Source organism: Mustelus asterias, chromosome 5, assembly GCF_964213995.1.
Source record: "Mustelus asterias chromosome 5, sMusAst1.hap1.1, whole genome shotgun sequence".
Taxonomy (NCBI): domain Eukaryota; kingdom Metazoa; phylum Chordata; class Chondrichthyes; order Carcharhiniformes; family Triakidae; genus Mustelus; species Mustelus asterias.
Window position 1 is genome coordinate 28,588,656 of NC_135805.1, and position 144,179 is coordinate 28,732,834.

Sequence of the window (144,179 nt, forward strand, 5' to 3'; positions counted from 1 at the left end):
TTACCATCACATCACTGTATAAAGAATATTCAGATTTCCTGTCAAAAATATGATCTTTTATGTTTATTTCTGTAGCGGAGTTAAAGGGATGACATGTATTCTGGAGGAAATTAAAGTTTCTGCGTGAGTGTTTTCCTGAGCCACCCAGTCTCTAAAATATTTATCACTACAAAAGATGAAAGTTTTCCACTAAATATTTATTCCGCGTTAAGCAAATACAGCAAAAGGTCACGCTAAAAGCCAATGTGGAGTATTTACGGAAGCTTTACATAGTAAAGATATGAGTACACCGGCTTCAAAACAGGGAAACCATCCAGTCCTTAACAAAAATGGCATTTATTTCTTTCATATGGTTTTAGGGGGAGGCGATGGCCTAGTGGTATTATCGCTAGACTATTAATCCAGAAACTCAACTAATATTCTGGGGAGCCGGGTTTGAATCCTGCCATGGCAGATGGTGGAATTTGAATTCAATTTTTTAAAAATCTAGAATTAAAATCTACTGATGACCATGAAACCATTGTCGATTGTCGGGAAAACCCATCTGGTTCACTAATGTCCTTTAGGGAAGGAAATACATAGAAACATAGAAACCCTACAGTGCAGAAGGAGGCCATTCGGCCCATCGAGTCTGCACCGACCACAATCCCACCCAGGCCCTACCCCCACACATTTTACCCGCTAATCCCTCCAACCTACGCATCCCAGGACTCTAAGGGACAATTTTTAACCTGGCCAATCAACCTAACCCGCACATCTTTGGACTGTGGGAGGAAACCCACGCAGACACGAGGAGAATGTGCAAACTCCACACAGACAGTGACCCGAGCCGGGAATCGAACCCGGGACCCTGGAGCTGTGAAGCAGCAGTGCTAACCACTGTGCTACCATGCCGCCCTAACCACTGTGCTACCGTGCCGCCCTTACCTGGTCTGGCCTACATGTGACTCCAGAGCCACAACAATGTGGTTGACTCTCAACTGCCCTCTAAGGGCAACTCGGGTTGGGCAATAAATGCTGGCCAGCCAGCAACGCCCATGTCCCACAAATGAATTTTTTTAAAGTTTGGAAATGCGATTGTACTCTGGTTCAGAGCTCTAAATAGATTCAAAATCAGTCACAATGACATTCAAGTCATGTTGAATGTGAACGGAATGGGATAGGGAAAAACCTTCACTACCAGGCTGGGTCTGTGGGAAAAACCCATCTGGTCCAGCCTTTAGGGAAGGAAATCTGCCATCCTTACCCGGTCTGGCCTACATGTGACTTCAGAGCCACAGCAATGTGGTTGACTCCCAACTGCCCTTGGGCAACTATGGATGGGCAATAACTGCTGGCCAGCCAGTGACGCCCATGTCCAATGAATAAATGTTTTAAAAGAATAAAAAAATAATGACTGTGTAATAATCTCACTAAGGCCAGTCTTCCATCACCATCACTCTTTATTCACAACATGCTCAAAGTACTGCTCCAGAGCTACAGAGTGCAGATCAGCCCCAGAGCCATTCGACTGCTGGCCTGAGTGGAGCCAGCTGGTTTTAAACCTCCCCCTATTCCTTCCCTATTGAGCATGTGGCTATTCGCCTAATTGGGGAGCTCGTACTCCATGAGGTCCATGGGGAGATCTATTGATGACCTTACATGGCCATCATAAGCGGAACAGGTGAATGATTGGATTAAAACATCAATAGACATATGCATTGGAGAGAAGGATTCGCTCGGCTAATTCCTGGGATTAAAGGGTTGTCTTATGAGGAAAGGTTGAGCAGGTTAGAACTGTTACAAAAACAGAAAATGCTGGAAAGTCTCAACAGGTCTGACAGCATCTGTGGAGAGAAAACAGAGCCAACGTTTCGAGAGATCTGACGAAGGGTCATCCAGACTCAAAACGTTGGCTCTATTCTCCCTCCACAGATGCTGTCAGACCTGCTGAGCTTTTCCAGCATTTTCTGCTTTTGTTCCAGATTGCAGCATCCGCAATATTTTGCTTTTAGATTCAAACTATCATTTGGCATTTAGAAGAATGTGAAGTTTTGAAACATTAAAAAATTCCCAAGGGACTTGACAGGTTTCGACATTGAGAGGAAATTTCCCCTCGTTAGGGAAGCTCGAACAAGGGGCAAAATAAAGGCCCTCCCATTTGAGATGGAGAAGAGGAGGAATTTCTTCTCTCAGAGGGTTGTTAGTGTTTGGAATCCTCTTCCTCAGTGAATAGTACAGTCGTTGAATGAATTCATGGTTCAGAGAACAGATTTTTGACTGACAAGGAAGTCTGTTGGGGAGGGAGGGAGGTGTGTGTGGGGTTGGCAGGCAGGAAAGTAGAACGTGAGAGCTGGACAAAATGGAGGGCTGTAGGCAGCGGGAGCAGGGAAAAGGCAGGCTCGTGGGAATAGCTGGACTGCTCCTGCAGAAAGCCAACAGGTTGTGAACTGGGACTACGGCTACCTGCTGTATGGTAACCATTCTATAAATCTCTGATTTTGATTTGATTTATTATTGTCACATATATTAATATATAGTGAAAAGTATTGTTTCTTGCGCTACACAGATAAAGCATACCGTTCATGGAGAAGGAAAGGAGGGTGCAGAATGTAGTGTTATAGTCATAGCTAGGACATAGAGAAAGATCACCTTAATATAAGGTAGGTCCATTCAAAAGTCTGATGGCAGCAGGGAAGAAGCTGTATTTGAGGCGGTTGGTACATGTCCTATTTCTTTTGTATCTTTTTCCCGATGGAAGAATCATAGAATCATAGAAACTACAGTGCAGAAGGAGGCCATTTGGCCCATCAAGTCTGCACCGACCACAATCCCACTCAGGCCCCACCCCCACAACCCCATGCATTCACCCTAGCTAGTCCCCCTGATACTAAGGGACAATTTAGCATAGCCAATCCACCTAACCCCGCACACCTTTGGAAGGTGGAAGAGAGAATGTCCAGAGTGTGTGGGGTCCTTGATTATGCTGTCTGCTCTTCCGAGGCAGGGGGAAGTGTAGTTGGAGTCAATGGATGGGAGGCTGGTTTGACTGATGGACTGGGGTTCGTTCACAACCCTTTGTAGTTTCTTGTAGTCTTGGACAGAGCCGGAGCCATACCAAGCTGTAATACGACCAGAAAGAATGCTTTCTGTGGTGCATCTGTAAAAGTTGGTGAAAGTCATAGCAGACATGTCAAATTTTTTTGATTTGATTTGATTTATTATTGTCACATGTATTAACATACAGTGAAAAGTATTGTTTCTTGCGCGCTACACAGACAAAACATACCATTCATAGAGAAGGAAATGAGAGAGTGCAGAATGTAATGTTACAGTCATAGCTACGGTGCAGAGAAAGATCAACTTAATGCGAGGTAAGTCCATTCAAAAGTCTGACAGCAGCAGGGAAGAAGCTGTTCTTGAGTCGGTTGGTACGTGACCTCAGACTTTTGTATCTTTTTCCCAAAGGAAGAACAAAGAACAAAGAACAGTACAGCACAGGAAACAGGCCCTTCTGCCTGTGCCGCTCCTTGGTCCAATTAGACCAATCGTTTGTATCCCTCCATTCCCAGGCTGCTCATGTGACTATCCAGGTAAGTCTTAAACGATGTCAGCGTGCCTGCCTCCACCACCCTACTTGGCAGCGCATTCCAGGCCCCCACCACCCTCTGTGTAAAAAAACGTCCCTCTGATGCCTGAGAAGGTGGAAGAGAGAATGTCCAGGGTACGTGGGGTCCTTAATTATGCTGGCTGCTTTGCCGAGGCAGTGGGAAGTGTAGACAGAGTCAATGGACGGGAGGCTGGTTTGGGCTACATTCACGACCTTTTGTAGTTCCTTGCGGTCTTGGGCAGAGCAGGAGCCATACCAAGCTGTGATACAACCAGAAAGAATGCTTTCTATGGTGCATCTGTAAAGGTTTCTTTAGTCTCCTGAGAAAGTAGAGGCATTGGTGGGCTTTCTTAACTATAGTGTCGGCATGGGGGGGACCTGGACAGGTTGTTGGTGGCCTGAACATCAAGATACATGAAGCCCTCAACTAATTCTGCTTCGTCCCCACTGATGTAGACAGGGGCATGTTCTCTTCTATGCTTCCTGAAGTCGATGACAATCTCCTTCATTTTGTTGGCATTGAAGGAGAGATTATTGTCATTGCACCAATTCACCAGAAACTTTTATCTCTTTCCTGTACTGTGTCTCATCCTTGTTTGAGATCAGACCCACAACGGTGGTATCATCAGCAAACTTGAAAATCGAGTTGGAGGGAAATTTGGCCATACAATCAGAGGTGTATAAGGAATATAGTAGGGGGCTGAGAACACAGCCTTGTGAGACACCAGTGTTAAGGATGATTGTGGAGGAGGTGTTGCCTATCATTACTGACTGCCGTCTGTGGGTGAGGGAGCCTAGGATCCAGGTGCAGAGAGAGAAGCTGAGTCCCAGGCCACGAAGTTTGGAGATGAGTCTCAGGAATAATGGTGTTAAAGGCTGAGCTGTAGTCTATGAATAGGAGTCTGACATAGGTGTCTTTGTTATCTAGGTGTTCCAAGATTGAGTGTAGAGGAGGGAGATGGCACCTGCTGTGGACCTGTTGCGGCGGTAGGCAAACTGTAGTGGATCCAGGTAGTCCGGGAGGCTGGAATTGATTCGTGCCATGACTAGCCTTTCGAAGCACTTCATAATGATGGATGTCAGAGCCACCGTTATTAAGGCACGCTGCCTGGCTTTTCTTTGGCACTGGGATGATGGTCATCTTCTTGAAGCAGATAGGGACCTTGGATTGTTGTAAAGAGAGGTTGAATATGTCTGTGAATACCCCCGCCAGCTGGTCCACGCAAGATCTGACTGCTTGTCCGGGTATCCCATCTGGGCCAGTCGTTTTCGTGGGTTGACCTTTGTGAAGGCTGCTCTGACATCAGCAGTGGTGACCTCAGATACAGGTTCTTCCTTGGCTTCTGGGATGGAGGGTGTGCCCTCACTGACCTCTTGCTCAAAACAGGCAGAGAATGCAATGAGCTCACTGAGCAAACATCCCAAAGAATGTAAAATCTAAAACTAAAGTCAGCTGCCGAGACAGGAAATAAAAGGGCTGCTTAAATAACAACAGGTGTATAAGAGACAACAAATTAGTAGAGCGTTTCACGGTTGCCTAGGTAACCCAATTACAAACAGTCACAGATCAAAGAAGTTGGCAAAATTCTTTAAGCGATTGCCTCAGTAATTCTGATCCAGGCGGCCAGATGTCCCTCATAATAAAATCCGTCTTTGCAACAAACTGAATTGACTTTGAACTGTTTCAGCTGCTCCTTCCTGCTCCAATTCCTAGAGGGAGGGAAGATTGGTTTTGGTGACAGCTCTCTGGGCGAGCAGCTAACAGCTTCATATCTTCAAATCAGTCTACGGTCAACAAGGCATCGCCGTGGCCAATCTCGCCAGTGGTAGACTCTGTCACCCTCACACCAGCAGAGGCAGCACTGAGTCAGTGCGACTGCACAGGTTCCAAGTCAGTCAGGGGACCCTTCCCCTGCCCCCAGTCAGGGGACCCTACCCCTGCCCCCAGTCAGGGGGCCCTACCCCTACCCCACGTAGCTGTGCCAAAATGATCCTTATGAAATAGTAATAATTGACCATTTTGATGAATTATTTCTATACTACATATTACATTTATGCCTTTTCATTATCGTACATGCAATACCATATTACGTAGATGATATTGACATTCAATGGTGTTACTATCACTGAATCCCCCACTGTCAACATCCTTGGGGTTACCATTGACCAGAAACTCAACTGGACTCACCACATAAACACAGTGGCTACAAGAGCAAGTCAGAGGCTAGGAATCCTGCGGCGAGTAATTCACCACCTGGCTCAAAGCCTATCCACCATCAACAAGTCAGGAGTGTGATGGAATACTCCCCACTTACCTGGATGGGTGCAGCTCCAACAACACTCAGGAAGCTTGACACCATCAAGGACAAAACAGCCCCTTGATTGACACCACATCCACAAACACTCACTCCCTCCACCACTGACGCTCAGCAGCAACAGTGTGTACTATCTACACGATGCACTGCAGCAATTCACCAAATGTCCTTTGACAGCACCTTCCAAACCCACGATCACTTCCATCTAGAAGGACAAGGGCAGCAGATACATGGGAAAACCACCATCTACAAGTTCCCCTCCAAGCTACTCATCATCCTGACTTGGAAATATATCGCTGTTCCTTCACAGTCGCTGGATCAAAATCCTGGAATTCCCTCCCTAACGGCATTGTGGGTCAACCCACAGCACATGGACTGCAGCGATTCAAGAAGGCAGCTCACCACCACCTTCTCAAGGGCAACTAGGGATGGGCAATAAATGCTGGCCAGCCAGCAATGCCCATGTCCCATGTTTGGGGAAAAAAAAATTAGCATCAGAGATTAGAGGTTCCCAAAGTTCACCACGATTGGGGTTTCCCACACCTCGCGTTGTAAACTCATTCATGGAGGATAATTGGCACGCTTGATCAAGAACTCCATTATCTTCACTTCATATGATGATCAAAATAGCAGAAGGTCAAATCCTTGGCACTTTAGTCTTTTATTGTCTAGTAGTTCCTACAGCAGACGCAAACTGAACCTTTGAACGGACAGAGCTGGGAAAAAGCAAACATCATGCCTAATTGCAGTAGATGGAATTGCTGCCTAGGCAGTGAGAATCATGACTGACAATAATATACACACCTTGGGCGGAATTTTACCATCGGTTTGCGCCCGCGGAAACGTGGTAAAGTCGGGCGCCAGTTCCCATTTTACGAAGAGAGAAAAATTGGCACGATCAGGAGCCCGCCTAAAACGGGCACAACGTCAATTTAAATAGTTTTGCATTCATCTCAATGCAATTGGTGAGCTTCACGCCCCAATTTACCAGCACGCCTGCTTTTACCACCTCGTTCGCCCCAGCCGTATCGATCTGGAAAACACCTCCTCTTTAAAAGTCGGCTTCTGATGCTCCATCAGAGAGGGTTAGTGAGGAGGTAAGTGCCTACCGTCGGACAGCTCTGTGCTACAGGGGGTCACCCAATCAATTACGGTCCTCCCCATATGTCTTATCATCTGCAAGGAAATCTAAGACTTGAATATCGACCACGAGTGATCAATGTGCAACTTTGATGGCTAGTGTAAAACATGAGACAGATCATTGAATGGGATACCTGTTACAAGCAGCTCGTTGCAAAAATTCTGGAGATATTTAAATCACGATGGAGTTAGGTAAGTGTTAAGTATTGAATGTTTTGTCAGGCTTGCCATATTTGCAATAGTGTGTTGTGTAATTGCAAGATCCATGAGTGAAACTTCACAGCCACTCCCCGGCAGGATTTTCCAGTCCCGTCAAAGTCAATAGACTTTTGAACGGTTCGCTGCATTTTCCAGATCCCCTTGCCACAACAGAGCCGTAAAATTCCACCCATGATCTCTGATGAATTCCACTGATTTTGCTTTGATTTTAACTGATTTGGCAAGACTGATGTATGAGGAGAGATTGACTAGGTTAGGGTTGTTTTCGCTGGAGTTCAGACAAATGAGGGGAGATCTCATAGAGACTTATAAAATTCTAACAGGACTAGACAGGGTAGATGCAGGGAGGATGTTCCCGATGGTGGGGGAGTCCAGAACCAGGGGTCACAGTCTGAGAATTCAGAGTAGACCATATAGGATGGAAGTGAGAAGACATTTCTTCACCCAAAGAGTGGTGAGCCTGCGGAATTCATTACCACAGGAAGCAGTTGATGCCAAAACATTGAATATATTCAAGAGGCGGCTGGATATAGCGCTTGGGGCGATTGGGATCAAAGGTTATGGGGAGAAAGCAGAATTAGGCTATTGATGGGATGATCAGCCATGATTGTAATGAATGGCGGGCGGAGCAGGCTCGAAGGGCCAAATGGCCTCCTCCTGCTCCTATCTTCTATGTTTCTATTTATTATTGTCACATGTATTGGCATACAGTGAAAAGTATTGATTTTTGCGCACTATACAGACAAAACATACCGTTCATAGAGAAGGAAATGAGAGAGTGCAGAATGTAGTGTTACAGTCATAGCTAGGGTGTAGAGAAAGATCAACTTAATGCAAGGTGGGTCCATTCAAAAGTCTGACGGCAGCAGGGAAGAAGCTGTTCTTGAGTCGGTTGGCACGTGACCCCAGACTTTTGTATCTTTTTCCCGAAGGAAGGTGGAAGAATGTCCAGGGTGCATGGGGTCCTTGATTATGCTGGCTGCTTTGCCGAGGCAGTGAGAAGTGTAGGCAGAGTCAATGGATGTATGTTTGTGTGATGGATTGGATTACATTCACAACCTACACTGCTACAGCAATAGAGAATAGGCGCGATATTAATCACCTCCTGTGTCTACTTGTGAACTGATCGACCTCGAAAGTACCGGGACCAAAAATGTAAAACTGCTGATGAGGATGAAGGACCTCTGCGTAATGGCCCTTGAAAGGTGGAACTAAAAGTCAGGAAAAGCTTCAACATCCTCCCTTGACGCATGCAAAATCGTTCTGAAAACATATACAGGGGAATGTGTACCTATGAAGGACAGAACAGAAGTTAACGTGGGACTAAATGGACAGACTGCTACCACTGTCTGTAGTGAAAGGCACCTACCCTGCTTTAGTTAGACAATGGCTAATCCAGTTAAATTGGAAAGATGCTTTGTAACAGGTGTAAAACAGCTGTTATACACAAACGTACTTCTGTTTTCAAAGGAGATTTGGGAAGCATGAAGGGTGTTGCCAAAAAATTAACTATCGAAGCTGGCTCAGCCAAAATTTGTGAAGGCCAGAACCATGCCTTATGCCATACAACCAAAAGTTGGAGCTGACCTGGAGCGCCTGGCCAGAATAGGACTCTTGGTACCTGTCCTCCATAGGGAATGGGCAACATGCAGTGCTCAAGATAGACAGCCCCATGCACATCACTGGAGATTTGAAGGTTACCTTTAACCCAGTGAAAAATATCCATTTCCCCGGATTGAGAACCTCTTTGCTGACTTGGCCAGAAATTCAACAAAATAGCCCGATACCAGGCCTACTTACACATACAGATTAATGAGGAGTCACAAGAATATCTTGCCCTCACAACACATCAGGGAATGTACAGATATTGCTGTCTGCCTCCTGGAATAACATCAGCTCCAGCCCTGTTTCAGAGGGCCTTGGACCTGATCCTGAGGGGTTTGCCTGGAGTTCAGTGCTACCATGACAGGCAAAACTGATGAGAGTCAAGTGGACGGCACGATGGCACAGTGGTTAGCACTGCTACCTCACAGATCCAGGGACCCGGGTTCAATTCCAGCCCTGGGTGATTGTCTGTGTGGAGTTTACACGTTCTCCCCGTGTCTGCGTGGGTTTCCTTCAGGTGCTCCGGTTTCCTCCCACAGTCCAAAGATGTGCGGGTTAGGTGGATTGGCCATGCTAAATTGCCCCTTAGTGTCCCAAGATGTGTATGTTAGGGGGATTAGCCATGGGAAATGTACAGGGTTACAGGGATAGGACGGGGAAGAGGGCCTGGATAGGTTACTCTGTCAGAGAATCAGTGCAGACTCAATGGGCCAAATGGCCTCTTTTGCACTGGAGGGATTCTATGATTCTAAGTCAAGAACTTGAATGCCACCCTGCAAATACTAGAGGAGTATGGGCTACTGGTTCGCAGAGACAGGTCTAATTTTGTTCAGCCCTTTTTGGAGTATTTGGGACTCCTCATTGATGCTTCTGGCTTTCACAAAACACCCTCCAAAGGTCAAGGCTATTGTGGACACTCCAGGCTCCTCGGAATATCAGCCAGCTTCACTCGTTCTTAGGGTTGCTGAATTATTACGGGAGATTTATCTCTCAGCTGGCAACCCTGCTGAAAGTCTCGCTTCTGTGTCAGAACAAAGGCTGGAAAAGTTCAGAAGCCTGTGATTCTGGATTCAAGAAGATTAAAGCAGCACAGACAATTCCAAGGTACTGATGCACTTTGACCCCTCCTTACCTCTACAACTTGCACATGATGGCCATGATTGCCTTATGGAGTTGAGGCCATTGTCACACATAATGCCCTCTGGTGTGCAGTGGCCCAGAGCATTCACTTTGCAGACTTTGAATAAATCAGAGACAATGTGCTCAAATCGAATGCAAAGCAGAATCTTAAAATCTTCAATTTTCACCAGTGCCAGTTTGGACAGACATTCACATCCTGACTGAATAAGTGGTATTGTGGACAATGAGGAAGGTTATCAACAATTGCAGCAGGATCTCTTGCTCAGCTGGGGAAGTGGGCTGACAAATGGCAAATGGAGTTCGATACAGGTCAGTGTGAAGTGTTGCATTTTGGAAAGTCAAATCAAGGTAGGACTTTCACGGTGAATGGTAGGGAGTATCGTGGAACAGAGGGATCTTGGAGTTCAGGTGCACGGTTCTCTAAAGGTGGAATCACAGGTAGATGGGATAGTGAAGAAGGCTTTTGGCATGCTGGCCTTCATCAGTCAGGGCATTGAGTCTCGAAGTTGGGAAGTTATGTTGCTGTTGTACAGGACGTTGGTGAGGCCGCACCTGGAGTATTGGGTTCAGTTTTGGTTGCCTTGCTGTAAGGAAAGATGTTATTAAACTGGAGAGAGTGCAGAAGAGATTTACAAAGATGTTGCCAGGACTCAAGGGACTGAGTTATCAGGAGAGATTGGATAGGCTAGGACTTTTCTTTCTTTGGAGCATAGGAGACTGAAGCATGATCTTACAGAGGTGTTTAAGATCATGAGAGGATTGGATAGAGTGAAAGCACTCAGTCTTTTTCTCAGGGTTGGGGAATCGAGAACTAGAGGGTACGGGTGTAAGTTAAGAGGAGAAATAATTAATGGGAACCTGAGGAGCAACTTTTTTACACAGAGGGTGGTGCGTGTGTGGAATGAGCTGCCAGAGGAAGTGGTTGAGGCAGGGACATTGACAACATTTAAAAGGCATTTGGACAGATACATGGATAGGAAAGGTTTAGAGGGCTATGGGCCAAATGCAGGCAAATGGGGTTAGCTTAGATGGGCTTTTTGGTCGGCATGGACCAGTTTGGGCCGAAGGGCCTGTCTCCGTGCGTTGATTCTATGATCATCAGCCACCCACCTCAATATTCAGTCCACACAGATGTCCCTTCTTTAGCTGTAAGCAGGTTGGAACATTGAGTGCTCACCTCCGTGAAATCTCAAAAATCTACCTTGCACGGCAATGCGGATGGTCTCTCGAGGCTGCCTCTACCAGTCAGCCATCGGGACACTGCTCATAAAGACATCTTCTACTTTGCACACATGGAGGACACACCCATCACTTCAGTCCAAATCAAGAAGGCCACTTAAGTGGACCCAACATTGTCCAATGCCAAGGATCTTGTGATGCATGGCAATTCTTCCCCAGACCGCCATGTCTTACCCGATCTTCATCCTTTGGTTTCCGGGAGGATGGAGTTAGTTACCAGTCACTCCATGATGTTTACTTTGGGTTTTGCCAGTAATTATTCCACCAATATTGATGAAATCAATGTTGGACTAACATCGTTGTGGAATGCTGTGGAGAGGCAATGGCCTAGTGGTATTATCGCGAGACCATTAATCCAAAAACTCAGCGAATGTTCTGGGGACCCGGGTTCAAATCCTGCCACGGCAGATGATGGAATTTGAATTCAATAAAAAATATCTGGAATTAAAAATCTACTGATGACCGTGAAACCATTGTCGGAAAAACCGATCTGGTTCACTAATGTCCTTTAGGGAAGGAAATCTGCCGTCCTTACCTGGTCTGGCCTATATGTGACTCCAGAGCCACAGCAATGTGGTTGACTCTCAACTGCCCTCCCAGGGCAACTAGGGATGGGCGTTAAATTCTAGCCAGCCAGTGACGCCCATGTCCCACGAATGAATAAAAAAACACTGTGGAATAGTTTGTCTGAAAGAGGTCACCAGATGCTACCTTTGGTAGTCTGGCCTGGACCAAGACATCGAAGCCAAGGCAAGATCGTGTTCTTCATGTCAGAGTGTGAGGAACATGCATCAATTGGCACCCCTCCATCCATGGGAGTGGCTGGAAAACCCTTGTCATCATTTATACGTTGATTTCACTTGTCCATTTGTAGGAGCAACACTCATGGCGGTTGTGAATGCTCGTTCCAAATGGCCAAAATTTTCAGTGATGTCCTCTATTACTGCTGCGAGTACAAGTCAAACGTTAAGAGAAATGTTCTGTCATTACGGGTTACCAGTGACAGAAGTGGACTTTAATTTTTCTTGCAGGAGTTTGAGAATCTTTTTAAAATGTAACAGAATGCTTCACATCGCCTCGACACTAAGTCACCCATCCACCAACGGATTAGCAGAGAGATTTGTTCGAACCACAAAACATGCTTTAAGGTCATCGCAAGTACATTCTTCTATTCAGAAGTGTCTAGACACATTTCTGTTGAAATACCAAAACATGCCAGATGCTACGACTGAAACATCTCCAGCGCTCCGAACAATGGGACGGCAACTGCGCGCTGACTGAAACCAACAAAAACACGACAAGTTGTGTAAAGTCAACAGCACGACGAGGTGGAGAGAAGAGCACAAAGTTCAAAGCCGAGAATTCTCTGTTCAGGACAACGGGTCCCAGCTGGTAATTATTCCACTGCAGCTGAATGGGTTCCTGCGACTGCGATTGTTCAGACAGCACCTGTTTCGTACACAATCCAAATGGTGAATGATCTCACCTGGTGGAGACATGTTGACCAACTGTTGCCAAGTCAAGCCTCCAACTGAGGATCCACCTCTTATGGAAGATTTCACCATTTCCACAGAGTCATCTCCAAATCAAGAAATGTCAACTCCAGTCTTGCCTCCTCAGTCTCACTCGACTTGAGGCTGATGTTGTCTCACCATCACCAGCATTCGGTTAAACTTCAATTTTAAATTTATTTATTAGTGTCACAAGTCATAGAATCATAGAAACATAGAAACACTACAGTGCAGAAAGAGGCCATTTGGCCCATCGAGTCTGCACCGACCACAATCCCACCCAGGCCCTACCCCCATATCCCTACATATTTACCCGCTAATCCCTCCAATCTACGCATCTCAGGACACTAAGGGGCAATTTTTAACCTGGCCAATCAACCTAACCCGCACATCTTTGGACTGTGGGAGGAAACCGGAGCACCCGGAGGAAACCCACGCAGACACGAGGAGAATGTGCAAACTCCACACAGACAGTGACCTAAGCCGGGAATCGAACCCAGGTCCCTGGAGCTGTGAAGCAACAGTGCTAACCACTGTGCTACTGCGCCGCCCTAAGTAAGGCTCACATTAACACTACAGTGAAGTTACTGTGAAAATCCCCCAGTCGTCACGCTCCGATGCCTGTTCAGGTACACTGAGGGAGAATTTAGCATAGCCAATGCACCTAACCTGCACGTCTTTCGGACTGTGGGAGGAAACCGGAGCACCCGGAGGAAACCTACGCAGACACGGGGAGAACGTGCAGACTCTGCAAAGACAGTGACCCAAGCCGGGAATTGAACCCGGGTCCCTGGCGCTGTGAGGCAGCAGTGCTAACCGCTGTGCCACCGTGCCGCCTAATTAGTGTCCAATGAATGTAAATTCACCCTGTAAATGGAGCAGAAGTCCACCATAACGCACAATGGCAGAGATGACCTCCTGAGTGCCTGGGTTAAAGCAAAACCATATTTCTAGGCAGTCTTTCCCTCATTCAGAAAATGTTTTGTTAAATCAACATTTGCAATAAGTGCGGAGGAAAATGTAATGTTTTGCCTGGCTTGCTGTACTTTGCAAGCCTGTGCAATGTGGGATCACAGGATCCATGTTTTCACATCAGCTTGACTTAGACGGCGATAAAGTCCAGTTGCAATGTTAATCACCTCCTGTGTTTACTTGTGTACTGATTGATCTTAACAGGACCAAAAACGCAACAGTAGGTATCTGTGAAATGTACTCTTTGAAGATACATATGGAGGGTTTCAAGGGCTAGTTTGGTATCTGCAGAATGAAGAAGGCAATGCCACATATGTATTGTGGAATTCTCTTTCATGTTCACTCAAAGCATGTTGCAAGAATCACAGAGGGAAGAGAAGCAAAACACCACGGATACTGGAAATCCAAACCGTAGCAAAAAATGTTGGGAATTCTTCGGGTAGGATTTTCCGGTCTCGCTTGTCCCGAAACCAGAAAATCCCTTTCCATGGTCCGCACCTCGCCTGCTCCGATTCCCGTGGCTGGCGGAATGGTAAAATTCGCCCTGAAGTTAGACAATTAACTCCGAAAGCTCCAACATGTCCAACCGTGCAGGAGAATGATCCAAAGTCAATGCCGGAATTTTACCGGCACGCCAGACGAGGCTTGCGGAACGGCATTCTCCGTTGGCCTTGGGTGGGATCTTACGAGTCGGGGGCAGGCAAGGCAGTAAAATTCCGGCGCAAATGTCCCCCCCCCCCCATTCCCTAATTCCTAAAAGAAAATGAACTAAGTAGTGAAAGAAAGACATTGCATTGATGTCACTCCTAAATCACATCCACAGGACATCAGAAAGTATTTCACAAGTATTCCACATTACTCCCAAATTCCACTAACTTCCTCGGGCTGAAGACAAAGTTTACTTTTCACTTCTGAACCTTTTAACATTTGCCGCTTTTCTATGTTTTATCTCTTAAGATTTGCAGCAACTGGACTTGTCAGCTTAGAATGGCTATAAATCTTAAATAATGTCAAAGCAAAATGATATTTCCATATTTAGCATTGTATGACCATGGATTACTCTGATGTGTGGATAGAGCAACTTGTAGGTAAGCTATTTGTGGCAAGGTTATGTTCTATAACTTGGGGAACATTTTTTACATTTGTTTGCACATTCCTATTGGAATTCACTTATTGACTTGTGCTAACCAAGAAATGAGCTTACACCAAGCACACTGAAGGAAAATTCACAGCAAAGTGCGACACGATATTACTACTAAATAATTGCAAACCTCAGGCTGGAAGTAATTGCTCGAGTCTGTCTAAGAGTATAAATTTCAGTCTTATTCCCTCCCTCGTACACTTAGCTTATATTTGGATGATTGTGGCATGTGATCATTTGTATTCCCGAAAGTAAGAAACAGCGTATGGGCAATAAGTAGTGGGTCTAAATAAGGGTTAGGAATCGGCGCAGGCTTGGTGGGCCGAAGGGCCTGTACCTGTGCTATACTGTTACATAGAACATAGAACAGTACAGCACAGAACAGGCCCTTCGGCCCACGATGTTGTGCCGAGCTTTGTCTGAAACCCAGATCAAGCTATTTCCTCCCTATCATCCCAAAGTACTCCATGTGCCTATCCAATAGCTTCTTAAATGTTCCTAAAGTTTCTGACTCCACTATCCCTGCAGGCAGTCCATTCCACACCCCAACCACTCTCTGAGTAAAAAACCTACCTCGGACATCCTTCCTATATCTCCCACCATGAACCCTATAGTTATGCCCCCTAGTTACCGCTCCATTCACCCGAGGAAATAGTCTTTGAACGTTCACTCCATCTATTCCCCCTCATCATCTTATAAACCTCTATTAAGTCTCCTCTCAACCTCCTCCGTTCCAAAGAGAAAAGCCCAAGTTCCCTCAACCTTTCCTCATAAGACCTACCCTCCAAACCAGGCAGCATCCTGGTAAATCTCCTCTGCACTCTTTCCAGTGTCTCCACATCCTTCTTGTAGTGAGGTGACCAGAACTGCACACAATATTCCAAATGTGGTCTCACCAAGGTCCTGTACAGTTGCAGCATAACCCCACAGCTCTTAAACTCAAACCCCCTGTTAATGAACACCAACACACTATAGGCCTTCTTCACGGCTCTATCCACTTGCGTGGCATCCTTCAGAGATCTATGGATATGAACCCCAAGATCTCTCTGTTCCTCCACATTCTTCAGAACCCTACCTTTGACCCTGTAATCCACATTTAAATTTGTCCTACCAAAATGAATCACCTCACATTTGTCAGGGTTAAACTCCATTTGCCATTTTTCAGCCCAGCTCTGCATCCTATCTATATCTCTTTGCAGCCTACAACAGCCCTCCACCTCATCCACTACTCCACCAATCTTAGTGTCATCAGCAAATTTACTGATCCACCCTTCAGCCCCCTCCTCCAAGTCATTTATAAAAATTACAAATAGCAGAGGACCAAGCACTGATCCCTGTGGCACTCCGCTGGTAACCGGTTTCCAGTTCGAAAATTTTCCATCCACCACCACTCTCTGTCTTCTGTTAGATAGCCAGTTACCTATCCAATCGGCCAAACTTCCCTCTATCCCACACATCGTTACTTTCTTCATAAGCCGACCGTGGGGGACTTTATCAAACGCCTTACTAAAATCCATGTATATGACATCAACTGCACTACCTTCATCTACACATTTAGTTACCTCCTCAAAAAATTCTATCAAATTTGTGAGGCAAGACTTGCCCTTCACAAATCCGTGCTGACTATCCCGGATTAAGCTGCATCTTTCTAAATGGTCGTAAATCCTATCCCTAAGGACCTTTTCCATCAACTTACCGACCACCGAAGTAAGACTAACCGGCCTATAATTACCAGGGTCATTTCTATTCCCTTTCTTAAACAGAGGAACCACATTCGCCACTCTCCAGTCTTCTGGCACCACCCCCGTGGACAGTGAGGACGCAAAGATCAATGCCAAAGGCTCTGCTATCTCATCCCTTGCCTCCCAAAGAATCCTAGGATATATTTCATCAGGCCCAGGGGACTTATCAACTTTCAGTTTATTCAAAATTGCTAGTACATCTTCCCTCCGAACATCTACTTCCTCCAGCCTATCAGCCTGTGACACCATCTCTTCCTCAAAAACATGGCCCCTCTCCTTGGTGAACACCGAAGAAAAGTATTCATTCATCACCTCTCCTATCTCTTCTGACTCCATGCACAAATTCCCACTGCCGTCCTTGACCGGCCCCAGCCTCACTCTGGTCATTCTTTTATTCCTCACATAAGAGTAAAAAGCCTTGGGGTTTTCCTTGATCTGACCCGCCAAGGACTTCTCATGCCCCCTCCTAGCTCTCCTAAGCCCCTTTTTCAGCTCATTTCTTGCTAACTTGTAACCCTCCATCGAGCCAACTGAACCTTGTTTTCTCAACCTAACATACGCTTCCTTCTTCCTCTTGACAAGACATTCCACCTCTGTTCTTTGTTATTTGTAGACAGGTTCAAAAGAATAAGAAGTTTTGAATTACTGTTGACATATTAATGAACATATAATTGATATATTTTAAACAAATTTAATACTTCTGTTAAAACAGAAGAGGGATGCCATACAATTATGTAACGCACTCAGACACCAATACTGTCAATGATCCTTCTAGCACAGTGCTTAGGATTTTCACAGTAACTTCATTGCAGTGTTAATGTAAGCCTACTTGTGACACTAATAAAATAAACTTTAAAGATTTTAATAACACTAAATGTTTAAAATAAGTTGGACATGTAAATGAGGGGCTAACATTCTGGGCATGTCCTTCATCTAAACTCAGTTCCACGAGCTCTTTTCAACAACCTCCATTCGATAATGCTGATAAGAAAGAGAGATCTGGGGCAGGGTTTTACAGCCCCACTTGTCCCAGAAACATAAAATCCCGCCCGAGGTCAACGGACCTTTCCATGGTCCGCCCCTCGCCCGCTCCGATTCCCGTGGCGGGCAGGCTGGTAAAATTCCAGCCTCGCTGTCAACGTCTTCCGCTTTACACAAACGTAAGCACAGACGTAAGAATGCCAAATCAGAAAGGGAGCAACAATTTGTACTGCATTGGAAGAGAGTGCTGATCAAATGGATGCTGGCAGAGGCATTAACATGGAAAATGCACCAGTTCTGATCAGCACAAGACAAAATCTTCAGCATATCCTCTATTCAGCGATATTCAAATTCAGTGCTACCAAACCAATGTTTGATATTCAGTGGTTAGCACTGCTGCCTCACAGCGCCAGGGACCCGGGTTCAATTCCCGGCTAGGTCACTGTCTGTGTGGAGTCTGCACGTTCTCCCCGTGTCTGCGTGGGTTTCCTCCGGGTGCTCCGGTTTCCTTCCACAGTCTGAAAGACATGCTGGTTAGGTTGTATTGGCCATGATAAATTCTCCCTCAGTGTATCCAAACAGGCGCTGGAGTGTAGTGACGAGGGGATTTTCACAGTAACTTCATTGCAGTGTTTATGTAAGCCTACTTGTGATTAATAAATAAACTTTACTTTATATATTGACTTCCTGCCATGCCTTCCTGGAGCTGCTTAAAATTAAACGCAATGTTTTTAATTACAGTGGAAAATAGTTGATCAGAATCCAGTTAATCTGGGCAAATGCTGTTCGATGGTTGGCTGTGAAAGGATATGGACACTGACCCATGTTCGAGAGAGGCAGTTCAGTGTTGAGCTCAGGAAATGTTTATTCATTACTGGGATTTTGCTGGCTGGGCCAGTATTTATTTCCCATCCCTAATTGCCCTCGAGAAGCTGGCGATGTGCTGCCTTCCTAAACCACTATAGTCCATGTGGCATAGGTACACTCACTGTGATGTGAGGGAGGGAGTTCCAGGATTTCCAGCAATCACTTTCACCTCACCCCTGGAGTTCAGCCCTTTTGTCCATGTTTGAACCAAGACTGTAATGAGGTCAGGAGCTGAGTGACCCTGGTGAAACCCAAACTGAGTGCCCCTGAGCAGGTTATTGCTGAGCGAGTGCTGCTGGATAGCACTGTTCATGACCCTTCCATTACTTTGCTGATGATCGAGAGCAGACTGAACAAAGAACAAAGAACAGTACAGCACAGGAAACAGGCCCTTCGGCCCTCCAAGCCTGTGCCGCTCCTTGGTCCAACTAGACCAATCGTTTGTATCCCTCCATTCCCAGGCTGCTCATGTGACTATCCAGGTAAGTCTTAAACGATGTCAGCGTGCCTGCCTCCACCACCCTACGTGGCAGCGCATTCCAGGCCCCCACCACCCTCTGTGTAAAAAACGTCCCTCTGATGTCTGAGTTATACTTCGCCCCTCTCAGCTTGAGCCCGTGACCCCTCGTGATCGTCACCTCCGACCTGGGAAAAAGCTTCCCACTGTTCACCCTATCTATACCCTTCATAATCTTGTATACCTCTATTAGATCTCCCCTCATTCTCCGTCTTTCCAAGGAGAACAACCCCAGTCTACCCAATCTCTCCTCATAGCTAAGACCCTCCATACCAGGCAACATCCTGGTAAACCTTCTCTGCACTCTCTCCAATGCCTCCACGTCCTTCTGGTAGTGCGGCGACCAGAACTGGACACAGTACTCCAAATGTGGCCTAACCAGCGTTCTATACAGCTGCATCATCAGACTCCAGCTTTTATACTCTATACCCCGTCCTATAAAGGCAAGCATACCATATGCCTTCTTCACCACCTTCTCCACCTGTGTTGCCACCGTCAAGGATTTGTGGACTTGCACACCTAGGTCCCTCTGTGTTTCTATATTCCTGATGACTCTGCCATTTATTGTATAACTCCTCCCTACATTATTTCTTCCAAAATGCATCACTTCGCATTTATCCGGATTAAATTCCATCTGCCACCTCTCCGCCCAATTTTCCAGCCTATCTATATCCTGCTGTATTGCCCGACAATGCTCTTCGCTATCCGCAATTCCAGCCATCTTCGTGTCATCCGCAAACTTGCTGATTACACCAGTTACACCTTCTTCCAAATCATTTATGTATATCACAAATAGCAGAGGTCCCAGTACAGAGCCCTGCGGAACACCACTGGTCACAGATCTCCAGCCGGAAAAAGACCCTTCGACCACTACCCTCTGTCTCCTATGGCCAAGCCAGTTCTCCACCCATCGAGCCACTTCTCCTTGTATCCCATGAGCCTTAACCTTCTTAACCAACCTGCCATGTGGGACTTTGTCAAATGCCTTACTGAAATCCATATAGACGACATCCACAGCCCTTCCTTCATCAACCGTTTTTGTCACTTCCTCAAAAAACTCCACCAAATTTGTAAGGCACGACCTCCCTCTTACAAAACCATGCTGTCTGTCACTAATGAGATTGTTCCGTTCTAAATGCACATACATCCTGTCTCTAAGAATCCTCTCCAACAACTTCCCTACCACGGACGTCAAGCTCACCGGCCTATAATTTCCTGGGTTATCCCTGCTACCCTTCTTAAACAACGGGACCACATTCGCTATCCTCCAATCCTCAGGGACCTCACCCATGTCCAAAGAAGCGACAAAGATTTCCGCCACCTTCAAGGATTTGTGGACTTGCACACCTAGGTCCCTCTGTGTTTCTATACTCCTGATGACTCTGCCATTTATTGTATAACTCCTCCCTACATTATTTCTTCCAAAATGCATGGGCAGTTACTGATGGGCAGTAATTGGCCAGGTTGGATTTGTCCTGTTTGTTGTGTACAGGACATATCTAGACAATTTTCCACATTGCCTGGTAGAGACCAGTGTTGTAGCTGTACTGGAATAACTTGCCTGTCGGCTAGTTCTGGAGCACAAGTCTTCAGTATTATTGCTGGAATGTTATCAGGGCCCATTGCCTTTGCAATATCCAGTGCGTTCAGCCGTTTCTTGGTATCACATGAAGTGAATCAAATTGGCTGAAGCCTGACATGCTGGGGACCACTGGAGGAGGCTGAGATGGGTCATCCACTCAGCTCTTCCGACTGAAGATTGCTGCGAATGCTTCAGCCTTTTCTATTGCACCCTTGTGCATGGCTCTCGCATCACTGAGGACGTGAGTTGTTTAATTGTCCACCTCCATTCACGACCCTATGTGACAGGACTGCAGAGCTTGGATCTGATCTGATGATTGTGGAATTGCTTAGCTCTGTCTATTACTTACTGCTTATGCTGTTTAGCACACAAGTACTCTTGTGCCGTAGCTTCACCAGGTTGACACCTTGTTTTTAGGTATGCCTGGTGTTGGTCCAGGCAAGCCCTCCTGCACTCTTCATTGAATCAGGATTGATCTCCTGGCTTGGAGGTGATGGTAGAGTGGGGGATATCCTGGGCCATGAGGTTACAGATTGTGGTTGAATACAATTCTGCCACTGATGATCCACCATGCCTCATCAATGCCCAGTTTTGAATTGCTAGATCTCTTCAAAATCCATCCTATTTAGTACGCTGGTAGTGCCACACAACACGATGGAAGGTATCCTCAATGTGAAGATGGTGGTCACGTGACAGTGGTCACGCCTACGGATACTTTTATGGACTGTTACATCTGCAGCAGACAGGTTTGTGTGGATGAGGGTGATTTTCCCTCTTGTTGGTTCCCTCATCACCTGCCACAGACTCAGTCCAGCAGCGATGTCCTTTAGGACCGGGCCAGTTCGGTCTATAGATTCTTTTGGAATTTGTGTAAGTGTTTAGAATCATAGAATCCTACACTGCAGAAGGAGGCCATTTGGCACATCGAGTCTGCACTGACCACAATCCCACCCAGGCCCTATCCCCATAATCCCATGCATTTACCCTAGCTGGTCCCCCTGACGCTAAGGGGTAATTTAGCATGGCCAATCCATCTAACCCGCACATCTTTGATGGAGAAGTGTTCAGTTCACAACTTAACATTAAGTTTCTGGATTAGATTCACAGTGAAAACTGTTAGATCCTGTAAACATATCCAACTCTGCACAATGAATTCTGTTTTTTCATTTCAAATACCTTTCTAAGAAAGATTGCAAGTAAGTTTAAGAATAAATAAACATTAAGAACAACAATGGGTCATTTAGTTAAGATCATGATTGCTCTTGTACCTCGACTCTACCCCCTGCTCTATCCTATGTCCATCGTTCCATTTGGTATCCAAAAACGTACTGGTCTCTGACTTGTTGATATTTAACAACTGAACATCCACCTGCTCTGCGATGGAGGATTGCAAAGATTCAGGACCTTTGGGTGAAAATAATTCTCATCTCGTATTAAATGACCGGCCAGTTATTCTGAGATTATGAACCACCTGGTCCCAGAATCCCCAGTCAGGAGAAATATCTTTCCAATCCCCGTCAATCCCCTTCCTAAATCTAAGTTGACTCTGCCCCGTCATTATTATTCACACATTTAACACTGTTGACACATCCCTAATAACATGCATCAATGATTTGGATGAGGGGACCCAAAGTAACATTTCCAGCTTTACCGATGATATGAAACTTGATGGGAATGTGGGCGGTGAGGAGGATATTAAGATTTGATTTGATTTTGATTTGATTTATTATTGTCACATGTATTAGTATACAGCAAAAAGTATTGTTTCTTGCGCACTATACAGACAAAGCATACTATTCATAGAGATGGAAACAAGAGAGTGCAGAATGCAGTGTTACAGTCATAGCTAGGGTGTAGAGAAAGATCAACTTAATATAAGGTAAGTCCATTCAAAAGTCTGACAGCAGCAGGGAAGAAGCTGTTCTTGAATCGGTTGGTACGTGATTTCAGACTTTTGTATCCTTTTCCCAATGGAAGAAGGTGGGAGAGAGAATGTCTGGGGTGTGTGGGGTCCACAGTACCAGATCTAAAATCAAAAATCAACTTTGTGGTGATGGTGTAAAATGGGCAATGTTGAATTGCGGTTATTTTATACCAGTCTAATTTACCCTTTCCAATTCATCAGAAAGGATCAATGGGTGTGGCATTGGCTCGGCAGTCAATTCAATCACCCATTTTACACCATTACGGCAGCAAAGTGGCAGATCAAGCCCAAGGTCAGGTGTAATGTCTTTTGGTGTCAGCTGGGATCTTGTTTGTCTCTCTTGTGGGGAATTGGATGGGATTTGAATTGTTTTTTGGAGCAAGCAAAGAGATGGATTCGAGTCTGTCCGGTCCATTCTGAGCATTGGCTTTATAACTTTAAGAATGGGGTAATATTTTTTTTTTAAATACTCCCTTATCGGCACGGTGGCACTGCTGCCTCACAGCACCAGGGACCCGGGTTCGATTCCCGGCTCGGGTCACTGCCTGTGTGGAGTCTGCACGTTCTCCCCGTGTCTGCGTGGGTTTCCTCCGGGTGCTCCAGTTTCCTCCCACAGTTGGAAAGACGTGCTGGTCAGGTGCATTGGGCCGTGCTAAATTCTCCCTCAGTGTAGCCGAACAGGTGCCGGAGTGTGGTGACTAGGGGATTTTCACAGTAACTTCACTGCAGTGTTAATGTAAGCCTACTTGCGGCACTAATAAATAAACTTTCTTTTCTTTCTCACCTTTGAATTGCAAAACCGTAATGTGCTGAAAAAATCCTGAGAAAGTGCTGTAATTTGTAAAAGCGTTTCCGGATGTGGAGACTGTTCCTGGAAGCTTCTAAAGTTTGAAAAGTGGGTAACTGGGCAATTTAACTGGTAAACTGGTGCCCCGCCCCCTGCAACTTTCAGTCTATAACTGTTTTGTCTTCAACTCGGGGTTATTTTTTTGCAGGCGATAACGTCAGCCTCCCACCTTCGGTGTCCGGCAGCACTGGGTAACACACACAGGATCTGAGGAATTAGCTCAAACCAGTGTGAGTGCAGGGACAGGGAGGAACCAACAGGAGCTGTCACAACTAAAATCCAGCGAGAGACACACACACAGGGAGAGAGAAGGTAGAGGAGAAGGAGCTAAAGAACTAATCACCCCTCTCCTGAAAAACTCCACAACTGGTAAGTGGCCAGAATTGGAGAACTGTGATGTTAAAGTTGATTTCTTGTTTTTAACAGCATTGAACCTGACTGTTCCTTGCCCCGTGAGCACGGGCTGTAAATTAAACCAGTGAAAGCTTTAAAGATCACGCTTTGAATGGGTGGGGGTGTTTCACACTCCCCTCCTTGGACTGAGCTGGAGGTATGATTTCCAGAGATTTCTCTAAATCCCTGCTGGAGTTCGGGGTTGTTATTTTGAAGCCCCGTGTCTCGCAGTCAGAGTTGCGACCTGTGCTGTCAGTGGGAGCAGGGTCAGGGCTGGAGCTGGGCGAGAGGCTGCTTCCCATCCACACCACCCGGACACAGGGCGATCTGCACTCAGAGAGAGGGAAATCCGAGCGCATCTGTAACCCTGGGAAACACCCTTTTACTCCCATTTTAACCACTGTGTGTGTTTTGTTCGCACACTGTCCCTTGTTTGTGAATTTTTGCCCAATGAACGAATTCACGATTCTCCGGTTGTGACCCAGACTATATTCCATTGCCCCCTGCACTCTGCTGTGACATGTACCGTTAGAAAGATCCCCCCCTCAGGAGCTGGGTTGCTGGTTCTGTGTCTGGATTTGCCCAGGACTGCGATTTTTACCGTGTCTGAGATGAGCTGTCACTGAGCTGGATTGGACTGAGACTGTGTCTCCTGTTCACTGAAAGCCACACTTGTTGTGCTGAAGCGTTGCATTTAGAGCAGTCCCCCTGGGGGGTGCATGCTGCCCCCTATCCCCCCCACCCCATGCTGCCCCCTATCCCCCCCACCCCATGCTGCCCCCTATCCCCCCCACCCCATGCTGCCCCCTATCCCCCCCACCCCATGCTGCCCCCTATCCCCCCCACCCCATGCTGCCCCCTATCCCCCCCACCCCAGGCTGCCCCCTACTTCCCCACCCCAGGCAGCCCCCTACCTCCCCCATCATTCCCCCCACAATTGGGAATAGCTTAGGGGTTTTAAAAAACAAAAGGGCGGCATGGTCATGTTGGGCCGAAGGGCCTGTTTCCATGCTGTACACATCTATGACCCTATGACTAAGGGAGGTTATGCTTTAGTTATACAGAGCATTGGTGAGACCACATCCGGAGTATTGTGTATAGCATTGGTCTCCATATTTAAAGAAGGATGTAAATGCATTGGACGCAGTTCGGAGAAGGTTTACCAGACCTGAAATGGGCCACTTGTCTTTTGAGAAAAGGTTGAATAGGCTAGGCTTGTATCCACTGGAGTTTAGAACGGTAAGCGGCGACTTGAATGAAATATAGAAATCTGGAAGGGTCTAGTCAGGGTAGAAGTAGAGAGAATGTTACCTCTTGTGGGAGAATCCAGAACTCGGGATTACTAATTAAAAATAAAGGGTGGCCCATTGAAATGGAGATGGCGCAAAATGTTTTAATTCAAAGTTAAAGTAAAAGTTTAGTTATTAGCCATAGTAAGGCTACTGCACTACAATGAAGTTACTGTGAAATTCCCCTAGTCACCACACTCCGGCGCCTGTTCGGGTCAATGCACCTAACCAGCACATCTTTCAGACTGTGGGAGGAAACTGGAGCACCCGGAGGAAACCCATGCAGACATGGGGAGAACATGCAGACTCCACACAGACAGTGACCCAAGCCAGGAATTGAACCTGGGTCCCTGGCGCTGTGAGGCAGCAGTGCTAACCACTGTGCCACCGTGCCATCCCGAGGGTGGTTGTGACCCCTTGGAACATTCTTCATGAAAAGGCAATGGGAGCATAGAGTCTTTGAGATTGATTCTTGGTAAGCATTTGGGTGAAAGGTTATCGGGGGTACCTAGCAAGTCTGCAAAATAATCGTTGGAAATATTTCTCTTCAGCATATCATTTATCCAATCCTGCTCCTGCTAAAACAATCCCGTCTTTTTGAGAACTCTTAATCACATAGCTGCAGGAGTTTGTCACTTGCAAGTACTTTCAGAGGAAACATTAAAAGCGAGGGGCCTTCGGCCCTGTCTGGTGGGTGTAAAAATCCCGTGTTCTTAGAAAAATGGGAACATTGCCCTGTTCGTCCCAGCTAATAATGATCATTCAGCCATCAAAAACAGATTGCTGATCATTTATCTCCAGGTACGTGGGACCTTGCTCAGTACACGTTGTTTCTGGTGTTTATCAAATGAATAACAACTTTAAAAGTGAAACATTTTGGGGCATTCTAAGAATGCAAACAATGCTAAATAGATACGAGTTCTTCTTGCATTCAGCATAACCGAGTTGGTGTTTTCTAAGATAGACTTTTACAAAGAATGGAACTAACTTAGTTTGCAGAGGACATTAAGTTAGGAAGGACTGTGAGTGTGCAGCTGAGAGAAGGATGCTGCAAAGAGATGGCGAAAGATTCAATGAATATCCAGATAGGTTCCAGTGTGAGATCATCAGCTTGGAACCCAAGAAAGATCAGTCAGAGTATTTTCACAATGGTCAGGAACTGTGGACGTGTGGAAGAGATTTGTAAGTCTTAAGTTCATAAATAAGTTGAAGTTAGTAGGTAGCTGTGAAAAACAATTAAAAAGGGAGCTGGGATGGAATTTTTTATTCATTCATTCGTGGGATGTGGGCGCTGCTGGCTGGCCAGCATTTATTGCCCTTCCCTGATGCACTATCAATCAAGCAAAGACTAGTTTTTATGCAAGAACAAATAGGCTTTTATTCGCAAAAGACTTGGAGCACACCCATGCTGATGAACTGGTCCAGAGACTGAGGCAGGGGGGTGGGGAGCAGTCACCTTTATACCTGGACCGGGGGGGGGAGGAGTCTCAGGCAGGGCCGGCGGGGGCATGTCCAGGCATGTCACACACACACAGGCAATAAGCTAACAGTGGTTTACCACATTCCCCAGTTGCCCTTGAACTGAGTGGTTTGCTAGGCCATTTCAGAGGGCCATGATGTGAAGATGCCGGCGTTGGACTAGGGTGGGCACAGTAAGAAGTCTCGCAACACCAGGTAAAACTCCAACAGGCTTATTTGGAATCACGAGCTTTCGCAGTGCTGCTCCTTCATCAGGTGAGTTTCAGGGGGCAGTTGAGAGTCAACCACATTGCTGTGGCTCTGGAGTCACATGTAGGCCAGACCAGGTAAGGACAGCAGATTTCCTTCCCTGAAGGACGTTAGTGAACCAGATGGGTTTTTCCGACAATCGACAATGGTTTCGTGGTCCTCAGTAGATTCTTAATTCCAGACATTTTTTATTGAATTCAAATTCCACCATCTGCTGTGGCGGGATTCAAACCCGGGTCCCCAAACATTAGCTGCGTTTTTGGATTAATAGCCTAGCGATAATACCCGTAGGCCATTGCCTAGTGATAATACCCGTAGGCCATTGCCTAGTGATAATACCCGTAGGCCATTGCCTAGTGATAATACCCGTAGGCCATTGCCTAGCGATAATACCACTCGATCATCGCTTCCCTTTATGGCACAGAGCCTTGGTCAATGTGGCAGATATGGAAAAAATATTTCCTCCGATTGTGGAGGTGGGGTGGGGGGAGGGGAGGGAGATCAAGTACGAGGGGACCTGATCCTAAAATTAGAGCCAGTTCATTCAGGAATGAAGTCAGAAAACACTTTCTCCAAAAAGGGTTGTGGAAATCTGGAAACCACTGCCCCCAAAAAGCGATGGACACTGAGTCAACTGGAGCTTTTAGCACTGCCATCGGTATGTTTTTGCTAGACAAAGTGTCGAGGGATGTGAGGCAAAGCTGACTCAATGGAGTTGAGGTGTGATCAGCCAGGAACTATTTGAAGCAGGCTCCTGGAGTGAATGGCCCTACCGTTCCCAGTCTGAGTTGGCTGCACTCTCATCTTTGGGTCAGTAGGTTCAAACTGCATATTAAAGTTTCAGCTCATAATGCAGGCAGTTACGATAATCTAGCACTGAAGGTGTATGGTACACCATCCTTCTAATTATCTCTAAACCTGCCTGTCTATTCCAATGGTTCAGATAGATGTTTAAAGATCCCATGGCACTCCTCAAAGTAAAGTGTTGTCCTGGCCAACATTCTTCCCTCAATCAGTGATAGCAAACAAAAACACGGTGAAATTATCATTCCCCTCATTGTGATGATGAATGGGCTGCTGTACTTGTCTTTGTGACAACAGTGCAGGCGTAGCCATGGATACGATATAGTGGTAGGGACACTCCAGGGTTCTATTGAGCCAATTTTCATTTCCAACAATAAATTGGAACAAAATTCCCCGATTCAATGCTTGCTAAACTTCTTTACAAGAAATAGGAGCAGGAGTAAACACCTCAAGCCTGCTCTGCCATTCTGTAATCTTTGCCCACAACTCCATTTCCCTGCCCATTTCCCTATCCTAATTTCTTGAGTTATCAAGAATATGTTGATACCCGTCTTGGATTTGTTCAATGACTGAGCATCCACAGCTTCCTGGGGTAAAGAATCCCAAGGAATCTCGATCTTTGAATGCGGGAACATCTCAAAGTCTTAAATAACTGACCCCTTATGCGAAGAGTATGACCCCAGGTCCTAACCTTCCAGCCAGAGGTTTCAGCATCTCGGTATCTACCCAGTGACGAATCCTCGGAATCTCATATGTTTCAATTAGATTATCTCTCATTCTTCTAAATTCGTTAATATTGTCTATACGTAGTAAAAGTAAAGTTTATTTATTAGTCACAAATAAGGCTTACATTAACACTGCAATGAAGTTACTGTGATCCTTGTGACATCCCACTCATGGTAGCATACCAACCTGATAATGACACTATTTTAATTCCGACTCTGTTTTCTGTCTGTTAACCAATCTTCTATCCATGCTAATATATTACCAGCTCCGTCATCCCTTGTTTGTGTGGCACCTAATCAAATCAAACTTTTGAAAATCGAAAAGCTAAAATAGGCTACATTCACCGGGTACACTGCCAGTTATACCAACAAAAGAAATCAGCTACTGGATTTGTCAAACAGGATTTTCCTTTCCTAAAACGACGTAGACTCTGTTTTCTTGCTTTATCCTTTGGCCTTGGCCCCACCAGAAATATCTCTCCTTTGCACTCACCCTCCCCTCTGCCAACCCCACCACACTTACTAAGAATATTGATGCTACAAAGGGAATGGCTCACTCGACGACTCCTCTCTTTTGCCCTCTTCCACCTCTGGCTCCAATTTCACTTGGTTTTACTCTCCTGCTTCCCTGTTTTGCTCTCTCTTCCTTTATCATCTATTTTTCTCTCTCTTTCTCAGAAACACTTCAGTTTTCGTTCCTTCGCCTTTTTTTCTCTTGTGCTCTTTCTCGCACTCTCCCGCAACCCCCCCGGTCCCCGTCCCCACTAATGCCAACTTCACCTTCATGTCTATCTCACCTCACGGCACATGGTTAGCACTGCTGCCTCACAGCACCAGAGACCCGTGTTTGATTCCTGTTTGGGTCACTGTCTGTGTGGAGTTTGCACGTTCTCCCCGTGTCTGTGTGGGTTTCCTCCGGGTGCTCCTGTTTCCTCCCACAATTTGAAAGACGTGCTGGTTAGGTGCATTGACCTGAACAGACACCGGAGTGTGGTGACTCGGGGAATTTCACAGTAACTTCATTGCAATGTTAATGTAACCCTACTTGTGACAGTAATAAATAAACTTTACTTTTCCTCTTTTCTCCTCTTTGCCTTAGCACCTATTTTGCTTTCTTGCTCCCAACAGGAAGTCAGGGGTTTGAGGAAGGTAAGTGAGCTGGATAGGCCTCTCGATTATCTAGGATTGCAATGGGATCTTGATCAATTGGGCCAGTGGGCCAATGAATGGCAGATGGAGTTTAATTTAGATAAATGCGAAGTGATGCATTTTGGTAGATCAAATTGGAGCAGGACCAACCCAGTTAATGGTAGGGTGTTGGGAAGAGTTGCAGAACAAAGAGATCTAGGGGTACAGGTTCATATCTCCTTGAAAGTGGAGTCACAGGTGGACAGAGTGGTGAAGAAGGCATTCAGCATACTTGGTTTCATTGATCAGAACATTGAATACAGGAGTTGGGACGTCTTGTTGAAGTTGTACAAGACATTGGTAAGGCCACACTTGGAATACTGTGTGCAATTCTGGTCACGCTATTATAGAAATGATATTATTAAACTAGAAAGAGTGCAGAAAAGATTTACTAGGATGCTACCGGGACTTGATCGTTTGAGTTATAAGGAGAGGCTCAATAGACTGGGACATTTTTTTCTGGAGTGTCGGAGACTTAAGGGTGATCTTATAGAGGTCTATAAAATAATGAGGATCATAGATCAGCTAGATATTCAACATCTTTTCCCAAAGGTAGGGGAGTCTAAAACTAGAGGGCATAGGTTTAAGGTGAGAGGGGAGAGATACAAAAGGGTCCAGAGGAGCAATTTTTTCACACACAGGGTGGTGAGTGTCTGGAACAAGCTGCCAGAGGCAGTAGTAGAGGCAGGTACAATTTTGTCTTTTGAAAAGCATTTAGATAGTTACATGGGGAAGGTGGGTATAGAGGGATATGGGCCAAATGCGGGTAATTGGGACTAGCTTAGTTGTTAAAAACTGGGTGGCATGGACTAGTTGGGCTGAAGGGCCTGTTTCCATGTTGTAAAACTCTATGACTCTGTAAGTGACATTTCAGAAAGTGTGGAATTCACATTTTTTTTAAATTGGGCCACTGGAAATTCAAGAAGCTTTTTTTGGTAATGGGAAAGAACAGGAAGCAGTCACGGCTGAACTCTGGACCCAGCCATTCCTGTCAGCCAGTCCAGCTTTGACAAAGAGTCATCTGGACTCGAAACATCAGTTCTTTTCACTCCTTCCAAATGCTGCCAGACCTGCTGAGATTTTCCAGCATTTTCCCTTTTAGGATCCCTGTCAGCCAATGCCTTTCAAAGGAATTGATTGTAAAACACATTGTTCAAATGTGGGCAGGTATATAAGTGTGAGTACCATAGATGCTAGTATAGGAACAAAGGGAATGAAAGTTGTGCCAACAGACAATTTCTTACAGCAGTATGGTGAGAACAGTTAACCAGAAAAATAGCAGACGTCAGAGGAGTAGGCTGGATGGCCCAGCAAGTCTGCTCTGACATTCAATAAGATCATGGCTGAACTTTCTTATGAACTTCACTTTCCCGGCAAATCGCAAATTCCTTGGTTCCCTGAAGTGCCGCAAAATAAATGACCAAATTCCATCTTGAGTGTGCTTATTAACTGTGTATCCACTACTCTCTGAGGCAGAGAATTCCAAAGATTCATAACCCTCTGAGTGAAGAAATTCCTCCTTATATAGAGTCATTGTCATACACCGCGGAAAAGGCCCTTCAACCCACTGAGTTTGCACCAACAATAATTACCACCAAAGTAGCACTTATCCCATTTTCCTGTATTTGCCCCATATCTTTGAATGTTATGACGTTTCAATTGCTCATCCAAATACTTTTTAAAGGTTGTAATGTTTTCGGCCTCCACTACCTTTCCAGGCAGTGCATTCCAGATTCCCACCACCCTCTGAGTGAAAAATAAAATTCAAATCCCCTCGGAATCTCCTGCCCATTAGCCTAAAACTATGCCCCCTTGTGATTGACCCCTCAACCTCAGTCTCCTCCCATCTCAACCTGATGCACGTCAATTGAACTCAAGACACGAGGCTTCGGTAACTGAAGGCTTTTATTGCCTAACAATGGAACTACTAGAACGTAAGTACACCATCCCAGACTGACGAGGTCCCGCCCGAGCAGGGGGTCTTATACCTCTCCCAGGAGGCGGAGCCCGACTGGGATGTGCCACAACAGTAACAACCACAGGTGTATTAATCCCACCCTAGCCCAACAACAACATTAGAACAACCCCACAGTGGGAACCAACGATGGTTCACCACATTCACCCCTCCTTTGAGAACAAAGGCTGGCGGGGTGCGAAAACAGACTAAAAAAAAAGTCAACAGATTATAAGTCCAGACGGTCTGGAGGACCGCACCGTCGTTGTGACCTCCTCAATACCAGCGGTGACACCGGAGTAGGTGCTTGCGGTGGCGTTCTCTCCAAAACAGCGTCCGGCTGTCCTCTCGTGGACTCACAGGCCGGTTGACCCTGATGAAGCGGTAGTGCAGGGGATCCCGGTACATTCTGCGATGGCGCCGATCTCCGGGTCTCAGGCAAGCTGTACATTGGAGTATAACTGTTAAGCACTGGTCCCGATGCTGACCGCGCCACGTCCGGGGAAGAAATAAGGGATAAGGGATTCGTCACTGGGGATATGGGAGCGACAGGAGTTGCTACGTCCCCTGCGGGCGCCAGGTCTCGGATCAAGACTGTGTCCTCTCGCCCGCATAGGCATACTGAGGGTTGGCGTGGAGGAGGTGGACCTGTTCGACCAAGGGGTCGGACTTGCGGGCCCTTACATGTCGCCGCAGAAGGACGGGTCCTGGGTACGTCAACCAGGCTGGTAAAGATATCCCCGAGGACGACTTCCGAGGGAATGAGAACATCCTCTCGTGGGGAGTAGCATTGGTTGCCGTACACAGGAGGGAGCGAATGGAGTGAAGCGCATTTGGGAGGACCTCCTGCCAATGGGAGACTGGAAGGCCTTTGGACTTCAGCGCCAATAGGACAGCCTTCCAGACTGTAGCATTCGCTCTTTCCACCTGTCCATTGCCCCTAGGGTTGTAACTCGTGGTCCTACTAGAGGCAATCCCGTATGAGAGCAGGAATTGCCTCAAGTCATTACTCATGAACGACGAGCCCCTGTCGCTATGTATATAGCTGGGGTACCCGAACAGGGTAAAAAGATCACGGAATGCCTTGATCACCGTGGCAGTCGACGTGTCCGCGCAGGGGACAACAAACGGGAACCGGGAGTACTCGTCTATTATGTTCAGAAAGTACACGTTCCGATCTGTTGAGGGAAGGGGGCCCTTAAAATCCACACTCAGCCTCTCGAAGGGGCGAGTGGCCTTGACCAAATGTGCCCGGTCAGGTCGGTAAAAGTGCGGTTTGCATTCCGCGCAAATCCGACAGCTCCTTGTCACTGACCTGACGTCCTGCACCGAGTAAGGCAGGTTGCGGGCTTTGATAAAGTGGTAGAGCCGAGTGACCCCAGGATGGCACAGGTCATTATGGAGGGCGTTCAAGCGATCCTCCTGCATAGTAGCGCATGTTCCGCGCGAGAGGGCATCCGAGGGCTCATTGAGTTTCCCTGGACGATACATAATATCGTAGTTATAGGTGGAGAGCTCAATTCTCCACCGCAAGATCTTGTCATTCTTGATCTTGCCCCTCTGCGTGTTATTGAACATGAACGCCACGGACCGCTGGTCCGTGATCAGGGTGAACCGCTTCCCCGCCAGGTAATGACGCCAGTGTCTGACGGCCTCCACAATGGCCTGGGCCTCCTTTTCCACCGCTGAATGCCGAATTTCGGGACCTTGGAGGGTGCGGGAAAAAAACGCGACGGGCCTGCCTGCCTGGTTTAGTGTGGCGGCCAGGGCGAAATCAGATGCATCGCTTTCCACCTGAAAAGGGATGGATTCGTCTACTGCGTGCATCGTGGCTTTCGCAATGTCGTGTTTCAATGCCTTGAAGGCCAATTGGGCCTCTGGCGTGAGTGGAAAAGCCGTGGACTTAATAAGCGGACGGGCTTTGTCCGCGTAGTTGGGGACCCACTGCGCATAATAGGAGAAGAAGCCTAGGCATCTCCTCAGTGCTTTTGCGCTAGCGGGCAAAGGAAGTTCAGCAAGGGGGCGCATACGGTCGGGATCAGGGCCAATGACCCCGTTTTCCACTACGTATCCCAGGATGGCTAACCGGCACGTACGGAATACACACTTCTCCCTGTTGTAGGTCAAATTCAGGCGAGATGCAGTGCGTAAAAAGTTCTGGAGATTTGTGTCATGGTCCTGCTGATCACGGCCGCAGATGGTGACATTATCCAGGTACGGGAAGGTAGTCCGCAGCCCGTTCTGGTCTACCATTCGGTCCATAGCACGCTGGAAGACCGAGACCCCATTGGTGACACCAAATGGAACCCTAAGAAACTGATACAGATGACCATCCGCCTCAAAAGCCGTGTAGTGTCGGTCCTCTGGGCAGATGGGGAGTTGGTGGTAGGCGGACTTAAGGTCTATGGTGGAGAACACCCGGTACTGCGCAATCTGATTGACCATATCAGATATGCGCGGGAGAGGATACGCATCCAGCTGCGTATATCGATTAATGGTCTGACTGTAATCAATGACCATCCGGGGTTTGTTCCCGCTCTTAACCACCACAACCTGTGCTCTCCACAGACTAACACTGGGCTGTATGATCCCTTCTTTGAGGAGCCGCTGAACCTCAGATCTGATGAAGATCCAATCTTCAGCGCTGTAACGCCTACTTTTAGTAGCGATGGGCTTGCAGCCTGGTACCAGATTTTTGAATAAAGAGGGTGTGGTGATCTTTAATGTAGAAAGATTGCATGCGGGGCGCTTTGGACAATTTGGAGACTGCAGCTGTTCCCCTACTGTCAGCGAAGGGAGTGGCCCACCGTACTGTAGGATCACACTCTTCATGTGGACCATAAAGTTTAGTCCGAGGAGAATTGGTGCGCAAAGATGCGGCAACACAAGGAGCCTGAATCGCTCGTAAATTGTGCCCTGCACTTTCAGAGTTACCACACAACGTCCTTGAACAGGGACAGACCGGGACCGTGATGCCATAGAGATTGTCTGTTTGGCAGGTTGAATCTGGAGTCCACACCTCTTTACAGTGTCAGGGTAAATAAAGCTCTCAGTGCTCCCGCTGTCAAACAGACAATAAATTGCACGACCATTTACCTCTATGTCCATCATTGAACAGTCAAGCCTGTGGTGCTTAGCCTGGTTCAGGGTGATCGACGCCACCGTTGGCCCTTGAACGTCACTGCAGGCAGCTGAGGTCGATGCTGAGGACCCCTGCTGGTCGCTCCTGGTCGTCGTCGACCAAAATGGCCGCCCCCATGAATCGCACATGGTTGAGGGCGCCAAGCATAGCGACTCCCGGTGGTCATCCTCCTCCGACTCCGTCGACCACAATGGCGTCGTCCTGGACTCGCACGTGGACGAACCCCGTGGGTACTTCGACGTCGATGGTGATGATCCCCGTTCTGAAGGGTCACAGGCTGCACTGCCGTTCTTGGGCTTTGATCTGCACACCTTCGCGTAGTGCCCCTTTTTACCGCATTGATTACAGACCACCGCTTTAGCAGGACACTTTTGTCGTGGATGCTTGGCCATTCCTCAGAAGTAGCACCGCGGGCCGCATGGGGCTGCCGCCGTCGTCGGGTCTACATGGGAGCACGCCATAACACTGCACTTCGAGCCCGTGGGGCGAGGAGGGATTTTTGACTGCTCCTGCCACGTTGTCTCCACGTGGTCCTCCGGATACAGGACCAAGCTCTTCGAAGCCGCCTCAAGCATTTCAGCCATTTCCATAGCTTGGGTCAGGTTGAGATTCCCCTTTTCTAGCAGCTTGAGACGGATGTACGAAGATCCTACCCCTGCCACAAACACATCTCGGGCGAGGTCATACATATACTGCTCAGCCGACACAGCTTTGCAGTCGCAGCCCCTGGCAAGCTGCAAGAGCTCATTGGCGTAATCCTCCATGGTTTCGCCCGACTGCCGACGTCGTGTAGCGAGGAGGTAACGAGCGTGGATCTCATTGGGAGGTTTCGTGTAGCGCTTTTTTAAAAGCTCGAGGGCCCTCGGGTAAGTGGTGGCCGCACGGATCGCGAGGTAGACAGTGTCGCTTACCCTCGCATGGAGGACCTGGAGTCTGTCATCATCTGTGATGACCGCTGCGGAGGCTGCCAGGTAGTCCTCAAAACACTTCAGCCAGTGGTCGAAGGTGTTAGAGGTGCCCACCGCACGTGGATCCAGCGTCAGACGCTCTGGCTTTAAGATTTGTTCCATACTCTCCTTTCCGTCGAGAGCTTAGTGTTAGGCAATAAAATTGATGCACGTCAATTGAACTCAAGACACGAGGCTTCGGTAACTGAAGGCTTTTATTGCCTAACAATGGAACTACTAGAACTAAGTACACCATCCCAGACTGACGAGGTCCCGCCCGAGCAGGGGGTCTTATACCTCTCCCAGGAGGCGGAGCCCGACTGGGATGTGCCACAACAGTAACAACCACAGGTGTATTAATCCCACCCTAGCCCAACAACAACATTAGAACAATCCCACAGTGGGAACACCCTAGCCCAACAACAACATTAGAACAACCCCACAGTGGGAACCAACGATGGTTCACCACACAACCTTAAATAGCTGACCCCTTATTGACTCCTAATTCTGGATTCCGCAGTCAAAGCAAACAGCTTCTTAGCATCCATTCTGTCAAGACCTTTTATTGGTTTTAATCAGATCATCTTCTAAACTCCAGATAACAGAGGCCCATTCTACTCAAACTCACCTCATAGGACATCTCCCTCATCCCAGGAACCGATCTAATGAGAATATGTGAGAACAAGTATATCTTTTCTGAGGGAAGGAGACCATGCACAGAATTCCTGGTAAGGTCTCATCAAAGCCCTATACAATAGCAGCAAGACTTCCTTATTTCTTTACTCTTGTATTCCAACCCTGGGCAGCACGGTGGCACAGTGGTTAGCACTGCTGCCTCACAGCACCAGGGACCCAGGTTCAATTCCGGTCTCGGGTCACTATCTGTGTGGAGTTTGCACGTTCTCCTCGTGTCTGCGTGGGTTTCCTCCCACATTCCAAAGATGTGCAGGTTGAGTTGATTGGCCGTGCTAAATTGCCCCTTAGTGTTAGAGCGGGTGTTATAAGGGTAAATAAGTGGGGTTAAGGGGATAAAGCCTAAGTGGGATTGTTGTCGGTGAAGATTCATAACCCTCCGAATGGCCCCCTCCTGTACTGTAGGGATTCTATGAACCCCTTCACAATAAATACCATTTGCTTACTGTACCTGCTAATACAAATATCGCTATTATTCGAAGATACTTGGGGTATGCATCAGGAACCGTATAAATACAGATAAAATAGCCAATCTGTGCATTGCATCTGAATGATTTTGGGCATTTAGTTATAACCTACAGAAAGGCAGAGAATGAAAATGGATACATCCTGGAATATTTTCCAAGTTGATTTCAGTGTGGTAATCCTTAGTATTCGCTTGGTGCCTCACACAGCAGCATATCTGAAGCCACAGTGGAGATCTGCAGTGTGAATCTGCATCCAATGACTTGCTGGCACAATGTATTCAAAACAACACACTCTCGCGCGATCCCATTCTATGCCCCACACCAAGTGGTTTTCTTTGTAACTGCTAAGAGTTCTTGTTTATTGCTGGAATATTTTAAGCTCCCTTATCTGGCAAGAGTTTAAAGAGTTGATCAGACTATTCTATAGATGGGCACTCGAGATAGCCTTTGGTGAACCAGGAAACACAAGGCAGATGATATGGTTTATATAGTCCAACAACACTCAAGAAGCTGAACACCATCCAGGAAAAAGCAACTTGCTTGATTGGCACCCCATCCATCAACATTCAGTCCCTCCACCACAGAAGCACAATAGCAGCAGTGTGGACCATCCAGGAACTCACCTAGGTTCCTTAGACAGCACCTTCCAAACCCACGACCACTACCATCTCGAAAGACAAAGGCAGCAGATGCATTGGAACAACGCCATCTAGAAGTTCCCCTCCAAGCCACTCACCATCCCAGCTTGCAAATATATCGCCATTCCTTCAGTATCGCTGGGTCAATATCCTGGAACACCCTTCCTTAACAGCATGGTGGTTGTATGTACACCACATGGACTGTAGCAGTTCAAGTGGCTCATCACCATCTTCTCCGGGGCAATTAGGGCCCAGAAGGAAACAAAAACAGTCAAATGGGGAAAGAAGAATATTGGTCTGAACTGGGTTTTTTTTAACTTCTAGGGGATGAACAATAAACACTGGCCTAGCCAGTGAGATCCGTGAATGAATGAACAAAAATGTCTTAAGCTTGTGACAAAGGGGGAGGCAATGGCCTAGTGGTACTATTGCTAGACTATTAATCCAAAAAAATTCAACTCATGTTCTGGGGACCTGGGTTCGAATCCCGCCACGGCAGATGGTGGAATTTGAATTCACCAAAAAATAAATCTGGAATAAAAAATCTACTGATGACCATGAAACCATCGTCGAGTCGGAAAAACCCATCTGGTTCACTAATGTCCTTTAGGGAAGGAAATCTGCCGTCCTTACCTGGTCTGGCCCACTCTGGGTTTTCGCCTCTCCCTGGAGATCACATGGTCTGGAATGGGGGGGTGGGGGTGAGTTAATAGGTTGTAATGAACAAAGCATCGTAGCTGTGAGGGACAGCTCGGTGGATAGGATATTGGTATGTAGATAGGCTGGAAAATTGGGCGGGGATCCTGGATTCAGGATTCAATCCTGGACCGGGGCACGGCGCGGGCTTGGAGGGCCGAAGGGCCTGTTCCTGTGCTGTATTGTTCTTTGTTCTTTGTTCTTTGTACATGTGACTCCAGAGCCACAGCAATGTGGTTGACTCTCAACTGCCCTCCAAAGGCAACTAGGGATGGGCAATAAATGCTGGCCCAGCCAGCAAAGCCCATGTTCCAGGAATGAATAAAAAAAACTAAAATGAATAAACTGATTCCTACAAAAATGGACAAAACAGCAGATAAGATTTCTGAGAATAATTTGCATAAGATTCATCAACACGGTGTCAATAGAAGTACCAAGGAGGAAGTGGTCAGGTCAACCTGATAACTAAGTCTTTTAGAAGTGGTCAGGGCTGATAATAGTGTTTGACTCTCATGAGGAAATTTGATCTTACAATGTGGATTTGTTTTGGTAATATTTGGCCAGCTGTGCAGGAGACTTACTCAACAAGTGGATTTACATTTTTTGAACTGACTCCAATACACTCCACAGCTCTTCCAGTTCCTTGCCGTATATGTAGCCGACATAACAGTGGATGTACCGTGGCAGTTACTGTCATTGGTGCATTGGGCAGTCATGGCACTAATAATTGCCAAACAAAATCTCATACTCACAACACATTTTCATTAATGGACATTCCAGACACTGAAACAGTTGCTTCAACCATTAAGCACTCATGAACGGACAAATCTGAGGCATCATCTCTTTAATCAGATTGATTCAAGGTGTTGATTATAGAGGGAGTGTAGTGAAGGTTTACCAGGCTGATTCCAGGGATGGCAGGTCTCTCGTATGAGGAGAGACTAGGGATAGGGATATTTTACTGCAATTGTATAGGGCATTGTTGAGCCACACCTGGAGGATCGTGTGCAATTTTGGTGTCCTTATCTGAGGAAGGATGTCCTTGCTATAGAAGGAGTACAGCGAAGGCTTACCAGGCTGATTCCTGCGAGGGCAGGTCTGTCATATGAGGAGAGACTAGGCCGGTTAGGATTATATTCACTGGAGTTTAGAAGAATGAGAGGGGATCTCATGGAAACTTATAAAATTCTAACAGAATTAGACAGGGTAGATTCAGAAAGAATGTTCCCAATGGTGGGGGAGTCCAGAACTAGGGGTCATAGTTTGAAGATAAGGGGTGAACCTTTTATGACTGAAGTGAGGAGAAATTTCTTCACCCAGAGGGTGGTGAATGTGTGGAATTCACTACCACAGAAAGTAGCTGAGGACAAAATCCTGTCTGATTTCAAGAAGAAATTAGACATAGTTCTTGGGGCTAAAGGGATCAAGGGATATAGGGGGAGGGAAGGGGGGGGGATCAGAATATTGAATATGATCACAATAAATGGGGGAGCAGGCTCAAAGGGCCGAATGGCCTACTCCTGCTTCTCGTTTCTATATTTCTGTTTCTATGAGGACTCTGGCACGCAAAGACATCATTAAGATTGATACAAAATTCTTTTACATAAAATAACATTGTTCTGAGTTATGATTTGAAAGTCAACATGTTGAAGTCTGTATGGAAAGCAGTGCACACTGTAGTTTGCAGTGCTCTTCTAGCCTTGACACAACCTGCAAGCTTAGGCAAGCATGTGTGAGATCTTCAAATGTGAATTTCGTTTACTCCTTGGGTGGGTAGCAGTGCAGACTGAGAGTCTGTCAGAAATCACACTTACAAAAGTAGGCTGCCCCGCCTATTTAATCAGGTCATGGCTGATCTGTATCTCCAACTATCAGCTACTGCTGCCTATCCTTGAGTACTTTCTAGTAAATAAAAATCAATCATCTTGATCTGTCATCCTTTCTCAGATATGGACACCAAAACTGCACGCAATCACCCAGGTATAGCCTCACCAATGCTCTATATACAACTGCAGTAAAACATCCCCATCCCTAGTCTCTCCTCATATGATAGACCTGCCATCCCAGGGATCAGCCTGGTAAACCTTCGCTGTGCTCCCTTTACAGCAAGAACACCCTTCCTCAGATAAGGACACCAAAACTGCACACAATCCTCCAGGTGTGGCCTCACCAATCATAGAATCCTACAGTGCAGAAGGAGGCCATTCAGCCCAGATCCTATCCCCACAACCCCATGCATTTACCCTAGCTAATTCCCCCTGACACTAAGGGGCAACTTAGCATGGCCCATGCACCTAACCTGCACATCTTTGGACTGTGGGAGGAAACCCACGCAGACACGGGGAGAACGTGCAAATTCCACACAGACAGTGACCCAAGCCGGGAATCGAACCCGGGTCTCTGGTGCTGTGAGGCAGCAGTTCTAACCACTGTGCCACCGTGATGCCCCAAATTATAAGCTCGAATACTGTGGTGAACCATCGTTGGTTCCCACTGGATAGTGCTGAGCCAGGGGCTGGCCAGTACTACAAGGATGTACATATGTTACTGTTGGATTGTGCTATTGTTGCTGTTGGGGTTAGTACCTTTGTACTGTAGTGTTGTGGCACATCCCAGTCGGGCTCCGCCTCCTGGGAGAGGTATAAGAGTCCCTGCTCTGGCCGGGACCCCTTCAGTCTGGGATAGTGTATATAAGTTCTGGTAGCTTCGTTACAGTAAATAAAAGCCTTTCATTTACTGAGCTTCAAGCCTCGTGTTTGAATAGCGCATCAATTTTAGTTACTGTCGTTAAACTCTCGTTGAAAAAAAAAGAGAGTATGGAGCAAATTCTGAAGCCGGAACGCCTTACGCTAGATCCACGTGCGGTGGGCGCCTCTAACACCTTCGACCACTGGCTGAAGTGTTTCGAAGACTACCTGGCAGCCTCCGCAGCGGTCACCACAGATGATGACAGACTCCGGGTCCTCCATGCGAGGGTAAGCGACACTGTCTACCTCACGATCCGTGTGGCCACCGATTATCCTAAGGCCCTCGAGCTTCTGAAGAAGCGCTATACCAAACCACCTAATGAGATACACGCTCGTTACCTCCTAGCCACTCGACGACGGCAGTCTGGCGAAACGATGGAGGAATATGCGAACGAGCTCCTACAGCTAGCCAGGGGCTGTAACTGCAAAGCTGTGTCGGCTGAGCAGAGCATGTACGACCTCGCCCGAGATGCGTTTGTGGCCGGGGTCGGATCGTTGTACATTCGACTTAAAGTGTTGGAGAAGGGTAACCTTAATCTTACCCAGGCCATCGAGTTAGCAGAGATGCTTGAGTCGGCCTCCAAAAGCTTAGTATTATATCCGGAGGACCATGTGGAGACAACGTGGCAGGAGCAGTCGCAAATCCCTCCTCGTCCCTTGAGTTCGAAATGCTGTGTAATGGCGTGCTCCCATTCGGGCCAGACGACGGCAGCAGCCCCAGGGCGGCCCGCGGTGCTATTTCTGTGGAGGAGCGAAGCATACTCGGCAAAGGTGTCCCGCTAAAGCTGTGTTGTGCACCGCATACGGTAAAAAAGGGCATTATTCAAAAGTGTGCCGATCTAAACCCAGGAACGGCAGTGCGGCCTGCGATTCTTCAGAGCTCGGGTCTTCGTCGTCGAAGTCATCGCGGGGTTCGTCCACGTGCGAGACCAGGACGACGCCATTACGGTCGACGGAGTCAGAGGAGTATGACCACCAGGGGTCGCTGAGTTTGGCGCCCTCACCCACGTGCGACTCATGGGGGCAGCCATGTTGGTCGACACTGACCACGAACGACCAGCAGGGGTCCTCCTCATCGACTTCAGCTGCCTGCAGTGGCGCTCATGAACCAACGGTGGCGTCGATCATCCTGGACCAGGCCAAGCCTCATAGACTTGATAAATCTATGATGAATATCCAGGTAAATGACCACGTGATTTATTGTCTGTTTGACAGCGGGAGCACTGAGAGCTTTATCCACCCAGACACTGTGAAGCGGTGTGGACTCCAGATTCAACCTGCCAAACAGACAATCTCTATGGCATCAAGGTCCCGGTCTGTTGCCGTGCTAGGGAGTTGCGTGGTAACCTTGAAGGTGCAAGGCACAGTTTACGAGCGTTTCAAGCTCCTTGTGTTGCCGTATCTTTGCGCGCCAATACTTCTCGGACTAAACTTCATGGTCCACTTGAGGAGTGTAATCCTACAGTACGGTGGGCCACTCCCTTCACTGGCAGTGGGAAAACAGCAGCAGCCTCCAAATTGCCCAACGCGCCCCGCCTGCAGCCTCTCGACGCTGAAGATCACCACACCCTCCTTGTTCCAGAATCTTGTGCCAGGCTGCAAGCCCATCGCGACTAAAAGTAGGCGTTACAGCACTGAGGATCGGATCTTCATTAGATCTGAGGTTCAGCGGCTCTTCAGAGAAAGGATCATACAACCCAGTGCTAGTCCGTGGAGAGCGCAGGTCGTGGTGGTCAAGAGCGGGAACAAACCCCGGATGGTCATTGACTACAGTCAGACCATTAACCGATATACGCAGCTGGATGCGTATCCCCTCCCGCGCATATCTGATATGGTCAATCAGATTGCGCAGTACCGGGTGTTCTCCACCATAGACCTCAAGTCTGCCTACCACCAACTCCCCATTCGCCCAGAGGACCGACAATACACGGCTTTTGAGGTGGATGGTCGCTTGTATCACTTTCTCAGGGTTCCCTTTGGTGTCACTAATGGGGTCTCGGTCTTCCAGCGTGCTATGGACCGAATGGTGGACCAGAACGGGCTGCGGGCTACCTTCCCGTACCTGGATAATGTCACCATCTGCGGCCATGACCAGCAGGACCACGACACGAACCTCCTGAACTTCTTACGCACTGCATCTCGCCTGAACTTGACCTACAACAGGGAGAAGTGTGTGTTTCGTATGCGCCGTTTAGCCATCCTAGGATACGTGGTGGAAAACGGGGTCATTGGCCCTGATCCAGACTGTATGCGCCCCCTTTCTGAACTTCCCTTACGTGCTCGTGCAAAAGCACTGAGAAGATGCTTAGGCTTCTTCTCTTATTATGCGCAATGAGCCCGTCCGCTCATTAAGTCCACGGCTTTTCCCTTAACGCCAGAGGCCCAATTGGCCTTCGATAAATTGAAAGCTGACATCGCGAAAGCTACGATGCACGCTGTAGACGAGTCCATCCCCTTTCAGGTGGAGAGCGATGCATCTGATTTCGCCCTGGCCGCCACACTTAACCAGGCGGGCAGACCCGTCGCATTTTTTTCCCGCACCCTCCAAGGCCCCGAAATTCAGCATTCAGCGGTGGAAAAGGAGGCCCTGGCCATTGTGGAGGCCGTCAGGCACTGGCGCCATTACTTGGTGGGAAAACGGTTCACCCTGATCACGGACCAGCGGTCCGTGGTGTTCATGTTTAACAACACGCAGAGGGGCAAGATCAAGAATGACAAGATCTTGCGGTGGAGAATTGAACTCTCCACCTATAACTACGACATCATGTATCGTCCAGGGAAACTCAATGAGCCCTCGGATGCCCTCTTGCATGGAACATGCGCTAGTATACAGGAGGACCGTTTGCACGCCCTCCATAATGACCTGTGCCATCCTGGGGTCACTCGGCTCTACCACTTTGTCAAAGCCCGCAACCTGCCTTACTCGGTGGAGGACGTCAGGTCAGTAACAAGGAGCTGTCGGGTTTGCGCGGAATGCAAACCACACTTTTACCGACCTGACCGGGCACATTTAGTCAAGGCCACTCGTCCCTTCGAGAGACTGAGTGTCGATTTTAAGGGCCCCCTTCCCTCAACAGATCGGAATGTGTACTTCCTCAATATCATTGACGAGTACTCTCGGTTCCCTTTTGTTGTTCCCTGCTCTGATACATCCGCTGCCACGGTTATCAAGGCATTCCGTGATCTCTTTACCCTGTTCGGGTACCCCGGCTACATCCATAGCGACAGGGGCTCGTCGTTCATGAGCGATGACTTGAGGCAATTCCTGCTCTCCTACGGGATTGCCTCTAGTAGGACCACGAGCTACAACTCTACGGGTAATGGACAGGTGGAACGCGAGATTGCTACAGTCTGGAAGGCTGTCTTACTGACGTTGAAGTCAAAAGGTCTTCCAGTCTCCCGTTGGCAAGAGGTGCTCCCTGATGCGCTCCATTCTATTCGCTCCCTCCTGTGTACGGCAACCAATACTACTCCCCACGAGAGGATGTTCTCATTCCCTCGGAAGTCTTCCTCGGGGACCTTATTACTGTCTTGGTTAACGTACTCAGGACCCGTCCTCCTGCGGCGACATGTAAGGGCCCGCAAGTCCGACCCGTTGGTTGAACAGGTCCATCTCCTCCACGCCAACCCTCAGTATGCCTATGTGGCATACCCTGACGGGCAAGAGGACACGGTCTCGATCCAAGACCTGGCGCCAGCAGGGGAAGTAGCAACCCCTGTCGCTCCCATACCCCCTGTAACAAACCCTTTATCTCTTGTTTCTTCCCCAGACATGGCGCGGGCAGCATCGGGACCATTGCTTAACCATTTTACTCCCATGTACAGCTTGCCTGAGCCCATAAGATGGTCGCCACCGCAGGGCGTGTCAGGATCCCCTGGACTACCGTCACCTCAGGGTCAACCGGCCTGTGAGTCCATGGAAGAACAGCTGGACGCCGCCTTGGGGAGAACGCCACCGCAAGTGCCTACTCCGGTGTCACCGCCGGTATTGAGGAGGTCACAACGACGGTGCGGTCCCCCTGACCGTCTGAACTTATAGACCGCTGAGACTTTATTCTGTTTTTTGTACCCCGCCGGCCTTTGTTCTCAAAGGAGGAGTGAATGGGGTGAACCATCGTTGGTTCCCACTGGATAGTGCTGAGCCAGGGGCTGGCCAGTACTACAAGGATGTACATATGTTACTGTTGGGTTGTGCTATTGTTGCTGTTGGGGTTAGGGTGGGGTTGTTACACCTTTGTATTGTAGTGTTGTGGCACATCCCAGTCGGGCTCCGCCTCCTGGGAGAGGTATAAGAGTCCCTGCTCTGGCCGGGACCCCTTCAGTCTGGGATAGTGTATATAAGTTCTGATAGCTTCGTTACAGTAAATAAAAGCCTTTCATTTACTGAGCTTCAAGCCTCGTGTTTGAATAGCGCATCAAATACATATTGAGTGCTTTCTAAAATAAGTTCACACCAAGCAAGTTGGTTTATAGTACGGATCTTTACTGATTCAATTCATTCCTGAGGGTTGGCATTTTCTAATTTCCAGTAAATTAATGGCAATTACTATCTTGATCAATCTTCTCACATTGTGCATGCAACATCTAGAACAGCAGCAACAAATCCTGTTTCCCCAATGAGTGGGTCTGGTTGCTAGTAATAGACATGATTATTGTGCAGGCTTTGACGTCCTTAGCCAGGTCTTTAGCGGCAAAAACATTAAGTTGTGATTAATTGAATTTACAATATTAGAACTGTCCTGCAAAATAAAACTGAGAAGCCATTTATTTTGGAGTGTCATAGAGGTTTACAGCATGGAAACAGGCCCTTTGGCCCAACTTGTCCATGCCGCCCTTTTTTTTAAACCACTAAGCTAGTCCCCATTGCCCGCATTTGGCCCATATCCCTCTATAGCCATCTTATCCATGTAACTGTCTAAACGCTTTTTAAAAGACAAAATCGTACCTGCCTTTACTATTACCTCTGGCAGCTTGTTCCAGACACTCAACATTCTCTGTGAAAAATTGCCCCTCTGGACCCTTTTGCATCTCTCCTCTCTCACCTTCAACCTATGCCCTTTAGTTTTAGAGTCCCCTACCTTTGGGAAAAGATATTGACTATCTAGCTGATCTATGCCCCTCATTATTTTGTAGAACTCTCTAAGATCACCCCTAAACCTCCTATGCTCCAGAGAAAAAAGTCCCAGTCTATCCAGCCTCTCCTTATAACTCAGACCATCAAGTCCCGGCAGAAGGCCTATAGTGTGTTAGCTTTTATTAACAGGGGGTTGGAGTTTAAGAGCCGTGGGGTTATGCTGCAACTGTACAGGACCTTGGTGAGACCACATTTGGAATATTGTGTGCAGTTCTGGTCACCTCACTATAAGAAGGATGTGGAAGCGCTGGAAAGAGTGCAGAGGAGATTTACAAGGATGCTGCCTGGTTTGGAGGGTAGGTCTTATGAGGAAAGGTTGAGGGAGCTAGGGCTGTTCTCTCTGGAGCGGAGGAGGCTGAGGGGAGACTTAATAGAGGTTTATAAAATAATGAAGGGGATAGATAGAGTGAACGTTCAAAGACTATTTCCTCAGGTGGATGGAGCTATTACAAGGGGGCATAACTATAGGGTTCGTGGTGGGAGATACAGAAAGGATATCAGAGGTAGGTTCTTTACGCAGAGAGTGGTTGGGGTGTGGAATGGACTGCCTGCAGTGATAGTGGAGTCAGACACTTTAGGAACATTTAAGCGGTTATTGGATAGGCACATGGAGCACACCAGGATGATAGGGAGTGGGATAGCTTGATCTTGGTTTCAGATAAAGCTCGGCACAACATCGTGGGCCGAAGGGCCTGTTCTGTGCTGTACTGTTCTATGTTCTATGTTCATCCCGGTAAATCTTTTCTGCATCCTTTCTAGTTTATTCATAACCTTTCAATAATAGGGTGACCAGAACTATACACAGTATTCCAAGTGTGGCCTTACCAATGTCTTGTACAACTTCAACAAGACATCCCAACTCCTGTATTCAATGTTCTGACCAATGAAACCAAGCATGCTGAATGCCTTCTTCACCACTCTGTCCACCTGTGACTCCACTTTCAAGGAACTATGAACCTGCACCCCCTAGATCTCTTTGTTCTGTAACTCTCCCCAACGCCCTACCATTAACTGAATAAGTCCTGCCCTGGTTCAATCTACCAAAATGCATCACCTCACATTTGTCTAAATTATACTCCATCTGTAATTCGTCAGCCCACTGGCTGATTGAATCTTATTGAATCATATTGTGTCCGCATCGTGTCAGGCGATTCCCCACTGATGTCTCATTCCGAAGCTTTTAGTTGGAAATCATTTAAAAAAAACCAATATGATTGCATGTCAGTTGCAAAGGCTGGAGCAGGGCTGTGTTGACTCAAACATTTTGGTTGACATTCAGCCTAGATTTCACAGGCAATAACAATGTGGTGAACCATAGATGGTTACCACTATGGGTACTTGTACATATGTTGCTCTTATTACTGTTGGGGTTAGGGTTGGGGTGTTCCACCTGTTAGCATTGTTCTGTGGTACACTCCGGTTGGCTCCGCCTTCCTATAGGAGTATAAAGATCACTGCACTTCCTAGTGACCCTTTAGTCTGGGATAGTATTGTTAAGCAGTATGCTCTATTCTTGTTGCGAATAAAAGCCTTTATTCCCGGGTACGATCTAGCCTCCCGAGTGGATTAATCGTGCATCAATTTTATTCGCAACAAATTTTATTCTGAAAAAAAAATGGAGCAGATGCTGAAACCCAATCGGCTAACCTTAGATCCGCGTGCCGCTGGAGCGTCAAACACTTTCGACCATTGGTTGAAGTGTTTCCAGGATTATATCGCGCCTCAACAGCAGCCCAAAACGACGCCGACAGATTGCGGGTCCTCCACGCAAGGGTAAGCGACATTGTGTATGCAACAATCCGTGATTCCTAAGACTACAAAGAGGCCATCGAATTACTCAAGAAGCTGTACCATAAACCGCCAAACGAGATTCATGCTCGTCACCTACTAGCCACTCGACGGCGGCAGCCCGGCGAAACGACGGGACACTACCTGCGCGAGCTTCAGCAGCTAGCCAGAGCCTGCAATTGCAAGCCAGTGTCGGCCACTCAATACACTAACGATCTGTTACCGTTCTTGGGAGCTGCGTGGTAACTCTAACAGTGCGGGGCACAGTTTATGAGAACTTCAGGCTCCTCGTGTTACCGCACCTTTGCGCTCCGGTACTCCTGGGGCTAGACTTTATGGTCCACCTGAGGAGTGTGACCCTGCAGTACGATGGGCCACTCCCTCCACTTTCAGTGGGAGAACAGCAGCCTCCAAATTGCCCAGCGCGCTACACATGCAGTCTCTCGACACTCAAAATTACCCCGCCTTCTTTATTTGAAAATCTCGTGCCAGGCTGCAAACCCATCGCAACTAAGAGCAGGCGTTACAGCGCTGAGGATCGGATCTTTATTCGATCTGAGGTTCAGCGGCTCCTCAGGGAAGGGATCATTCAACCTAGCACTTGCCCATGGAGAGCACAAGTCGTGGTGGTCAAGACGGGAGACAAGCCCCGGATGGTCATAGACTATAGTCAGACCATTAATAGGTACACGCAGCTGGACGCGTACCCTCTCCCGCGCATATCTGACATGGTCAACCAGATTGCGCAGTACCGTGTGTTCTCCACCATCGACATGAAGTCAGCCTACCACCAGCTCCCCATTCGCCCAGAGGACCGCAAATACACGGCCTTTGAGGCGGATGGCCGTCTCTACCACTTCTTAAGGGTCCCTTTTGGCGTCACTAATGGGGTCTCGGTCTTCCAGCGTGAGATGGACCAAATGGTGGACCAAAACGGGCTACGGGCTACCTTCCCGTACCTGGACAACGTCACTATCTGCGGCCATGACCAGCAGGACCACGACGCCAACCTCCTGAAGTTTTTACGCACTGCGTCTCGCCTGAATCTGACCTATAACAGGGAGAAGTGTGTATTCAGCAAGCACCGCCTAGCAATTCTCGGATACGTGGTGGAAAACGGGGTCATTGGCCCCGATCCGTATGCGTCCCCTCCTTGAACTTCCCCTACCCACTAGCATCAAAGCACTGAGAAGATGCTTAGGCTTTTTCTCGTATTACGCACAGTGGGTTCCCAATTATGCGGACAAAGCCCGTCCGCTCATAAAATCTACCTCTTTTCCCCTGGCAGCAGAGGCTCGCTTAGCCTTTGAAGGGATAAAAGCTGACATCACGAAAGCCACGATGCATGCTGTCGATGAGTCCATCCCCTTCCAGGTGGAGAGTGATGCATCTGATTTCGCCCTGGCCGCCACACTTAACCAGGTGGGCAGGCCCGTCGCCTTTTTCTCTCACACCCTCCAAGGCCCTGAAATTCGGCACTCCTCTGTGGAAAAAGAGGCTCAGGCCATTGTGGAGGTCGTACGGCATTGACGCCATTATTTGGCTGGAAAACGATTTACCCTGCTCACGGACCAGCGGTCCGTGGCATTCATGTTCAACAACACGTTAAGGGGAAAAATTAAGAATGATAAAATCTTGAGGTGGCGAATCGAACTCTCCACCTACAACTATGATATCATGTACCGTCCGGGGAAGCTCAATGAGCCCTCAGAAGCCCTGTCGCGTGGAACATGTGCCAGTGTGCAGGAGGACCGGCTACAGGCCCTGCACAATGATCTCTGCCATCCGGGGATTACTCGGCTCTTCCATTTTGTAAAGGCCCGGAATCTGCCCTACGCCATAGAGGATGTCAGGTCGATAACTCGAAGCTGCCAGGTATGTGCTGAATGCAAGCCGCACTTCTACCGACCTGACAGGGCACACCTCATTGAGGCCACTCGCCCTTTTGAACGACTGAGTGTTGATTTCAAGGGCCCCCTTCCTTCGACAGATCGGAATGTGTATTTCCTCAACGTGGTTGACGAGTACTCCCGACTCCCTTTTGCCATTCCCTGTTCTGACATGTCCGCTGCCATGGTCATCAAAGCCCTGCGGAGTCTTTTTACCCTGTTCGGCTACCCCAGTTATATCCACAGTGATAGGGGTTCGTCGTTTATGAGCGACGACTTGAGGCAATACCTGCTCTCTAAGGGAATTGCCTCAAGTAGGACTACGAGTTACAACCCCAGGGGTAACGGACAGGTCGAAAGAGAAAACACTACAGTCTGGAAGGCTGTCTTACTGGCGTTAAGGTCTAGGGGTCTTCCAGTCTCCCATTGGCAAGAGGTAATTTCTGATGCGCTCCATTCAATCAGGTCCCTCCTGTGTACGGCAACCAATGCTACCCCACATGAGCGGATGTTTACCTTCCCTAGGAAGTCTTCCTCTGGGACCTCACTGCCGTCTTGGTTGACGTACTCAGGACTTGTCCGCCTGCGGCGGCATGTTAGGGCCCGCAAGTCCGACCCTTTGGTTGAACAGGTCCATCTCCTCCACGCCAACCCTCAATATGCCTATGTAGCATACCCTGACGGGCGAGAGGACACGGTCTCTATCCGAGATCTGGCGCCTGCAGGGGACCTGGAAACCCCCGTCGCTCCCGCACCCCTGGTTAGGGTTCCTTTGCCCATTCTCTCCCCTCCTGACATGGCGCAGGCAGTATCGGGACCTCCACTTAATCCTCTTACTCCCGTGTACAGCTTGCCTGAGTCCAGGAGATTGTCGCCACCTCGAGGTCCACCCGTGCGTGAGGAACTGGAGGAGTCACTGGACACCACCTTGGAGAGAGGGACACCACGGTCACCAGAACCGGCACTACCGCCAGTGCTGCGGAGGTGGCAGAGACGGTGCGGACCTCCGATACGACTGAACTTGTGAATATATGGACAGTTCGTACTGTTTTTTGCCCCACCGGCCTTTGTTTTTAAAGGAGGGGTGAATGTGGTGAACCATAGATGGTTACCACTATGGGTACTGAACCATAGATGGGTATCACTATGGGTACTAGTACATATGTTGCTCTTGTTACTGTTGGGGTTAGGGTTGGGGTGTTCCACCTGTTAGCATTGTTCTGTGGTACACTCCGGTTGGCTCCGCCTTCCTATAGGAGTATAAAGGTCACTGCCACTTCCTAGTGACCCTTTAGTCTGGGATTGTATTGTTAAGCAGTATGCTCTATTCTTGTTGCGAATAAAAGACTTTATTCCCGGGTACGATCTAGCCTCCCGAGTGGATTAATCGCGCATCAAACAATTAAACTCAAATGTTTCAGGCTAAAAGCTCAAATTTATGGGGTAATTATTTTTACAGCCATCAAGCACGATTACTCTGCTGACTGTCTCTGTGACCAAATGCAAAGGAATAATCATATTTTGTTATGAACCAGTGATAAATCAGAATAAAGTGATGGATTTTAGTAATAAGGCAGTCCTTGTGAATTCAAGCACAGACGGTTATTCAGACGGTAACTTTAATTTCACATCAATGGTGCCCCCAGCATCTAATGCCAGTGTCTTTCTTGCCTGTTGACAAAGTAGCTTCATAACTCAATGTGCCTGACCCCAAGTTATTGTCGCAAATGTTCCCACATAAATTTACTCTTTTTTTTTAATAAAAGTTAAGAATCTATCAACTGTGTAAAGTACTTGGAACATATTGTTTTAATAACAAGTTCCAGAACTTTTCACAGGGCAGATATCTAGTCAAGCCTTCCCAAAATCACCTTGGATGAGGAACAGATGGAGGGAATGTATACAACACAAGCCTGGACAATGGAATGTTGGTTAGGCAGTCTATATCACTCGGGTCAGAACATTACACAGCAGAATAAACTCTCATGGCCTGGAGCTCAACAGCAAGCTATGACTGAACCTTGACTAAATAGTAGAAGTGGGTGTGGTCAGTGGCTATAGAAACACTTGGTAAGATGAATCATTCACAACGGGAATGATGAAAGCTACACAAGTGTGGAGGGAGGGAAGTCCGACCCAACACCGGAAAATCCCACCCAACGTTGGCGGACCTTCCCATTGTCTGCCCTTCGCCCACTCCGATTTCCATGGCAGGCGGGGCAGTAGAATTTTGGCGGGGGAGCAGGGTGAGAGAAGAGAGCGAGAAGGACAGGACAAAGAGGGAGGAAAAAGATGAGTGGAAGAGGGCGAAAGGGTGGAGAGAGAAAAGTAAAGTTTATTTATTAGTATCACAAATAGCCTTACATTAACACTGCAATGAAGTTACTGTGAAAATCCCCGAGTCGCCACAGTCCGGCGCCTATTCGGGTACACCGAGGAAGAATTTAGCATGGCCAATGCACCTAACCAGCATGTCTTTGGGACTGTGGGAAGAAACCAGAGCATCCAGAGGAAACCCACGCAGACACAGGGAGAACATGCAGGCTCTGCATAGACAGTGACCCAAGCTGGGAATCGAACCCGGGTCCCTGGCGCTGTGAGGCAGCAGTGCTAACCACTGTGCCACCGTGCTGCCCCATTGGTGGAAAGGAAAAGAGAAGGAGTGAGGGAAAGGAGGGGGAGGCGGAAGGGAGACAGAAAAGGATAGGGGGGAGGCCAGGGAGGGAGGGGAGATGAAAAGACAGCAGTGAGGGGGGAAGGCTTGGAGGGAGACAGGATGAGAGCGAGACAGAGTGAAGTAATTTCAGGAGAAAATGAGTAGTAATGGAAAATATGGAGCTGTAGACGTGTAAAATTGTAGTTGGGAAGTTCATTTTGTTGCATTAGACAAAGTGAGCTTATCTTCCTTCAACACAGGGCAAAGGCACTTCCTGAGATGTCCATTTCCGTGGAGCTAAACTCACATCACAATTTTTAAATTAAATCAGTGTGATTACATTAGTTGAAGTTAAGAGTACACATTTAAACACTGACTGTTGAAATAAAACCTCAACAAGGTACATCTACTGCTCTTGTTTATAGCAGTTCACATAGAACATGACAGCGCAAAGAACAATACAGCACAGGAACAGGACCTTCGGCCCTCCAAGCCCGTGCCGCTCCCTGGTCCAAACTAGACCATTCTTTTGTATCCCTCCATTCCCACTCCGTTCATGTGGCTATCTAGATAAGTCTTGAACGTTCCCAGTGTGTCCGCCTCCACCACCTTGCCCAGCAGCGCATTCCAGGCCCCCACCACCCTCTGTGTAAAATACGTCCTTCTGATATCCGTGTTAAACCTCCCCCCGTCACCTTGAACCTATGACCCCTCGTGAACATCACCACCGACCTGGGAAAAAGCTTCGCACCATTCACCCTATCTATGCCTTTCATAATTTTATACACCTCATCCTCCGTCTTTCCAGTGAGAACAACCCCAGTTTACCCAATCTCTCCTCATAACTAAGCCCTTCCATACCAGGCAACATCCTGGTAAACCTCCTCTGCACTCTCTCTAAAGCCTCCACGTCCTTCTGGTAGTGTGGCGACCAGAACTGGGCACAGTATTCCAAATGCGGCCGAACCAACGTTCTATACAACTGCAACATCAGACCCCAACTTTTATACTCTATGCCCCGTCCTATAAAGGCAAGCATGCCATATGCCTTATTCACTACCTTCTCCACCTGTGACGTCACCTTCAAGGATCTGTGGACTTGCACACCCAGGTCCCTCTGCGTATCTACACCCTTTATGGTTCTGCCATTTATCTTATAGCTCCCCCCTACGTTAGTTCTACCAAAATGCATCACTTCGCATTTATCTGGATTGAACTCCATCTGCCATTTCTTTGCCCAAATTTCCAGCCTATCTATATCCTTCTGTAGCCTCTGACAATGTTCCTCACTATCTGCAAGTCCAGCCATTTTCGTGTCGTCCGCAAACTTACTGATCACCCCAGTTACACCTTCTTCCAGACCATTTATATAAATCACAAAAAGCAGGGGTCCCAATACAAAGCCCTGCGGAACACCACTAGTCACAGGCCTCCAGCCGGAAAAAGACCCTTCCACTACCACCCTCTGTCTTCTGTGACCAAGCCAGTTCTCCACCCATTTAGCCACCTCCCCCTTTATCCCATGAGATCCAACCTTTTTCACCAGCCTACCATGAGGGACTTTGTCAAACACTTTACTAAAGTCCACATAGACGACATCCATGGCCCTTCCCTCGTCAACCATTCTAGTCACTTCTTCAAAAAACTCCACCAGGTTAGTGAGGCATGACCTCCCTCTCACAAAACCATGCTGACTATCGTTAATGAGTTTATTCCTTTCTAAATGCACATACATCCTATCTCTAAGAATCCTCTCCAACATCTTCCCTACCACGGACGTCAAGCTCACCGGCCTATAATTACCCAGGTTATCCTTCCTACCCTTCTTAAATAACGGGACCACATTAGCTATCCTCCAATCTTCTGGGACCTCACCTGTGTCCAGTGACGAGACAAAGATTTGCATCAGAGGCCCAGCGATTTCATCTCTCGTCTCCCTGAGCAGCCTTGGATAGATTCCATCAGGCCCTGGGGATTTGTCAGTCTTTATATTCTCTAAAAAACCTAACACTTCCTCCCTTGTAATGGAGATTTTCTCTAACTGGTCAACACTCCCCTCCGAGACACTCCCAGTCAACACATCCCTCTCCTTTGTGAATACCGACGCAAAGTATTCATTTAGGATCTCCGCTACTTCTTTGGGCTCTAAGCATAATTCCCCACTTTTGTCCCTGAGAGGTCCGATTTTTTCCCTGACAACCCTTTTGTTCCTAACGTATGAATAAAATGCCTTGGGATTCTCCTTAATCCTGTCTGCCAAGGACATTTTGTGACCCCTTTTTGCCCTTTTAATTCCTCGTTTGAGTTCTTTCCTACTTTCTTTGTATTCCTCCAGAGCTCCCTCCGTTTTGAGCTGCCTGGACCTAACGTACACCTCTCTTTTCTTTTTGACCAATCCCTCAATTTCCCTGGTTATCCACGGTTCTCAAATCCTACCCTTCCTATCCTTTTTTACAGGCACATGCCTATCCAGCAGCCCTAACAACTGTTCCTTAAAAGATTCCCACATGCCAGATGTGGATTTACCCTCAAACAGCCTCTCTCAATCAACAGCTGCCAATTTCTGCCTCATCCCACTAAAGTTAGCCTTCCCCCAATCCAACACCTTGCCCTTGGGACACCACTCATCCTTTTCCATCACTATCCTAAAGCTAACAGAATTGTGGTCACTATTTGCCACATGTTCCCCTACCGAAACTTTGAAGACCTGACCGGGCTCATTCCCCAGTACTAGGTCCAATATAGCCCCCTCTCTAGTCGGGCTATTTACATATTGTTCCAAAGAACCTTCCTGTACGCATTTTACAAATTCCTCCCCTTTCAGACTCCCAGCCCTACGCGATTTCCAGTCTATACCAGGGAAATTGAAGTCTTCCACTACAACAACCCTATTTTTCCTGCACCTATCCATTATCTCCTGACATATCCGTTCTTCCACTTCCCTTGGGCTGTTGGGGGGCCTGTAGTATACCCCCAGCATAGTGACTGCGCCCTTCCTGTTTCTGAGCTCCACCCACAGTGACTCGTTACACGACCCCTCTGAATTGTCCTCCCTCTGCACCGCTGTAATATGCTCTCTAACTAATACTGCTACTCCCCCACCTCCTTTGGCCCCTCCTTTGTCTCGCCTAAAACACTTGTACCCCGGAATATTCAGCTGCCAGTCCTGTCCCTCTTTCAACCTAGTCTCTGTCACCGCAACCACATCCAAATTCCTGGTGAGCATTAAGGCCCAAGTTTTACCTGCTACGCTCCTTGCATTGAAGTAGATGCACTCCAGACCTCCAGACCCAGTGAGGTCATCCTCCCCCAGAGTGCTCTTCTTCTTTGCCAGCCTTGTCCTGGCCCCAAGCTCGTCCCCAGCCTCTACACTTATAGACATAATTTTTTGATCCCCACCCCCCCTGCCATATTAGTTTAAACCCACCCGAACTGCACTAGCAAAACTCCCAGCCAGGATATTCGTGCCCTTCCAATTTAGTTGTGACCCGTCCTTCTTGTACAGGTGCCCTCCTCTCTTGAAAACTTCCCAGTGATCCAGGAATATGAAGCCCTCCCTCCTGGACCAGTCCTTTAGCCAAGCGTTCAATTGTACTATCTCCCTGTTCCTAGCCTCACTGGCCCTAGGCATTGGGAGCAGCCCAGAGATTGCCACCCTGGAGGCCCTACTTTTTAGCCTATTTCCCAACTCCCTGAATTGCTCTCGTAGGATCCCCCTGCTCTTCCTATCTAAGTCATTTGCACCAATGTGTACAATGAGATCCGTTTCCTTATCCTCCCCTTTTAATATGCCTCCTATCCGCTCGGAGACATCCAGTACCCCAGCACCAGGTAGGCAGACTACCATCCTGGAGTCCTGTTCGCACCTACAGAATCGCCTGTCCGTGCCTCTAACCTACGCATCCCCCACCACTATTGCTCTCCTAATCCCTCTCTTTCTTTTCCGGGCCACAGAGCCTGACTGTGTGCCAGTGACCTGGTCACTGTGGCTTACCCCTGGAGAGTCATCCTCCTCCACACTATCCAAAGCAATATACTTGTTTTGGAGGGGGACAACCACAGGTGACCCCACCGCTAATTGCTCACTCCCCTCCCCTCTCACACCTGTCGCCGAGCCCTTCCTATTATGAGAGACAGCCACTGGAGTACTCTCTGGTACGTTACCCTTATGACCTTTACTCCTCCTAACTGTGACCCACGTGTCTTCCCCCTGAGGCCCCGGTGTAACTACTTGCCTATAACTCATGTCTATTTGTCTCTCATTCTCCATGACTAGACTAAGGTCATCAAACCGCTGCTCCAGTTCCCTGACGCGGTCCCTCAGGAGCTGCAGTTCCACGCACCTGGCGCAAATGTGAACCTCCGGGCGGCGAGGTGTTTCCAGGAACTCCCACATCCCACACCGAAAGCAACAACACTCATAGCTACCCTTTTCCTTTATAGGAATGGAAAAGAAAAAAAAACCTACCCCGCTTCGCCCTTTCCCCCGAAGCCCTGTGAGCCAAAGCCCTTACAGCTCACACTCTGCTCCCTGCTCACTCCACTGCCCGCTCCCGACGCTGCCTGCTCAAAAGTGCAGCCTGCTTTTAAACCCTCCAAAAACCTTCCCAGGCTTCTCCTGGGCCTACTTCCGGTTTTGGAAAAGAAACCTCCGATTTTTAACACAAATTTAACTGAAAAATAAATAAATAAATCAAATGCAGAAACAAACTCCTTTACCCTCAGCCTGCTCCTGCAGTACAGGCCCTTCGGCCCTCGATGTTGCGCCGACCTGTGAAACCAATCTAAAGCCCATCTAACCTACACTATTCCAATATCATCCATATGTTTATCGAATGACCATTTAAATGCCCTTAATGTTGGCGAGTCCACTACTGCTGCAGGCAGGGCATTCCACGCCCTTACTACTCTCTGAGTAAAGAACCTACCTCTGACATCTGTCCTATATCTATCACCCCTCAATTTAAAGCTATGTCCCCTCGTGCTAGCCATCACCATCCGAGGAAAAAGGCTCTCACTGTCCAAACCTGACTAATGATTTCCTTTAGTCATAGAATATTGTTGTTAAAGGAAAAGTTGACGGAATCACCCACTTGTTTAGAGTGAATTAGAGGATAATGAATATAGTTTTCAGTGTTTGGTAAACGGCTGGTTAGAATCATGCTTACCCCGGAGATTGGTGCTTTTGTTTACCATTGCCGTATGGAGGAGGAGTTTTCGCTGGAATTCTCCGAAAGAGGGCCATCACAGTATCACAGCATTGTTACGGCGCAGAAGCACGGTGGCACAGTGGATAACACTGCTGCCTCACAGCGCCAGGGGCCCGGGTTCGATTCCAGACTTGGGTCACTCTTTGTGCAAAGTCTGCATGTTCTCCCCGTGTCTGTGTGGGTTTCCTCCGGGTGCTCCGGTTTCCTCCCACAATCTAAACGCTGTTTAGGGACGTTGGCTAAATTCTCCCTCCGTGTACCCGAACAGGTGCCGGAGTGTGACGACTAGGGGATTTTCACAGTAACTTCCTTGCAGTGTTAATGTAAACCTACTTGAGACTGACAAATAAATAAAGTAAACTAAACATTGTCTGCTCCGGCTGTCCAAATGATCTTTATAATTGATAAGTTTATGTTTATTTATCAGTGACCCAAGCCGGGAATCAAGTCCGGGTCCCTGGGGCTGTGAGACAGCAGTGCTAACCACTATGCCACGATTAATGCCCATTCCTCGTCCCCCATACCCCTGAACGTTGTCAGTAGCTCCATTTATGGGCTTCAGTAGCAGCAAAATAATTGGTTCAAGATGATTTAAACATTCTGACACCAAATAAATCTATCCGCCAGGTATCACGTGGTAAGAACGTAAGAAATTGGAGGAGAAGTGGGCATTTCAGCCACCTTCAATTATATAATAGTAAGAAGTCTTTCAACACCAGGTTAAAGTTCAACAGGTTTATTTGGAATCACGAGCTTTCGGAGCGCTGCTCCTTCATCAGGTGAATGGAGAGCGAGGTTTCATAAACACAGCAGAGACACAATTGCAAGATAATGGTAGGAATGCGAGTCTTTTCAGGTAATCAAGTCTTTACAGGTACAGAGTGGAGAGAGGAATTAAAGACGTTAGAGGTGTGAATTGTCTCGAGACAGGATGCCAGCATCTCCACAACTATATACTGGCCAATCTGATACCTCAGTTGACTTTTTCACCAACCCCTTCTTTCCCTTGAGTTTTGCGTTCAAAACTCCTGCAACAACAGAGAGGGGCAGCCTTTTGAAAGTTCAGAATCCCCTGATTGAAGGCATTTCTCCTCATCTCCATCCTTACGTGGTCAGTGCCTTACCCTGAGAAGATGACCACTCGTTCTAGACCCTCCAGCCAGAACACAATAAGAACAGGAGTAGACCATGTGGTCCGTCGCTCCACCGTTCAATATGATCATGGCCGATCTCGGGCTTCACCTCAACTCCTGAATTTCAGCAGCTTTTCCCATGGGTAATGTGTAATAATAAAAGCAAAATACTGCGGATGCTGGAAATCAGAATTAAAAACAGAAAATGCTGGAAAAGCTCAGCAGGTCTGGCAGCTTCTGTGCAAGGAGAAGCAGAGTTAATGTTTTGAGTCCATGTGACTCCTCTCCCAGCAGCCAAGGTGGAATAGGTACTCACCAATAGGATCAGACTGCAGTCCCGCCCTCCAGCCAATAGGATCAGAGTGCAGTCCCACCCTCCAGCCAATAGGATCGGACTACAGACCTGCCCTCCAGCCAATAGGATCAAACTGCAGTCCCACCCTCCAGCCAATAGGATCAGAGTGCAGTCCCACTCTCCAGCCAATAGGATCAGAGTGCAGGCCCACCCCCCAGCCAATAGGATCAGAGTTCAGTCCCACTCTCCAACCAATAGGATCAGACTGATTGCAGTCCCACTCTCCAGCCAATAGGATCAGCGTGCATTCCGCCCTCCAGCCAATAGGGTCAGACTGCAATCCCACCCTCCAGCCAATAGGATCAGTCTGATTGCAGTCCCACCTGTAGACCAAGTGGTCACCTGAGAATGTGATGACGTGGCTAAATAAGAGTTCACGTGGTGCAGAGTGGGAGGTATCCCCAGAAATGTGGGCAAAGCACGGGTGTTGAAGTAGCTGCTAAGTTAGCGAATAAAAGGCCCGTTGTTGAAAGTTCTTGCTGTCAGTGATTCAGGAACCCAACAACATCTACATGGTGTCAGAAGTTGGCAGTATGGCAAAAGGACTTTGCAGCATCGACCCACTCATCTATGATGAAAATATTGCAGATAGTTGGGAAAGGCTCAGGAAGAGTTGGTGCACTTGCTGCATTGTCCAACAAGTCAAAACAGGTGCATGCTTTTACTCTGTTGAACGTAGCGTGTCCCAAAAAATTCAACTCGTTTGCTTTCTAAACAGCGGAGGAAAATGTGGACCTTGAAATATCCTAAAATAAAAACCTCGAGAATATCTGTTTCCTGGTGAAAAAACATAATTCTAGATCGACATACATTCAATTCAGCAAACCAAAGACTGGATGAATCAATACAAGCGTTCATGACCGCACTGAAAATATTGACAAAGAAATGTGCATTTGGAACTCCCACTGATGAACTAATCAGGGATCGAATAGTTTGTGGAATTCGCAGCAATTTAGTGTGCCAGCAGCTGCTGTATGAGAAGGACCTAACGTTACAAGCAGCCAATAGTATCTGCGATGTTAAATGAATAATCAGAAAAAAGGAAGCAGAGATTTTTGGTGGGAAACAGAAGTAATTGCAATACAGGAGGCGCTCTGTTCCAACCGCACTGGCCAGCACCCTCCAAACAGAACAATTTATCCCACATATGGTAAAAGATGCAACGAGTGTGGGAAATGCAATCACTTTGCGAAGTATTGCAAATCAAAACCACGGCAGCCTCCACGGATAGGAGCTTCAGTAAAGTGAATGATCTGGAACTCGGTCAAAGCAGCAAAGCTACAGAGCCTCCAGCAACATTCTATTGCGCAAACCGTCACAGAAAAGGGGGAGATCTTCGTCACCCTCAGTATTATGTGGTGATGCCGGTGTTGGACTGGGGTGGGCACAGTAAGAAGTCTCACAGCACCAGGTTAAAGTCCAACAGGTTTATTTGGAATCATAAGAACATAAGAACATAAGAAATAGGAGCAGGAGTAGGCCATCTAGCCCCTCGAGCCTGCCCCGCCATTCAATAAGATCATGGCTGATCTGAGGTGGATCAGTACCACTTACCCGCCTGATCCCCATAACCCTTAATTCCCTTACCGATCAGGAATCCATCCATCCGCGCTTTAAACATATTCAGCGAGGTAGCCTCCACCACCTCAGTGGGCAGAGAATTCCAGAGATTCACCACCCTCTGGGAGAAGAAGTTCCTCCTCAACTCTGTCTTAAACCGACCCCCCTTTATTTTGAGGCTGTGTCCTCTAGTTTTAACTTCCTTACTAAGTGGAAAGAATCTCTCCGCCTCCACCCTATCCAGCCCCCGCATTATCTTATAAGTCTCCATAAGATCCCCCCTCATCCTTCTAAACTCCAACGAGTACAAACCCAATCTCCTCAGCCTCTCCTCATAATCCAAACCCCTCATCTCCGGTATCAACCTGGTGAACCTTCTCTGCACTCCCTCCAATGCCAATATATCCTTCCTCATATAAGGGGACCAATACTGCACACAGTATTCCAGCTGCGGCCTCACCAATGCCCTGTACAGGTGCATCAAGACATCCCTGCTTTTATATTCTATCCCCCTCGCAATATAGGCCAACATCCCATTTGCCTTCTTGATCACCTGTTGTACCTGCAGACTGGGCTTTTGCGTCTCATGCACAAGGACCCCCAGGTCCCTTTGCACGGTAGCATGTTTTAATTTGTTTCCATTGAGATAGTAATCCCATTTGTTATTATTCTGCCTGCTCTGCAGTAGGTAGGAAGACTCTGGAAAGAGCATCAGCCAACTACAGCTCCTTACCATGTTGTAGACAGCGCTGAGATTGCAATGCTGTGCCTTTAACATCATGCATTGCAGCAGTCATGTAGACACAGTGTGAAGAGGCTTTTGAAGATAGTTTTGAGTGGTTGATGATCTGTTGCAGGATGACAATATGTGAAGTTATGAAATTTGTGACAGGCGAAGACTAGAACAAGGAGTTCTTTTCGATCTGCAAAACGAGTCTGAGAGTCAGTGAGGGCTCTTGGGGCAGAGGCTATTGGTCTGCCATTCTGGATGCAGACTGCGTCAAGTCCGCTGGGAGGCTTCTGCTGATATTAGTACAGGGGCTCAAATGCCAAAGTATTGCAGCATGGGTGAGGCTGTGATAGCTGTTTGAGTCTGTTGAAGATCACGGTGTGATGATCTCGCCAACACCATTCAAGTCCTGGTGGAGAAGCTGTCAAACAAGCCCAGTGACCTCACTGTAGAACAGGATGAACTTAGAAAGTTAGTTTGTCATACCGAGGAAGTGCTGTAAAGAGTGCTTGTCCATGGGGATGGCCATCTGTTGTATAGACATTGTCTTCATAGAATCCCTATAGTGAGAAGGAGGCCATTCGGTCCATCTAGTCTGCATCAACCACAATCAACCACAATCCAATCCTATTCCTTTAACCCCACGCATTTACCCAGATAGTCCTCCTGACACTAAGGGGCAATTTAGCATGGCTAATCCACCTAACCTGCACATCTTTGGACTGTGGGAGGAAACTGGAGCACCCAGAGGAAACCCACAGACACGGGGAGAATGTGCAGACTCTGCACAGACAGTGACCCAAGGCTGGAATTGAACTCAGGTCCCTGGCGCTGTGAAGCAACACTGCTAACCACTGTGCCACCGTGCCGCCCGTCTTGTCTGGATCTGGTTTCACACCATCAGCTGTGGCCCACGTAAGGAACCTGGTTCCTTAGTTATGGCGGCACGGTAGCACAGTGGTTAGCACTGCTGCTTCACAGCTCCAGGGTCCCGGGTTCGATTCCCGGCTCGGGTCACTGTCTGTGTGGAGTTTGCACATTCTCCTCGTGTCTGCGTGTCTGCGCAATCAACCACAATCACAATCACAGAATCACGAGCTTTCGGAGCGCTGCTCCTCCTCCGCTCACCTGATGAAGGAGCAACGCTCCGAAAGCTCATGATTCCAAATAAACCTGTTGGACTTTAACCTGGTGTTGTGAGACTTCCTACCCTCAACATAATTAGCAGCGACACAAGACTGAAGGTTTCGACACTGGAGAAAAGTGCAACATTCTAGTTCCCAGCTGAATGGGAACTAGACCCATTGCAGCACCAGATCCCAGCACCCAGGTGGACCTTGTGGCTTATGGCGAGACAAACCATCCTCACTGAGGGTGTAGCTACCCCCCACTGCCCACAGGGCAATTTCAAGTTCATATAATTGACTAGAACATAGGGCTAGGGCTTTGGAGCAGCATTGCATTGGCGCTCATTCAGAGGTCCAGAAGTGAATGCTCTACAACACCAAGCCTCAGAGATGACAGCATATCGAGACCTCTTCAGCTGTGTTGCCATTGATAAGATACCAGTTATGTATCACACAAGACTCGATGATTGTACCACCAACAATCTGTGGTCCAAGAAGAGAATCGATAACCATGAAGCAGAAAGTAGTCAATGATCAGCATCAGATGGTGACAATGGGTGTCATAATTCCTAGAGACAAGGCCAAGGGATTGGTTTCAGCAATGGTGACTCCACTGAAGAGTCAGAATATCCTATAATCACCCTATGAAGACTATGGAACAGAAATACCAAATACTAAGGCGTTCAGTATTCTCGATGTGAAATGTACGTTCCGGCAGATCCCATTAGATGAGGAATCCTCAAAACTAACCACATTCATCTCCGCGATAGGCAGATATTGTTTTCTTCCTATGCCTTATGGCATCTCCCCTGGCAGTGAGGTTTTCCAGCAAAACAAGGAGCATCTCTTCACAGGCCAACCTTGTGAGATCATTGTTGATGACATCTTGGTCTGGGGCCGCACTGTACAAGAACATGATGCACATCTTTGTCTCATTCTCGACAGAATTATCTGAAGCATAACCCTATGAAATATGGATTCGGGGTCAACCATAGAAATCATAGAAACCCTACAGTGCAGAAGGAGGCCATTCGGCCCATCGAGTCTGCACCGCCAACATCCCACCCAGGCCCTACCCCCACATATTTACCCGCTAATCCCACTAACCTACGCATCTCAGGACTCTAAGGGGCAATTTTTAACCTGGCCAATCAACCTAACCCGCACATCTTTGGAGTGTGGGAGGAAACCGGAGCACCCGGAGGAAACCCACGCAGACACGAGGAGAATGTGCAAACTCCACACAGACAGTGACCCGAGCCGGGAATCGAACCCGGGACCCTGGAGCTGTGAAGCAGCAGTGCTAACCACTGTGCTACCGTGCCGCCATAACTAAGGAACCAGGTTCCTTACGTGGGCCACAGCTGATGGTGTGAAACCAGATCCAGACAAGACGGGCGGCACGGTGGCACAGTGGTTAGCAGTGTTGCTTCACAGCGCCAGGGACCTGAGTTCAATTCCAGCCTTGGGTCACTGTCTGTGCAGAGTCTGCACATTCTCCCCGTGTCTGTGGGTTTCCTCTGGGTGCTCCAGTTTCCTCCCACAGTCCAAAGATGTGCAGGTTAGGTGGATTAGCCATGCTAAATTGCCCCTTAGTGTCAGGAGGACTATCTGGGTAAATGCGTGGGGTTAAAGGAATAGGATTGGATTGTGGTTGATTGTGGTTGATGCAGACTAGATGGACCGAATGGCCTCCTTCTCACTATAGGGATTCTATGAAGACAATGTCTATACAACAGATGGCCATCCCCATGGACAAGCACTCTTTACAGCACTTCCTCGGTATGACAAACTAACTTTCTAAGTTCATCCTGTTCTACAGTGAGGTCACTGGGCTTGTTTGACAGCTTCTCCACCAGGACTTGAATGGTGTTGGCGAGATCATCACACCGTGATCTTCAACAGACTCAAACAGCTATCACAGCCTCACCCATGCTGCAATACTTTGGCATTTGAGCCCCTGTACTAATATCAGCAGAAGCCTCCCAGCGGACTTGACGCAGTCTGCATCCAGAATGGCAGACCAATAGCCTCTGCCCCAAGAGCCCTCACTGACTCTCAGACTCGTTTTGCAGATCGAAAAGAACTCCTTGTTCTAGTCTTCGCCTGTCACAAATTTCATAACTTCACATATTGTCATCCTGCAACAGATCATCAACCACTCAAAACTATCTTCAAAAGCCTCTTCACACTGTGTCTACATGACTGCTGCAATGCATGATGTTAAAGGCACAGCATTGCAATCTCAGCGCTGTCTACAACATGGTAAGGAGCTGTAGTTGGCTGATGCTCTTTCCAGAGTCTTCCTACCTACTGCAGAGCAGGCAGATTGTGAGGAAGACTTGGACGTCATGACAATGGGGGTGTTGTCTTTTCCTCGAAGCCAGGAACACACAGATGCCATACAGGTGGGCATCACATGCAAAGAACAAAGAACAGTACAGCACAGGAACAGGCCCTTCGGCCCTCGAGGCCTGCGCCGATCATGATGTCTGCCTAAACTAAAACCGTTTGCACTTACGGAGTCCGTATCCTTCTGGTCCCATCCAATTCATGTATTTATCTAAATGCCCCTTAAATGCCACTATTGTACCTGCTCCCTCCTCCCTGGACAGCGTATTCCGGACATTCACCACCCTCTGTGTAAAAAAAAGTTGCCTCGCACACCTCCTCTAAACAGGGAGACTCCACACAGATAGTGACCCAGGCCGGGAATTGAACCCATGTCCCTGGCATTGTGAGGCAGCAGTGCTAACTACTGTGCCACCGTGCCGCCCATGGAAACGGCGTGGTCAATGATTTATCATCCCTGCTCCTCTTTAGAGGTACTACATGCAGCAACTTTTCCAGAAGCACCCTGGATTGGAAGCAACCAGATACAGAGTCAATGAATCACTGTACCGGCCTGCCACGTGTACAGACGTGGAGAGGGATATCTCTCGATATGCACCGTGCAATCCACTCGAGCCACATCCAACAAAGAGAACTGCTGCCAGTACATGAGGTCCTGGAGCTCCCATGGCCATTCACAGCAGCTGATATCTTCAAATGGTAAACAACGTTTGGTTTTGGTCAACTCGTATTCTGCGTGGTTTGATCGCGATTATTTGCCAAAGTCAACATCAAGTTCAAGAGGCACTTTGGGTACTTTGCATCCCTCAGAGATTCATGACAGCCAACACTCACAAATTCCTCTCCACAGAATTTCAGAAACATTTCACACACATGGGATTTTGAGCATATCACGCACAGCCCCCTATATCCACAAACGGTCAGGTAGAATGGGGGTACACTCAGCTAAACATCTTCCAGGGAAATGTGTACGGGATCGAACAGACTGCCATGCTGCACTCCACAGCCTGAGAAATTTACCACAACAGGGCTGCTCACAACTCCTTCCCAAGCACACCAGCATCAGACAGTCTGCAGGCCAATCCTCCATCCAATAGGATCAGTCTGCAGGCCAATCCTCCATCCAATAGGGTCAGTCTGCGGGCCAATCCTCCATCCAATAGGATCAGTCTGCAGGCCAATCCTCCATCCAATAGGGTCAGTCTGCGGGCCAATCCTCCATCCAATAGGATCAGTCTGCAGGCCAATCTTCCAGCCAATAGGATCAGTCTGCAGGCCAATCCTCCATCCAATAGGATCAGTCTGCAGGCCAATCCTCCAGCCAATAGGATCAGTCTGCAGGCCAATCCTCCAACCAATAGGATCAGTCTGCAGGCCAACCCTCCAACCAATAGGATCAGATTGCAGGCCAATCCTCCAGCCAATAGGATCAGTCTGCAGGCCAATCCTCCAACCAATAGGATCAGTCTGCAGGCCAATCCTCAGACTGGCAGTCCCACCCTCTGACCAATCATGTTGTCACACCTTTGCATCTCCAATGTCTGATGGTCAGGATTTTGGGCTCTTGCTTTCCCTGGGTGGTCATCATTAAGTGGAGTTATATTGAGGTTAGGAGCTGGTGTTGTGCTTGGAGCGGCCTGTGGGACAGGATCTGCTCCTCAGTTTGTTGTGAGCAACTGGATGAACAAGTGAGAGTTACATCTGCCCTGCATTGTGGCTAACCAGCCGCACCTCCCCCAAAAAAACACATTAATTCATTGCGTGTTACCTTGTTTTCCCTCTGATAGTTTGGTGGAATTAACATTGTTGCAAAGCACTGACCAATGTGCCAGATACCTGTCCCATTGGAAGTGAGTGTTTCAGCCATGAAGAGGGGCTGGTTAGGCTGGGGGTGTTCTTAGAGCAGAGAAGGCTGAGGAGAGACCTGATCGAGGTGTACAAAATTATGAGGGATATAGGTAGGGTAGATAGGAAGAACCTTTTCCCCTTGGTCGAGGGGTCAATAACCTGGGGGGGCATAGATTTAAGGTAACGTGCAGGCAATTTAGAGGGAACTTGAGGAAAAACGTTTCACCCAGAGGGCGGTGGGAATCTGGAACTCCGTGCCTGAAAGGTTGGTGGAGGCGGGAGAACTCGCAACATTTAAGAAGCATTTAGATGAGCACTTGAAACACCATAGCGTATCAAGGCTGGAATTTTTCCGTCCCATTCGCCACGGGAATCAAACCAGGCAAGGGGCGGAGCATGGGAAGGTCCGTTGACCTCGGGTGGAATTTTACAGTTTCAGGACGAGCGGGGTCGTAAAACTCCACCCCAAGTGTTGGAAAATGGGATTAGAATAAATAGGTGTTTGATGGCCGCGTAGGTACAATGGCCGGAACTCTACCACCTCGCCTGCCACGGAATCAGCGTGGGTCCGACAACGGAAATCCCCATGGGGCGGGAATTTCTGGTCTCGCCCAAGCGAGGCCTTAAAATCCCTCCCGATGGGCCATAGAGCCTCTTTTTGTCCTGTAAAACTCTATGGCTCTATAATCTTTTGTCACAATTGAAATATCAAATATTACAATAAATGTACCAGGTGTGGTACATGTTTTCACTCTGCATAGCTTTCAAAGTGCAGCAGTGTGTTCGTGGGAAGGAGCAACAGGATATTGGTGAACCTAGTCTATATTTACACAACTATTTTGGCTTTCATATAACTTGAGTCTATCCTGTGTTCTGTTGTAAGTGCCCTGTGCCATAATCCTGCATTGTTTCTGTGCAGGTTTGATTATGATAAATCCGCCTCTAACTCATTCTTTTTTTCGAACTTTATCAGCTATGGACTTGAGGAGAGGTGATGGCCTAGTGGTATTATCGCTGGACTATTAATCCAGAAACTCTGCAAATGTTCTGGGACTTGGTTTCAAATCCCGCCACGGCAGGTGGTGGAATTTGAATTCAATAAAAAAATTCTGGAATTAAGAATCTACTGATAACCATGAATCGATTATCGGGAAAAAACGATCTAATGTCCTTTAGGGAAAGAAATCTGCCATCCTTACCTGGTCTGGTCTACATGTGACTCCAGAGCCACAGCTCTCGGGCAACTAGAGATGGGCAATAAATGCTGGCCAGCCAGTGACACCCATGTCCCACGAATTAATTAAAAAAAGATGTTCCAAAATTAACTCTAGTGCATAATTTTTAAAAGACAAATTCAAAATCTCCAAATGGAAGGTAGATTTTGGACAAAGACAATTTAATTTTTGCCGACTAAATGCTATGACTTTGCTGTGACAAGTGGTGTTCCTCAGGGATCAGTGATGGGACCTTTGCTGTTTGTAATATATATAAATGATTTGGAGGAAAATGTAACTGGATTGATTGGTAAGTTTGCGGACGACACAAAGATTAGTGGATTTGCGGATAGCAATGAGGACCATCAGAGGATACAGCAGGATATAGATCGGTTGGAGACTTGGGCGGAGAGATGGCAGATGGAGTTTAATCCGGACAAATGTGAGGTAATGCATTTTGGAAGGTCTAATAAAGATAGGAAATATACAGTAAATGGCTGAACCTTTATGAGTATTGATAGGCAAAGGGTTCTGGGTGTACAGGTACACAGGTCACTGAAAGTGGCAACGCAGGTGGAGAAGGTAGTCGAGAAGGCATACGGCATGCTTGCCTTCATTGGCCGGGGCATTGAGTTTCAAAATTGACAAGTCACATTGCAGCTTTATGGAACCTCAGTTAGGCCGCACTTGGAATATAGTGTTCAGTTCTGGTAGCCACACTACCAGGAGGATATGGATTTACCAGGATGTTGTCTGGTATGGAGGTCATTAGCTATGAGGAGTGGTTGGAGAAACTTGGTTTGTTTGACCTCCTCTGGAACGACGGAGGTTGAGGGGAGACCTGATAGAAGTCTACAAGATTATGAAGGGCATGGACAGAGTGGATAGTCAGAAGCTTTTTCCCAGGGTGAAAGGGTCAATTACTAGGGGGCATAGGTTTAAGGTGCGAGGGGCAAGGTTTAAAGGAGATGTACGAGGCAAGTTTTTTAGAGGTTCGTGGGTGCCTGGAACTCGCTGCCTGGGGAGGTAGTGGAAGCAGGTACGATAGTGAGTTTTAAGGGGCATCTGGACAAATACATGAATAGGACAGGAATAGAGGGATATGGTCCCGGGAAGGGTAGGGGTTTTAGTTCAGTCGGGCAGCATGGTTAGTGCAGGCTTGGAGAGCCAAAGGGCCTGTTCCTGTGCTGTAATTTTCTTTGTTCTTCTCTCAATGTGTTGGCTGCCCAGACTCTCCCTCCTGGTACCATGCTCTAAGAGGGCATTGGTGACCATAGCTGTCCATGATTATGCTTGGCAAAGTACTGCAGTGGTTTGGCAATGCCTTCTACTGTATAACTGAGCAGGAAATCCTTCTATTTTTACCGCCTGCTATTAGGCATATTGCAACCTGTTTGGCCACATTACCATGCACATTCCTTGGCCACCAAGTCCTGAAATGGGACTTGAACCCAGAGTTTCCAGCTCAGAGGTAGAGATGCTACCCACTGCGCCACAGTGAATACAAGCAGGCTTTTTAGTGAATGCAAGCAGGCTTTTTCCGCTGAGGCTAGGGGAGAAAAAAACCAGAGGGCATGGGTTAAGGGTGAAAGGAGAAAAGTTTAAAGGGAATATTGGGGGGGGGGCTTCTTCACGCAGAGAGTGGTGGGAGTGTGGAATGAGCTGCCGGATAAAGTGGTAAATTTAACATTTAAGAAAAACTTGGACAGGTTCATGGATGAGAGGGGTGTGGAGGGATATGGTCCAAGTGCAGGTCAGTGGGACTGGGCAAAAAATGGTTCGGCACAGACAAGAAGGGCCAAAAGGCCTGTTTCTGAGCTGTAATTTTCTAAGACCTCCCGCTTCCTAGACCATCTTCAGAAAACGAGCTGCTTGTGCAAATATTTGGAATTCCTCTTTTGCTGTGCGTGGCACCAGTGTTCAGTTCAACCAGGCGTACGGTACACACATCATCACCGGGGTAGCAACCAGAACTAGATACGGAGTCACCTGCCAAAAGCGTTTCTGACTTACACTGATCTGGGAGTGTACTTTCCTTGGGTGGTACAGTCGTTTAGGCAGTCAGGCATACAGCATAACCGTCACCAGCCACAACTATTTATAAGGTCAACCCACACAGAGAAGTGCCAGTGTCCGTGGCTAATCCCTGTGGGTTGGCAGCTGGTGGCTCGGGGAAGCACAGCTTTGGTTTAATCATTCTTGTGTTTTATCAGTTCACTATTTCAGTCATGTCGCCCTAAGTTGTGGACTCAACTCCTGCAGTGGACCAAACTGGGAGGGCAACCAGCTGAGCCAACCGCACAACTGTACATCTATATGTCAAGTGTAAGAACTGGTTACGAATCCCTTAAGAATCTATGGCAATATAATTTGATTCAACAGCAACTCTCACCTGTATTTATATAGCACCTATCATGTAGTTTCACAGGAGGAGACAAACTAAGAGGCAGAGGTGGCATAAAATCAGGTGGCATGGTGAGTGTGTTATGCTCGTTGCCACCTACCTGCTGCTTCCGGTCTTTTAGAGCCATAGAGATGTACAGCATGGAAACAGGCCCTTCGGCCCAAATCGACCATGTCGACCAGCTTTCCTAAACTGAACTAGTCCCCTTTGCCTGCGTTTGACCCATATCCCTCTAAACCTTTTCCGCCCATGTACCTGTCCAAATGTCTTTTAAATATTGTAACTGTACCCACCCCTACCACCTCCTCTGGCAGCTCACCCCTTATACCCTCTGTGTGAAAGAGTCCCTTTTAAGTTTTTCCCCTCTCACCTTAAAACCTATGCCCTCTAGTTTTGGACTCCCCAATCCTGGGGAAAAGATCTTCACTATTCACCTTATCTATGCCCCTCATGATTTTATAAACCTCTATAAGGTTTATAAATCCTCCTATGCTCCAGGGAAGAAAGTCCCAGCCCTTCCAGCCTCTTCTTATAATTCAAACCTTCCAAAACCCAGTAACATCTGAGCGGCACGGTGGCACAGTGGTTAGCACTGCTGCCTCACAGCGCCAGGGACCACTGTTCGATTCCCGGCTTGGGTCACTGTCTGTGCGGAGTCTGCGCGTTTTCCCCGTGTCTGCACGGGTTTCCTCCAGATGCTCCGGTTTCCTCCCACAGTCTGAAAGACGTGCTGGTTAGATGCATTGGCCGTGCTGAATTCTCTCTTGATGTACTTGAACAGGTGCCAGAGTGTGGGCAACTAGGGAATTTTCCACAGTAACTTCATTGTGGTGTTAATGTAAGCCTACTTGTGACACTAATAATTAAACTTTAAACATCTTTGTAAATTTCTTTTGCACCTTTTCCACTTTAATAACATCCTTCCTTATAGTAGGGTGACCAGAACTGTGTGCAGTACTCCAAATGTGGCCTTACCAATGTCTTATAGGCGTTGGAGGGAGTGCAGAGAAGATTCACCAGGTTGATACCGGAGATGAGGGGTGTAGATTATGAGGAGAGACTGAGCAGATTGGGTTTGTACTCGTTGGAGTTTAGAAGGCTGAGGGGGGATCTTATAGAGGCTTATAAGATAATGAAGGGGCTGGATAGAGTAGAAGTGGAGAGATTCTTTCCACTTAGAAAGGAAACCAGAACTAGAGGGCACAGCCTCAAAATAAAGTGGGGTCAGTTTAGGACAGAGTTGAGGAGGAACTTCTTCTCTCAGAGGGTGGTGAATCTCTGGAATTCTCTGCCCACTGAAGTGGTGGAGGCTACCTCGTTGAATATGTTTAAGTCACGGATAGATGGATTCCTGATCGGTAAGGGAATTAGGGGTTATAGGGACCAGGCGGGTAAGTGGAACTGATCCACTTCAGATCAGCCATGATCTTATTGAATGGCGGGGCAGGCTCGAGGGGCTAGATGGCCTACTCCTGCTCCTATTTCTTATGTTCTTATACAATTGTAACATAACGTGCCGACTCCTATACTTAATGCTTTGACCAATGAAGGCAAGTGTGCCAAATGCCTTCTTCACCACCCTGTCGACCGTTTACCCAGTTCTGCCCCCACCCCCACCCCCACGCTGGGGCCTGGCATCTTGGCCGAGGAAACCACCACCACCTCCCCTCCCCCCCTCCCCCCCCCTCGTTATCAGACTCCAGGTTGTTGTCAGGGCAGGCTGCTATCCCAGCAGTGGCCATCATTCCCGGTGGCGCTGCTGGGCTGGAAGAGCCACTGGCGTCTTAATTGGCTGATGGTCAATTGGAGGTGCTGGGAATACGGAAGCCCAGAAGTTATTAGCTTACTCTAACCTTCAGAGACTTCAAACAGCTGATTTCAAATATTTACAGCCATCACTGAAAACCTGGGGTGAGCGGGCAGCCTCCTAATCCTCCCTATTGTAATTGCTATCACACACAGCTCATCCTCTATCTATGCTAACAGGAAACAGAGAGTAAGCATAAATGGGTCATCTTTGGCTTGGCAAGCTGTTACAATTGGAGCACCACAGGGAACAAATGTTGGAGCCTCACCTAGTTACAATCCATATATTAATGACTTGGATGGTGGGACCAAATGCACAGTTACTAAATTTGCTGATGACACAAAGATAGGTAGGTCGGTAAGTTGTGAAGTGGACATAAGGAAACTGCAAGGGGACAAAGATAGGTTATGCGAGTGGGAAAATAAAATGGGCAGTTGGAGCACAATGTGGGAAACGTTGAACTTATCCACTTTGGCAGGAAGAATAGAAAAGCAGCATATTATTTAAATAGGGAAAGATTGTAGAACTCTAAGGTACAGAGGGTTATAGCTCTTTTGCTACTTGTCGACCCTTGGAGGACGAGAGGGGGGATTTAATAGTGGGAAATGAGGAAATGGCTGAAATTTTAAATAGGTTTTTTGTGTCGGTCTTCACGGTGGAAGACACAATAGTTTACCGAATATTAACGATAGAGGGTTGGTAGGAGGAGAGGTACTCAATACAATTAATGTTACCAGGGAGGCAGTGCTTGGTAGACTAACGGGACTGAAGGTGGACAAATCCCCGGGCCCGGATGGAATGCATCCCTGGGTACTGAAAGAAATGTCAGAGGTAATAGCGGATGCGTTAGTGGTTATTTATCAAAATTCGTTGGATTCTGGGTGGATTGGAAAACAGCTAATGTTACGCCGCTGTTTAAAAAAGGAAATAGACAAAAGGCGGGTAACTACAGGCCAGTTAGCTTAACGTCTGTAGTTGGGAAAATGCTGGAATCCATCATTAAAGAAGAAATAGTAGGCCATCTGGATAAGAATGGTTCGATTAAGCAGACGCAGCATGGATTCATGAGGGGAAAGTCGTGCTTGACGAACTTGTTGGATTTTTATGAAGATGTGACTAGTGCGGTTGATGGAGGGGAACTGGTGGATGCGGTGTTTTTGGATTTCCAAAAGGCGTTTAATAAGGTGCCTCACAAAAGGTTGCTGAAGAAGATTGGGTCACATGGAGTTGGGGATAGGGTGTTAGCGTGGATTGGGGATTGGCTATCCGACAGGAAGCAGAGAGTCGGAATAAATGGGTGCTTTTCTGGTTGGCGGATGGTAACCAGTGGCGTGCCGCAGGGATCGGTACTGGGGCCTCAACTATTTACCCATTTATATAGACAAGCTGGAGGAGGGGACTGAGTGTAGGGTAACAAAGTTTGCAGACGACACAAAGATAAGTGGAAAAGTGAATCGTGTGGAGGGCGTAGAAGGTCTGCAGAGAGATTTGGACAGGCTGAGTGAGTGGGCGAGGATCTGGCAGATGGAGTATAACGTTGACAAATGCGAGGTTATTCACTTTGGAGGAAATAATAGCAAATTGGATTATTATCTAAATGGAAAAAAATTACAACATGCTACTGTACAAAGGGCCCTGGGGGTCCTTGTGCATGAGACGCAAAAACCCAGTCTGCAGGTGCAACAGGTGATCAAGAAGGCAAATGGGATGTTGGCCTATATCGCAAGGGGGATAGAATATAAAAGCAGAGATGTCTTGCTGCATCTGTACAGGGCATTGGTGAGGCCGCAGCTGGAATACTGTGTGCAATATTGGTCCCCTTATTTGCGGAAGGATATATTGGCCTTGGAGGGAGTGCAGAGAAGGTTCACCAGGTTGATACCAGAGATGAGGGGTGTTGATTATGAGGAGAGACTGAGCAGATTGGGTTTGTACTCGTTGGAATTTAGAAGGCTGAGGGGGGATCTTATAGAGACCTATAAGATAATGAAGGGGCTGGATAGGGTAGAGGTGGAGAGATTCTTTCCACTTAGAAAGGAAGCTAGAACTAGAGGGCACAGCCTCAAAATAAAGGGGGGTCAGTTTAGGACAGAGTTGAGGAGGAACCTCTTCTCTCAGAGGGTGGTGAATCTCTGGAATTCTCTGCCCACTGAAGTGGTGGAGGCTACCTCGCTGAATATGTTTAAATCACGGATAGATGGATTTCTGATCGGTAAGGGAATTAAGGGTTATGGGGATCAGGCGGGTAAGTGGAACTGATCCACTTCAGATCAGCCATGATCTTATTGAATGGCGGGGCAGGCTCGAGGGGCTAGATGGCCTACTCCTGCTCCTATTTCTTATGTTCTTATGATTCCAAAGGCAAATGGTACACTAGTTTACCGCAAAAGGAATGGAATATAAAAGTAAGGATGTTTTGCTACAGCTGTACAGGGCCTTGGTGAGAATACATCTCGAGTACAGTGTACAGTTTTGATCTCTTTATTTGAAAAAAAAGATATAATTGCTTCAAAAGAAGTTTAGAGAATGTTCACTCAGCAGATCCCTGGGATGAGGGGCTTATCCATGAGGAAGGTCTGGACAGGTTTGGCCTGGAATTTAGAAGGCTGAGAGGTGATCTTATGGAAATATATCCTGAGGGATCTTGACGGGGTAGATGCTGAGAGGGTGGGAGAGACTAGGACTGGAAGACACAGATTAAAAATAAGGGGTTTCCCATTTCAGATGGAGATGAGGATCATTATTTTCTCTGAGGGTTGAGTGTGTGGAACTCTTCTCCCTGGAGGTGGTGGGAGCAGGACCATTGAATATTTTTAAGGTAGAGGTAGATAGATTCTTGACTGAAAAGAGAGTCAAAGCGTTCAGGGAGTAGGGAGGAAAATGGAGTTGAGGCCACAGCAGATTCTTTGAATGGTGGAACAGGCTCGAAGGGCCGAGTGGCCTACTCTTGCTCCTAATTCATGTTGGTATGTACGATAGGTGTGACTGACTGTAGCCTTTCAGCCATTTAATTTCATTAGCCATGGCTCACTGTCACCTCTGAGTTAGAAAACCTAGGGTTCAAGTCCCATTTCAGAAACTTGGAGAGAAATCCTAAGCATTCCAGTACAGTGCTGAGGGAGGAATGCACTGCTTCGACAAGTTAAACCAACGCTTAATTTTCCCTCGAAAGTGGTCAGTAAAAAATTCCACGCAGCAGAGCTTTCCCCAATATTCTGATCAACATTTATCCCACGCCCAGTGTCACAAAAACAGATAATCTAGTCGTTATCACAGGCCACCAATCTTTCATTTTCTCTCTCATTTTCTCCTTCTCTCTCTCCCCCTCCTTCTCTCTCTCCCCCTCCTTCTCTCTCTCCCCCTCCTTCTCTCTCTCCCCCTCCTTCTCTCTCTCCCCCTCCTTCTCTCTCTCCCCCTCCTTCTCTCTCTCCCCCTCCTTCTCTCTCTCCAACTCCTTCTCTCTCTCTCAACTCCTTCTCTCTCTCCCCAACTCCTTTTCTCTTTGAGAGATTGTTGTGTTGTCCTTGGGACAAAATGTGGAACTGAGATCTGTCAGCTTGTTGAGGTTAGGTGTAAGTGATCCCGTGCTATTCCTTCGAGTGGAGTTCTCCAGGTGGTGAGGGCAAGGTCTATTATTTCATTGCAGTTTGCCTCTCGATGAGGAAAGTATCTGTCACAACAGACGGGTAATATCAGAGTGGCTGTCACTTTGGGGTGACCTCATACCATGAACATCTATTCATAGCATCTAATTTTGTAAATAAACCCAATCATTCAATCTCGGCTGCTAATCCTGGTGAACCATTCAATCACCATGCGTGTCAATAAATACGAGGCTGATGGCTTGATTCCTGATAGTTAGGTGTTGCTTAAAAAGAGACATGCTGTCGAAGCTTTTCATCTTGTACTCATCAGGCCAGAGGTGTTGTCATGGAGAATGCACCAGAGTACAGTTAACTGTTTATTCAAATTCAAACCAGGCAGGTTGACCCTCATTGGACAAGGCAATACCAAGGGGAATGAACCAAGTACTGCAGCTGCCCTCAGGCTTTTGTTTAGTTGAGAAAGGTGCAATGTGACGGCTTGCTCCTCTGTCTGCAAAGGACAGGCCCATGTGTCTAAATATATATCGTTTCTAGCATGAGCGAGTGAGCCACACCGAGAGCCTAACTGATAATCTTCAATTGGGTTTCAGGGTAATTCATCTCACAATCAGGATTGTTTTAACAAGTCTTGTCCAATTATGGAATCACATTTAACTTGATGGATAGAATAGAATCATAGAATCCCTACAGTGCAGAAGAAGGCCATTCGGCCCATCAAGTCTGCATCGACCACAATCCCACCCAGGCCCTATTCCCGTAACCCCATGTATTTACCCTAGCTTGTCCCCTTGACACCAGGGGTAATTTAACATGGCCAATCAACCTATCCTGCACATCTTTGGACAGTGGGAGGAAACCGGAGCACCCGGAGGAAACCCACGCAGACATGGGGAGAATGTGCAAACTCCACACAGACAGTGACCCAAACCAGGAATTGAACCTGCGTCCCTGGCGCTGTGAGGCAGCAGTGCTAACCACTGCGCCACCGTGCCACCATGTTGGACATCATGTTTTGAGTTTTGTTACAAAGTGACGTGCTGGTTGATATGATCTACCCAGTCAATGAGCTGTACAGCCTGCATATCTGGCACCATACCAGCACTGAATTTCCTACACTAATCATTTGTATGCGAGGCAGAACATCTTTCTGGATTGACGGCAGAATCCTGTGTTGACCAAGACCCTGCTCGATCGGCTTAGATAGACACAATAAAGGCATCCAAATTTAGAACAACTCTATTCAGGAAAGCGAGGTTAATCACGATTTCTGAGACTATAGTACAGAGATGACTTGGACTCAGTACTGAGATCTAGGTATTTCCCGTCCTGGTGAGGAAGCTGGCCAGACTCCAGGCACTTGATATGGATATCTTCTTCCTCTCTGAGCTCAGGGTCCTCTATCTGTAAGGGTGGTTCCCAGGCTGTAGTGTTTCTGTACGCTCTGAGAGCCCCTCTCTTATACAGAGCCAGTAAAGTGATCAACCACAACATTCCCAGACTTGTCTCAGTCAGGTTTCTGCTCCAGGCTTACAAGATGTCCTTAGTTGGCACATTCCTGCTATATTTGCCTATCCACCTGTTACACCTATTGTGGCGAATACCACTAATAGAATCATAGAAAATCTATAGTGCAGAAGGAAGCCATTCGGCCCATCGAGCCTGCACTGACAACAATCCCACCCAGGCCCTATCCCCGAAACCCCACATATTTACACTAACCTACACATCCCAGGACACTAAGGGGCAATTTAGCATTGCCAATCAACCTAACTTGCACATCTTTGGACTGTGGGTGGAAACCGGAGCACCCGGAGAGAACCCACGCAGACACGGGGGGAAAGTGCAAACTCCACACAGACAGTGACCCAAGCTGGGAATCGAACCCGGGTCCCTGGAGCGGTGAGGCAACAGTGCTAACCAGTGTGCCACCATGCCGCCCTCCTGTCACTACTGCACGGTAACATCGTGAAACAGCTAGCTTCACCTGTCCCTCAAATTGTAGAGACACCTCACCCTACCAGGCTAATCTGAGGTAGACTGAGCTCTTCTCATGATGGTCTTAAGCCCATTCATGACTTTGTGTGAGATATAGAGATCAGTGATCTGATCAGAGTGGCCATTATCCTGCAGAATAGTTTTGATGGGCTGTATCTGAGCAACAAGCTTGGACAAATGACTTGGGCATTATTTACAGAGATGCCAATCATGAAGGGTGTGGAAGTGTAAGAACCCCATTGTGTACATTGACCAATGAAGGTAGGCTTGAGGTAGACAACAGTAGAAAACTCAGTGGGAAATTTCTTACCAGCACACTGAGGAAAGGGAGCTGATTTGACTGCCACATCTGTGCCGTGTTTGTGAACCCAACTCTCCACTTGAGAAAGGAGCAGTGCTCCGAAAGCTCGTGATCCCAAATAAACGTGTTGGATTTTAACCTGGTGTTGTGGGACTTCTTACTGTGCCCACATTTAAAAGGTGAATTTGAGCACAGGATGGAGCCCTAACATATGCAAGGAATTACTCCCATGGAGCTGCAGTTTCAGATGCAGCAAACATATCATCCATGGAGCAGAGGTATGCAAGGGATAGGAGGATGGGGTCATTCCATCAAAGATGTGTTTCTCGAAGACTGAAGCCCTAGCTCAAGCTGGCAGCAGCGAGCGTTCCTCCAGTATGGAAAGAGTCAGGCTTGGCTAGTGAGAGGTCCGGGGTCCTTGACACCTTGTTGATCAGAGTTGGTCCTGCCATTGTGTGGCTGGATAAGGAATTGCACAAATTGAAGTGAAGGATTGGCAATACACATTCCAGTCAGGATGGAGTGTGATTATTCCGGGGAGATTGCAGCTGATGGTGCTTGTCTTTCTCACCGGGAAGGCCCATGGGCCGGAGAGGTGCTGTCAAAGGGAGCTCACGGAGTGAGTTGCTGCAGAGCCCAAAGAAGTGCGGGTTAGGTGGATTCAGGGATGGCACGGTGGTACAGTGATTAGCACTGCTGCCTCACAGCACCAGGGATCTGGGTTCGATTCTCAGCTTGGGGTCACTGTCTGTGTGGAGTTTGCACGTTCTCCCCGTGTCTGCGTGGGGTTCCTCCGGGTGCTCCGGTTTCCTCCCACAGTCCAAAGATGTGCGGGTTAGGTTGATTGGCCATGCTAAAATTGCTCTGTCGTGTCCTGGGATGCGTAGGTTAGAGGGGTTAGCGGGATAAATATGTGGGGTTACGGGGATAGGGCCTGGGTGGGATTGTTGTTGGTGCAGACTCGATGGGCCGAATGGCCTCCTTCTGCACTGTAGTAGTATCAGTGAGTAGGATAGATCACATGCTGGTATGAATTGGAAGGAATTGCTTTGGGTGAGACTGTTATGGGATTTTCAAGAATGTTGCCAGGCTTGAAAATTGCAGCTATGAGGGGAAATTGGATAAGCTAGAATTGCTTTCCTGTGTGGAGCAGGCTCAAGGGGCCAGATGGCCTACTCCTGCTCCTAATTCGAATGTTCTCACAGCAGAGAAAGCTAAGGAGTGAGGTAATTGGGGTATACAAAGTGATTGGATACCTAGACAGGGCAGACAGGAAAGACTTGTTTTCCCCTCGCTGAGGGGTCAATTGCCAGGGATCACAGATTGATAGAAGGATTGGAGGGGACACGAGGAAAACCTTTTTCACCCAGAGGGTGGTGAGCGTTTGGAATTCACTGCCTGAATTGGTGATTGAGGCTGAAACGATCGACTCATTTACAAGGTACCTGGACCTGCACCTGGAATGCAAACCAGCAAAGCTATGGACCTGGTGCTGGAAACTGGGACTAAAATGAAGAGCTAGTTTCTTTTCTCTCTTTTTTTTTTTGGTCAGCACTGACATAGTGAGCTGAATGGCAAAGGCGATTCGGCCCATCTTTATTCACTGCTGTCCCACAAATCTCCCCCTTGGTTTCCCTCAGCTCTCTGAGGTAAAAATCGTCTTTCCCTGGCAATTTATTATTTAATGAGCTTACATAGCCATCATTATACTTGAGACGTCTTTGTTTAGAGAGGGTATGTAACTCAAGTCGGTCTACTTGGAGGAAATGTACACGGCACGGTGGCACAGTGGTTAGCACTGCTGCCTCACAGCGCCAGGGGCACGGGTTTGATTCCAGGCTCGGGTCACTGTCTGTGTGGAGTCTGCACGTTCTCCCCGTGTCTGCGTGGGTTTCCTCCGGGTGCTCCGGTTTCCTCCCACAGTCTGAAAGATGTGCGGGTCAGGTTGATTGGCCAGGTTAAATTGACCCTTAGTGTCAGGGGGACTAGCAGGGTAAATGTGTGGGGTTATGGGAACAGGGCCTGGGTGGGATTGTGGTCGGTACAAACTCAATGGGCCGAATGACCTCCTTCTGCACTGTAGGGATTCTACGATTCCCAACAGTTACTATTGACAAAGCTCTCTTGAAGCATCATCCAGACTCAAAACGTTGGCTCTATTCCCTGTCCACAGAAGTTGTCAGACCTGCTGAGTTTCTCCAGCATTTTCTGTCCTTGTTTCAGATTCCAGAATCTGCAGTATTTTGTCTTTAGCTGTTAGAATGTAACCAAGGATAACATTGGATCTGTTGTCGTGTGACCAATGGTAACATGGTGTAAGGGTCAGCTGGTCCAGTAACCTATGTAACCAGTGACAAAATGATGTGATGATCAGCTGACCAGTTGACTGAGTATAAATAAGATGCTGCTGGGGCTTGTGGGAGGTTGGAATGGCCCAGGGTGAGGCCTGAAGTGTTGGAGGAATGAAGTTTCTTCATTAATGCTTTCTCTTCGATTTATAAGCTGCAGTAAGCCTTGTTTTATTTTATTACCTACAAGGGCGGCACGGTAGCACAGTGGTTAGCACTGCTGCTTCACAGCTCCAGGGTCCCGGGTTCGATTCCCGGCTTGGGTCACTGTCTGTGTGGAGTTTGCACGTTCTCACCCTGTCTGCGTGGGTTTCCTCCGGGTGCTCCGGTTTCCTCCCACAGTCCAAAGATGTGCGAGTTAGGTTGATTGGCCAGGTTAAAAAAATTGCCCCTTAGAGTCCTGGGATGCTTGGGTTAGAGGGATTAGCGGGTAAAATATGTGGGGATAGGGCCTGGGTGGGATTGTGGTCGGTGCAGACTCGATGGGCCGAATGGCCTCCTTCTGCACTGTAGGGTTTCTATGATTTCTATTTCTAACTGAAGATTTCCTTCTGGTGGATCATTAGTTACTATTTTAAGTTCATTTGCATTTTTATTCATTTTAGTTCAAAGTACGATTCCAGTTCAACATTTTCCACACTGTTAATAGTCCTAATATATCCTTAAAAGTCACCAGTCTCACCATCCTGACTTAGAAATACACCTCCACATCATAGAAATGTATCGCCGTTCCATCACTATTGTTAGTCAATATCCTGGAACTCCCTCCCTAACAGCAGTGTGGGCGTACCTACACCACATGGACTGCAGCGGTTCAAAAAGGCAGCTCACTACCACATTCCCGAGGGCAATTAGAGATGGGCAATAAATGCTGCCCTCATCAGCAACTCCCACATCCCTAATGAATGACTGAATTTTAAAAAGTCAGATACCCACCTTCTCAGGTCATGGACCCCTGACTTTGTATCCATCTCTTTACTCCTCTCTGCAGTATCTCTGAAGGCTCAGCTCCTCCCTCTGCGACTGGATCCTAGACATCCTAACCCACAGGCTGCAATCAGTAAGGATAGGCAACAACACCTCCTCCGCGATCATCCTCAACACCAGTGCCCTGCAAGGCTGTGTCCTCAGCCCTAACTAAACTCCTTATACACCTATGACGGTGCGGCCAAATTCCCCTCCAACTCGATTTTCAAGTTTGCTGATGATACCACCATAGTGGGTCAGATCTCAACCAATGATGAGACAGAGTACAGGAATGAGATAGAGAATCTGGTGAACTGGTGCAATGACAATAATCTCTCCCTCAATCTCAACAAAATGAAGGAGATAGTCACCACGTAGAGGAGGATGAAGTGGAAATGGTCGAGAGCTTCAGGTTTCCAGGTATCTGGATCACCAACAACCTGTCCTGGTCCCTCCATGTGGATGCTATAATTAAGAAAGCCCACCAACGCCTCTACTTTCTCAGGAGGCTAAGGAAATTCGGCATGTCCGCTACGACACTCACCAATTCTTACAGATGCACCATAGAAAGCATTCTTTCTGGTTGTGTCACAGCTTGGTATGGCTCCTGCTCTGTCCAAGACCGCAAGAAGCTGCAAAGGGTCGTGAATGAAGCCCAGTCCATCATTCAAACCAGCCTCCCATTCAGACTCTGCCTACATTTCTCACTGCTTTGGAAAAGCAGCCAGCATAATTAAGGACCCCACGCACCCCAGACATTCTCTCTTCCACCTTCTTCTGTCAGAAAAAGGATACAAAAGTCTGAGAACATGTACCAACCGACTCGAGAATAGCTTCTTCCCTGCTGCTGTCAGACCTTTGAATGGACCTACCATATATTAAGTTGATCTTTCTCTACACCCTAGCTATGACTGTAACACTACATTCTGCACCCTCTCCTTTCCTTCTCTCCTCTGTACTCTATGAACGATATGCTTTGTATAGTACAAGAAACAATACTTTTCACTGTATACCAATAATAAATCAAATTGCATCAAACTTGGGTAGCTTTCATTGCTTGTCAAGCAGAACTACAACCCAGTACTGATGAGGAAACTGTACACCTTGATCATTAACTCCTCTGTCTTGTACTCGACATTTCGACGATGTCACTCAACATTCAGATAGTTTTATTGATTCCTGCTTTGCATTAATTGGCCTGAAATCTATTCAGCCTTCTCACTCTCTTGTACTTGATTCTGTGCTGACTCTGATCTGCCATTGTTCTGAATTTGCCTGATTCACTCTGACATTCCTAACCCACTGCTTCTCTTAGTTTTGTCTCCCCTGCAAATCGGACGACTGTCGTTGAGTTTTGGAGTTGGTCTCAGTGCTGAGCCCCTGGGGCGCTGCATTCAGTACTTACCCACCCCCCGCCAGCCCCATTTTTAATCGCTCCTCTAATGAGTACTCCCTGTTTCATTCCTTTCAGACAGTTTCTCATTTACTCCCAGGGTTTAATCTGAATCCTCACAGGGTTGAGGTTAATGAAGAGCCTTTTGTGTGGGATTTTTGTCTAAAGTTTTTCAAAGTTGCGTTATAAAGTTTCTTCACGTGCACCTGGGGTTGTCAGTACAGGAGTCAAGGAGCTTGTGATCAGAGAGGAAGTTCTCGGACAGTATCCACGCTCTTAGCCTGCTGTTACTAGGGGCAGGGTTTACACTCGGAAATGGATGGGAGGGGCAAATTCAGTACCTGCCCAATAGCGACAGGGAGCTCGTTAAGTTAATTAATACATTGGTCATTTCTTCATCCTATGGGCCCCTCATTTCATCATCCTATGGGCCCCACCCCACCCCCTCCCACCACCACCTCACCAAGAGGCAACCCCCACCCTGCTAATAGACCCAGGGAATAACACTGTAGGCTAACTTTGAGAAACCCCCTCCAGCCTCCCTGACCTTCCCCTCCACAACGGAGGCCCCACAGCTCTGGTTATTGCTGCCCGGGGAGGGAGTGGAAGCAGATACGATAGTGACTTTGAAGGGGCGTCCGGACAAATACATGAATAGGATGGGAATAGAGGGACACGGTCCCCGGAAGGGTAGGGGGTTTTAGTTAAGTCGGGCAGCATGGTCGGTGCAGGCTTGGAGGGCCGAAGGGCCTGTTCCTGTGCTGTAATTTTCTTTGTTCTTTGAATGTTTTAGAGAGGGTCAACATGGAGACGCCCTCTTGCTCACTCTCACGCTCCCACTCCCACACCCTCCTGGTGCAGGAAGGTTTTTTGACTCAGTATGTAGACAGGCCAACTAGAGGTGAGGCTATATTGGATCTGGTGCTGGGAAATGAGCCAGACCAGGTGCTAGACTTGGAAGTTGGTGTGCATTTTGGTGATAGTGACCACAATTCGGTTACGTTCACCTTAGTGATGGAAAGGGATAGGCATGAACCTCGGGCCAGTGGTTTTAGCTGGGGGAAGGGTAATTATGAGGCTATTAGGAGAGAATTAGGAAACATAGGTTGGACTAGGAGATTACAGGGACTGGGAACGTCCGACATGTGGAGTTTTTTCAAGGAGCAGCTACTGCGAGTCTGTGATAGGTATGTCCCTGTCAGGCAAGGAGGAATTGGTAGGGCTAGGGAACCGTGGTGCACCAAAAAAGTTTCTTTGTTGGTTAAAAAGAAAAAGGAGGCTTATGTTCGGATGAGACGTGAGCACTCGGGTAGTGCACTAGAAAGCTTTAGATTGGCTAAGAGGGAGTTGAAGAGCGAGCTTAGAAGGGCTAAAAGGGGACATGAGAAGACTTTGGCGGATAGGGTTAAAGAGAATCCTAAGGCGTTCTATAGGTATGTCAAGAACAGAAGGTTGGTTAGGGCAAGTTTAGGGCCAGTTATAGATGGCAGAGGGAAGTTATGTGTGGAACCGGAGGAGATTGGTGAAGCATTGAACCAATATTTCTCTTCGGTGTTCACGCAAGGGGACATGAATATAGCTGAGGAGGACACTGGGTTGCAAGGGAGTAGAATAGACAGTATTACAGTTGATAAGGAGGATGTGCAGGATATTCTGGAGGGTCTGAAAATAGATAAATCCCCTGGTCCGGATGGGATTTATCCAAGGATTCTCTGGGAGGCAAGAGAAGTGATTGCAGAGCCTCTGGCTCTGATCTTCAGGTCGTCGTTGGCCTCTGGTATAGTACCAGAAGATTGGAGGTTAGCGAATGTTGTCCCATTGTTTAAGAAGGGGAACAGAGACTTCCCCGGGAATTATAGACCGGTGAGTCTCACTTCTGTTGTCGGCAAGATGTTGGAAAAAATTATAAGGGATAGGATTTATAGTTATTTGGAGAGTAATGAATTGATAGGTGATAGTCAGCATGGTTTTGTGGCAGGTAGGTCGTGCCTTACTAACCTTATTGAGTTTTTTGAGAAAGTGACCTAGGAGGTGGATGGGGGCAAGGCAGTGGACGTGGTATATATGGATTTTAGTAAGGCGTTTGATAAGGTTCACCATGGTAGGCTTCTGCAGAAAATGCAGATGTATGGGATTGGGGGTGATCTAGGAAATTGGATCAGGAATTGGCTAGCGGATAGGAAACAGAGGGTGGTGGTTGATAGTAAATATTCATCATGGAGTGCGGTTACAAGTGGTGTACCTCAGGGATCTGTTTTGGGGCCACTGCTGTTTGTAATATTTATTAATGATCTGGATGAGGGTATAGTTGGGTGGATTAGCAAATTTGCTGATGACACCAAAGTCGGTGGTGTGGTAGACAGTGAGGAAGGGTGTCGTAGTTTGCAGGAAGACTTAGACAGGTTGCAAAGTTGGGCCGAGAGATGGCGGATGGAGTTTAATGCGGAGAAGTGTGAGGTAATTCACTTTGGTAGGAATAACAGATGTGTTGAGTATAGGGCTAACGGGAGGACTTTGAATAGTGTGGAGGAGCAGAGGGATCTAGGTGTATGTGTGCATAGATCCCTGAAAGTTGGGAATCAAGTAGATAAGGTTGTTAAGAAGGCATATGGTGTCTTGGCGTTTATTGGTAGGGGGATTGAATTTAGGAGTCGTAGCGTTATGTTGCAACTGTACACAACTCTGGTGCGGCCGCACTTGGAGTACTGTGTGCAGTTCTGGTCCCCACATTACAGGAAGGATGTGGAGGCTTTGGAGAGGGTGCAGAGGAGGTTTACCAGGATGTTGCCTGGTATGGAGGGGAGATCCTATGAGGAGAGGCTGAGGGATTTGGGATTGTTTTCGCTGGAAAGGCGGCGGCTAAGAGGGGATCTTATTGAAACATATAAGATGATTAGAGGTTTAGATAGGGTGGATAGTGATAGCCTTTTTCCTCTGATGGAGAAATCCAGCACGAGGGGGCATGGCTTTAAATTGAGGGGGGGTAGTTATAGAACCGATGTCAGGGGTAGGTTCTTTACCCAGAGGGTGGTGAGGGATTGGAATGCCCTGCCAGCATCAGTAGTAAATGCGCCTAGTTTGGGGGCGTTTAAGAGATCCGTAGATAGGTTCATGGACGAAAAGAAATTGGTTTAGGTTGGAGGGTCACAGTTTTTTTTTTTAACTGGTCGGTGCAACATCGTGGGCCGAAGGGCCTGTTCTGCGCTGTAATGTTCTATGTTCTATGTTCTATGGTCTTTTCCTCTCTCTCTCGCCCTCCCTCTTCCACTCCCTCTCCTGCTTTCCTTCTCTCACTCTCTCGCTCTCCCTCTCTCCCTCTCCTGCTTTCCTTCTCTTACTCTCTCTCTCTCCCTCTCCCTTTCTCGCTCTCCCTCTCCTGCTTTCCTTCTCTCACTCTCTCTCTCCCTCTCCCTTTCTTGCTCTCCCTCTCCCGCTTACTCTCTCGCTCTCTCTCCGCCTCTCTTCCTCTCCCACTCCCTCTCTTGCTCTATCGCTCTCCTTCTCCCACTCCCTTTCTCGCTCTTCCTCGCCCGCTTACTCCCTCACTCTCTCTCCCCCTCTCTCCCACTCCCTCTTCCGCTTACTTTCTCACTCTTCTCCCACATTCCCTCTTCCAGCCTCCCTTGCTCCCTCACCCATTTATTTCCTCTCCCTCTCCCCCTCCCACTCCCTCTCCTGCTCTCCCTCTCCCACTCTCGCTGTCCCGCTCCCTCTCTCGGAGTTCCACTGCTCTCCCTCTCCCCCGCTCTCCCTCTCCCCCCGCTCTCCCTCTCCCCCGCTCTCCCTCTTCCCCGGCTCTCCCTCTTCCCCCGCTCTCCCTCTCCCCCCGCTCTCCCTCTCTCCCCGCTCTCCCTCTCCCCCTGCTCTCCCTCTCCCCCCGCTCTCCCTCTCCCCCCGCTCTCCCTCTCCCCCCGCTCTCCCTCTCCTCCCGCTCTCCCGCTCCCCCCGCTCTCCCTCTCCCCCCGCTCTCCCTCTCCCCCCGCTCTCCCTCTCCCCCCGCTCTCCCTCTCCCCCCGCTCTCCCTCTCCCCCCGCTCTCCCTCTCCCCCCGCTCTCCCTCCTCACCCCCCCGCCCTCCCACCTCACCCCCCCGCCCTCCCACCTCACCCCCCCGCCCTCCCACCTCACCCCCCCGCCCTCCCACCTCACCCCCCCCGCCCTCCCACCTCACCCCCCCGCCCTCCCTCCTCACCCCCCCTGCCCTCCCTCCTCACCCCCCGCCCTCCCTCCTCACCCCCCCGCCCTCCCTCCTCACCCCCCCGCCCTCCCTCCTCACCCACCCGCCCTCCCTCCTCACCCCCCCGCCCTCCCTCCTCACCCCCCCCGCCCTCCCTCCTCACCCTCCCCTCTCCCTCTGACCAAGTCTAAGGATAAATCTTGCAAGGCTGCAGCTCCTTATGAAGTACAAGATTATGAAGGGGATAGATAGGGTGAACGGTGGGAAGCTATTTCCCAGATCAGAAGTGACGTTCACGAGGGGTCACGGGCTCAAGGTGAGAGGGGCGAAGTATAACTCAGATATTAGAGGGATGTTTTTTACACAGAGGGTGGTGGGGGCCTGGAATGCGCTGCCAAATAGGGTGGTGGAGGCAGGCACGCTGACATCGTTTAAGACTTACCTGGATAGTCACATGAGCAGCCTGGGAATGGAGGGATACAAACGATTGGTCTAGTTGGACCAAGGAGCAGCACAGGCTTGGAGAGCCTCCTGTTGACTTCCCAGCTTTGAGGAAGCAAGCCCCCAATCCACCTGCTCCGCCTCCCCCCCCCCCCCCCCCCCCCGCCCCCCGACGGGATCAGGATCCAATCGGAAATGGAAAATCCTGCCCAAAGTTGAACAAATAATCTTCACGTCAGTGTGTTTGGCAGAAATAGTGTTTCCGCGAATGTGTGTTTTTGTGAGTTGGGACTGGAGTGGAGTTTGACGTCTGCAGCTGGGTCAGGATTTCCTAAACACTGAGATCATTTCCAATTCATTGTTTAGACTGCCCACGAGTTGAAGTTTCCAGACGTCTGTCATAGCTAATTGTGTGTGTGTGGGTGTGTGTGTGTGTGTCTGCACTGCAGAGTGCCTCAGGGAGATGCACACTGAAAACCCGGGGGTGGGGCCTGTACCCGCTGGAGAGGCCGGTAGCATAGCGCTGAGCAGGCCAGCACAGCAATTCCTCCCCCGCCTCGCCTTGATCTCCCCCCACCCCGCCCCGCCCCGACCACCCACCACCCCCACGATGTCCTGAGTAAAAAACACAGGGGCAATTGGAGATGGGCATCAAAAGCCATCCTCGCCAGTGACACATCCCATGAAGGAATAAAGGGAAAAAGACAGCATTGGGATTGTGGGCAGCACGGTGGCACAGTGCTGCTGCCTCACAGCGCCAGGGACACGGGTTCAATTGGGTCACTGTCTGTGCGGAGTTTGCACGTTCTCCCTGTGTCTGCGTGGGTTTCCTCCGGGTGCTCCGGTTTCCCCCCACAGTCTGAAAGACGTGCTGGTCAGGTGCATTGACCCGAACAGGCAGCGGAGTGTGACGACTAGGGGAATTTCACAGTAACTTCATTGCAGTGTTAATGTAAGGAGGGAGGGCATCTTGAAACACTATGTAGATAGTCCAACTAGGGAAGGGGCCATACTGGACCTGGTATTGGGGAATGAGCCCGGCCAGGTGGCCGATGTTTCAGTAGTGGAGCAGTTCGGGAACAGTGACCACAATTCAGTAAGCTTTAAGGTACTGATGGATAAAGATAAGTGTAGTCCTCAAGTTAAGGTGCTAAATTGGGGGAAGGCTAATTACAACAATATTAGGCAGGAACTGAAGAATGTAAAATGGGGGCAGATGTTTGAGGGCAAATCAACATCTGGCATATGGGAGGCTTTCAAGTGTAAGTTGATAGGGATTCCTGTCAGGATGGAGGATAAGTATGGCAAGTTTTGGATAACGAGAGATATTGTGAGCCTAGTCAATGAGAAAAAGGAAGCATTTGTCAAAGCTAGGAAGCTGGGAACACACGAAGCAAGTGTGGAATACAAGGAAAGTAGAAAGAAACTTAAGCAAGGATTAAGGAGGGCTAAAAGGGGTCACGAAAAGTATTGGCCAGGATTATGGAAAATCCCAAGGCTTCTTACACATATATAAAGAGCAAGAGGGTAGCCAGGGAGAGGGTTGATCCACTCAAGGACAGGGGAGGGAATCTATGCGTGGAGCCAGAGGAAATGGGTGAGGTATTAAATGAGTACTTTGTGTCAGTATTCACCAAAGAGAAGGACTTGGTAGATGTTGAGTCTGGGAAAGGGTGTGTAGACAGTTTGACCAAAAAGAAGTAGATATTGGGGTTCTTGAGAAACATTAAGGCAGACAAGTCCCCAGGGCCTGATGGGATATACCCCAGGATACTGAGAGAGGCAAGGGAGGAAATTGTTGGAGTCTTGAGAGAAAGCTTTGTATCCTCACTGGCTACAAGGGAGATCACAGTAAGAAGTCTCACAACACCAGGTTAAAGTCCAACAGGTTTATTTGGTAACACAAGCCACTAGCTTTTGGAGCGCTGCTCCTTCATCAGGTAAGTGGGAGTTCTGTTCGCAAACAGGGCATATGGAGATCCTCTCCACTTGGAGCCGGAGTTTGCGGTGTCGATGGTAGCCATGATGTGGAGATGCCGGCGTTGGACTGGGGTAAACACAGTAAGAAGTCTCACAACACCAGGTTAAAGTCCAACAGGTTTATTTGGTAGCACAAGCCACTAGGGGACCAGGGGAGATCCCAGAGGATTGGAGAATAGCCAATGTCATTCCTTTGTTTAAGAAGGGTAGCAAGAATAATCCAGGTAATTACAGGCCGGTGAGCCCTACATCAGTGGTAGGGAAATTATTGGAGAGGATTCTTCGAGACAGGATTTATTCCCACTTGGAAATAAGTGGACGTATTAGTGAGAGGCAACATGGTTTTGTGAAGGGGAGGTCGTGTCTCACGAACTTGATCGAGTTTTTCGAGGAAGTGACGAAGATGATTGATGAGGGTAGGGCAATGGATGTTGTCTACATGGATTTCAGTAAGGCCTTTGACAAGACCCCTCATGGCAGACTGGTGCAGAAGGTGAAGTCGCATGGGACCAGAGGTGAGCTGGCAAGGTGGATACAAAACTGGCTCGGTCAAAGAAGACAGAGGGTAGCAGTGGAAGGGTGTGTTTCTGAATGGAGGGCTGTGACAAGTGGTGTTCCTCAGGGATCAGTGCTGGGACTTTTGCTGTTTGTAACATATATAAATGATTTGGAGGAAAATGTAACTGGATTGATTAGTAAGTTTGCGGATGACACAAAGGTTGGTGGATTTGCAGATAGGACCATCAGAGGATACAGCAGGATATAGATCAGTTGGAGACTTGGGCGGAGAGATGGCAGATGGAGTTTAATCCGGACAAATGTGAGGTAATGCATTCTGGAAGGTCTAACACAGATAGGAAATATACAGTAAATGGCAGAACCCTTAAGAGTATTGATAGGCAAAGGGATCTGGGTGTACAGGTACACAGGTCACTGTGGCAACACAGGTGGAGAAGGTAGTCAAGAAAGCATACGGCATGCTTGCCTTCATCGGCTGGGGCATTGAGTTTAAAAATTGGCAAGTCATGTTGCAGCTTTATAGAACCTTAGTTAGGCCACACTTGGAATATAGTGTTCAGTTCTGGTCGCCACACTACCAGAAGGATGTGGAGGCTATGGAGGGGTGACAGAAAAGGATGTTGTCTGGTATGGAGGGCATTAGCTATGGGAAGAGGTTGGAGAAAGTTGGTTTGTTCTTACTGGAACGACAGAGGTTGAGGGGCGACCTGATAGAAGTCTACAAGATTATGAGGGGCATGGACAGAGTGGATAGTCAGAAGCTTCTTCCCAGGGTGGAAGAGTCAACTGGGGGGCACAAGTTTAAGGTGCGAGGGGCAAGGTTTAAAGGAGATGTACGGGGCAGGTTTTTTACAAAGAGGGTGGTGAGTGCCTGGAACTTGTTGCCGGGGGAGGTAGTGGAAGCAGATACGATAGTGACTTTTAAGGGGCGTTTGGATAAATACATGAATAGGATGGGAATAGAGGGATATGGTCCCCGGAGGGGTAGAGGATTTTGGTTCAATCAGGCAGCATGGTCGGTGCAGGCTTGGAGGGCCGAAGGGCCTGTTCCTGTGCTGTAATTTTCTTTATTCTTTGTTCTAAGCTTTACTTGTGACCAATAAATAAACTTTTAAAAGAACATTGAGACCATGCTCAGAGGAGGTGAGGCCCCAAACGCAGGGTCCCCTGGCCGAGGGTCAGCTCTCTCGACCTGGCTGCTGCACCAGGAGGCTCGGCCTCTCATGACAGGTCATCGATGCCATCGGCTGTCACTTTGAGGAGGACCTTCCTTCCCAGCGGGGCAGCTGGCCCAAGAACTGTCAAGGTTCTTCTCCCTGGAAGACCAGGCTCCACCTAACCAGGCACCAGGTCTCTGATGATTTGATGATCAGCCATGATCAAAATCAATGGCGGAGCAGGCTGGATGGGCCGAATGGCCTACTCCTGCAGGCTGGATGGGCCTAATGGCCTACTCCTGCAGGCTGGATGGGCCGAATGGCCTACTCCTGCAGGTTGGGAGGTCCAAATGAGCTACTCCTGCAGGCTGGTTCTATTTCTGATTTTTCTATGTTTCTGTCTCTCACTTAGTTGGACACACCCTTCTCCAGCAAGGAGAGGAAGCAGACAGGAAAGGTTTTCATGCAGAGGAGGGAAGGGCACCATTTTCAGAGAGTGACCTTGAGGCCCGAGAGGGCGATGGGGTGAGGGTGAAGGCTGCCTCTCTCCAAGTCTCCCCTTCAATACCTGTGGTTCCCCTGACCTCAAAAGGCCAGTTCCTGGTGAGCCATTGTAACCTTGTGGCCTGGTCCACTTTAATTAGATATCCTCCCTTTGACAGAATGGATTGTTTGAAGCCGGAGTCAGAATGGGGAAATAGCAGGGATGAAGGCGAGAGGACTTCACCCCGAGAGTTTGGCCGGCTGCTCTTGTGTGACTCAGTTGATTGATGATGTGCCAGGGAAGCACCGTGGAATGTTTTCAATGTTCAGCTCACTGCACGAATCCAGGTTGTTGCTGTCATTTGGGCCGAGGCACCTTCTTGTACGTGTGTTAGGCTCAGAGCTTGTGGGAGGTGGCTGTAAATAGCTCCCATTAATACTAGCTCATGTTTGTTTACAGGAGCTGAACGGGACAATGAGCCACTCCTTCTAGTTGCCTTGCAAGAAAACTACCTGCTGGACATGGCGCCTACATATGGCAACACATTTGTCATAATACAGAAAATCTATTACCCGTCGCTGTGTGCTATCGGAATTCCAGGTAAGTCTCACTGCTTTATATTATTAAGTGGAGGTTGATCCCCCCTCTGAGAACTAACACCAAAAAACCCAAAGAACAAAGAAAATTACAGCACAGGAACAGGCCCTTCGGCCCTGCACCGACCACGCTGCCCAACTGAACTAAAACCTCCTACCCTTCCAGGGACCATAGCCCTCTATTCCCATCCTATTCATGTATTTGTCCAGACGCCCATTAAAACTCACTATCGTATCTGCTTCCTCTACCTCCCCCGGCAGCGAATTCCAGGCACCCACCACCCTCTGTGTAAAAAAAACTTGCCTCATATATCTCCTTTAAACCTTGCAGGGCACCTTAAACTGATGCCCCCTAGTAATTGACTTTTCCACCCTGGGAAAAAGCTTCTGACTATTCACTCTGTCCATGCCCCTCATAATCTTGTAGACTTTTTTCAAGTCGTCCCTTAACCTCTGTTGTTCCAGTGAGAACAAACCAACTTTCTCCAACCTTTCCTTATAGCTAATGCCCTCCATACAAGGCAACATCCTGGTAAATCTTTTCTGTACCCTCTCCAAAGCCTCCGCATCCTTCTGGTAGTGTGGTGACCAGAATTGAACACTATATTCCAAGTGCGGCCTAACTAAGGTTCTATAAAGCTGCAACATGACTTGCCAATTTTTAAACTCAGTGCTCCGGCCAATGAAGACAAGCGTGCCGTATGCCTTCTTGACTACCTTCTCCACCTGCGTTGCCACTTTCAGGAGGAATACCTCACCCTATAATCTGTAAAAAGGGTGTGTGAAGTGGCGTGACCTGCTCTTCAGCAACTCTTAGTGGTTAAATAAAAAATAAATCCCTGACACTCTCCCTAAAGTCAACACATAAAAATTAAGATATCTAACTAACAGTGAGCAAAGTAACTAAACTATTAACAAACCGAATAAATTCCTTCTAATTATTAACTATTCCTGAATAAAACAAGATTCTAATGGAATGCTGTTCCAATAAATATAATTCCCACTCATTAACAAAATAGAATTTAGTCACTCTCTAAATTACAACCAGGGTTTTGTGTCTTCCAGAATATTCTGGGCCCTCTCTGTTGATTCTTCTGTCTGGAGCTTCTTCCTTCTTTGGTATCTTTGCTATCCAGATGGTGCTTTCTATTAAGGCATAGATGAAGCTATGAGAGCCAACAATTCTCGCTCTCTCTCTTGAGAGTTCAGAGCTGAGAGCTCTGAGCTGTTAGCTCTGGTAGGTGGCAGTTACCTCTTTGTCCCACTGCTCCCTTTTAAACCCATGATGACATATCAATATTTCCCACAATAGGATTGGTCCTAGGTTGTCAAAACCATCAGATTTAAATTTAATACATTTTTGGTATCTAAGTGCCTGATTCAAATTGATTGGCAAAATTCAAAAGCCTGTTGTCTTGGTAAAAACTGCTGCTTGGCCTTTCGATACAAATGTTTCAGTTTGGGCTCTCTGTGTACTTGCATTTTTAAATCTCTAAGCACAGAAAAGGCACCACCTTTTATCGGGACCACACAATGCTCTTTCCCCCCCCCCCCCCCCCCCTTGCATTTACAATTTTACAAACAGCAAATTCTAACTTCCTACCTCCCAATTTACAATTACTCTACCCAACTTTGCAACATCTGTCACTGGAGACTGACCTACAGACGCAATGGGGCAGGTAACATGGAACCAACTGGAGCAATGGGGCAAAGGTGGTGGGAGCAATGGGGTGGTGAGGCTTCCCTATGGCCTCTACACAACCAAATCAACAATGTGTTCTTTATGGACACAGGGGAGGCAGTGGCATAGTGGTATTGTCGCTGGACTAGGGATCCAGAGACCCAGGGTAATGCTCTGGGACCCAGGTTCGAATCCCACCACACCAGATGGTGAAATTTGAATTCAATAAAAATCTAGGAGTAAAAGTCTAATGATGGCCATCAAACCATTGTCGATTGTCGCAAAAACGCATCTGGTTCACTCACTGTAAAATTAGAGATTGACCTTGTCATGAACTACACTGATTGATTTGCGAGGTTGGCCCAGTGTGAAATACTGATTCATGGTGGTGTATAATTTTGTCTTTTTCAATGGTGTGAGGAATCACGTGAAACCCCAGTGAGACTAACCATCTAGTCGTCATATAACAATTATTGAAGATTATTTATTAAATTAAAGAAAAGTCAAATACACAAGAACAGGACCACAATCATCTGAGATGATTAAGTGTATGAATCACTAAGCACATACAGTTTTTGTAGAAATTACCCCCTCCTCCAAAATATATCTACAATACCTGAACCCTTTTAGAGTTCCCACGTCTCCGAACAACATCCAAATTAAATAAATATATAAGTCAAATCCAGCTTATAGTTACCACACAATACAAGGCTGAGGATCTAGTCTGGGAAACGTCTTTATCTGGTCCAGTGAAGATACTTAAATTGCCTTTACTAATGTTTCTGCACTGCCTTATCTCTAAGATTTAGATGCAGGTTAGCCTCCTGGTAGTGAGTTGTGGATTGACCTCTCGGCTGTTAGAGGTAACCTGACCTCTCGGCTGCTCGATGTAAACTAGACTGCCTGTTTCTGAGGATACTGGAAATGTTTCCGTTTTGATTCTTCATTCTGTATTTGGGTGACTGCCAAACTCTCTCCTAAATTCCGTGCCTCTAGAAATTAGCATGTGTATACCTCCATTGATTCTGCAATCATCTATGTAAGCTGTTTCCTACAAATTGTTTACAGTGAGTGAACCAGATGAGTTTTTGTGACAATCGACAATGGTTTGATGGTCATCATTAGACTTTCCTACAAATAGGGTGGTTTGCCCCTTGTTCTGCCTAGATGCCTGCTCATCTCGTTACTGGGAAAACCACATCTTTTGAAAGCTGGTTACTACTGTCGCCGGGCAGATTTCTACACTGAGGGAGAATTTAGCATGGCCAATGCACCAAACCAGCACATCTTTCGGACTGTGGGAGGAAACTGAAGCACCCGGAGGAAACCCACACCGACACGGGGAGAACGCGCATGCTCCGCTAGACAGTGACCCAAGCCGGGAATTGGACCCAGGTCCCTGGTGCTGTGAGGCAGCAGTGCTAACCACTGTGCCACCGTGCCGCCTAGTTAGTCTCCAGTGACTATTAACCCTGTAAATGGACCAGACGTCCACCATAATGCACTTCCTCTCGGGGACTAGTGCTAACCACTGTGCTCTAACCATGCTGCCCTATTGAACGGTGGAACAGAATGGAGGGGCCGAATAGCCTATCCCTGTTGCTATGTTAATATTGTATTCCCTGTTGTTTAACACCTGCCTGTTCCATTTCTGAATAGTTTGCCTGCAGACTGGTCCCCTGATGCTTGTCTTTTCCTTTCACGCTGACATAACTGCAATCACTATCATCTGCTTCCTCTAATTCAACCAAATTTCTATATACTTTGGAAAACCCATCCTGTAGGAAATCAATCTACTTGGCAAAGAGGGGTCTGTACATAAGCCTAGGTTTCCTTGTTGACTCTCTACAGCTACTATAGCACTGTTGACCCTTTATAGCTACAGTAGGTTTTCCAATCCTACAGAATCCACCTGCGGTCCCCAGGAATTGAAGGTTAATTTCCAGGACATCGCACAGAGCAAACGTGGAAAAAATTCACAAGACTTTTAAAAAACAAAAATTGGGTCAGTATCTGTGTGGAGTTTGCACGTTCTCCCCATGTCTGCGTGGGTTTCCTCCGGGTGATCCAGTTTCCTCCCATACTCCAAAGATAGAACAAAGACCAGTACAGCATGGGAACACATCCTTCAGCCCTCCAAGCCTGTGCCAATCATGATGCCCTAACTAAACTAAAAAAAACTCGTTCTGTATCCCCCTATTCCCTCCCTATTCATGTAGCCATCCAGATGCCTCTTAAATGTTGCTAATATAACTGCCTCCACCACCTCCTCTGGCAGCGCGTTCCAGGCACCCACCACTCTCTGTGTGAAAAACTTCCCCCGTACATCCCCCTTAAACTCTCCCCCTCTCACCTTGAACCTTGTAATTGACACTTCCACCCTGAGAAAAAGCCTCTGACTATCCACCCTGTCTATGCCTCTCATCATTTTGTAGACCTCTATCAGGTCTCCCCCTCAGCCTCCATCTTTCCAGTAAAAACAATCCTGGTTTAGTTTAGTTCAAGACCAGGCACCATTCTTTGCACTCTCTCTAAAGCTTCCACGTCCTTCTGGTAGTGTGGCAACCAGAACTGCACGTAATACTCCAGATGTGCAGGTTAGGTGGATTGACCATGCTAAATTGCCCCTTAATGTCCAAGATGTGTAGGGATTAGCAGGGTAAATGCGTAAGGATAGGGTTGAGGGGTGGGTCTGGGTAAGATATTCTGTCAGTGTATCGGTGCAGACTCAATGGGCCGAATGGCTTCCTTCTGCACTGTAGGGATTTTATGATTCTAAGAAGACGTGGGTTTCCTCCGGGTGCTCCGGTTTCCTCTCACTGTCCAAAGATGTGCGGGTTAGGTGATTGCCATGCTAAATTGCCCTTTAATGTCTTGGGATGTGTAGGTTAGAGGGATTAGTGGAGTAAATACGTGGGGTTACGGGGATAGGGCCTGGGTGGGATTGTTGTTGGTGCAGACTCGATGGACCGAATGGCCTCCTTCTGCACTGTAGAGATTCTATGAAGGCAGCCCACCACAAATCCCAGGAATGGGCGGGTTGTCTTATGAGGAAAGATTGGAGAGGTTACATTTGTATCCACTAGAGTTTAGAAGAGTAGGAGGCAACTTAATTGAAACCTTTAAGATCCGGAGGGTATTGGCAGGGTGGATGTAGAGAGGATGTTTCCTCTTGTCAGAGAATCCAGAACCAGGGGTCACTGTTCAAAAATAAGGGATCACTCATTTAAGACGGAGACGAGGAGAAATGTTTTCCCTCTGAGGGGGAGAGTCTCTGGAACTCTCTTCCTCAAAAGGCTGTGGAAGCAGAGCCTTTGAATATATTTTAAGGCAGAGTTAGATAGATTCTTGATTAACAAGGGGGTGAAAGGTTACTGGGGGTCGGCAGGAATGTAGGATCAAGGTTACACTCAGATCAGCCGCGATCTTATTGAATGGCGGAGCAGGCTTGAGGGACTGAGTGGCCTGTTAATTAAAGAAAGTTGGGTCCATGAGAAGCTGTAAATGGGAAGAGCAGAACCATCACCAGCCTCTGTTCTCCAACAGAATAGAGGCAATGCTTAGTGACCTGCACTTAGTATGTTGTCAAGTGCTTCATCGACAGATGCTACTGTTCCTCAAGCTTCTCTTGAACTCAGCCACATGGGACAGGGTGGATGGACCAATCATCCACGTATATTCAATGTTGTTCCTCCAACTGCTTTATTATTTCCCCTTTCAGGACCACCTTTAATCCTAGAGGTCCTAGAAGTACCTTTGTGTCTTTTCTTTCAATTGACTGGTGTTACTCTCACCTTTTGCCAATCCCCTATTACCCTCGAGATAAACGCAAATTATTGCGGATGCTGGAATCTGAAACAAAAACAGAAAAATGCTGGAAAATCTCAGCAGGTCTGACAGCATCTGTGGAGAGAGAACAGAGCCAACGTTTCGAGTCTGGATGACCCTTCGTCAGAGTCGAGAGGGAAGCGAGTCAGCAGACATTTGAACTCTGAGGGTAGGGAGGATGGTGGAATGGGACAAAGGGAATGTAAATGAGGATGCAGGAGGCTGAGAAGGTGCTACTAGTGTCCATTAAGTGATCAAAATGTGTGAATGGCTGAACAAAGGTAGAGCTTGGTAAAGGACTGCCTGAGGAATGTGGCAGTTGGCCTGAAAGGGGTGGGAGGGGTGGGGGGGGTGGGAAGAAAGAGGGGGGGAGTGGAAAGAAGGATGATAAAATTGAGAATGATATGAAATGAAATAAAATAAATTTAAATGGGATGGTGGGGAGAGTTCATGCTCTGAAGTTGTTGAACTCAGTGTTCAGTCCAGCATGTTGTAAAGAGCCCAATCGGAAGATGAGGTGTTGTTCCTCCAGTTTGGGTCTGCCCGCAAGCAGGACCCAGACCTTCTTGTCGTTTGCCACTTCAACACACCACCCTGCTCCCCTGCCCACATGTCCATCCTTGGCCTATGTTTATGGACGGCACGGTGCACAGTGGTTAGCACTGCTGTCTCACAGGGCCAGGGACCCGGGTTTAATTCCCGGCTTGGGTCACTGTCTGTGTGGAGTCTGCACGTTCTCCCCGTGTCTGTGTGGGTTTCCTCCGGGTGCTCCGGTTACCTCCCACAGTCTGAAAGGCGTGCTGGTTAGGTGCATTGACCCAAACAGGCGCCGGAGTGTGGTGACTAGGGGATTTTCACAGTAATTCATCGCAGTGTTAATGTGAGCCTTACTTGTGACTAATAAATAAACTTTACTTTATGTTCCAGCGAACCCCAACGCAAACTGCAGGAATAGCACCTCATCTTCCAATTAGGCACATCATGTCCATACTAACTCGTCAATCTAATTAATCCCACTCTCTTTCTTCTTAGCACTGCACATTTACCCTTTTCAAGTACTGACCCAATTCCCTTTTGAAAGTTACTATTGAATCTTCTTCCACCAACACCTCCAGCCAAGGTGCTGCTTGGTGCTTTTACCCAGTGAATCATCACAGGAGGAGCTGGCAAAGATTTGGCACCGAACAAACAGCCCCAAGTATATGGCAAAGACTGGTTGTTAAGTGACTAAAGAAGTTAAGTTTCATGCTGATTGCGTACACTTCCAACACTTGCAGGGTAGCATTCCACAGTCCAGCTCTGCATAAACTGAAACCTCACACACTTGTGTAAACAGATTGTCGCGCTAACAGCTGGATTGAGTCAGGGTAGCAGGGATCCTGACAATGGGTTAGACCAGTAAGAAGTCTCACAACACCAGGTTAAAGTCCAACAGGTTTATTTGGTAGCAAATACCATAAGCTTTCGGAGCAATGCTCCTTCATCTGACGAAGGAGCATTGCTCCGAAAGCTTATGGTATTTGCTACCAAATAAACCTGTTGGACTTTAACCTGGTGTTGTGAGACTTCTTACTGTGCTTACCCCAGTCCAACGCCGGCATCTCCACATCATGGGTTAGACAGCAGAGTCCAAACCCGTACTGGCCATTTGGAGGATACCCAGCCACCCTTTTGACCCATTCAGCAACGAATGAATTGCTGTCAGGGCTCCTGTGGTTCAACTTGACAGAAGCCCTTCTCCAAGAGCTTCTCCAGAGCTTTCTGGGGCTGCACCCAGCTGAGAGCGCCCAGCAATGGCCACCACCCTCATAACCAGGTGAACCTAGGCTCACTGGAGCCAATCAGGCCGGCTCTGGGGTGGGGAATGTGGTGTCGGCGAGTGTGGGGGGAAGGGAGGCCATTGCTGCTGTGAATGTGGCCATGGCTGCCAGGGGGGCCCCTCCCTAAGCCAGAGAGTGCCCCATTAGAAGGACCCCACCTACCCTTCCTGTGCCCACCAGGTGGTCTCCCTGCATGGCAGAGGGAACACCCACCATTGGTAACATGCCATCGGCAGTGGGTGGAGGCCCTTATTTGGCCACTTCGGTGACGCAATTGGCCTCAGGGCTGGAGGGGCCTCCACCTCCCTCATTGCTGGTAAAATGTCATGGCAGCAGGAAGGAACCCTCCCCCATATTCCCTCACCATTTCACCAGCCCCATAGCTTCCCAACCTGTCCCTTAATAGCTGGTAAAGCCCTGAGGGTCATAAACATTTAGTAACCCTGACCTGAAGGCACACCCAATATTCACCTATACAGCAGAGCCAGACTGGAGATGTTTGCAGAGTTGGATTCTTCTTCTCTGGAGTGGATAGACTAAAAATGGGGAAAAGCCTGTAACCAGACTGAGGTATCATACTGTCGATATGTGTATGAGAAAGAGTGGGTTAGAAACTCATATTTATGTTAACCGGTCATTCTACCACATTGATGCACAAAAGTAACTGTTCACAAGTTCAGATATTTTATTTGGCCGTTTGTACTTTGGCTTGAACCAATCTCAACAAAACTTATTTTAGAACAAAGACTAACATGTCACCAAAGAAGGTAAATTAAGCACTCGGCTAATTAAGCAAGATACTTGAAGCCACGTGTCTCCTTCATTCCTAGTGTCAGTGGTGAGTGTGGAACGTGTTGACAAGCAGGTCTCACTAAGCTCATGTGTGTGTCTATCAACACCAGCACAGAATGTCTCGGTACAGTCGACTTACCCAGTGTTGGTCCCAGCATACATTCCTCAAAGTTCATCATTCCCGAATAAAAAATGAGGATTCATTCAGTGAACTTTATTATGGTATTTTATTTAATGTAAAAGGCACCGTCTATATTATTGAAGTTAGGTATGTGACAAGAATAACTAACACATCGCTATGGTTACGCAACAACTCCATTATCCACTGCATCAGATGACCACCAAGATGGAAACAGAAGAACTATATCGACCTTGACTAACATTTCGAGTCTGGATGACCCTTCGTCACTGACTCGAAACGTTGGCTCTGTTCTCTCTCCACAGATGCTGTCAGACCTGCTGAGATTTTCCAGCCTTTTTTTTGTTTTTGATTCAGATTCCAGCACCCGCAGTAATTTGCTTTAATTTTAGGTAGACCTTGTGCGGGATTTTACGGACACGCTCGAACGAGACCGGAAATTCCTGCCCGAGACCAATGGAGATTTCCGTTGTTGGATCCTCGCCCGCTCCGATTCCGCGGCGGGCGAGGTGGTAGAGTTCCGGCGTTTGTCTTTCCTTCTCCAGCCAGCGGGTCTGATGTTCCCATAAAACAGCGAGATCCCAATGGTTAAAATCTGGATGGTAAAAGCTAAACCACAACAATAGGTTATCCCTCCTTTACACATCTCCTTCATTTCCAACGTAAGAGGTTAATGTGGAATGTGTTAGGAGGCAGTACTCACACTCGGTGTGTCTGAGGATTATAAAATAATCTATTTTGTTGTCAAGCATTCTTTACAAACGTGTTTCAAATGAGGGTAAGTTCCAATCATTTTTGTTATCCTTGGGGAAAAAAATGCTTGGCAAAGATTCCATCACTTTTACATTATTCTTAGGACCAATCCCACAAACTTTACATTTGATTTATTATTGTCACATGTATTGAGATACAGTGAAAAATATTGTTTCTTGCGCACTATACAGACAAAGCATACCGTTCATAGAATACATAGGGGAGAAGGAAAGGAGAGGGTGCAGAATGTAGTGTTACAGTCATAGCTAAGGTGTAGAGCAAGATCAGCTTAATATAGGGTAGGTCCATTCAAAAGTCTGATGGCAGCGGAGAAGAAGCTGTTCTTGAGTCGGTTGATCCAGACTTGGTCTCGGACTTTTGTATCTTTTTCCCGACGGAAGAAGGTGGAAGAGAGAATGTCCGGAGTGCGTGGGGTCCTTAATTATGCTGGCTGCTTTTCCGAAGCAGCAAGAAGTGTAGACAGAGTCAATGGATGGGAGGCTGGTTTGAGTGATGGACTGGACTTCGTTCACAACTCTTTGTAGTTCCTTGCGGTCTTGGGCAGTGCAGGAGCCATACCAAGCTGTGATACAACCAGAAAGAATGCTTTCTATGGTGCATCTGTAAACGTTGGTGAGAGTCTTAGCTGACATGCCAAATTTCCTTAGTCTTCTGAGAAAGTAGAGGCGTTGGTGGACTTTCTTAACTATAGCATCGGCATGAAGGGACCAGGACAGGTTGTTGGTGATCTGAACACCTAGAAACCTGAAGCTCACGACCATTTTCACTTCATCCCCGTTGATGTAGACAGGGGCATGTTCTCCTTTACGCTTCCTGAAGTCGATGACAATCTCCTACATTATCTTTGTCAGCAAGGCCTTTGACAAGGTCCCTCATGGGAGGTTAGTTAGGAAGGTTCAGTCGCTAGGTATACATGGGGAGGTAGTAAATTGGATAAGACACTGGCTCAATGGAAGAAGCCAGAGAGTGGTTGTGGAGGATTGCTTCTCTGAGTGGAGGCCTGTGACTAGTGGTGTGCCGCAGGGATCGGTGTTGGGTCCATTGTTGTTTGTCATCTATATCAATGATCTGGATGATAATGTGGTAAATTGGATCAGCAAGTTTGCTGATGATACAAAGATTGGAGGTGTAGTGGACTGTGAGGAAGGTTTTCAAAGCTTGCAGAGGGATTTGGACCAACTAGAAAAATGGGCTGAAAAATGGCAAATGGAATTTAACGCAGACAAGTGTGAGATATTGCACTTTGGAAGGACAAACCAAAGAAGAACGTACAGGGTAAATGGTAGGACTCTGAAGAGTGCAGTTGAACAGAGGGATCTGGGAATACAGGTACAGAATTCCCTAAAAGTGACGTCACAGGTGGATAGGGTCGTAAAGAGTGCCTTTGGTACATTGGCCTTTATAAATCGGAGTATCAAGTATAAAAGTTGGAGTGTTATGGTAAGGTTATATAAGTCATTGGTGAGGCCGAATTTGGAGTATTGTGTACAGTTTTGGTCACCTAGTTACAGGAAGGATGTAAATAAGATTGAAAGAGTGCAGAGAAGGTTCACAAGGATGTTGCCGGGACTTGAGAAGCTGAGTTACAGAGAGAGATTGAATAGGTTGGGACTTTATTCCCTGGAGCGTAGAAGATTGAGGGGAGATTTGATAAAGGTGTATAAGATTTTGATGGGTATAGATAGAGTGAATGCAAGCAGGCTTTTTCCGCTGAGGCTAGGGGAAAAAAAAACCAGAGGGCATGGGTTAAGGGTGAAAGGAGAAAAGTTTAAAGGGAATATTAGGGGGGGCTTCTTCACGCAGAGAGTGGTGGGAGTGTGGAATGAGCTGCCGGATAAAGTGGTAAATGCGGGGTCACTTTTAACATTTAAGAAAAACTTGGACGGGTTCATGGATGAGAGGGGTGTGGAGGGATATGGTCCAAGTGCAGCTCAGTGGGACTAGGCATAAAATGGTTCGGCACAGACAAGAAGGGTCAAAAGACCTGTTTCTGAGCTGTAATTTTCTATGGTTCTATGGTTCTATGCTTCATTCCCACTTTCCAAACAACTCTGTCGGACTCCACTCTGTGTGCTGCACTGGCACAAATGGACAGGATCGGAAGGGGGAATGAAGAATGGGTTTGCTTGACTGGACATCTTCCAGCCAACTTTAACCAGCATCTCGCGCTGCGTGTGTGACTGCAGCTGGGCACAAAGTTAGGCGCCTCAGACCTGCTGACCAGGATGGGGGCCACATGAACAAGCAAGTGGGGCTTTGCCCAGTGACATCTGCAAGTTGAAATCTGCTGCTGTTTATCTTCAATCAAGTAAATATTTTCAGACCTTCTGTCTAGCGGACACTTAGAATAAAATGATGACTGTTGGCTCAAATTCCTGAATCGGATTAGAATTCTGAATCGGGGCCAAACTAATGGGTGCAAGTATATTCACTTAAGCCTAAATTTCTGGATTTTTGATCCTAATTTGGGTTCAGAGGCACTAATCACATCTGGAACATGCATTAGGGGGGAGTATAAATAGATAGAATTCAAAGTTGTGTTAAAAACAAAGGATCTTGAGCTGCTGGAGCCAGGGATATGTCACACAGCGAAAAGTCAATAAAGAATTCAAGATAAATCTTTTTTACCCAGAGAGGGCTTGGAATGTTATGTAATTTTACTGATCTGTTCGTGGGATGTTGTTCTCAAGGCCAGTATTTGTTGCCCAAACCCCATCCCTAGTTGCCCTTGAACTGAGTGGCTTACCACACCAATTCAGAGACCAAATACGAGTCAACCACATTGCTGTGGCTCTGGAGTCACATGTAGGCCAGACCACATAAGGACGGCAGATTTCCTTCCCCACACGGGGACGTTAGTGGACCAGATGGGTTTTTAAACAATGAACTGTAACAGTTATATTACAGTTATATAAAACACTGGTTAGGCCACATTTAGGCCAATTCTGGTCACCGCACTACCAGAAGGACGTGGAGGCTTTGGAGGGAGTATAGAAAAGGTTTACCAGGGTGTTGCCTGGTATGGAGGGTATTAGCTATGTGGAAAGATTGAATAAACTGGGATTGTTCTCCCTGAAAAGACGGAGGCTGAGGGGCGACCTGATAGGAGTTTATAAAATTATGAGGGGTATAGATAGGGTGAACAGTTGGAAGCTTTTTCCCAGGGCAGAAATGACAATTACAAGGGAGCACAAGTTCAAGATAACGGGGGAAAGGTTCAGTGGGGATGTGTGGGGGAAGTTTTTTACACAGAGGGTGGTGGGGGCCTGGAATGCACTGCCAAGTGAGGTGGTTGAGGCAGTTACGTTAGCCACATTTAAGACTTATCTTGATAGGCATATGAACAAATGGAGAATAGAGGGATATAAGCAGTTGGTTTAGATAGGTAAACATGATCGGTGCAGGCTTGGAGGGCTGAAGCGCCTGTTCCTGTGCTGTACTGTTCTTTGTTCTAATCCACAATGGTCTTATGGTCACCATTACTGAGACTAAGCTTTTCAATTCCAGATTATTAATTGAATTTAAATTCCACCAGCTGGGATTCGAATCCTTGTCCTCTAGAGCACTAACTTGGGCCTCTGGATTACCTGGTAATGTCCTGTGACATTACCATCTTGCCACATGTGAGATGCGCCATCCCAGTGAAGTAGGATCATCATAGAATCCCTACGGTGTGAAAGAAGACATTTGGCCCATCAGGTCTGCACTGACTCTCCCACAGAGTATTTTACCCACTCCCTCATCCCTGCCCTATTCCTGTAACCCCACACATTTACCATGGATAATCCCATCTAATCTACACATTTTGGGACACTAAGGGTCAATTTACAAGTTGAAGCTTGTAACCCTGGCTTCAAGGTTACATCTTTGGACTGTGGGAGGAAACCAGAGCACCCGGAGGAAACCCATGGGGAGATTGTGCAAACTCTACACAGACAGTCACTCAAGGCCGGATTTGAACCCGGATCCCTGGCGCTGTGAGGCAGCAGTGCTAACCACTGTACCACCATGCCACCCTAAATAATTGAGACCCTGTACCATAAATGTCTTAAAAGGGAAATTGGACATGAGGATGAAAGGAAGCAACGTTATGCTGATCAGGACGGTGGGTGGAGGCTTGTGTGTGGAGCGTGGACACCAACGTTAGCAGGTCTATTCCTATGGTGTACATTCTATATACTGATATTCTGAAGTTTCACAAAATCATCTTGTGGTCAGGAAGTGGTTTTGCAGAGACTTCCCTGGAGTTCACTACATGATGTGGCAGGATTATCATCAAAGCACAGATAAGACGATGTTCAGTGGCCTAATTCTGCTCCTAGGTCTTATGGTCTCCCCACCCTCTCTATAATACATAGATTAGGCATCACCAAATTTTCAAATCAGAATTCAAAGCCTTGCGTACCCTGTAGGGAGCATCTCTTAGCGATACAACCCTCTCACAATATCCCTAACATTCCTAAGGATAAAAGGATTAAGGATAATACTATGGATGCTGGAATCTGAAACCAAAAGAGAAAACAAAAGGTCATCTGGACTCGAAACATCAGCTCTTTTCTCTCCGTACAGACCTGCTGAGATTTTCCAGCATTTTCTCTTTTGGTCCCTAACAATCCTGCCTCACAGCGCCAGGGACCTGGTTTCGATTCCCAGCTTGGCTCTCTGTCTGTGTGGAGTTTGCATGTTCTCCCCGTGGCTGCGTGGGTTTCCTCCCACAGTCCGAAAGACGCGCTGGTTAGGTACATTGGCACTAATAAATAAACTTAAACCACAATCTGGAAGCACCATTCAGGCCATGAATGTATTTGTTTTGTCCAGTCCCTATCCATTTTTCTGTAAGTTTATGTGTAGTAACTTTCTTGCTCTTACTTTATATTAGCACAGAAATATACTGTGTAGGCTCGGCAACAAGATTTAGTAACATTACTCCTATTGTCCCATATTTTTGGATCCATGGAAAGTACCTTATGTTTAAAGTTTTTTTTAAAGTTCATTTATTAGTGTCACAAGTAGGCTTACATTAACACTGCAATGAAGTTACTGTGAAAATCCCCTAGTCACCACACTCCGGCGCCTGTTCGGGTACACTGAGGAAGAATTTAGCATGGCCAATGCACCTAACCAGCATATTTGTTTAAATAACACAGGAAAAACCTCAGTACAAAACCTCCAGTGACCAGCAGAAACTGACCCCTCAATTCCCAGCAACAAAGTCACCATGACGTGGGCTTTTTGACAAGTCACCTTCCTCGCACATTCCATCCAGGAATTCTGTTAGAGAGACCAAATATTCATCACTGTCCAACTAAGTGACATCCGTCTCAGCAAACCCCTGATTTCTTCTGATCTGACTTCAGTCCGGAAGAAACATCACCAAGACTTTACACTGCTGTCTCCTTGGTAGGGGAGTCACTCCTCCCCATATCAACCTCATCCTCCCACACGTGTGGTCTTAAATCCTCCAACATTGGCAAAACACTTGTCCTGAAACCACAGGAAAACCCTCAGACCAATAACACGACGATTAGGCTGAAACCACTAACAGTCCCCAACACGGCTGGTCGATTATCAATCCTGAGCCAAGATGACCAGTCCCAACCCTCCTCCCGACTGCAGTAACCACAGTCCGATCTCTTTTTTATCATAATTCAGCGTAGACATCTCAAGCATATTCCCTGTTGTTCCAATGTCCAGTAGTTGGCACTGTTAATTGATTCCACACATAGAATCATTGAATCCCTAGAGTGCAGAAGGAGGCCATTTGACCCATCGAGTCTGCACCGACAACAATCCCACCCAGACCCTATCCCCATAACCCCACATATTTACCCTGCTAATCCCCCTAACACTAGGGGCAATTTAGCATGGACAATCAACCCAACCCGCACATCTTTAGACTGTGGAAGGAAACCAGTGTACCTGAGGAAACCCACACAGACACGGGGAGAACGTGCAAACTCCACACAGACAGTGACCCGAGGCCAGAATTGAACCCGGGTCCCTGGCGCTGTGAGGCAGCAGTGCTAACCACTGTGCCACCATAAGTCCAGACAAATGTGATCAGCTCATGCTGGTTTACACAATAAGGGGTTTTCCATCGGAATATTATCAGTTCTCATTGTTTGGACAATTCCCCAGCTGCTTGAGCTAACACTGTAATAGCATCTGGCTTCAAGGTTACATTTTTAAAATTAATTCACGGGATGTGGGTATCACTGGCTGGAGCAGCATTTATTGGTCATCTCCATTGCTATTTCTGAGGGATATTTACAAGTCAAACACATTGCTGTTGGTCTGGAGTCACATGTAGGCCAGACCAGGTGAGGATGGCAGATTTCCTTCTCTAAAGGAACCAGATGGGTTTTTAATGACAATCGACATTGGTTTCATTGTCATCATTCGACTTTTAATTCCAGCTTTTATTGGATTCAAATTATATGGTCTGCTGTGGTGGGATTTGAACCCAGGTTTCCAGAGCATTACCCTGGGTCACTGGACCACTAGTCTCGTGACAATACCACTCGGCCACCACCGCCTCATTCCTTTTCGCAGGAGGAACCAATCATAATTGCGATGCCAAATTCCACTACTGTTGCTTGTGGTGCAAACCTTAGAATCCTTACATTACAGAAGGAGGCCATTCGGCCCATCAAGTCTGCACCAACTCTCGAACAGATCATCTTACTCAGGCCCACCCCCCATCTCTATCCCCATAACTCCACATATTTACCCCTCTAATCCCCACATCTTGGGACAATTGAGCATGGGCAATCCACCTAACCCACACATCCTTCCACTGTGGGAGGAAACCGGAGCACCCGAGGAAACCCACACAGATACGGGGAGAACGTGCAAACTCCACACAGATAGTGACCCAAGCCGGGAATTGAACCCAGGCCCCAGGTGCTGTGAGGCAGCAATGCTAACCACTGTGCCACCATACTGCCCCACCTTAGTGGCATTCCCATTCTTTGAGTGTACTATATTGATGACATGTTCTTAGTGCCATTATACTGGGCAATCAGACTCTTCATTTAGTTAGTTAATGGCGGGTAGTGATACTTCCCTGCTACCGTTGTTCCCTGATAGCAATTAGTCAATGTGCAAACCCTTTCGATGGGCCACCGGTTTTGCTAAATGTCGAATTGACCCCTTGCTGCCCAGCCCTGTGCTGTTGGCTGGGGCTTGGCTTTTGTACATTTATAGTTCCAAACATGTCCCTGGGTTTGACGTTTATATTCCAGCAATTTCCCAGCTGGAGGGGATTTCCGATCCTGTACAACTGTTCTCTTCATGTTAAGTTTCAAAAACACTGCCTCTTTGCTCTGGGGAACCTGTTGTATTTGTCATTTGTGAATTATTACTGTTCCAATTTCATCCACTTATACAACTGCATTTGCCTTGTTTGTTTTCATCACTATTCTGTCTTTAATCCCTTTGTCACATTAACTCCAGCCTCCAGCTTCTGGAATATTTCAAAACCTGGTGAGCGCACAGCCCTCTATCCCTTGTGTCACTGTGGAATGTGCCGGTTGTTCCAGGAAGGGAATCATTGTTTCCTCGGGAATGTTTTCAGGCAACAGGCATCCAATCCAAAAAGGTCTTCTCTGAGTTAGGACCAGTTGCCTGTCCATATGAGACACCTTGGCAAACTCCAATAGCTTAACATGCTCGAACCAATCGAGGGATCTCTAAATGGAATGTTGTCAACCATTGACACAACTTATCACGCTCTTCCAGGGAATGACCATCCATTTAATTCTGACCTGGCCTTGTGGGCTATTTGACAAGTCACTTTTCTCATACATTCCATCCAGGAATTCTGTTAGAGAGATCAAAAACATTCATCACTGTCCAACTAAGTGGCATCCATCTCAGCAAACCTCTTACTTTGTCTTAAATTCATTCATGGGAAGTGGGCATCACTGGCTGGGCCCAGCATTTATTGCCCGACCCAAACTGCCCTCTATTTCAGAGCATTTGAGAGTCAGCCACATTGCTGTGGCTCTGGAGAGACACGTAGGCCAGACCAGGTTAGGACGGCAGATTTCCTTCCCTAAAGGACATTAGTGGGTGGCACGGTGGCACAGTGGTTAGCATTGCTGCCTCACAGCGCCAGGGACCTGGGTTCAATTCCCAGCTTGGGTCACTGTCTGTGTGGAGTTTGCACATTCTCCCCATGTCTGTGTGGGTTTCCTCCGGGTGCTCCGGTTTCCTCCCACAGTCCAAAGACGTGCAGATTAGGTGGATTGGCCATGTTAAATTCTCCCTCAGTGTACCCGAACAGGCACCAGGGTGTGGTAACTAGGGGATTTTCACAGTAACTTCATTACAGTGTTAATGTAAGCCTACTTGTGACTAATAAATAAACTTTGCTTTAGTGAACTGAAGGGGGAAATTATTAACCAGCTAATAAGGTTTTAGGCAGAACACATAAGGCATTGACAGTACTACCTGCAAAAAGTTAAATGATTCTTGAAACAAAGATAATAAGTTAATGAAACAAATAGTTTAGACATATGTGGATGCAATAAGAAAATTAAATAAGTAATTATGATTTTATGACATAAATGCTGATATGTTAAATGTATTTTAAGTATTGAATGAATCGTTCATTTCAGCCAAAAGCAAGTTATTGCAAGGTATGATGGTAAAGGCAAAGAGTTCAGAGGCAAAGGCCTGGGAACCTCAGTAGTTAGCAGAATTCATACCAGAAAGTTTCTGGAGAGCGAACACATCTTGCAACTCTATGAATAGGGATATTCATTGTCTAGACATAGAATAGATACGTACCTGGATGCAGGGTCATGTGTCTATTCAGTTTTGGTAATGAGCCAGTGGGAATGTTCACTTTGACCTCTATGATGAGCGTCTATAGTTACATAGCAACAGGGAAGTGAGTTTAGCCAAGATGGGAATCAGCGTCCGGATTAAATGGACGAATGAGATATTATTATGCCGGATGGTAAAATGCGATTGGCTGAGTTACTTGTCAGGAATTATTACTGATGTATTTTTACTAAATGTAATTGATTTAAAACTAATATGAGGCGGAATGATCGATAAGAAAATCTATAATGGATCTGTTTTTGATTGTATGCGTGAGATTCATCGGAGAGGTTCTGTCACTCTATTCCAGAGCTCCCGAAACCCTTTTGGTGATCTCTGTGCAGCTGCTTGTTGTGTTTTTAATAAATGATTTGTACAGCAATATCTGCTTTGTGAGTTTTGCATTGTCTGTAGTTAAAGACAGTACCAGCCATCTCAATTGACCCTACAACATGAACCAATCCCAGATTTTGGATTCTGATTTCACCATCTGCTGTAGTGGGATTTGAACCCAGGTCCCCAGATCTTGCCCTGGGTCTCTGGATTACTAGTCTAGTGACAATCCACTGTGCCACCACCTCCCCACTGCTTCCGATCTGACTTCATTCAGGAAGCAACACCTACAAGACTGTCATTTTGAGTCCAGATGACAAAGGATCATCTGGACTCGAAACGTCAGCTCTTTTCTCTCCTTACAGATGCTGCCAGACCTGCTGAGATTTTCCAGCATTTTCTCTTTTGGTTACCTCCAGACTGTACCTTTTGTCTCCTTGGTAGAGGAGTGACTTCTCTCCATATCAACCTCATTCCCCCCACCTGTCGTGAGGTTTCAAACTCTCCAACATTGGAGGGTAATCACACCCCAACAATTCAAACTTGCCTCTGCCATTTAGGATTCCAAGTTTTACATCCAAAAGAGAAAAAAGGAATCCTAGTTTTCAACATCCTCCTTTAGGTGACATCCTTAGCTACCCTGTCAACACTTAGCCACATCTTCACTCACTGACCTTCTATAGAAACGCACGCTGCCTTTTGTGCACCTCCATCCTCGATAGAAGTGCAGGTGATTTCACACCCACTGCCTGCATAGAGTTGATGTACAATAAATATGAATGGTTAAATGGTTTCTCCTTGCACTTTTTTTTGCCATTATCCCATTATCAGAACTCATGGTCATGTCATGTTATAACTGAAATGTCTAATTGTTTGTTTCTGTCCACCTCTCTGCAGCGAATCTGTTGACGGTATACACTATCCGCTATCGGAAATGTGGCATGTCCAAGGTAGCAAGACTCTATCTGCTTTCCCTGGCTATTGCAGACTCAATGTGCTTGTTCTGGGGTGGACTGATAGACTTGAGCCTGGGCTGGTTGGACCCTAATCCTTTCTGGAACAGCTCCCCGTGGTGTGGGCTTATCACAGTCCTGGAGTACGGCTCCGTATTCAGTTCCATTTGGATTGTCATTGTCTTTACCTTTGAGAGATACTTGGTGCTAAGGAGCACGCAAGTCAGGCAGCACTGCTCCCAGACAAAGGTGACCATCAGGATCATATTGAGTGTCATCCTAGTCTCACATCTGATAGCTCTTCCCGCTTATTGGATCAACAGTTCGGAGTTCCGGAATTCCACTGTGGACAATGAGACCCTATTGGTGCCCATCTGTGATTACAATGATAGTTTCTATTCCACCGCTGTGGTTTGGTTCCATACCTTCGTGTCGGGCGGAATACCCTACATCCTCCTCATCTTCTTCAACTGCCTGATTGCTCAGCAGCTCTACGCGGCCAGCAGGCTGTTCACTCAGGAGCAGCTGAAGTCGATAAACGGCGTCACCACTCGGAAACTGATGAAGAAGTCCATCCTGATCCTCTTCACCATCTCCTTCGCCTTTGTTCTGCTGTCCCTCCCTCGTTTTGTCACCTACTGCATCCTGAGGACAGCCTACAACACGCCGGAGCACGACAGAAATGACTACCACCAACTCATCAATCTGTTTGCGGATATCGGTATCATGCTTCAGTGGCTGAATTCCGCCATCAATTTCCTCCTCTACTGTGCCGTCAGCGAACAATTTCGTACAGAGTTTTTTCTGGTCCTGACCTGCAGATGTAGGACTGCCAAGACCCAGGTTTTCCACACACCCTTGAAAGTCTATAGTGTTCAGGGTGCCTCGACTGACGCTTCCTCAATGTTATTTGTCCAACGTCATTAGTTGGCCATTGACTCCACACCTCGCAATGGGTTTCTGCTCTCATTGTAATCACGGGACACAGTGGTGCTGTCTCATAGCGCCAGGGATTCGGGTTCGATTCCTGGCTTGAGTCACTGTCTGTACGGAGTCTGCACATTCTCCCCGTGTCTGTGTGGGTTTTTGATTGAGAACATAGAACGTAGAACAGTACAGCATAGAACAGGCCCTTTGGCCCACGATGTTGTGCCGAGCTTTATCTGAAACCAAGATCAAGCTATCCCACTCCCTATCATCTTGGTGTGCTCCATGTGCCTATCCAATAACCGCTTAAATGTTCCTAAAGTGTCTGACTCCACTATCACTGCAGGCAGTCCATTCCACACCCCAACCACTCTCTGAGTAAAGAACCTACCTCGGACGTCCTTCCTATACCTCCCACCATGAACCCTATAATAGCCCCCTTGTAATAGCTCCATCCACCCGAGGAAATAGTCTTTGAACGTTCACTCTATCTATCCCCTTCATCATTTTATAAACCTCTATTAAGTCTCCCCTCAACCTCCTCCGCTCCAGAGAGAACAGCCCTAGCTCCCTCAACCTTTCCTCATAAGACCTACCCTCCAAACCAGGCAGCATCCTGGTAAATCTCCTCTGCACTCTTTCCAGCGCTTCCACATCCTTCTTATAGTGAGGTGACCAGAACTGCACACAATATTCCAAATGTGGTCTCACCAAGGTCCTGTACAGTTGCAGCATAACCCCACGGCTCTTAAACTCCAACCCCCTGTTAATAAAAGCTAACACACTATAGGCCTTCTTCACAGCTCTATCCACTTGAGTGGCAACCTTAAGAGATCTGTGGACATGAACCCCAAGATCTCTCTGTTCCGCCACAGTCTTCAGAACCTTACCTTTGACCCTGAATCCACATTTAAATTTGTCATACCAAAAAGAATCACCTCACATTTATCAGGGTTAAACTCCATTTGCCATTTTTCAACCCAGCTTTGCATCCTATCTATGTCTCTTTGCAGTCTACAACAGCCCTCCACCTCATCCACTACTCCACTAATCTTGGTGTCATCAGCAAATTTACTGATCCACCCTTCAGCCCCCTCCTCTAAGTCATTAATGAAAAACACAAAGATCAGAGGACCAAGCACTGATCCCTGTGGCACTCCGCGAGCAACCTGCCTCCAGTCCGAAAATATTCCATCCACCACCACCCTCTGTCTTCAATCAGATAGCCAGTTACCTATCCAATCGGCCAACTTTCCCTCTATCCCACACCTCCTTACTTTCATCATAAGCCGACCATGGGGCACCTTATCAAACGTCTTACTAAAATCCATGTATATGACATCAACTGCCCTACCTTCATCAACACACTTAGTTACCTCCTCAAAAAATTCTATCAAATTTGTGAGGCACGACTTGCCCTTCACGAATCCGTGCTGACTATCCCGGATTAATCCGCATCTTTCTAAATGGTCGTAAATCCCATCCCTAAGGACCTTTTCCATCAACTTACCAACCACCGAAGCAAGACTAACCGGCCTATAATTACCAGGGTCATTTCTATTCCCTTTCTTAAACAGAGGAACAACATTCACCACTCTCCAGTCCTCTGGCATCATCCCCATGGACAATGAGGACCCAAAGATCAAAGCTAAAGGCTCTGCAATCTCATCCCTTGCCTCCCAAAGAATCCTAGGATATATTTCATCAGACCCAGGGGACTTATCGACCTTCAGTTTATTCAAAACTGCTAGGACATCCTCCCTCTGAACATCTACTTCCTCCAGCCTATTAGCCTGTAACACCTTCTCTTCCTCAAAAACATGGCCCCTCTCCTTGGTGAACACTGAAGAAAAGTATTCATTCATCACCTCTCCTATCTCTACTGATTCCATACACAAGTTCCCACTACTGTCCTTGACCGGCCTTAACCTCACCCTGGTCATTCTTTTATTCCTCACATAAGAGTAAAAAGCCTTGGGGTTTTCCTTGATCCGACCCGCCAAGGACTTCTCATGCCCCCTCCTAGCTCTCCTAAGCCCCTTTTTCAGCTCATTCCTTGCTAACTTGTAACCCTCAATCGAGCCATCTGAACCTTGTTTCCTCATCCCTACATAAGCTTCCCTCTTCCTTTTCACAAGACATTCCACCTCTTTCGTGAACCATGGTTCCCTCACTCGGCCATTTCCTCCCTGCCTGACAGGGACATACCTATCAAGGACACACAGTATTTGTTTCTTGAAAAAGTTCCACTTTTCATTAGTGCCTTTCCCTGACAGTTTCTGTTCCCATCTTATGCCCCATCTTATTTGATTTATTACTGTCATATCTTTTGGGATACAGTGAAAAGTATTGTTTCTTGCGCTATACAGACAAAGCATACCGTTCATAGAGAAGGAATGGAACGAGTGCAGAATGTAGTGTTATAGTCATAGCACGTTCTCCCCGTGTCTGCGTGGGTTTCCTCCGGGTGCTCCAGTTCCCTCCCACAGTCCGAAAGATGTGCTGGTTAGGTGCATTGGCCATGCTAAATTCTCCCTCAGTGTACCTGAAGCGGCACCGGTGTGTGGCGACTTGGGGAATTTCACAGTAACTTCATTGCAGCGTTAAGGTAAGCCTTACTTGTGACACTAATAAATAAATTAAAAGATCTTGGTGGTGGTAGGAGTTGGAGGGAATGATCATGATACAACTCAATTCCATATTAACCCTGAACACGACAAGCTTCCATCCCTAACAAAGTCAATGAAGTCGGTTTGCGAGGAATACTGTTTGATGTTTGTTGGGTTAAAAAGGTAAATACACAGTGGGAAACATTTAAAAAAACAATTCAAAATCTTCAACAAAAATACAGACTATTAAAAAGAACGAAATCTCAGTAAGAAACATCCACCCAAGGATACTACTAGATTAAGAGAGGGGCTGATAATTTTGCAAAGAATAAGAGTAAACCTGAGGTTTGGGAGTTTTTTTTAGAAATAGCAACCGAACCGTTGGTAAAAAGGGAAAGATAGAATGAGCTAGCCAGATAGGTCTTGTGGCGCAGTGGGCACCATGCCTGCCCGTAAGCCAGGAGCTGCGGGTTCGAGTCCTACCCCAGGACCTGATGGCCAAGAAAAGTGCGTTCATAACACAGCCAAACAGGTTGAGTGGGTCAACCTGCAAAGGACTCCAATTCCTGGCAGTAAGAGCGGGAGAGACTCCTAGTCAGCCACACTTGATGTCAGAGTGGCGCTCCCCAAGGCCCTGGCAAATCCCAAAGTTTTAGAGAGTGGATGTTGTGAGCAGCCTCTGCTGGCAGCAAAAGCCTACTGCACCTGGTATTCCCAGGCAGAATCCCATCCAAGTACTAACCAGGCTTGAGTCTGCTTAGCTTCCGAGATCAGACGTTTTCAGACTAGCATGGCTATAGGCATTGACTCAGCCATTTTTTGGCCAATTCAAGTCTGATAGCCCAACCATTTTTAAAGTTTATTTATTAGTGTCACAAGTAGGCTGACATTAACATTGCAATGAAGTTACTGTGAAAAACCCCTAGTCGCCACACTCCGGCACCTGTTCGGGTACACTGAGGGAGAATTTAGCATGGCCAATGCACCTAACCAACATGTCTTTCGGATTGTGGGAGGAAACCCATGCAGACACAGGGAGAACATGCAAACTCCACACAGCGAGTGACCCAAACCTGGAACCCCGGCGCTGTGAGGCAGCAATGCTAACTGGTGTGCCACCGTGCCTCCCATGACCTGTTCTGGGAATTTCTAGCTATGGAAACAGATGAAAGTCTGTTTGAGTGCACCACTCGGTGCGGGAAGAAAATAGGAATGACTAGCCAGGAATATAAAATCAGATTGTGAGGGCTTTTAACAAGTATATAAAAAGGAGGAGAGTAGCTAAAGTAAACGTTGGTCCCATAGAGGCAGAGACGATTCTGGGTTGTCCTTGAAGAGAGGTTGAATAGAGGGGCCTGTGTTCTCTGGAGTTTAAAAGAATGAGAGGTGTTCCATTGAAACATACAAGATTCTAAAGGTAGACACTGAGAGGCTGTTTTTCCTACCTGGGGAATGTAGAAACCAGGATCCCAGGCTCAGGATAATGGCTATGGGATGGACATGGTCAATCATTTAGCATTGAGATGACTTTACATCGAGGGTTTTGAATATTTGGAATTGTCTGCTCTTGATGTAATAAGTGCTCGGACGCGTAAGTCCCTTCACCAAAATTCCTTTATTTACAAGATCCAACAACACAATACAGAGTGCACACAGTACGCAGTCCACATCTGGAGTGCCAGAGGAACTGACACTCCTGTTTAACTACAGAGCATGGGGCTCCCTGATTGGGCCATCAATTTGACCCTTAATCAGAGATCTCTTTTTGATCCAAACAATTAAACAAACTCAAACTAACTCGGGGACAAATAAAAAGGGGCAGCTCCCAAAAGAAGGGGAGCCGCCTGAAACAAAAGACAAAGTGGAAAGTAAACTTAAAACATCAAATCAAAATGTGATTAAAGGGGTCAATAATGCACCCCAGTCCCTGCGGTGCCCAGCGGGCACGGAAGGCATTGACAGTGCCCTCAGACACCGCAAGCTCCCTCTCCAGGGAGGACCTTAATCAGGGAGTTCATATTCAAGCAGGCCAACCTCAATTGCCTGATTAAAATTGTTACACTAGAGGGTTGTGGATGCTTGAATATATTTAAGTCTGGGATAGACAGATTTTTGATCTGTCTATCAAGAGATACAGGGAGCAGGCGGGAAATGGGAGCTGAGATGGAATATCAACTCTGATTGATTGATTGGCGAGGCAGGTTGGAGGGGCTATATGGTCTACTCTTAGTGGTGTTTCTGACGTCCTCCTTGAGTTACAGACCATGTTTGAGGCCCCACCTGAGGCTTTTTCCGCTGAGGCTAGGAGAGAAAAAAACCAGAGGGCATGGGTTAAGGGTGAAAGGAGAAAAGTTTAAAGGGAATATTAGGGGGGGCTTCTTCACGCAGAGAGTGGTGGGAATGTGGAATGAGCTGCCGGATAAAGTGGTAAATGCGGGGTCACTTTTAACATTTAAGAAAAACTTGGACGGGTTCATGGATGAGAGGGGTGTGGAGGGATATGGTCCAAGTGCAGGTCAGTGGGACTAGGCATAAAATGGTTCGGCACAGAGAAGAGGGGCCAAAAGGCCTGTTTCTGAGCTGTAATTTTCTATGGTTCTATGGTAAAGACCTCCGTGGAGAAGCCAAAGGAAGAAATATTTGCCAGGGAGTGGCACGGGCTTGGAGGGCCGAAGGGCCTGTTCCTGTGCTGTATTGTTCTTTGTTCTTTGCTTTCAATCCCAGCATTTTAGATAGACCCACAATGTTGAGAGCAGAAACTCAGCTTTCCAGATTCTGAACTCCGGTTGTAAGCGTGGTGCAGCTATGGCGTTAGTATTGAGAAGCAATTGTTCATGTGCGTGCGTGACTCTAAAACCAGAGCAACACTGAGACTGAATGACCAGATCCCGCAACTCCTTCTGTTGCATGTGTGTTTAAATGAATGTGCACAATCACACTCAATGTTTTCTTGTGCTTCCGTGACTGTGGACAACACAATTTTATTGTAAATAAAAACCTAAAGAGCTGCAGATGCTGGGAATCTGAAATAAACACAAATAATGCTGGAATCAGTGCGAGGGGAAGGAGGTAAGTTCGCCATTCAGACTTCACAACCTGAAACATTAACTCACCAGCTCTCTCCTCTAACACTGGCAGTCATCATAGAAACCCCACAGTGCAGAAGGAGGCCATTCGGCCCATCGAGTCTGCACCAACCACAATCCCACCCAGGCCCTACCCCCACATATTTACCCACTAATCCCGCTAACCTACACATCTCAGAACTCTAAGGGGCAATTTTTAACCTGGCCAATCAACCTAACCCGCACATCTTTGGACTGTGGGAGGAAACCGGAGCACCCGGAGGAAACCCACGCAGACACGAGGAGAATGTGCAAACTCCACACAGACAGTGACCCGAGCCGGGAATCGAACCCGTGACCCTGGAGCTGTGAAGCAGCAGTGCTAACCACTGTGCTACCGTGCCGCCACTGGGAGGACCCACAGGAGAAGATGAGGTCACATACAGCTGGGGGCGACTGGAGTAATGATGAGACTTCCACTAAAGTTAATGTTAGACATGATTATCCATTTAAGGATTTGAAAATGATTGTTGACCCTTCAATCTGACAGACAGACTGTGCTACAGTCGCCTGTCACGGTTCTTCCAGCGTTTTCCTCTTGTTTGAATCACTTGTTTTCAGTTTTGTAATAGTTTCTTTCAGTCTCACGCAGCTGACAGATGTCTTGCTAAGTGTTTTTGAATTATTGGAATCTTCATGTTGTTCAGAAGCTGATGGCATATTGATAGTCAACAACAGAAAACCCAAGAGAAGCATCACAACAACGTCAGCTGGCTTTCATAACCCATCGTGGAGGAGTGGTTCGAAATGATAAGCAGGCAATTAAGAAGGGAAATGATCCAAACCCAGGCTACAAAGCGATGCTGGTGTCTCTGGGTCTGTCAGATTGAAGGGTCAACAATCATTTTCAAATCCTTAAATGGATAATCATGTCTAACATTAACTTTAGTGGAAGTCTCATAATTACTCCAGTCGCCCCCAGCTGTATGCGACCTCATCTTCTCCTGTGGGTCCTCCCAGGAACAACGGGTGGCACAGTGGTTAGCACTGCTGCCCCACAGCTCCAGGGACCTGGGTTCGATTCCTGGCTTGGGTCATTGTTTGTGCGGAGTTTGCACATTCTTCCCGTGTCTGCGTGGGTTTACTCCGACAGTCCAAAGATGTGCGGGTTAGGTGCATCGGCCATGCTAAATTGCCCCTGAGTGTCCTGGGATGTAGAGGGATTTTTTTTTATTCACTCGGGGGACATGGGTGTCGCTGGCTAGACCAGCATTTATTGCCCTTCCCTAGTTGTCCTTAAACTGAGTGGCTTGCTAGGCCATTTCGAGCAGTTGAAAGCCAACCACATTGCTGTGGCTCTGGAGTCACGTATATTAAGTTCTGTTTGTGAACAGAATTCCCACTCACCTGAAGAAGGGGCTCAGAGCCTCGAAAGCTTGTGTGGCTTTTGCTACCAAATAAACCTGTTGGACTTTAACCTGGTGTTGTTAAACTTCTTACTGTGTTTACCCCAGTCCAACGCCGGCATCTCCACGTCACGTATAGGCCAGACCAGGTAAGGATGGCAGATTTCCTTCCCTGAAGGACATTAGTGAACCAGATGGGTTTTTACAACAATCGACAATGGTTTCATGGTCATTAGTAGATTCTTAATTCCAGATTTTTTTTATTGAATTCAAATTCCACCAACTGCTGTAACGGGATTCGAACCCAGGTCCCCAGAACATTAGCTGAGTTTCCTGACTTAATACTCTAGCGATAATACCACTAGGCCATCGCCTCCTCACAAGGATAGGGCCGAGGTGGGATTGTTGTCAGTGCAGACTCGATGGGCCAAATGGCCTCCTTCTGCACTGTTGGGATTCTATGAAGAGTCCGATGTGGGATCGGCATGGATGTCCACAGAACTGGCAGTGCATGTTCTCCCTGTTGGTGCTTGAGGGTAAATCTGCAGCTGCACCACCTCTGGTCTTCCTCTGCTCATGTTGGGTTTTGTGAGTTTGGCACAGATGGTTCTTAGTGCAAACTGAACCAAATTTCAGTGCTTGCCTCCACATGGACCAGTCGACTGGGGTATCTTCCCCAGAGCGATGGTCTGCAATGCAGACACTTGTTAGGATCTTTTTTTGGGCATCCTTGTATCATTTGTACTGACCATCTTGATGTTGTTCACCTATATGCCTAGGATATATGCCTAGGATGGAAACATCAGTTGGACTTATTAACGGACTTTGTCTATTGTGTTCCTCATATTGGAAAGAGCGCCTCACAACTTCATAAAGGAGATGAGAGAAATAAACACCAGCCACAGGAAGAGGATGGAATGGAATTAGGATGAAGGGAAACATTCAGATTTAAGAATGAAGGCAGGGGAGGAGGTCAAATTCAGGGAAACACAAAAAGAAGCCACTTTTTCAATGATTGTGGTGTGGGAGCGAGGGGTAGACCAATGTGGGCAAACAAAGGGAAGGGAAGGACACCACTCAGGTAAAACAGGATGAGGCCTTGTAGATATCTTAGAGTAAGGAGATGAATTTTACAATTGATTAACATAGCCACTGTATTTGGCTATTTGTGCACATGCCTTGCAAGATATTGGACAAGGGAATCTACAGATAGTTCTAAATCTCCAACCTCAATCAGTGTTTCCTCCCCATCATGGTTGACAGGACCCTCGATCATGTCCAGACTATTTTCTGTACCTCTGCTCTCACTCTTTCCTCTCCTTCCCAGAACCATGTCAGGGGACCCCTTATCCTCACCTTCCACCCAATCAGACTCTGTGTCATTTCCACTACGTCCAGCCACTCCCAAACACACGTTTCATTTCCACCCCTTTCCGCATTCCATAGGGACTGCTGTGATACACTGATCCATTCCTCAGTAACCCCGAACACTGCCTCCCTTACCTACGCCAATGCAAGCATAGAAGATGCCACACTTGCCCTTCTATCTTCTCCTTTTGCACCATCTGATAGGTGAAGCAGCAAGTTCCTTAGACCTCTTTTTAGTTTTGTATACCGTATTCACTGCTCCCAATGGGGCCTCCTCTACATCAAAGAGACCGGACACAGGCTGGGTAACCACTTTCTATGCTAGCAAGTTCCACAGTCAGAGAGGTCACAGTGTATAATATAGATGGGTGTGAGGGGAAGCTGGGCAAGCATGTGAGCGAACAGGAAGGGTGGCACTGTGGGTAGCACTGCTGCCTCACAGCGCCAGGATCCCGGGTTCGATTCCCGGCTTGGGTCACTGTGCAGAGTTTGCACATTCTCCCCATGTCTTTGTGGGTTTCCCCCGGGTGCTCCGGTTTCCTCCTACAGTCCAAAGATGTGCAGGTTAGGTGCATGGCCCATGCTAAATTGTCCCTTCGTGTCCTGGGGTATGTATGTTAGAGGGATAAGCGGGGGTAAATATGTGGGGTTGTGGGGATAGGGCCTGGATGGGATTGTGGTCGGTGCAGAGTCAATGGGCCGAACGGCCTCCTCCTGCACTGTAGGATTCTATAAAACAGAGGCTGACAATGATAGATTTACATGTGGGCAGCTGGGGCATGGAGTGGAGAGGAGCACCCATTGACTCTGTCTACACTTCCCGCTGCCTCGGCAAAGCAGCCAGCATAATCAAGGACCCTACGCACCCCGGACATCCTCTCTTCCACCTTCTTCCAGTGGGAAAAAGCTACAAAAGTCTGAGGACACGTACCAACTGACTCAAGAACAGCTTCTTCCCTGCTGCTGTCAGACTTTTGAAAGGACCTACCTCGTATTAAGTTGATCTTTCTCTACACCCTAGCTATGACTGTAACACCACATTCTGCACTCTCTCGCTTCCTTCTCTATGAACAGTATGCTTTGCATAGCACGCAAGAAACAATACTTTTCACTGTATCCCAATACATTTTTGACAATAATAAATCAAAACGAATCAAAACAATGGAATAGGTTGAATGGCCTGTTTCTTTGCTTTATATCTGACGTAATCCTATGTAAACAATCCAGAAACATGAACCTGAACTTCCAGTCACCTGTTAGTTTAATTCTCCACCTTGCTCTTGCTCTGACCTCTCTGCCCTCGGCCTGCTGCAGTGTTCCAATGAAACTCGATGCAAACTCGAGGTACAGCAGCTCATCTTTCAGCTGGGAACTCGACACTCTTCTGGACTGACCTCTGCTCTCCCAACCTGTTTTTTTGATTAAGTTGTGGGACATGGGCGTCGCTGGCTGGGCCAGCATTTATTGCCCATCCCGAGTTGCCTTTGATCTCAGTGGCTCACTCGGCCATTTCAGATTTCACAGAATCCTACAGTGCAGAAGGAGGCCATTCAGCCCATCGAGTCTGCACCGACCACAATCCCACCCAGGTCCTATCCTCATAACCTCACCCTAGCTAATTCCCCCTGACACTAAGGGGCAATTTAGCACGGCCAATCCACAAAACCATTGCATCTTTGGACTGTGGGAGGAAACTGGAGGAAACCCACGCAGACACGGGGAGAATGTGCAAACTCCGCACAGACAATGACCCAAGGCCGGAATTGAACCCGGTTCCCTGGCACTGTGAGGCAGCAGTGCTAACCACTGTGCCACCATGCCGCCAGGCAGTTGAGAGTCAACCACATTGCCGTGGCTCTGGAGTCACATGTAGGCCAGACCAGATAACATAGAACATAGAACAGTACAGCACAGAACAGGCCCTTCGGCCCACGATGTTGTGCCGAGCTTTATCTGAAACCAAGATCAAGCTATCCCACTCCCTATCATCCTGGTGTGCTCCATGTGCCTATCCAATAACCGCTAAAATGTTCCTAAAGTGTCTGACTCCACTATCACTGCAGGCTGTTCATTCCACACCCCAACCACTCTCTGCGTAAAGAACCTACCTCTGATATCCTTCCTATATCTCCCACCACGAACCCTATAGTTATGCCCCCTTGTAATAGCTCCATCCATCCGAGGAAATAGACTTTGAACGTTCACTCTATCTATCCCCTTCATCATTTTATAAACATCTATTAAGTCTCCCCTCAGCCTCCTCCACTCCAGAGAGAACAGCCCTAGCTCCCTCAACCTTTCCTCATAAGACTTACCCTCCAAACCAGGCAGCATCCTGGTAAATCTCCTCTGCACTCTTTCCAGCGCTTCCACATCCTTCTTATAGTGAGGTGACCAGAACTGCACACAATATTCCAAATGTGGTCTCACCAAGGTCCTGTACAGTTGCAGCATAACCCCACGGCTCTTAAACTCCAACCCCTTGTTAATAAAAGCTAAGTAAGAAGTCTCACAACACCAGGTTAAAGTCCAACAGGTTTATTTGGTAGCAAATTTGCTACCAAATAAACCTGTTGGACTTTAACCTGGTGTTGTGAGACTTCTTACTGTGCTTACCCCAGTCCAACGCCGGCATCTCCACATCAGTAAAAGCTAACACACTATAGGCCTTCTTCACAGCTCTATCCACTTGAGTGGCAACCTTTAGAGATCTGTGGATATGAACCCCAAGATCTCTCTGTTCCTCCACAGTCTTCAGAACCCTACCTTTGACCCTGTAATCCACATTTAAATTTGTCCTACCAAAATGAATCACCTCACATTTATCAGGGTTAAACTCCATTTGCCATTTTTCAGCCCAGCTTTGCATCCTATCTATGTCTCTTTGCAGCCTACAACAGCCCTCCACCTCATCCACTACTCCACCAATCTTGGTGTCATCAGCAAATTTACTGATCCACCCTTCAGCCCCCTCCTCTAAGTCATTAATAAAAATCACAAAGAGCAGAGGACCAAGCACTGATCCCTGCGGCACTCTGCTAGCAACCTGCCTCCAATCCGAAAATTTTCCATCGACCACCACCCTCTGTCTTCGATGAGACAGCCAGTTACCTATCCAATCGGCCAACTTTCCCTCTATCCCACAGCTCCTCACTTTCATCATAAGCCGACCATGGGGGACCTTATCAAACACCTTACTAAAATCCATGTATATGACATCAACTGCCCTACCTTCATCAACACACTTAGTTACCTCTAAGGGTGGCAGTTTTCCTTCCCTAAAGGACATTAGTGAACCAGATGGGTTTTTCTGACAATTGACAATGGTTTCACGGTCATCAGTGGATTCTTAATTCCAGTTATTTTTTATTGATTTCAAATTCCATCAACTGCAGTGGCGGGATTCGAACCCGGGTCCCCAGAACATTAGCTTAATTTTCCTTTGTTGGTTTCATTTTTTTTCTCTCTCATCTACTTTTGGTTTGTTTTGCTTTCAGACAGCAGCTATTCCACTTCCAGCCATTCACATCTCCTCTAGACACATCCTTCATTTCTTGACTGTTTCTTTATTTGTCCCATTGTCACTGGCCTTGCATCATCAAACCCTTTGTCATTTAAACACCCCCCCCACTGCCCCCCCCCCCCCCCCCCCCGCCCCCCCACCTGGCTTCACCCTGACACAGACCCTTCCTTTTATTCTGCTTCCCAAGGTACATGATGTTGGAACACTGACTCACAGACCATGCAAAGCATCGGGGCAATGTCACACCAAACCCCCAATGATTCAGTAGATCCTAAAGGAAAGGAATGTTAGGGCAGAAGGGAGTAGGAAATAAATACCATGACTATCGCTAGGGAAATTAATGGGGTTAAAGGTCGATAAGTCCACTGGACCTGATGGGGTGCATCCCACGATATTAAGGGAAGTAGCTACAGAGGTAGTGGATGCACTAGTGATAACTTTCTAAGAATCCTTAAAATCTGGAAATGTCCCGGAGGATTGGAAAACTGCCAAGGTAACATCCTTATTCAAAAAGGGAGGGAGACAACAAGTAACTATAGGTTAGTTAGATTAACTTCTCTCATTGGGAATATGTTAGAGAATGTTATAAATGATATAATAGCAGAGCATTTAGAAGTGGGGGGTAGGTACAGAGGAGATGTCAGGGGTAAGTTTTTCACTCAGAGGGTGGTGGGTGAGTGGAATCGGCTGACGTCGGTGGTGGTGGAGGCAAACTCGTTGGGGTCTTTTAAGAGACTTCTGGATGAGTACATGGGATTTAATGGGATTGAGGGCTATAGATAGGCCTAGAGGTGGGGATGTGATCGGCGCAACTTGTGGGCCGAAGGGCCTGTTTGTGCTGTGGCTTTCTATGTTCTATCTATGTTCTATGTAATCAAGCAGAGTCAGTATGGCTTCATCAAGGGAAAATGATGCCTGACAAATTAATTAGAATTCTTTGAGGTGGTAATGAGCAGGATAGATAAAGGGGGACCAGTAGATGTGATATACCATGATTTCCAAAAAATGTTTGATAAGGTACTGCACAAAAGGCTACTTAATAAGATAAGAGCCCGTGGTGTTGGTGGCAGTACATTACCATGGATAGGGGGGTGGCTAATTGATAGAAGACAGAAAGTTGGGGTAAGGGGATTTTCAGGATGGCAACTTGTAACTAGTGGAGTACCACAGGGATCCGTGCTGAGGCCACAATTATTCACAATATATACTAATGATGAGGATGAGGGATGTGAATGTACTATTGCCAAGTTTGTGGATGACATAAAAATAGTAGGAAGGCAAGTGATAAGGATGACACAAAGAGAAGACTGGTACGGTGAGTACTGGGCAAAAACTTGACAGATGAAATATTATTTAAATGGAGAACAATTGCAGAAAGCTACAGCCCAGAGGGATTTGGGGGTCCTTGTACATCAATCACAAACAGCTAGCATGCAAGTTCAGCAGGTAATTGGGACGGCAAATGGAATGTTGGCCTCTATTTCAAAGGGAATGGAGTATAAAAATAGGGAAGTCTTGCTAAACTATACAAGGCACGAGTTAGATTACATCTGGAATACTGGGAACAGTTTTGGTCCCCTTATCTAAGGGAGGATGTACTGGCATTGGATGCAGCCCAGAGAAGGTTCACTAGGCTGATCCCGAGTATAAAGGTATTTTCTTACAAGGAGGGGTTAAGTAGATTGGGCCTGTACTCATTGGAGTTCAGAAGAACAAGAGGTGACCTTATTGAGACATACAGAATTCTCAGGGAATAGAAATAGATAGGTTGTTTCCTCTTGTGGGAGAGTCTAGGACCAGAGGACATAATCTCAGAATAAGGGGTCACCCATTTAAGACAGGAAGTTCTTCACTCAAGGCTGAGAATCTAAGATTTTTAATCTGTAAGGGAATCAAGGGTTATGGAGATAAGGCAGGAAAGTGAAGTTGAGGAGTATATCAGGCATGATCTCATTGAATGGTGAAGCAAACTTGATGGACCGAATGGCCTACTTCTGCTCCGACATCTTATGATCTTAAGTGATTGTGAAGGACTTAGACCTGTAGCTACGTGGTAAGAGTCAAAAAGAAAAGGCCTTCAATATTAAAGATCTGGGCTGGGTTCTCACTCCCACTCAAATGATAGGTTGAACAAGTCCCCTTCCGAACAGGTACTTGCACGTACTGAATATGACACTTCATATCACCTACGCCAGTTGGTTTATTTCAAGTTGATGCAAACTGATTATAAAATAAATGATTGATCTACAGTTCCAATGCAACCACAACATCTGGATCAATGATTGTCCAATTCAAGATGGCTACCTCATGAGGGAATGGAAACTCGGCCCCGAGAGGGCGATAAACATATAAGGGCGTGACTTCTTTCTTTTTCTCTTACATTTTCCATCAAATTCTCTTTCTTGTATTATTTAAAAAAGGCAAGATAGAAACTTAAAAGTTAACCAAGGTGATGCAAATAGTTTCTTCGCATGAGGGGTGAACAGTTGGAAGCTTTTTCCCAGGGCAGAAATGAGAATTACAAGGGGTCACAAGTTCAAGGTAAGGGGGGAAAGGTTCAGTGGAGATGTGCGGGGAAGTTTTTTAGACAGAGGTTGTTGGGGGCCTGGAATGCACTGCCAAGTGAGGTGGTTGAGGCAGACATGTTAGCAACATTTAAGATTTCGCAACATTTCGCAACATTTAAGAAATAGATGTTCGGAGAGAGGATGTACTGGCAGCTTTGAATAAACTGTAGGTTGATAAGTCCCCTGGGCCTGATGAAATGTATCCTAGGATTCTTTGGGAGGCAAGGGATGAGATTGCAGAGCCTTTGGCTTTGATCTTTGGGTCCTCGCTGTCCACGGGGATGGTGCCAGAGGACTGGAGAATGGCGAATGTTGTTCCTCTGTTTAAGAAAGGGAATAGAAATGACCCTGGTAATTATAGACCGGTTAGTCTTACTTCGGTGGTTGGTAAATTGATGGAAAAGGTCCTTACAGATGGGATTTACGACCATTTAGAAAGATGCGGATTAATCCAGGATAGTCAGCACGGATTCATGAAGGGCAAGTCGTGCCTCACAAATTTGATAGAATTTTTTGAGGAGGTAACTAAGTGTGTTGATGAAGGTAGGGCAGTTGATGTCATATACATGGATTTTAGTAAGGCGTTTGATAAGGTCCCCCACGGTCGGCTTATGATGAAAGTGAGGAGGTGTGGGATAGAGGGAAAGTTGGCCGATTGGATAGGTAATTGGCTGTCTGATCGAAGACAGAGGGTGGTGGTCGATGGAAAATTTTCGGATTGGAGGCAGGTTGCTCACGGAGTGCCACAGGGATCAGTGCTTGGTCCTCTGATCTTTGTGTTTTTTATTAATGACTTAGAGGAGGGGGCTGAAGGGTGGATCAGTAAATTTGCTGATGACACCAAGATTGGTGGAGTAGTAGATGAGGTGGAGGGGTGTTGTAGGCTGCAAAGAGACATAGATAGGATGCAAAGCTGGGCTGAAAAATGGCAAATGGAGTTTAACCCTGATAAATGTGAGGCGATTCATTTTGGTAGGACAAATTTAAATGTGGATTACAGGGTCAAAGGTAGGGTTCTGAAGACTGTGGAGGAACAGAGAGATCTTGGGGTTCATATCCACAGATCTCTAAAGGTTGCCACTCAAGTGGATAGAGCTGTGAAGAAGGCCTATAGTGTGTTAGCTTTTATTAACAGGGGGTTGGAGTTTAAGAGCCGTGGGGTTATGCTGCAACTGTACAGGACCTTGGTGAGACCACATTTGGAATATTGTGTGCAGTTCTGGTCACCTCACTATAAGAAGGATGTGGAAGCGCTGGAAAGAGTGCAGAGGAGATTTACCAGGATGCTGCCTGGTTTGGAGGGTAGGTCTTATGAGGAAAGGTTGAGGGAGCTAGGGCTGTTCTCTCTGGAGCGGAGGAGGCTGAGGGGAGACTTAATAGAGGTTTATAAAATGATGAAGGGGATAGACAGAGTGAACGTTCAAAGACTATTTCCTCGGGTGGATGGAGCTATTACAAGGGGGCATAACTATAGGGTTCGTGGTGGGAGATACAGAAAGGATATCAGAGGTAGGTTCTTTACGCAGAGAGTGGTTGGGGTGTAGAATGGACTGCCTGCAGTGATAGTGGAGTCAGACACTTTAGGAACATTTAAGCGGTTATTGGATAGGCACATGGAGCACACCAGGATGATAGGGAGTGGGATAGCTTGATCTTGGTTTCAGATAAAGCTCGGCACAACATCGTGGGCCGAAGGGCCTGTTCTGTGCTGTACTGTTCTATGTTCTATGTTCTATTTATCCGGATAGTCACATAAACAGACAGGGAATAGAGGGATACAGGCAGTTCGTCTGGATAGGACAACGTGATCGGCTCAGGCCTGGAGGGCCGAAGGGCCTGTTCCTGTGCTATGCTGTTCTTTGTTCTTTGTACTAATAATTAACTTTAAACCTCAAGCCAGTGCAGGTGTTCAAAAAAATCAACATCATAAATATAAGAAGTAAAAATGTCTTTGCGAAAGGCAATCTAAACATATCCAGAGGAATCGCCACAAGTGGTACACAGGCCATGCACACCCTTTGGGTACGCAAACCCAGTCCACATTGGAATAATAGCATTAAAAGGAGTGAAATACCAAGGAGGCATTGACTGCGTTGAACTATGCTCATAACTGCGTACATGAAACATCATAACCCCTCGATGACTTTCTAAATCCTGAAGGGAAGGAATGTTAAAGAGTTTTAATATTAAGACCAAGTGATTGTGAAGGAATTACACCTGTCGCTACGTGGTGAGAATTAAAAAGAAAAATACTCAATGTTAAAAACCTGAAATGGTTTGAAGTATCCTGCAGATCAATCCCTATCCAACAATCATGGATGTAAAAGATAAACTCAACATTCCAGGGTTGATCCTTCATGTAAAATCTTGGTTAGGCTGCGTTATCTGTATCAAACTGAGGGGTGACCTGATTGAGGTGTTCAAGATTATGAGGGGCACGGACAGGGTAGATAGGGAGCAGCTGTTCCCCTTAGTTGAAGGGTCAGTCACGAGGGGACACAAGTTAAAAGTGAGGGGTGGGAGGTTTAGGAGGGATTTGAGGAAAAACCTTTGTACCCAGAGGGAGGTGATGGTCTGGAATGCGCTGCCTGGGAGGGTGGTGGAGGCGGGTTGCCTCACATCCTTTAAAAAGCACCTGGATGAATACTTGGGACGGCATAACATTCAAGGCTATGGGCCAAGTGCTGGCAAGTAGGATTAGGTGGGCAGGCCAGGGCCTTTCATGCATTGGTGCAGACTCGATGGGCCGAAGGGCCTCTTCTGCACAACAATATTCTGTGATTATGAAAACCTTAGGCTGCTATTTGGAGTATTGCATGTAGTTTCTGGTCGCCATACTACCAGAGGATGTGGAAGCTTTGGAGGGAGTACAAAGAAGGTTCACAGGATGTTGCCTGGTCTCAAGGGTGTTGACTGCGAGGAGAGGTTGAATAAATTGGGTTTGTTTTCACAGGAAATACAGAGGCTGAAGGGGGACCTGATAGAGGTCTACACAATTATGAGAGGCATAGACAGGGTGAATAGTCAGAGGCTTTTTCCCAGGGTGGAAGTGTCAATTACAAGGGGGCGCAGGTTCAAGATGAGAAGGGGAAAGTTTAAGGGAGATGTGCGGGGGGAAGTTTTTCACACAGAGAGTGGTGGGTGCCTGGAATGCACTGCCAGAGGAAGTGGTGGAAGCAGACACGTTAGCAACATTTAAGAGGCATCTGGATGGGTAGATGAATAAGGAGGGAATAGAGGGATACGGGGACCAAGTAAGGGCAGAAGGTTTTTTGTACTGTCTTTTGCGGGCGGAATTTTACGGTTTTGGGATGAACAAGGTCGTAAAATCCCGTATAATGTGTTAAACAGAGACGGAGCCTCAGGTCAGGTGGTGGGGGCGGCCTGTAGTATAAAGGGTTAATGATAAATATGTAAATAGCAAATCTACATCATCAGTGATGTAAGATCACATGACAACAGGGAGTTCCAAAGTCGCGCAACCTCTGAGGGTAAGAAATCTCCTCATCCCTGTTCTAATTTATAAACAGTGATCCTTAGTCCTGGACTCACCCACATCCACCTTGTCAGTACCATTCACAATCTTATACACTTCAAATCAAATCATGAAGCATCTGCATGTATCAAAGGTAAACACAACCACAACATAACCCCCATCAATACATCTTTCACACTGAAGCTCTGGCATTCTTTGAAGCAAAGCCATCGAGGAATTCTTCTGACAGCTATTTATTCTGTTACTCGAGCTAGACTATTTCCCTTCCAATTAATATTCAGCTGCTTTTTTATTTGTTGTTAGGATGTGGGTCTCACTGGCATTTATTGCCCATCCCTAGTTGCCCTTGAGAAGGTGGTGGTGAGCTGCTGCAGTCGCTAGGGTGTAGGTACAACCACAGTGTTGTTAGGGACGGACTTCCAGGATTTTGACCCAGCAACCGTGAAGGAACGGCGATATATTTCCAAGCCAAGGTGGCGAGTGACTTGGAGGGGAACTTCCAGGTGGTGGTGTTTCCAGGTATTCGTTGCTCTTGTCCTTCTAGATGGCAGCGTCTGTGGGTTTGGAAGGTGCTGCCTAAGGTGTCTTGGTGAGTTGCTGCAGTGTATCTTTAGATGGTACACACGGCTGCCACAGTGCGTCGGTGGTGGAGGGATTAAATGTTGAAGATGGTGGATGGGGTGTTGACCAAGCAGGTTGCTTTGTCCCGGATGGTGATGGGTCTTGAGGGTGTTGTTGGAGCTGCACTCATCCAGGCAAGTGAAGAGTGTTCCATCACTCTCCTGACCTGTGGATTGTGGGAGTCAGGAGGTGAGTTACAGGTTGTTTAAACAAGAGTATTTGAACAAGTCGGTAAGCCTAAAGCAATAGCTCCACCTATAGTAATATTAATTCATATTGAATAGATGAGACCAGGCTGGGAAAGCGAAAGTCAGACAAAGTTTCTGGTGAAGGGAGCAGTGTGATATATTATGGAGTTGAGGCTGTGATTGCAGGAAATTATGTGGACAAAGACCATGGAAATCACAATGCATCAGGTCATGGAAACAACCCTATTATTTGTTAGTGGTAAATGTCATGCTTACGTCAATGTTCACCCTTGTTAGCTGGCGTGGCAAAATTTCCTGTGAGATTTCTTGGTGTGAAAGGTTAGGGTGTAATTCTAGGAGTGTCCACCAGGTGATACTGTGGGGTAGTGTATGAAACATTCACTGCCAGTTTAGATGTAACACTGTGCAGATTTGGAAACTTCAGATATCGTTCCCAAGCCTGTCACTCCCCCTGGAATGGTGAATAACTTGTTTAATTTTTTAATCTGGTGTTTAAAACCCAATGTCTTAAAAAAAACCTGGGCACCCGGGAACCCCCTCACCGGTTTGAAGGTTTTCATTTGATTTTGATTTATTATTGTCACATGTATTAACATATTGTGAAAAGTATTGTTTCTTGCGCGCTATACAGACAAAACATTACCGTTTATAGAGAAGGAAACGAGAGAGTGCAGAATGTAGTGTTACAGTCATAGCTAGGGTGTAGAGAGAGATCAACTTAATGCAAGATAGGTCCATTCAAAAGTCTGATGGCAGCAGGGAAGAAGCTGTTCTTGAGTCTGTTGGTACGTGATCTCAGACTTTTGTGTCTTTTTCCTGAAGGAAGAAGGTGGAAGATAGAATGTCCGGGGTGCGTGAGGTCCTTAATTATGCTGACTGCTTTGCCGAGGCAGTGGGAAGTGTAGACAGAGTCAATGGATGGGAGGCTGGTTTGCGTGGTGGATTGGGCTACATTCACGACCTTTTGTAGTTCCTCGCGGTCTTGGGCAGAGCAAGAACCATACCAAGCTGTGATACAACCAGAAAGAATGCTTTCTATAGTGCATCTGTAGAAGTTGGTGAGAGTCGTAGCTGACATGCCAAATTTCCTTCGTCTTCTGAGAAAGTAGAGGCGTTGGTGGGTTTTCTTAACTATAGTGTCGGCGTGGGGGGACCAGGACAGGTTGTTGGTGATCTGGACACCTAAAAACTTGAAGCTCTCGACCCTTTCTAACAACATTCCCCAAACAACATTTTTCTCCCAGGTTTGGAGTCCTTGCTCTTGTTTATCACATGTTTAATATCCAATCAACCTCAAGAGTATCACACTGGCCTCCTCTCTCCCCATTATCATCCTGTGACATCTGGTGCAACATAACACAGCACCTGACTCCCTCCAGCCTGTCCACCATCTACAGGTCAGGAGTGTGATGGAATACTCTCCACTTGCCTGGATGGGTGCAGCTCCAACAACACTCAAGAAGCTCATGAGGACAAAGCAGCCCGCTTGATTGGTATCACATCCATAAACATTCCTTCCTTCCACCACCAATGCTCAGTGGCGTGTACCACATACAAGATGCAGGAACTTACCAAGTCTTCTTCAACAGCACCTTCCAAACCCACGACCACTACCATCTAGAAGGACAAGAGCAGCAGATACTCCTGTATTCAAAATATCTTGCAATAAAGGCATTTGCCTTCTTAATTGGGGGCAGCACGGTGACACAGTGGTTAGCACTGCTGCCTCACAGCACCAGGGACCTGGATTCAATTACTGTTTGGGTCACTGTCTGTGTGGAGTTTGCACATTCTCCCCGTGTCTGCGTGGGTTTCCTCCGGGAGCTCCGGTTTCCTCCCACACTCCAAAAATGTGCGGGTTCAGTTGATTGGCCATGCTAAATTGTCTCTTAGTGTCAGGGGGATTAGTAGGGTAAATACATGGGGTTATGGGGATCGGGCCTGGGTGGGATTATGGTCGGTGCAGGTTCAATGGGCTGAATGGTCTCCTTCTGCACTGTAGGGATTCTATGAATTGCTTGCTATACCTGCATGTCAACTTTCGGTGACTCATGAACAAGATCACCCAAGTCCCCTTATTTAAAGTTTATTTATTAGTCAGAAGTAGGTTTACATTAACACTGCAATGAAGTTACTGTGAAAATCCTCTAGTTGCCACACTCCAGCGTCTGTTCGGGTACACTGAGGGAGCACCCGATTTCTCACCTCTCACGACCTTACCGGCACTGGATATCCAGTGCGATCAGCCTCATGCCCAAGTTAAATACAATTTAAATATTACAAGTGAGTCTGGGACGCATTCGTCCAGGCTCACTTGCCTCTGCGGCCTCACTGGCGAAGGTCCTCACTGGCAAGGCTCACGAATGGTCCCCAGCAATGGGGATCTGTTGTAATGGCCTCATCGGTACAAAGAACAAAGAAAATTACAGCACAGGAACAGGCTCTTCGTCCCTCCAAGCCTGCACCGACCATGCTGCCCGACTTAACTAAAACCCCCTACCCTTCCTGGGACCATATCCCTCTATTCCCATCCTATTCATGTACTTGTCAAGATGCCCCTTAAAAGTCACTACCGTATCCGCTTCCACTACCTCCCCCGGCAATGAGTTCCAGGCACCCACTACTCTCTGTGTAAAATATCTGCCTCGTACATCTCCCTTAAACCTTGCCCCTCGCACCCAAACCTATGCCCCCTAGTAATTGACTCTTCCACCCTGGGAAAAAGCTTCTGACTATCCACTGTGTCCATGCCTCTCATAATCTTGTAGACTTATATCAGGTCTCCCCTCAACCTCCGTCGTTCCAGTGAGAACAAACCAAGTTTCTCCAACCTCTCCTCATAGCTAATGCCCTCCACACCAGGCAACATCCTGGTAAATCTTTTCTGTACCCTCTCCATAGCCTCCACATCCTTCTGGTGGTGTGGCGACCAGAATTGAACACTATATTCCAAGTGCGGCCTAACTAAGGTTCTATAAAGCTGCAACATGACTTGCCAATTTTTAAACTCAATACCCCGGCCGATGAAGGCAAGCATGCCGTATGCCTTCTTGACTACAGGCCAGGTAGGACTAGAGGCCATTGAGTTGCACACTCTGCAACTGGAGGCTACTTTGATGTGATTTATTATTGTCACATGTATTGAGATACAGTGAAAAGTATTGTTTCTTGCGCATTGTACAGACAAAGCATACCGTTCATAGAGAAGGAAAGGAGAGAGTGCAGAATGTAGTGTTACAGTCATAGCTACAGTGTCGAGAAAGATCAACTTAATGCAAGGTAGGTCCATTCAAAAGTCTGACAGCAGCAGGGAAGAAGCTGTTCTTGAATTAGTTGGTACGTGACCTCAGAATTTTGTATCTTTTTCCTGACAGAAGAGGGTGGAAGAGAGAATGTCCGGGGTGCGTGGGGTCCTTGATTATGCTGGCTGCTTTTCCGAGGCAGCGGGAAGTGTAGACAGAGTCAATGGATGGGAGGCTGGTTTGCATGATGGATTGGGCTACATTCACGACCCTTTGTAGAACCTTACAGGTTCTGATGTTTAATTTGATGTCTAGCCCCTCAAGCTCTCGACACAGATCCTGTTTCCTCGTTTTTCCTACGTCGTTGGTATGTACATGGACCTTGACAACTCTCCCTCCATCTGCAAGTTTCTGTGTAGCCCTGAGCAGATGTCCCAAACTCCGGCACCAGACAGACAACATCGTTTTCTGGATTCTTGTTCTGGGTTGCAGAGAACAGAGTGACTATCCCCCAACCATTCTGTCTACAACTTCCAATATATTCATAGAGTCGTAGAGGTTTACAGCATGGAAACAGGCCCTTCGGCCCAACTTGTCCATGCCGTCCTTTTTTTTTAAAACCTCTAAAATAATCCCAATTGCCCACATTTGGCCCATATCCCTCTATACCCATCGTACCCATGTAACTATCTAAATACATTTTAAAAGATGAAATTGTACCCGCCTCTACTACTACCTCTGGCAGCTTGTTCCAGACACTCACCACCCTCTGTGTGAAAAAATTGCCCCTCTGGACAATTTTGTATCTCTCCCCTCCCACCTTAAACCTATGCCCTCTAGTTTTAGACTCCCCTACCTTTGGGGAAAGATATTGACTATCTACCTTGTCTATGCTCCTCATTATTTTATAGACCTCTATAAGGTCACCCCTCAGCCTCCTACGCTCCAGAGAGAAAAGTCCCAGTCTATTCAGCCTCTCCTTATAACTCAATCCTTCAAGTCTCGGTAGCATCCCAGTAAATCTTTTCTGCACTCTTTCTAGTTTAACAATATCCTTTCTATAATAGGATAACTTTTAACTCCCCCAATTTGAATGGTTTCCTGTACCATGATGTCATGGTCAGCCTGCAAATCTACACCGCAGCCTCTGCTTGTGTCCATACAAGCTGCAAGCATCTCAAACTTTTTGGTCAGTTACAAGGATTGAAATTCCTCTGCTCCCACTCTCTCCATCCCCTAACCTGCCTGCTTTATAGTCATACCCTCCTAGTCCATATCACTGACCAAATCAGGTGACCCTAACCTAAGGCATGTTACTGCCTTCTGGAATGAAGTATCCAGGTAACTTCCCCCATCCCCGATACATCGCACTGTCTGCAGCTCAGCCTCCAGCTCGATGACTCTGAGCTAAAGTTCCTCAAGCTGCAGACTCATACTACAGATGTGGTCACCATGGATTGCAGTGGCATCCAGGAGTTCCCACATGCTGCAGCCGTGATACATCACTGGTCCTGCCACCTTTAGTGTGTTAATTAAATAAACTTATTTTTCTTAATTAATTTATAATTTCCCTCTTCTCTGAACTCCCTCTCAAACCAAACTCCCAACGTAACACTCTGCACCCAAAGCAGCACTAAAGGAGAGGCAGCAAATGCTAGCCTTGCCAACGATGCACACATTCCATGAAGGAATAGAAATAAAAATCCATAGAATCCCTACAGTGCAGGAGGAGGCCATTTGGCCCATCGAGTCTGCACCGACAACAATCTCACCCAGGCCCTATCCCTGTAACCCCACATATTTACTCTAGTAATCTCCCTGACACCAAGGGGCAATTTAGCGTGGCCAATTAACCTAACCCACACATCTTTGGACTGTGGGAGGAAACCGGAGCACCCAGAGGAAACCCACGCAGACATGGGGAGAAGGTGCAAACTCCACACAGACAGTGACCTAAGGCCAGAATTGAACCCAGGTCCCTGGCACTGTGAAGCAGCAATGCTAACCACTGTGCCACCGTGTTGCCCCATGATGATCATACCCCCCTCCCCCAACCTGCCAATCCAACCACTATTCTTGAATCATGACCCGACTGTGACTTCTCACTCCTTAACCTGTGCCCCACTGTGGCACTGACCAACTATGATCCATTTGCCATCACCCATATCCCCGTCCCACCAAACCGACATGACTTACCTGCACCTCTCCTTTGCCTGAGATCTTGCTTACGAGCGACCATTCTTTGGATGCTGAGAGGATGTTTCCCCTTGTGAGAGAGACTCGAACCAGGGCTCACTGTTTAAAGATAAGGGGGTCACGGAGATGGGAATGTAGAATTGAGGCCACAATCAGATCAACCATGATTTGGTTGACTGGTTCGAGAGGCCGAATGGCTGATTCATGCTCCAAACTCTCCACATCATATAATGGCTAAGCCATTGTGGATTATTTAAAATGCAGACTCTGGCTCAGGATGACTGCTGCTTCACAACGCCAGGGATCCAGGTCCAATTCCCATCTTGGGTCACTGTCTGTGTGGAGTTTGCACATTCTCCCGTATCTGCATGGGTTTCCTCTGGGTGCTCCGGTTTCCTCCCACATTCCGAAAGACGTGCTGGTTAGGTGCATTGGCCATACTAAATTCTCCCTCAGTGTATCCGAACAGGCGCCGGAGTGTGACGACTAGGGGATTTTCACAGTAACTTCATTGCAGTGTTAATGTAAGCCTACTTGTGACACTAATAAATTAACTTTTAACTTTTAACTCCTTAAACTATACAAACTAATAGCATTAATTGTACAACTGCCTTAGTGATCTAAAAGGATCCGTTTTTACCCAAGGAACCTTTTAGGTTCTGTTTTAACATAAGGTTGGCAGATGTATAATATTTGTACCTGGATGTAGTCTTTGAACAGTAAACTAGGGGTGAACCCACTGGGGCTCAGTAAGGGTCTCTGAGGCATGAAGCTGCGGTGGTAAAAGTCAGGATCAAGTAGACATTCACAGTTTTCCTGTGTTCCATTAATGTATTCCTTCGTTATTCTGTCTACTCACCCGCGATGTTACCTGTTAGTGTGTCTGTTGTTCTGTGGATTTATTAATTCTCTGGTGCCCGCTGCCTCATTAATGTATTAATTTGTTGATGTGCTCTCTGATTCATGAACCTGCCGCCTGCTTCTCAGTTTAACCCGTTCATCAGCGATGCACTCTTTATAATTAATTGTTGCCTGTAGTTTTCTTCAGGTGTGTGTTATTTATAAGCAGCAATTTCTCCAGTCCACCCTAACGTGCTCTTGGGGACATCACCTGCCAACATTGACTCCCCCTTTGCAGCATCAAGGGAGATTAGTTGGTGTCTGTGAACACAGTGCACAGTTCTGGTCACCCTATTATAGAAAGGATTTATTAAACTGGAAAGAGTGCAGAAAACATTTACTAGGATGCTACCGGGACTTGATGGATTGAGTTATAAGGAGAGGCTGGATAGACTGGGACTTTTTTCTCTAGAGTGTAGGAGGCTGAGGGGTGATCTTATAGAGGTCTATAAAATAATGAGGGGCATAGATCAGCTAGATAGTCAACATCTTTTCCCAAAGGTAGGGGAGTCTGAAACTGGAGGGCATAGGTTTAAGGTGAGAGGGGAGAGACACAAAAGGGTCCAGAGGGGCAGTTTTTCACACAGAGGGTGGTGAGTGTCTGGAACAAGCTGCCAGAGGTAGTAGTAGAGGCGGGTATAATTTTGTCTTTTAAATAGCATTCAGACAGTTACATGGGTAAGATGGGTATAGAGGGATATGGGCCAAATGCGGGCAATTGGGACTAGCTTAGTGGTAAAAAAGGACGGCACGGACAAGTTGGGCCGAAGGGCCTCTTTCCATGCTGTAAACCTCTATGACTCTATAAAATAATGGGCGACATTTCCTAGAGTGGTTCGTCATGTGGTCAGTAAGGATTCTTCTCCACACATGGTGGTGCAGTGGTAATGCCGTCGAAAGTAGTAATTCTAGAGGCTGATGTCCTGGGGACACAGGTTCAAACCCCATCCTGGCAGCTGGTGGAATTTAAATTCAATTGTACAAGGGGACAAAGCTCATCTCAGTAACTGTGATTTTAAAAATGAGTTGTCCATTTAGGGTGGAGATGAGGAGAAATTCTTTCTCTGAGAGGGTAGTGAACCTTTGGAACTCACTTCAAAAGGTGGTGAAATGCAGTCAGTCTCCTGCTGATCAGTGAAAGGGTGCAATCTGGTTTGTGACAGTAGGAAGGGGCCAGGATGATCGCAAACTGTGCAAAAATGATTTTTAGACCCATGCACTATTCTCCGGATTGGCGTGACCTGCACTGGCACAGCGAGTTTGGAGAATGTGCAGTATAACTGAAGCATAACATCCCTACTTTAATATTCAATTCCCCTCGCAATAAATCATAGAATCCCTACAGTGCAGAAGGAGGCCATTCAGCCCATCGAGTCTGCGCCAACCACAATCCCACCCAGGCCTTATTCCTGTAACCTAACATATTTATCCTGCAAATCCCCCTGACACTAAGGGGCAATTTCCCATGGCCAATCAACCTAACACGCACATCTTTGGATTGTGGGAGGAAACCGGAGCACCCAGAGGAAACCCACGCAGACACGGGGAGAACGTGCAGACTCCACACAGACAGAGCTGTCGTTCCACCAAGCTAAATGCAGGACAGCCCAAATCACCCAACTCATGGAAATTCATAACGCACAGAGTGTTTCTGCCCAGTCACAAGTTGCAGGACAATTTACACATCAGTAACAGTGTGAGCCATATCGCACATTACTTTAAGAAGTCTCACAACACCAGGTTAATGTCCAACAGGTTTATCTGGAACCACGAGTTTTTGGAGATGATGAAGGGACAGCGCTCCGAAAGCTCGTGATTCCAAATAAACCTGTTGGACTTTAACCTGGTGTTGTGAGACTTCTTACTGTGCCCACCCCAGTCCAACACCGGCATCTCCACCTCATGGCTACACATTACTTAGGCAGGAAAATCTGGGATAATTATTTGTTCACTTAGATTTATGTATTTTTATTGATTTGATTTGATTGATTATTGTCACATGTATTAATATAGAATGAAAAGTATTGTTTCTTGTGCGCTATACCATTCACAGAGAAGGAAAGGAGAGAGTGCAGAATGTGGTGTTACCGTCATAGCCAGGGTGTAGAGAAAGATCAACTTGATTCAAAAGTCTGACTGCAGCAGGGAAGAAGCTGTTGTGCATTATTCGTCTGTTCCTTTTTCTTGTAATAGTCGCGTTTGCCACTAGAGGGTGCACAAAGCAGTGGAATCGCGATTCTGTCGCATTATCAAAGGCAATTGGTTTGAAGTCCTGTGACCTCTGCTCCAGAGGGATATTAGCTCGTCTACCTCCTGGGTCAAAGAACAAAGAAACAGTCCAGCACAGAAACAGGCCCTTTGGCCCACCAAGTCTGCACCAATGCAGAACGCCTTCCTAAACTAAAGACTGTTTGCCTCTACACAGTCCCTATCCCTCTATTCCTGCCTATTTATGTATCTGTCAAGATGCCTCTTAAACATTGCTATTGTTTTTGCTTCCACCACCTCCTCTGGCAGCGCATTCCAGGCACTTACCACCCTCTGTAGCCTCTCGCATTCCCTTTAAACTTTCCCCCTTTTACCTTCAACTACACTAGTAATTGTCATTTCTATCCTGGAGTGACAGTCAGCGTGGTGGAAAGTGTTTAAACTGCAGAGATTTCTTCACAGGCTATTCCTTTACACAGCGGAGATCAGACCTTGAAGATCTGTCCTTTAGGCCATCCCTGCCATTAGGGGTGGCACGGTGGCACAATGGTTAGCACTGCCATCTCACAGCACCAGGGACCTGGGTTCGATTCCCGGCTTGGGTCACTGTCTGTGTGGAGTTTGCACATTCTCCCCGTGTCTGTGTGGGTTTCCTCCGGGTGCTCCGGTTTCCTCCCACAATCCAAAATAAAAGCAAAATACCGCAGATGTTGGAATCTGAAACAAAAACAGAAAATGCTGGAAAATCTCAGCAGGTCTGGCAGCGTCTGTGGAGAGAGAATAGAGCCAACATTTCGAGTCTGGACACTGGATGGCTGGCACGGCCACGATGGCTGAAGGGCCTCTTTCTGAGCTGTAAAACTGTGACTGGTGAACTCCCAGGTGATGTTACTGAAATGGCAGGAACACTTGAGGTGATTCTTTGCTTCAGCTTTCCCCGACAAGGAAACAAGAAGGAATGATGAGAAATATTACCCCAGCGATGAGAGAAGGAAAGGGAATACCAGTCAAATTATCGAAACTTAAGGAAGCTAGTACCTGGGCTCCGGAGGGATACTCCGGAATGAGGGAGGGAGATAGCAGAGGCAGTGTATCCATAGATAACACACAAAGACATGGGGCAGAGAACTGGCAGCCAGCAAGTGTAGAACACACGAGGGAGATGGGACCCTTCCAGAGAACTATAGTCCAGCCAGCTTAGCATCAGGGGCCAAAAATCTTTCCTAAAGGATGTGATTAAATACATCCTGAGACAATATAACAAAAAACAGAGTGGATTTCCAAAAGGAGGATGAATATTGAAACATTGAATTCCTTGGCAAAGTAACAGAAAGAATAAACAGGGGCAATGAAGTGGATGTGATATATATAAGGACTTGCAAAAAAGCCTTTGATAAAGTGCCCAGTTTGAGACTCGACAAAGGTCTGCTGGGTGGCACAGTGGTTAGCACTGCTGCCTCACCGCGCCAGGGACCCGGGTTCGATTCCTGGCTTGAGTCACTGTCTGTGCGGAGTCTGCACGTTCTCCCCGTGTCTGTATGGGTTTCCTCTGGTTTCCTCCCACAGTCTGAAAGACGTGCTGGTCAGGTGCATTGGCCATGCTAAATTCTCCCTCGGTGTACCCGAACAGGCGCCGGAGTGTGGCAACGAGATTTTCACAGTAACTCCATTGCAGTGTTAATGTAAGCCTACTTGTGACACTAATAAATAAACTTTTCAAAACTGTACGCGGTTGTAGCCCTCACCCCCATGGTAGGCAGGTTCCTGAGAGATGAGGGCCAGTAAATGCCATTATTTGCAGTTTGTCAATCATTCTGCACTGATTCAAAAATGGCAGGGTAACAGTGAACTAAATCAATCCCATGGTGCACCTCAGACTGCGTGCAGACAAATGGTGACAACTGCCTCTGTCACTGGAATTATTCAGGACCATATTACGGAATATATCTCCTCCAGTGGACTGGCCTGACAAAGCTCAACACGGTACTCACACAGCGTGCTAACGCGTGCTGAGCTTTGCTGAGCAGACTTATCATACCGACACAATTCTGAATTGTAAGATAGGTTCCAAGGAGAGGAGTGAAGGTTCTAGAACCGATGGAGCTGTTCTAAATTTAATCATTCATGAGATGTGGGCGTGGCCGGCTAGGCCAGCATTTATTGCCCATCCCTAATTGCCCTCCAGAGGGTGGTGGAGAGCTGCCTTCTTTAAGCGCTGCAGTCCCTGAAGTGTAGGTACACCCACAGTGCTGTCAGGGAGGGAATGCCAGGATTTTGACCCAGCGACAGTGAAGGAACGGCGATTATATTTCCCAGTCAGGATGATGAGTGGCTTGGAGGGGAACCTCCGGGTGGTGGTGTTCCCATGTATCTGCTGTCCTGGTCCTTCTAGGTGGGAGAGGTCATGGGTTTGGAAGGTGCTGCCTCAGGAGTCTTGCGGTGCACACGGCTGCCGCTGTGTGAATCATTGGCATGTATAGTAACATTTAAATACCAGCAAAACAGAATCAGTGACAATTACACTTTGAGAGCAAGTCAGTCCGGCTGCTCTACTAAAAACTAATCTTCTCAATGTGTTTGCATTATTTCTGAAATGGGGATGAGTAGGTATTTTGTAGAGATTTGTAAGAATCGCAAATGTGCTGTCTGTAAAAGTGGCCGTGTTAGATTCCATGGCAGCTTCCTGATGGGTCAATACTCATAAAGAGCTTTGGGGGCAGGATCAGGAGAATGAGCCTAATTATACAACTCTTAAAGAGATGGGACAGACATGATGGGCCAAATGGCCTCCCTCCATACTGTACGCTGAAACGATTACCTGCCTGGCATTGAGGGATTGCAAGTAAGAGAAGCTTTGCATTTTAAATGCTGTGATCTGCTCTGAAGATTGGGATGGTGGAATCCCTTCACCGTACGTGCTATGCGTGAAAGCAAACACCAAAACGAGAACAGAGGAGAAAGGGTTAACTTAAAGGGAGATGAACCCGGTGCTTAAATAAAAGCAAAATACCGCAAGTGCCGGAATCTGAAACAAAAACAGAAAATGCTGGAAAATCTCAGCAAGTCTGACAGCGTCTGCGGAGGGAGGATAGAGCCAACGTTTCGAGGCTGGATGCTTGATGACTAGCACAGACACGATGGGCTGAAGGGCCTCTTTCTGTGCTGTAAAACCCTATGACTGGTAAACTCCCAGATGATGTCACTGAAATGGCAGAAACACTTGAGGCGATTCTTTGCTTCAGCTTTCCCTGACAAGGAAACGAGGAGTGATTATGAGAAATATTACCCCCAGCGATGGGAGGAGTTAAAGTTTATTTATTCATCACAAGTAAGGCTTATATTAACACTGCAATGAAGTTACTGTGAAAATCCCATAGTCGCCATACTCCTTCCCTGTTTGGGTACACTGAGGGAGAATTTAGCATGGCCAATGCACCTAACCAGCACGTCTTTCAGACTGTGGGAGGAAACTCCGCGGAGCACCCGGAGGAAACCCATGCAGGCACAGGGAAAACATGCAAACTCCACACAGACAGTGACCCAATCCAGGAATCGAACCCACATCCCAGGCACTGTGAGGCAGCAGTGCCACCATGCCACAGGAATACCAGTCAAATTATCAAAACTTAAGGAAGCTAGTACCTGGGGTCTGGAGGGATACTCCGGAATGAGGGAGGGAGATAGCAGAGGCAGTGCATCCATAGATAACACACAAAGATATGGAGCAGAGAACTGGCAACCAGCAAGTGTAGAACACACAAGGGACCCACCCAGAGAACTATAGTCCAGCCAGCTTAGCATCAGGGGCCAAAAATCTTTCCTAAAGGATGTGATTAAATACATCCTGAGACATTATAACAAAAAATAGACTGTGGGAGGAAACCGGAGCACCCGGAGGAAACTAACGCAGACACGGGGAGAATGTGCAAACTCCACAGTGACCCGAGGCTGGGAATTGAACCCGGGTCCCTGGCGCAGTGAGGCAGCAGTGCTAACCACTGTGCCACCATGCCACCCAACTGCACTTGGGTTTCAATTCATTGGCCTGTGAAAAAGCGCCCAGAATTTCACCCCCGGAATGAAATGTCATCATTGTCAGAACCAGATTTCACTGGCTGGGAATACAGACACATCGGATTTTACCATCACACCCGCCATGGGAATTGGACCAGGCGGGACACAGACCATCCGTTGACCTCAGGCGGGATTTTCCCACCTTGGAGTGAGTATGGCCGGAAAATCCCACCCATTGATCTTTGTGCCGGTGATCCCTACAGTACCAAACTACTGCTCACTGCATCAAGCGGGAAATCCGACATCAGAGAGGGCACAACATGTGGGGAGCCAACACACCGGCGAGAAACGCAGGGGTTAAGGCCCCTCTTTGGGGGAAAAGAGGGAACTTTGTTTTGCCTCTCACTGGGGTTTTAGTTGACCAAAGAGTGCCTGACATTGACATCTGCACCTTTCCCAAGTGTTAAAGCGATGGGGAGGGTTTGAGCAGTGGGCACTTTGGGTGTAACATAAACAGGAAACCGCTGGAAAAGCCCAGCAGGTTCTGCAGCCAGAGAAACAGAGTTAACGTTTCGAGTCTGTACAACTCTCCCTCGGAACTCTGAAGCCTCCTTCTCCAGGACGATTAGGGATCGGCAATAAATGCTGGCCCAGCCAACGACACCCACATCCTGTGAAAGAATCAACAGAAAAATCAGGGGTAAAGGGTGGATCTTAAACTGAAAGCCAGAAAGACATGGCTTGAGAAATGTTACATTGATGTGCATCC

General features: G+C 47.2%; 1 protein-coding gene and 1 pseudogene across 1 annotated transcript; one reads left to right on the plus strand and one right to left on the minus strand.

Moving 5' to 3' along the window:
- The first annotated feature begins 23,623 nt into the window (after positions 1-23,623).
- Positions 23,624-111,986, plus strand: LOC144493441 (putative G-protein coupled receptor 139). The gene is made up of 3 exons (XM_078212353.1): positions 23,624-23,700; positions 91,774-91,914; positions 111,004-111,986. Exons 2-3 carry the CDS (start codon positions 91,836-91,838, stop codon positions 111,984-111,986), a joined length of 1,062 nt encoding a protein of 353 aa, XP_078068479.1. The 5' UTR covers positions 23,624-23,700; positions 91,774-91,835.
- Positions 111,987-115,288: 3,302 nt separating this feature from the next.
- Positions 115,289-115,397, minus strand: LOC144494475 (5S ribosomal RNA; annotated as a pseudogene).
- Between the last annotated feature and the right edge of the window lie 28,782 nt (positions 115,398-144,179).

Bases quoted from the DNA above. Each gene is read 5' to 3' on its own strand.
- LOC144493441 (XM_078212353.1), top strand. From the start codon at position 91,836: ATGGCGCCTACATATGGCAACACATTTGTCATAATACAGAAAATCTAT. The intron at 91,915-111,003 runs GTAAGTCTCACT...ACCTCTCTGCAG, and splicing joins GTGTGCTATCGGAATTCCAG to CGAATCTGTTGACGGTATAC.